A 142451-nucleotide genomic window follows, 5' to 3' on the forward strand; every position below is an offset into this window, starting at 1 on the left:
ATGAAAAAAGGACCACAAAACCCCATGTACCTATCACATAGCCTCAGCAATTATAAACTCCTAACTAATTTTGCTTAATTTATAACACTGGCTCCTCCCCCTTACAGTAAGGTGATATATCATTGCATCCATAAATATTTATATGTGTCTTTAAAGGATAGGAACTTCTAAAATATAATACTATTAGCATACCAAAAATAACATCAACTCCTTAATATTATGAAATACTTAAATTCTCAAATTTCTAATTGCTTTTTTTCTTCAGTAGTTTTTTTGTTTGAATGGGAATCCAAATGGGGTCTATGTGGGGTAAATGGTTGGCATACTCTTGTAATCTCGGAGCCTGTAGATTCCCTCCATCTCTGTTTCCCAGTCTGGATTTTGCTATTATGTCTCTGGTGTCATTTCATAGGTTTCTTTATCCTTTGTATTTCCTATTAGAAATAGGAATAGATCCAGAGGTATGATTGGATTCAGATACAGTGATAAGAAAACCTCAGCATTGTGTGCTTTCATCAAGAGACGCATCGAATTTGGGTGTCTCTGTATGTTGTAGCCATTGAAGCATAATACGTAGATTCATTAATTCATCACGGGTTGCAAAATGATGATATTCTAGTTTTGCCATTCCTTCTTCATATAATACCCGAAATATTGTTGTAAAGAGAAACTTTTACTTGTCTGCCATTTGGTTACTAGGAATTACAGTTCATACTGGAAAAAGAGGATACAATGCCCAGTTTTCAAAGTAACGAGTTTTGGCCAGTTTTCAAAGTAACAAGTTGGTTTACCAGCATCCTCCAAAAGTGACCAGTGGATTGTTTTTTTAGCATCATTAGGTATCATGATCACTGAATTAAACATATATTATGTGTTTGAATTCATTGCGTTTATTCAACTTCATGATACTCAAATTGTTATTTTTATCCAACAGGCCACCTCTTCAAGTGGCTGCTGAGCCCTTCTGATACAATCCTTTGGTAGTTTAGGTAGCATTTAGTAACTTCCTTGTTATCTAGTATGATAGGATGTTCCAGCCTTATCTTGTATATCTTCTGCTCCAGACCTGGAGTCAGCTATTTCTAAGAAAAAAACAAAATCCTGCACTCCTTTTGGTGGTGAATGGTATCACACGACCAAAATCTAGGCTCTAGAATGCCCATTGCTGCTGTGTTGGTCGTCGTTTCTAGGCCTTTGGGATACAAAGCTAGGACCCGTTTTCTTTTTAAGATAACACATGTTCATACTTTCTATCCAAATTGAAGACTTAAAAAGCTTTTTCTTTACTATCTTATGTATTGTTTCCTCAACATTGAGAATCCCAGTTCTCGTTTGTAACTTGAATTATGACATTAGATTATCCCAGTTATTCAGGTGTGAAACCCATATCACACAACAGTATCAGAATAACAAAAGGGAGTTTAAGGTTTTGTTTGTGGTTCTTTGTTTGGGGGATAGTTCACTGTGTTTTAAACTTACTTGGAGCCCCTGGGGGGCTCAATAGGTTAAGTGTCCACCTTCAGCTCAGGTCACGATCTCACAGTTCGTGAGTTTGAGCCCCGTGTCAGGCTCGGAGCCTGGCACCTGCTTCGAATTCTATGTCTCCCTCTGTCTCTGTCCTTCCCCCGCGCATTCTCTCTCTCTTTCTCTCTCTCTCTCAAAAATAAATAAACATTAAAAAAAATTAAACTTGCTATAGTTCCTCTCTGTGTGGCTTGCCACTAACTGGATACGCATTTACATTAACCTCCCTGTTTTAGTTTTCCATTTCTTAAGAGTTTCTTGCACTTGCTTCAGTGGCAGCATATACTAGAATTGGAACGCTACCGAGGGGACCAGCACGGTGGCCCCTGCCCAAGGATGACACGCAAATTCGTAAAGCTTCCATACTTCGGGCAGCTCTCCAGCGTCCTGCCACCCTTTGTGGGTTAACTCGGGGGACATGATGAGAGTCAAAGTACAACGTGTGGCCCTGAATAATGAAAATGTGATATCTCACTGTGAGAATATTCCTGTAAAGCCTTTTGTGACATGTGAGCAAAGCTGAGTTACACCTGGAAATTCTATATGCAAATACGTCCTTTCTACAGATCTCAGAAATGAGAAAATGTCAACTCGCATTTCCTTACAGAATTAAAAAAAGAATTTCAGTTTAATTATGTAAACTATTGACATAGTTCCAAGTCTAATCTACAAAACAAGATCGGTTCAAAGTCTAATTTCTATTCCTCTGTCCTCCACTTTACGCCCTCCCTTCCCATTTAGTGGCCTGTTATGTTCGATTTAATCATTCCCATCTTTTTAAAAATTTAAACTGATAAGTATGGCATAGTTCCCCTTTTTTCTATAAAGACAGCATACAATACATTTCTCCACCCTCCTTATTCACTCAACAGTGTGTGCTGGAGAGACGTGGACATTCCTCAGTTCTTACACAGCAACGCAAAATGGTAACTATGTTTGGCCTCTACCCATCATACTGTTTTGTGTTATATTTACATGTATTCCGTGTCTTTTATATATAGTCCTTACGTTGTCTATTATTTTTTCTCTTTTTGTTTTTCTTTTAGCTGTTTGATTTGGGTGTTTTCATCCAGTGGTTAACTTTATATTATTACTGCCTTTATGGAATAGCAGCCACTGCTTCCAGCCTCACTGACCCTACCTCTTCACCTTTTCCCCACCAGCCACTTCTTCTCTCACCTCTCCTCCTTCTGACTCAGCTCAGATTTCATTGCCTGGCTCGAAGCCACGCTCTGCTCCCTCCTCTTCTTCACACTCACGGCACCTCACCGGCACCCGCACCCACACAGCTCAACACTGCAGAGCACCCACCGCCAGGCTAACCCGACTCACACCATGGGTAGGACCGCACTTCAAGTGGGCCCTTGGCGCCGCCAAGCTCTCCTGTTACGTGTCCCTGAAACACTCCCCTTTCTTCGCTCGGATAACCTACTTCCCACCTTCATCTTCTCTCCCGTCTCCAACACCCTCTTCGATGACTTCCCTTCAAACTTCAGTTCTAGACAACACAGTCAGAACGGAGTGACTTTGTCTTCCTCTTCCTCTACTACCTACAGTGTAGTGTGGCCACACCCCACATCCCCTCCTACTCTGGGGGGACCCTCTCTCTTCTCTAAGTCCAAGCCTTCAACCTGTGATCTGGACCCATCCCTCTCAGTTCTGAGACTAAACCCACGTGCAGTTGTCCCCTGTCTCTCTTGCCTTATCCATTTCTTCTCTGCTGGGTCATTCCTACCTGCAAACACCTTGAAAGCATCTTCCTTTGGCTCTCTTGAGCCACCACCCCATTTCTTTTCTCCCCTTTACAGCAAAGCTCCCCAAAGAAGCATATTCTCCATCACCATTTCCAACCCTCCATTCTCTCTTCCACCCACCCGATAAGGAGGCTTTTGCCCCCACCATCTATTAAACAGGCCACCAATGGTGTGTATCTTGCCAAAGTTTCTGCCTTTCTGTTTTCTTCTTTTTTTTGAGAGGGCAAGGGAGAGGAGCAGAGGCAGAGAGGGAGGGAGAGAGAGAGAGAATCTTAAGCAGGCTTCATGCTCAGTGTAGAGACTGACATGGGACTCGATCCCATGACCCTGGGATCATGACCTGAGCCAAAATCAAGAGTCTGATACTCAACCGACTAAGCCACCCAGGTGCCCTACTCCTGTCTCTTTTCACCCAACATCTTTTCTTAGGTGTCCAAAACCAGTATTCTGACTTTAGATACCATGCATGTGGCAGTAACTCAAATTCTGATCTCCAGATAGAACCTTACCCCTCAGATCCAGAGTTAGACCACTTAATAGACTTTCCTAGCAAAGTAACTTCCCCTCAAGCTTTCCCCATCTAAGTAAACACCATCATCCACCAAACCTTTAATTTCTCCCTCTCCCTCACACTCCATTATCAATCCATCAATGTATCCTCTTGGCTCAATTTTTAAAATCTGCTTTGGACCCAACAAGTTGCCACCTACCTGCAATGAATGACAAATCCTATGGGTTCCCGTAGATTCCTCAACTGCGTCTTTAGTGCTCTCATTTGGGCCCCACCTGCATTAAGTCACACCTCCATTTTCACACTTGGTTGAAAAACCACTCCTAGGGACATGAGATCTGGCTTCCTCAGAGGCAGCCAAGTGGCTAATTCAGTCCAGAACTGTGGAGACGTTAGCTCCCCAGAGATAAACATTGAAAAATAGGAAATGGTGGATGGAAAGGGAGGGAACTAGGCTAACTGCCTCTTCCTTTTCTCCAAAAGTTCTCCTTTCACTTTTCCAGAAAAGTCTTTGTACCAATTAATCCACTTGCTGAGTGACCTACCATGTCTCTTTGCAGCTTGTTGAGAAGCAGTAGCCAGGACATAATGCACCACATCTCATTGCTTTGCCTCTTCCCTTCCTCGCCTTCGGCGCCCTGGGCTTGCACCTTCCAAATAAAGTACCAGCATGTTAACCCCTTCTTCAGCCTCTTCTCTCTTGAGGGCCGAAGTTAGCACCAAGGTAAAATGCAAGGCACCAATAATTCTGGGACCAGCGCCTCAGCATCCCTGTGAACTTGTTAGCGGGCAGTTCTTGAGCCCTGCCCCAGACTCACGGAGTGAGAATCTCTGGAGAAGGGTCCCAGGACTCTGGCTTTAAAAGCTGTTCAGATGATTCTTGCACCCACCAAAGTTGGAGAAAGATTGAGAAAGGAAAGGAGTTTCCAGAGGAGAAGGCCTGTTGCCGCCTCCACCCCCCCCCCCCACTTCCTGCTTGACTGTGTTGTGCGAGAACATGAAGCTTGGGGTTGCAGCAGCCACTTTGGGATCATTAGGTTAATACACTGAGGATGGCAGAGCAGAAAGAGCCTGAGATAGCTACCCAGCCACGTCTAGAACTACCAAATCCAGACACTTAAGTGAGAGAATGAAACGCCTTTATTGGTTTTGTCAGGTAATCTGTTACTTGCAGCTAAAAACAGCCCCCGATGACTCAGTAGATGGTGTGGTTTTATCCTCACATTAACTTAGGAGTGGGAATTAATTTCTCCATTCTACAAGTGAAGACACAGGGCCTTGGAGACCCAGTGTGGCCCAGCCAGGAGTCCAATCCAGGCCCGTCTGGCTCTAGGGCCCACTCTGTGAACCATGACTCTGTTCTGCAAATACTCAGATAGTATTTGCTGTGTGAATTAATGAATTGGGCTTGAAAATGTGAATGGAAACCATCAGAGTCCGCACAGGGCCCTGGACTGAAAGGTTGAAGCATTACTGACTGACCACGGCAGAAACACTCCCTTCATTTTCCCACACAAAATGCCGAGGGTCGGGGACCCTGTTCTCAGTGATTCAAGAGCTTTGTCATTCCTCAGGGCTGCAGGTACAACTGAACAGAAGGGGGCTGGCCTTACACTGCCCTCTAAGAAGCTGGGTCATGAGAGAAGAGGACTTCCAAAACCAGAAAGAACCCCCAGGGGTCACTTGCCACATCCACAACACAGACAGGAAATACCAGCAGGTCTGCCTCGTTAACGGGCCCTCACTATAAGCCTGGCGCCCCTCTAAGTAATTTATTTGACTTATCACGTTTCCTTCTCACAAGTTAGTGTCGTCGTGGCTCCCATTTTACAGATGGGAGAATTGAAGCACCGGAGTGTTAAGTAACTTGCCCCAAATCCCATAGTTGGCAAGCGACTACACCTGATCTCAACTTGGATGGGCTGAGCCTGAAGGAAGGCTGCACTAGAAACCTCCACACCATTCTGAGGCCCCGTGGCGTGCCCTGGACCACGCCAATGGCAGAATGGAGACTAGAAGCCACCCCTGCCTCCACACTGGTCTGATCCCCACGATATGCCCCAGCCCTTAAAGCTGCCAACTGCCACCCCTCTACCCACCCTGTTCTACCACTCAACTTCTGGAAGTTGCCACTGCCCCAAGACAGGGACTCGGATAACTGTCTCTTTCTGCTCCAACCAGACAGAACACTGGCCCTTGGGATTCCATCCCCGATTTCCCTACGTTTAACAGGAAAAATCTTCGTCCCCTCTCACCTCCTTCATGAGGGCTACAGGGTTCAGCTGAGCAAAGACTGGTTCTTAGAATATCCTTATTCTTACCCAAGTTTCTTTGTGCTAATTGTATGGCATACATTATCTCATTTTGAACCCTCACGACATTTCACACAAAAGAACACTGAAGCCCATAATGGCTAAGTAACTTGCTCACAGTAAGTTGGCCAAACTCCTGACCTCTATGCCACGAGAAGTCAGGGTTCTCAGTACCACAGGGGGGCGCCCATGTTCCCAGCATAGCCCCCAAATTGAACTGAGACCCATCCAAGGCCCACAGCAGGCCTCATGCCAAAGCAAAGGCCCCATTTTCCACCAGGGCACTTCAGGCACAAGGCTAAGACCCCTCACAGCCCCGGGCCCTAAAACAACCTTTTTGGCTACTCTGATCTCCGGTTACTCTGGGGCTGGGGCAAAATGGTGAGACCTGACAGGGCTGCACTGCAGAGGGCCAGCCCAGAAGCCAGACATTTCCCCAGAGTTTCAGCAGCGACTGGGAGAGTGGTCACTGCTAGGCAGTGAGTTCACGACTTCTGCTTCTTATTCCTACTTACCTGCCTGCACATTCTCAATTTTCCACACTAGCCAGGTACTCCTTGGGTGGGCTGGGAGGAAGGTGCGGGGCGGTGTTTTTCTTTCCTTCTAAACATAAAGGTCTTGCCCGCTTGCTATGAAAACATTTTTTGAAACAACTCAATACAGACATATAGAGGGCAAATGTGAAAATCTTCTTCACCTCTCCAAACCCACTCTCCTCCCAAAGGCACCCACAGTCATGTTGATGTGGACCCTTCCAGGCTTTTTCCTGGGCATTTACAAACACAGAGGAGTCCAGATGTCTTCTGAGGCCTCTTTGCCTCTGAGACATAGCGGACAAACTGAGCTGGGCTCCCACCTCCACCTCCATGAATCATGGGAGGTTGAAAGTCACCTCTCTGAGTCCCAAGAATGGCATTGGGGAAAAAGAAGGGGACCCTTATGTGTCCGGTCTCCTCAGTCCCTGGCCTTTGCTTCTGCCCTTCTTTTCCCTGACCCAGATGAAAAGCTCAGCTTCTTTCTGGATTCTACCCTAAAACTCATGCACACAGACATTGGTCAGTCGAAAAGACTTCACAGAGGGCTCGGGGGTCCCCGAAGCGTTCACACTGTACCCAAGGTAGCAAACAATTTTAAGCATCATCTCTGTGATGGGTTCATATCCTTTCAGCCATCCTCCTTCCCGGGGAGGAGTGCTCCCTGGCCCTTTGCCCCACGCATTCCACCACCTTGGCCCTTACCCGTTCTTCCCTGACTGGGGAAATTAAAATCCTCCTCCCTTCCCAACCCAAGCAATTCAGTCCATCAGACTCCTCTTGGAGCTAACACAAAGGCCTCCCATTGTTCTGGGCCCACTCTCCTGAGCAGGCATCTGTGGCACATTTCATTTTTTCCTGCTGCTCTCATGGATTGGGGTTGGAGCTCTCATAAGGGGAGGAGACTTCTGTTAACATCTGGGTTACATATTTAACATATATAAATAGTTTGGGGGCGGGGGGTTTCTATGTTTGCACAAGTGAAATCATGTTGTACACAGTGCTCAGTGACTTTCTTGTTTCACTCAACCCAAAGTACAGATATCTTCCAGATCACTAATAAGAATAGCTGAACTTCATTGGGAACTTGTGCCCCCGGGCACTTCATATCTGTGCTGTCCCAATCTGGTAGCCGCTAACCACATGAGGTTCCTGAGCCCTTGAAATGTGGCTGGTACCACGGAGGACCAAAATTTTAAGTTTACTTAATTATCTTATTTATTTATTTGATGTTTATTTTTGAGAGAGAGAGAGAGAGAGAGAGAGCGCGCGCGCGCGCACAAGTGGGGGAGGGGCACAGAGAAAAGGGACAAAGGATCCAAAGTGGGCTCTGTGCTGACAGCAGAGAGCCCGATTGGGGGCTCGAACTCAGGAACTGTGAGATCATGACCTGAGCTGAAGTCAGACACTTAACCGACTGAGCTACCCAGGTGCCCCAAATTTTATTTAATTATTTTAAATTTAAAAACAAAAATATTTGTCTGTTAAATACAGCTTTATTTTTTGGTAGGACATGGCTTTACGATATTATTGTTATGTAGCTGAAATGTGCTACAGTAAATACACACCGGATTTTAAAGACTTCGTAGGAGTGGGAGAGAGCCAAAGCATAAGAGACTCTTAAAAACTGAGAACAGGGGCGCCTGGGTGGCGCAGTCGGTTAAGCGGCCGACTTCAGCCAGGTCACGATCTCACGGTCCGTGAGTTCGAGCCCCGCGTCGGGCTGATGGCTCAGAGCCTGGAGCCTGTTTCCGGTTCTGTGTCTCCCTCTCTCTCTGCCCCTCCCCCGTTCATGCTCTGTCTCTCTCTGTCCCAAAAAAATAAATAAACGTTAAAAAAAAATAAAAAAAAAAAAAAACAAAACTGAGAACAAACTGAGGGTTGATGGGGGCGGGGGGTGGGTGATGGGTATTGAAGAGGGCATCTTTTGGGATGAGCATTGGGTGTTGTATGGAAACCAATTTGACAATAAATTTCATATATTAAAAAAAATAAATTAAAAAGAAAAAAAGACTTCGTAGGAAAAAAAAAGAACAAAATATCTCAGAGGTGCCTGGCTAGCTCAGTGGGTAGAGCATGTGACTCTTGATCTCAGAGTCGTGAAATTAAGCCAACGTTGGGCATAGAGACTGCTTTAAAAAAATCTCAGTAATAATTTTTATATTGATTTCATGTTGCAACGATATTTTGGATACATTATGTTAAAATATATATTATTGGGGCACCTGGGTGGCTCAGTCGGTTAAGCGTCCGACTTTGGCTTAGGTCATGATCTCGCGGTCTGAGTTCAAGCCCTGCGTCGGGCTCTGTGCGGACAGCTTGGAGCCTGGAGCCTGCTTCGGATTCTGTGCCCCCCCCTCTCTCTGCCCCTCCCCCACTCACACTCCTGTCTCTCAAAAATAAATAAACATTAAAATATTTTTAATAAAGAAAATATATATTATTAAAATTAATTTCACCTTTTTCTTTTGACTTTTTTTTACATGGCTACTAGAAATCTCAAAATTATAAGTGGCTTGCACTGTATTTCTATCAGACACTAGTGCTATTTTATATGCATGATCTCACTATTCCATAGATTTGTTCAACAAATACTTGTTGAATAGCATATATGTGTCAGGCACTGGGCTAGGCACTGGTGATACAGCAATGAACAAAACAGACCCAAATCCCACTCTTATCAAACTTCCATGCTGGCTTGCTAATTTCTTATAACTTTACCAGGCCCATACTATTATTATCCCATTTTATAAATGAGGAAACTGGGGGAGAGAAAAGTTAAATAACTTCCCCAAAGTCTCAGAGCAAATAAGAGGTCAAGGTGGGATCTGAATTCAAGCATTCTGAGTGCATCCACAGGTGCAACCATCCTGTACAACCATGGATACCCGGTATTGTATGGTATTAATGTATTGTAAGTTATTCAACCTGGCCTTTACCACTGCGGGCTATGTAGGAACCAAAAGAGACAAGCTTTAGGTCTGAGGTCATAAGTGGGATCAGAGATGTGCAGGGCCTGCAACTGGGCGAGGGGCAGAGAGAGAGTGGGAGACACAGAATCCGAAGCAGGCTCCAGGCTCCGAGCTGTCAAGTTCAGAAGCTGGGGGAAGGGTTGTCTGGAAAGAGACCACAAACAGGGTTTGGGGGTGCGGAGTGGTCTGGCAGGCTGAGGACCCACACAAGGTAGGACAAAAGGACTGGAGAGGAGGCTGCACGTAAGGGGCAGCACAGGACAGGGCCAGGTATCAAGAAGCCGATCCTCAGAGGCCACCATTTCCAAGCCAGGCCCTGTGCTAACAAACCTTTTATACGCATCTGATCAGTCAGCTGGGTCACTCAACACACATGTACTGAGCGCCTACTGGCACCAACCTCAAGACAACAATCTTGCAAGAGCCCTAATAAGATGTTTTATTTCACCCATTTTACAGCTGAATGACATGGGGCTCAGGGAGATGAAGTGATCTAGCCTAGTCACCCGGTAAATTTGTGACAGAGCTGAATTTAAACCCGCGGTCCACTCTTCTTATCAGCTTGGGCCTGCCTTCTGTGCCCTGACTGCCCATGTCTGGACATCCCCAGGGGCCACTGGGATGGGGCTGGGGGTAGGTCTGTCAGTAGCTCTGGACCAGCACTGGAGATGTGGTAGGGGTTGAACCTCACTCCTGAAGATAAGGAGTTTTATGCATACCTTAGATCTGGAAAAAGAGCATTCTGGGTCTCCTAATGAAGAAAGCGTTTCCATCCTGCCCGCAGAGGGGTCAACAACATGCTGGGGACGCAGCTGGTGCAGCAGGAAAATGCCAGGCTTGGGGTTTGGGCAGGCCCAGTTTCTAATCCTGGCTCTGTCCCTGACTGTATGACCTCTCTGAGGCTTGGCTTCCTCATTAATAAAATGGAGATAAGAAAGTATCCTTCCTCCTGCTCCAGGCTAGAGCAGAGAGGAAACCCCCACTCCCTGGTGATCACCACCAACCAGAGTATGAGAAACAGCAGACCCCCACTGGGCAGAGAGAGTTCAGGAAAGGAGATAATAACACTTACCTATACCCAAATAAGGTAAGTACTATTATCATCCCATTTTGCAGAAGGCAAAATTGAGGTATAGGAGGCAGCAGATCTGACTGGAAACCAAGCACTCTGGCCCTTAGGTCTATGCTTCTAACCACTGTACCACACTGTCCCTCAAGCTCTTACTTCTTCTGTGTAGTACAATATGACCCCCCCCCCCCACACACACACACACACACAGGGCACCCAGAGCTTTGGCTATGAGAAGCACCCTTAATCCCCAAGGCTTCCTGCCTGCCTGGCCTCTAGGGTGCAGTGAGGAGAGCAGGCTTCAGAATCGGCAGACCCAGATTTAACTCCCTGATCAGTTCTACTGATTGTGGGCAGTCACTTCTCCTCTGTGAGCTCAGTTATACCTTGTTTGTTTTTTTGTTTGTTTGTTTTAAAATTACTTTGTTTTATTTTTATATTTGAGAGAGAGACAGAGAGAGAGTGAGCAGAGGAGGGGCAGAGAGACGGAGACAGAATCGGAAGCAGGCTCCAGGCTCTGAGTTGTCAGCACAGAGCCTGACACGGGGTTCGAACTCATGAGCAGTGAGATCATGACCTGAGCCGAAGTCAGATGCTTAACCTACTGAGCCACCCAGGCACCCCTGTTTGTTTGTTTTAAATGCTTATTTATTTATTTTTGAGAGAGAGAACATAACTGGGCAGAGAGAGAAGGAGACACAGAATCTGAAGCAGGCTCCAGGCTCTGAGCTGTCAGCACAGAGCCTGACGCGGGGCTCAAACTCACAAACTGAGATCGTGACCTGAGCAGAAGTCGGACTATTAACCGACTGAACCACCTGGACACCCCTGTTTATTTATTTTTAAGTGAATCTGTACACCCAATGTGGGGCTCAAATTCACAACCCCAAGATCAAGAATTGCACGTTCTACCAACTGAGCCAGCCCAATGCCCCAGTTCACCTATCCTTAAAATTTGGGGTATATGACCAAATACAAGGGGATAAGAGAGAGGTCTGGAAAAGTGCCCAGCACAAAAAATTCCTAGAGGACTTTCAGGGGAGTTGAAGTGAGGGGAAGAAACTCCTGAGTGAAGATGAGGGCAGGCCACCCGGGGAGAGGCTGGGAGTAAGGTGGGGAATAGGACCATCACGGCCTGGTGTCCTCAGTGGCCTGGAGTGAGCCTGAGGTGCGCGCCACACCCTGCCTCTCACTCTGGCCCCTCACAGGTCCTTGAGCATCCTCCAACACCCTGGACTGATCAGTGTATCTGAAACCCATGTCCCTTGCCTCTGCCTGTGGCCCCACTAGTCAACTACTCATCAGACTCAGAACCTTGGAGGCCTTCAAATCACTCCTCCCCATCCAGGCCGTGTCCCCCACAGCTTTCAAAATCCATTTCCAGGGCATCATCCTCCAGGAAGCCCTCCCTGATGCCCTCACCAGGTGTGACCTGCCCATAGCTCAGCGCACAGCTTGTTTCACTCCAGAGTCAAACAAACATTCACACGCCTCCAAGACTGCAGAGCTCGGGGGCAGGCCCAGGGCCCAGCGCCAAGCAAAGGCTCAGGGACGGCTTCATTCAACAGAAGCCCTACCAGGCCCTGAGACCTATCACTTCCTCTCTCAGGACTTCTGTCCCTCGCCTGTGCACAGGCTGTATCCTCTCCCTCCCAGGTCACATACCTTGTCCATGGTCTCCCCTTCAACCTCTCTGTCCCACCATCTCGGCAAGATGACACCTGTTTTCATCTGGTTCTTTCAATAATTATTCGTACAGCAGGTGACTATAGTTAACGATAATGTACTGTACATTTGAAAGTTGCCAAGAGAGTACATTGTAAAAGTTGTCATCACAAAAAAATAAAGCAAAACTGTAACTGTTGTGGTGATGGGTGTTAATTAGACTTATTGTGATCATTTTTTTTTATGTTTACTTATTTTGAGAGAGAGAGAGAGAGAGAGAGTCAAAGTACGAATGGGGGAAGGGCAGAGAGGGAGGGAGACACAGAATCGGAAGCAGGCTTCTGGCTCTGAACTGTCAGCACACAGCCCAGTGCAGGGCTCAAACTCACGAACTGTGAGATCACGACCTGAGCCGAAGTCAGACACTTAACCGAGCCACCCAGGTGCCCCGATCATTTTGTAATATATATAAGTATGGAATCATTATGTTGTACACTTTAAAACCAATCCGACGTTCTAATCGATTGTATCTCAATAAGACACCAGAGCAATTTTTTTAAAAATTTGCCGAGCCCACTTCTGCATGCCAGGCCCAGTCCTAGTGCTAGGGACACAATGACAAGCGAAAGAGGCAGATTCCCTCCCTTGCAAACTCACCCTCTATGGGGGAATCTGACATTAAATGGGATCCCACCAATGGCCACAATTGCAGACTGAGGGAAGAGTCTGCAGAAAAAGAATAAGGTTGAAGGATCAGACTGGGGCCAATGGGGATGGGGAGAAGCGGGAGGGGGGAGGGGCAGGTGAGGAGTGGCCAGAAGAGGTGAGGCTGGGGAGAGGATGTGTCAGGCAGCAGCAGGAGTGATCAGAGTAGAAAGGGTGTAAAGGAAAACAGGCCGGAAGGGGAAGGTGCATGGTGACACTGGTCCTGTGTGCAGGTAGAGACCCACTCTCACCTGGTCATTCCCCTGCTCCCACATCTTCTGTGGCTCCCTTTGGCCACACACTGCACAGCCCATAGTTAGCCTCCAAGGTCTACACTAGCAGGAGAAACCTGCTAGTCCTCATCTCCTCCCTTCCTCACCTCCCCCTCACCCCACTGTGTCCATTTACAAATATTTTATAAAGTGTCTCTGGTAGCTAGGGACATTGGTAAGCTCTGGACATGCACACAGCAGGGCACAAAACAGACGCGGTGTCTCCCCTCATGGCACCTGTCCCAAATGGCTCCTTCCAGCCCTATAGCCAATCACCATTGCAAACCACCCTGCATTCACCTTGATCTTCACGGTGGCTTCCTCACCTGCGCTGACTGCACACGTGTTCCTGGATGGCCTCTTCTCTTCACAGGAACGAGGGAAGTAGTTTGAAGACACAAATCTGTGTTTCTTAAGTCTGAGTCCTCCTGCCTGCTGTGTTCATCTTGGCCTCAGGTTTGTTTCCCTCGGTAGCTTTCACAGTCTGTAATTATTAACCTGCTTATGGGTTTAGGAAAAATGGAAGCTCTGAAAATTATGGCAGATTGAACATGTGGACCTAATGTCATCATGCCCTCCCAAAACCCCACCAAAACTACAGTAAAGAGATTTTGTTTAAGGCACAAACTCACTAAGACGAGGAGAATGAGGGAAGAGACCAGAGCATAGCATCGGGAAGTTGGAAAACAGATGGTTGGGGAATAACTACACAGCAAATGCAAGGAAATCTTAGCCTACGCTGGATGTGGGGAAGAAGGATCACAGACACCCCCCCACACACACAGGTACCTGTTTAAATATAGCGGGGTATGAAATAAAAAGAGTTTGGAAACCGTTTTAAGATCAGAATTGTCAAAACCACAGTGAGGTACCACCTCACACGTGTCAGAATGGCTAAAATCAACAACACAGGAAACAACAGATGTTGGTGAGGATGTGGAGAAAGGAGAACCCTCTTACACTGTTGGTGGGAATGCAAACTGGTACAGATACTCCGAGAAACGGTATGGAGTTTCCTCAAAAAGTTAAAGATAGAACTACCTTATGACCCAGCAATTGTACTACTAGGTATTTACAAAAGGATACAAAAATGCTGATTTGAAGGGGCAAATGCACCCCAATGTTTATAGCAGCATTATCTACCATAGTCAAATTATGTTAAGAGCCCAAATGTCCAACAACTGGTAAATGGACAAAGAAGATGTGGTACATATATATATATACAATGGAATGTTACTCACCCATCAAAGAGTGAAATCCTGCCATTTGCAACGACTTGGATGGAGCTAGAGTATATTATGCTAAGCGAAATAAGTTTGTCAGAGAAAGACAAATATATGACTTCACTTATATGTAGAATTTAAGAAACAAAACAGAGGAACATGGGGAAGGGGGAGAAAAGAGGGGAGGAAAGCAAACCATAAGTGACTCATAAAACTACAGAGGACAAACTAAGGGCTACCGGAAGGGAGGTGGGTGGAGGGTGGGCTAAATGGGTGATGGGCATTAAGGAGGGCACTTGTGATAAGCACTAGGTGTTATATGCAAGTGATGCAAGTGTTATATGCAAGGTGTTATATGCACTGAATTCTACACCGGAAACCACTCCTACCATATATATTAATAAACTAGAATTTGGGGCGCCTGGGTGGCGCAGTCGGTTAAGCGTCCGACTTCAGCCGGGTCACGATCTCGCGGTCCGTGAGTTTGAGCCCCACGTCAGGCTCTGGGCTGATGGCTCAGAGCCTGGAGCCTGTTTCCGATTCTGTGTCTCCCTCTCTCTCTGCCCCTCCCCCGTTCATGCTCTGTCTCTCTCTGTCCCCCAAAAATAAATAAACGTTGAAAAAATAAATAAATAAATAAATAAATAAAAATAAATAAACTAGAATTTAAATTAAAAGTTGGAAAAAAAAAAAAGATCAGAATTGTCAGGTTCCTTCCCGAATCCTGGCAGAAGACTGGAGGTTTACTCTGGAAAGGATGAAAAAGGTTCACCGGAATGGGGAAACTGCAGGTGCAGGGGAGGGCGGGAGCGTCCTCCCCAAGTCAGGCGGTGACATGAATGTATATGCTGTGAATGCTGGACACCCCCCAACCCTGTTTCCCAGCTGGCCCCCCCAGAAAGCTGGCAGCCAAGACTTTGCTCTCCAGGCAGGGGATCAGAAAAAGTTTTCTCAAAGGTAATCTGACCAGGCCAAAAAGACCTACTGTTAATATCTTCAGAGAGAGAAGAGAATATCGTGCATCCATGAAGCAAGAGCAGGATGTTATTTAAAAAGAACAGGGGTGGGGGCACCTGGGTGGCGCAGTCGGTTAAGCGTCCGACTTCAGCCAGGTCACGAACTCGCGGTCCGTGAGTTCGAGCCCCGCGTCGGGCTCTGGGCTGATGGCTCAGAGCCTGGAGCCTGTTTCCGATTCTGTGTCTCCCTCTCTCTCTGCCCCTCCCCCGTTCATGCTCTGTCTCTCTCTGTCCCAAAAATAAATAAACGTTGAAAAAAAAAAATAAAAAAAAAAAAATAAAAAGAACAGGGGCGGGGGCGCCTGGGTGGCGCAGTAGGTTAAGCGTCCGACTTCAGCCAGGTCACGATCTCGCGGTCCGTGAGTTCGAGCCCCGCGTCAGGCTCTGGGCTGATGGCTCGGAGGCCTGGAGCCTGTTTCCGATTCTGTGTCTCCCTCTCTCTCTGCCCCTCCCCCGTTCATGCTCTGTCTCTCTCTGTCCCAAAAATAAATAAAAACGTTGAAAAAAAAAGAACAGGGGCGCCTGGGTGGCTCAGTTGGTTAAGTGTCTCACTTCAGCTCAGGTCATGATCTCACAGCTTGTGAGTTCAAGCCCCACATCGGGCTCTGTGCTGACAGCTGGGAGCTAGGAGCTAGGAGCTTGGAGTGTGGAGCCTGTTTGGGATTCTGTGTCTCCCTCTCTCTCTCTGCCTCTGCCCCTCCCCTGCTTGTGCTCTGTGTGTGTGTCTCTCTCTCTCAAAAAATGAATAAACATAAAAAGAAAAAAGAAAAGAAAGATATCTCCAAAGTGCTCAGTGCATGGATGAAAACAGACCAGTATCAAGATACTGTTGTGACCTGTCAGAACCCTGGAGAAACAAAGAAGATCCTACACCTTCCAAAGTGGAAAAGACATTCCATACAAAGCACCAGGAATCAGGATGCCTTTGAACTTCTCAGTAACAACACTTAAAGAAAATAATCTCCAACTAGAATTTTTTATAATAGTGATAGCAAAACTCCTATAGTACTTATTATGGTCAGGTCCTGTTCTAAAGGTTTTTTTTTTTTTTTTTTTTTTTTTTTTTAAGTTTATTTATTTTAAGAGAGCAAGCGAGAAAGCACGAGTTGGGGAGGGACAGAGAGAGAATCCCAAGCAGGCTCTGTGCTGTCAGTGCAGAGGCCAACATGAGGCTCGAGCCCACGAACCGTGAGATTACAACCTGAGCCAAAATCGAAAGTCAGACACTTAACCGACTGAGCCACCCAGGCGCCCCTAAGAGTTGTTTTTTTTTTTTTTTTTAATATATTCTGTACCCAGCCATATTATTAAGGGTGAAAGTAAAATGAAGTTATTTGCAAATATACAAGGTCCCAAGAAGTGACATTTCTTTCTTTCCTAAGAAACTACTGGAATGGGTGTTCCAGCAAGAGGATGGAGTAAATCAAGAAAGAAGTGATTGCAGGAGAACCCAACATAGGTGTGAGGTGAGCCCAGTCCCTGGGATGATTGTGAAGATCCCAGGATCAGAGGAGAACTTCCTGAGAAGCTCCTATACCCTAAGCTCCAGGTTCCTGCACTTCCCTGGGGCCCTGTGAGGGCTGGGGATTGTAGAGTGTTCTGGGTGGTCAGAAGCCAAGCTGTAATCAGAAAGCATTTCTGCTAGATTGTCTGATGAGATCTCAGAAGAAAAGGTCCCGAGTGTCTAAGGGATTCAAAGCTCCAGGGATTTATTGGTTTATCTTATCAATCTAAATAAATTATACCTAATTTTGTATTCTTGTTTTTGAAGAGTCCCCAGCTTGCAGAAGCTTTAAAACTTGAAACCCTACAAATTCCAGATCTTTCCCTGCCCAGAGTGCTAACTGTTCGTCAGGTGTAAAGAGAAAACACTCCAGATTGGAACAGAAAGTTCCAGGAAGACTTCAAGAGAAGTTTCCTCAAGGAGATGGATTTAACAGAATACATGAAGTGGTAGATAGAGATAGAGATGTGTCCCCAGAGGCCACTTCAAGGAAGGGCTTGCTGCCCAGCAGCAGGAGGTCTGGACAGCAGACTACTCCCAACTGTCAACTCCTTCAGGGTCAGCCCCAGATGCAGAGCAGCCTTGCCCAAGACAGCATTCTTCCCTGGGGCAGCCCCCACGATGTGACTGAGCCACGCAGGGTCTAAGGGCCTGACCATTTCAGCCGGGCTTGGGACACTCTGATGGGCAACACTTGCTCCAAAGCTCCTTGCCAGTTTGGGGGAGGCTTTACCAGGCCTCACCAAAGTCCCACATATCCCTCTGCCCAATCCTGCTTCCTCCCACTTCCTTTCCCAGCTGTTGATCTCAAATAAACATCTCTATCTCCCCGTCCGCCCCCAGAGATATCAACCTGAGGCACCCGATGTGTGTGAACATTTTGGGAAGAGATTTAGATAAGGTGGAGAGTGGGATACATAAAAACTTAAGCAAGTGACAAAACAGGACAATTATTAACTGGGGAGAACAACAAGTTGTACAAAAAGGGAAAGTAATCATAGCTTACATACACTAACGTACACAGGGATTACTGAACCAACCAAAATGTTGGCCGTTTGGGGAGGTGGGATTATGTGTATGGTGAGGCACGTGATGGCGAAAGAGTTAAAACTTTATCTTCCTTGGTAGAAAATCAAGAGATAGTGCTTTAAAACTGAAACATCAAAAAAAGGCAAAACAAGCATGCTACTTAAGAGATAATGGAGATAAATGTAAAATACAGTCAGCTGAAAGAATTGAAAATAGGTGCCTCAGGGAAAGTAGAAATGGGGGAAGAGTGTGATGGGCTGCCTTCTGTTTTCATAGAAAACCTTATTAATACTTGTTAACCTCTTTAAACCATGTGTATGTCTAATTTTTGCTTAAAAAAGAATATGGGGGGGGGGCGGGCCCCTGGGTGGCTCAGTTACTTAAGCCTCTGACTTGATCTCGGCTCAGGTTGTGATCTCACAATCCATGAGTTCGAGTCCCATGTTGGGCTCTGTGCTGACAGCTCAGAGCCTGGAGCTTGCTTTGGATTCTGTGTCTCCCTCTCTGTCCCTCCCCCACTTGCGCTGTCTCTCTCTCTCTCAGAAATAAATAAACATTAAAAAATTGTTTTTAAAAAGCCAAGACTCAGAAATTTAAACGTTAGCTAGCTGTGTGACTTTGGACAAATTACTTGACCTCTCTGAACCCCAAACTCCTCATCTGTTAAATAGGAACGTCTGTTAAATAGCTTAGCCTTAGAGGGCTGTGGTGAGATTTTAATGTCCTCATGCATATACAAGTACCCAGTAAGTGCATAGCACACAGCAAGCCCTCCTTAAATGTTACCTGTTCATTTTCGTGAGAATGGAGAGCCACGAATTTGAGAGGGCTTTCTCTAATTATTTTTTTAATGTTTATTTATTTTGTGAAGGAGAGAGAGAGCACACAAGAGCAGGGGAGGAGCAGAGAGAGTAAGAGAGCGAATCCCAAGCAGGCTTCTACCGGCAGCACAGAGAGCCCCACGCTGGGCTGTTTCACAAACCCTGAGCTCATGACCTGACCCAAGATCGAGGGTCGGAGGCTTAACCGAATGAGCCACGGAGGCGCCCCTCTACTTATTTTAATTATATATTTTTGTGTGTCTTTCACATAGCAGGCGCTTAGGAAAAGCTGGTTGGTTGTTGGTGGCATTGCTGCCTTTGGGAGGGATCCTGCTCTTCCTCACACATACTCGGTGAGCAGGATGGGGGCGGGCTCGGGGTATCCACACCCAAGTCCCACGAGGTCCTGATCCGGATTCACAGTGGCCGAAAGAAGGACAAGGCAACCTCAACCCCATTCCCAGAAACCGGTTCGAGACGGGCGGGGTGTCGAAAGCCGGTCTCCCCCGACGGCGGCCTGCTCCTTGGTCAGCAGGGTCTGTTTTCTCAGCCTGGAGTCCTCTCCGCGTGCTAGGCGGGCGCTGCTCCCTGCGGCCACACGGTGGCAGCGCAGAGCCGAGCTCCTCCATACCTGGGAGGCGCTGGAGAGGCAGCGCCCCATCAGTTGGGCCTCCTGGGCCCGATTCCCCAATCCCGCCAGGGCAGGTCACCGCATTCACGATGAGAGAGCCGCTGGGCCTGAGCTCACGTCTATACTTCCCTTAGGGCTCTGGGTTCCATATCCTTGATCGGACATTCCCAGCTCACGTGACTCGCCCTCCATCCTGACCCGCGTTCCGGGGTCCGCCCCGCCTCGCTGCCAACTCGCTCAGCGCACCTGGCGGGGACCAAGCCAATCCATGCTCAGACCCGGGCCCGGTGCCTGCCGGGCCCAACTGAGCCGGCCGGAGGAAAGGAGGTGGGCGTGGGCTCGAGCTCTGCGGCCCTCACCGCCCTGACCTCGGTCAACTCCACCCTCTGCTTCCGCCTCGGGCATGCATATTCTCCGAGCTTCTCAGAACGCCCTCCTTCTCAACCAGCCGAACGTGGGCTCTGAGGACTGACAGACACAAGGACCGACTTCCAAAGGGGTCGCCTTGCAGGCCAGAGAACCTGACGGAGCACGCGCGGGCACGTGGAGGGGCGGGGCCTTGGTAGGGGGCGGGGCCTCGGGGCGGGATCCGTGGGCTTAGGTTCCAGCGGACCTCGGAGTCCGCGAGGCGCGCGCGGGGTGCCGGGAGCGGGAACTATGCGGAAATGAGGCGCGGGGTTGTGGGGGGAGGTGCAGGACTGGGGGGCGGGGCAGAGGTCTGCCCCGGGCGGGGCGGGCACCCGTGGTGTTTTGAGGGAGCGCGCGGTCGAGTAGAACTGGGAGGTGAATGGGCTGGCGGTGGGGTTGGACTGGATTTGGGGCCCAAATGCAAGAAGGGCCAGAAGGGGGAGTGGAGGAGGCAGGAACCCCACCCACTTTCCGGGCCGGGTTCTTGGAAACAGCCAGGATATCCTGGGACTCAATCTGGGGGCTAGATCTGGAGGCGAGGGTTTTATAGAGCCCGCTGATAAGGGCCCCCCGGTGTGTCATCGCACTCATTTCCCCTGCATTCCAGGAACTGCTCAGGCATGTCCCCCAAGCGTTTGAGGACTTAGCGGCTCCCTCCCTTCACACGCTGAGGGGCGGGCCCTACCCTGAGAACCCAGCGACGCCCAGCTGTACCTTCAGAGCCCTCCCCCTTCTTCAATTTCAACAAGATTCGGGGAGGACGGAAGTCTCCGGGGCCACAAGCCCCAGGGCCTTCTCTTCCAGACTTCTTCACGGCTCCCGCAAATCTTACCCCCCATAGCGGAGGTATTGAGCGGTCCCCATCGGGAGGAAGGAAGGAGCAACCTGGCTCCTTTCGGTTGCAGCCCTTGCAAAAGAGGACTTTGGCTAGGGTGGACTTTGAGGGCTGAAGACAAGGTGCTGCCGTTAACCCCTTCTTGCCAACCGAGTAGTGGCTGGAGCTCACAGCACAGAGAGAGGACTGCGATGCGGAGAGTCTTGGAGTCATGTCCACGACGACGGTCTGGAAATCCGGGAAATCATGACCTGAGCCAGTCTGACCCTTAACCGAATGAGCCAACCAGGCGCCCTATGTTAATAATAATCTTGATGGTGTTTTATAAGTTACAAATATGTGCTCATTTAAAATTTTTTAAAAATATGGGGTGCCTGAGTGGCTCAGTCGGTTAAGCATCCGACTTGGGTTCAAGTCATGATCTCGCGGTCTGTGAGTTCAAGCCCCGCATAGGACTCTGTGCTGACAGCTCAGAACCTGGAGCCTGCTTCCGATCCTGTGTCTTCCTCTCTCTGCCCCTGCCCAGCTCACGCTCTGTCTCCCCTCTTGAAAATAAATAAATATTAAAATAAGTAAAAGTTAAATTTTTAAAAAGTAGCGATAAAGGCAAAAAAAAAAATAGTGATGAAGATAAAATGAAGTTCCCCATATTCCTACCAGGTAGAAATAACACCTTTACTTTGTAAGCTACACTTTACAGAAAAATTACTATATGCCAGATACCATGTGAGTAATTCACAGAACAGCAATCTGAGGGTTGCAGAAATATCTCCAGTGAGGCTTTCCCAAGGTCACACAGCTATGAAGCAGCAGAGCCAGGACCTGGGCCCAACTTTATCTGGTTCCAAGGCTCTGCTGGTCTCTGTTCACATTTGGGTGAATTTCCTTCCAACCTTTTTTCTATGCAACAGGACAAAAATAGTTGCATGTAAATATTCATGGCTTTTCCTCCTTCCCAGACTTAGTTCTAAGGAGTCTTTGTAAGGAGGGCAGAGAGAGGAACAGACCTAAGCAAAAGAGTGGAGCAACCTCGTGAAATTTCCTCCCATCCCACTGAGGAAAAGCTGCTCCTGGGAGATGGGAAGGGAGTGAGCTGGCAGAATTTGGGTGGTCAGGAATGTGGAAAAAAGAAAAAGGAAGAAAGAAGAGGTTTGGGGAGCTACCCTGATAGCTTGGAATGTTGAGGAAGAGAGATTTTGGAGATTCTGAAAGGATGTCTTGCTGTGAGGTATGTGATGTGTAATTCCTTTGCAATGTCCTCTGCAGACCTTTGGTGAAGACTTTTGTTTTCTGACTGCTTTTTGGAGTTGGATCAATTTCTTTTGGGTGAGGAGGGAACAATCAAGTCCAGCTTTATTTGGGTTCACATGCATTTTGTATGATATTTTTTTCTTTTACAAAAATGGAATAGCATGTCTGCCCTTGCTCTCTGTGTGCCCTCCACTTGGAATACCCCGCCTCTCCCCTGTCTTTCTCCATTTCCCTCATTCTCTAAGGCCCACCCCTTTGCAAGTCCCTCATTATAGCCAAAGTCTGGACAGGTGACCAGCCCCCCTACTGATGACCTGATTGGTAGGCCATGTTAATTGGTAATTTTGCCACCACTGGAATCTTTTTTATTGTAAGAAACTGTGCTGGATTGGTGGTTTTCTAAATCTCTTGGTGTCAACCAAAGTACGGTGCACCAGTTCTCAACCCCAAGAGAGCAGAGTACTGTGCACCTGTTATGAATCCCAGGGGAGAACTCTAAACCCTCTAACCCATTGAGTCTTGGTATTTGAGTCACCAAAGTAAACGCATGCAGTCAAGCATTGGATGGAACAATGCTTCACTCACATAGCGAAGAGATAGAGTGAGATCACCTTCAATCTGGGGCATTAGTCCCGTATGGCCAGCGGATCTCTCCCAGCGGTGGACACAGGGCAATTTGCCTATGCTCACTCTTCTCGTGCAGTGGTGGAAGGGGCTTGTCCCCTTCCAGAGAACAGACAGAGCAGTGCAGTTGGCCAGTCGCATATGATGTGCACACTCTAAGAAGAGACAAAAGAATATTCACTGCACTTAAGACAAGGAAAGATAATCCCACACAAGGTGATAAACCCAGAACAAGCTGTGTGGGCTCTTTATCTCTTAGTTAGGAAGTGTTCCAGTCCTATGGCCCGTTCTTATGGAGCCTGAGTGGGGATCGAAAGACTGCAGGCAAGAGGTTGCCTTTCTCAATACTTGGCTAGCATGACTGTTGTTTCTCTGCTTTGGCTGCTAAAAAGCTCAGAACTTCTCTATTTCTTCATCTGTCTTTTCTCTTTGTCCCAATTTTCTTAATTATTTGCTTTTAGCCTTTAAAAAAAAACCTCTCTATTATGGAACACTTCAAACGTACATAAAAATAGAATAAAATGAATTGTTATGTACCTATCACCCATCTTCAGTAATTATCAATATCTTGCCAGTTTTGTTTCAATTACCTCCTCGCTTTTCCCTCTCTCTGGAGTATTATAAAGCAAATCCCAAACATCATATCACTTCACCCAAATTATTTCAGCATATATCTTTAACAGATAGGGCTTTTGCAAACATAACTATCATAGCTAACAAAGCTAATATGAATTCCCTAAAGTCACTTAATGCCTAGTTCATATTCAAACTTTAATAGTTGATTTGTTCCAATCAGGATTCAAATAAGGTTCGCACATTCCATTTTTTGCTTGTTTGTTTTTTGTGTTAAAAAAAATTTTTTTTTAATGTTTATTTTTTGAGAGAGAGAGAGAGAGAGAGAGAGAGACAGAACATGGGGTGGGGAGGCAGAGAGAGGGAGACACAGAATCCAAAGCAGACTCCAGGCTCTGAGCTGTGAGCACAGAGCCCGATGCAGGGCTCGAATTCATGAACCGTGAGATCATGACCAGAGCTGAAGTTGGACACTCAACCAACTGAGCCACCCAGGTGCCCCTCACACTTCATTTGTTGATATATATCTCTGAAGTAACTTTTAATCTGCAACAGTTCCACCTTTCTTTCCCTTTTTTAAAAAAAATGCTATTTATTTGTAAAAACAAACAAACAAAAAAACCCCAGCGCATTTGTCCCATAATGTTTCCCAAGTCACAGAAGATTTGGCTGATTGCTTCCTGATGGTGTAGTTTAACTTGTTCTTCTGTCATTTGTATTCCAGTAAACTAACAGTTAGCTCTAGTGGCTTGATTATATTAGGTTTAATGGTTTTGGCAGGAATAACTTATTGGCAATGGTGCTGTGTACTTATTACATTTAAAAGTTTTTTAACGTTTATTCATTTTTGAGAGATGGAGAGAGACAGAGCACGAGTGGGGGCAGGGTAAAAAGAGAGGGAGACACAGAATCCAAGCAGGCTCCAGGCTCTGAGCTGTCAGCACAGAGCCCGACGCAGGGCTCAAACCCATGGACAGGGATATAATGACCTGAGCTGAAGTCGGATGCTTAACTGATTGAGCACCCAGGCACCCTTGTGCTGTGTACTTATTATTAAGGCACATCTGGAGGCACATAATATTTAGTTAAAACGTTGTTACTGACTGATCTGTCAATCAGGGCTCTTGGCCTGCTCTCTTCATTACAAAATTCCCCATCAACGCTTAATCTATTAGTTTGAGCATCCACTTATGATCCAGCATTTCATTAAATGGTACAAAGAGGTAATTTTATTTTTAAAATATATTTTTAAAGCTTTTATTTATTTTTAAGTAATCTCTACTAGACCCAATGTGGGGCTTAAACTCACCACCCCAAGATTAAGAGTTGCATGCTCTGCCCCACCTCCCGAGCCAGCCAGGTGCCCCCAAAAGGTAATTTTCTAAGTCTGTCGTTCCTTTTTGCATTCATTACTTGGAATTCTTCCCTAAAGAAATTTTCTTCATTCATTATTTGATATTCCTGAAATACAGTTTATACAAGACAGGATAAATGCTTGGTTTCTCTTATGTATGTTTATAATTTGCCTGAACTCCTTTGTGGAACAAAGTGTGGGAAAAAAGGCAGGCAGAACAGTGGCGTGGAAAGAGCCCAGGCCTTGGACTCCGACAGCATCATGATTCCATCACTTGTTAACCTGTGTGACCTTGGGCAATCCCTCTGAGTCTCGGTTTCCTTAATTGCAAACTGGGGATTCTGATCTCTAACTTCTCCAAATCTTTAGTAGAATCATTTCCAGGCCTAGATCAAGCAACTTCTTGTACCGGAAGTAAAATGTATTCATTGTAGGAGGCTTGGAGGATGCAGATAAACACAAAGAAGGGAATATAAGCCTTGTGAAAAGCATCTAACACATGCCTGGCATATAGCAGGTCTTTTTGTTTTTTTTTTTTTAACTTTTAAAAAAATATTTATTTTTGAAGGAGAGACAGAACGTGAACAGGGGAGGGGCAGAGAGAGAAAGAGGGAGCTACAGAATCCAAAGCAGGCTCCAGGCCCTGAGCTGTCAGCACAGAGCCTGACACAAGGCTGGAATCCATGAACTGTGAGATCATGACCTGAACTGAAGTTGGATGCTCAACCGACTGAGCCACCCAAGCGCCCCTAGCAGGTCTTTAAAAAAAAAAACAAAAAAAAAACAGGTTTAATTAAAAGAAAATTTTAAAGTAAACTCTATGTCCAATGTGAGGCTCGAACCCATGACCCCAAGATCAAGAGTTGCATGCTCTACCAACTGAGCCAATCAGGTGCCCCCATATAGCAGGTGTTTTTGACAACTCAGGCTTGCTTCTCAGGGGCTCCGTGGTAACATCCGCTTGGAAGAGAGTAAATTTAGTCAGGGTGATTACAGCCTCAGCCCAAGAAAATCTCAGCAAGAGTGAGAGAGGGGGCTGCAGGGAGGAAGCAGGAAGTAAGTTCCTCTGGTCTTATGTCAAGAGTTAGTGAACTGAAGTTAGGCAGGTCTGCCACAAACTTGCAGTGAGATCCTGAGAAAGTCACTTGACCTCCCAAGCCACAGTTTCTCTTCTGCAAGATGGACATTATCAAGGTCAACCTGCCAGAGTTGCTGGGAGTCATGTGTGTGGACATGGGCACGCCCACCTCAGTGCCAGCCATTGGGAGGTGCTCAGGGAAGGAGTGGTAGCCGGATCTGAGTCTAGGAGCTCCCTTTCCGAACTTCCCTTAAATGTAAAGTCACTCACGAATTGTCTCCTGTCACTGAGGGGCTGTGTGAGGCGTGGCTTGGAGCCCAGCTTTGTCCTAAAAGTGCAATGTTGAGTTGGGTAAGCCTCTTCCTCTCTGGAGCCTGGATTCCTCCACTTGTGAAATGGCTAGATCGGGGTCCCACTCCAGATGTCCCCAGGAGCAGGCTGGTAAACAGAGTGAAGTGGGCGAGAAGCTGAGACAATAGGGTTTGGTGGGGGCTGTGGCTATCTAATGAGCTTGCCTTATTTCAGAAGGGCTGCCACTCCCCCTGCTGATGGTTACAAAACACGAATGTGAGCCCAGGTTGCCAGACTTTAAAAAGGCTGGACAGCTATATTTTTAACTTTAAATTAAAGCTATGGCAAGTTATTGGAGTTATTCAGCAACCTGGGTGGACCAAACAGAGATGTAAAGCAGGGTTAAGAACATGGGCTCTACGGTAAGAGATGTTCGTGTGCCAGTCCCACCATTTAATATCTGTGTGTCCTTGAACAAATCATTTAGCCTCTCTGTGCCTCACTTTTCTTATCCGTAAGATGGGGAGGGTTATTGCACCGTCTTCACTCAATTGCGGTGAGGGTGAGATGAGCAAAGATGGGAATAGGGTAAAGTTAATGAGGAATCACCTTGGGTACAAACTTTAAGGGGGACACCAAAAAAAACTCAACAATTAAGAGACCCAATATTTAAAAAAAATTGTTTTTAATGTTTATTTTTGAGAGAAAGAGAGACAGAGCTCAAGCAGGGAAGGGGCAGAGAGAGAAGGAGACACAGAATTGGAAGCAGGCTCCAGGCTCTGAGCTGTCAGCCCAGAGCCTGATGTGGGGCTCGAACTCACAAACCATGAGATCATGACCTGAGCCAATGTCGGACACTCAACCAACTAAGCCACCCAGGCGCCCCATCCTGTCTTCATTTTTAAAGTGAGATGGCACACAAGGAGAAAACCTATCCCACCGCCAGGCCCAGTGGTTCAAGGGTAAGAGTCAGCAAGCATTTGACTTTGTTTACTGACATATTACCAGTACCTACAATGGTGCCTCACATGTGGTAGGATATTAATACATGTTTGTTGAATGACACACACACACACACACACACACACACACACACACACACACAAAGAAGGGGATGATACATGCCAAACCTTAGAACAGGGCCTGGCACCAAGTAGGTGCTCAATAAAATAATAATGATGATTATGGTTGAGAAGATGATGTCATTGTCTGTGGGCCTTGTCCTGTCTTCAGGTCAGTGGTAAAGCTCGTGTATCTGACAGCCAGAATGGATCATTTTTTAACCCCAACATGACAGAATTATCTTCAATAATAATCATGAAATAAAACAAATAATAGGGGCGCCTGGATGGCTCAGTCAGTTAAGCATCCGACTTCAGCTCAGGATATGATCTCCCAGTTCATGGGTTTGAGCCCTGCTTCAGGCTCTGTGCTGACAGTTCAGAGCCTGGAGTCTGCTTCTACTTTTGTGTCTCCTTCTCCCTCTCTGCCCCTTCCCCACTCAAGCGCTGTCTCTCTCTCTCTCTCAAAAATAAATAAAACATGAAGAAAAATTAAAACAAAACAAACAATAATGACCAGAAAAGAAACACAGTAAAAATTTCCTTTTATGGACTTCGTATTACACACTCAGACTGATGAAGACTTAAAAAAAAATAAATAAAAATTACAACACAAAAGAGAAAAAAAGTAATGGACCAATAGTGTTTAGGTACAGAAAGTTTTTTTGTTTTTTACAAAAAGGAACATGCACACACATTGCCCATGAAGTGCCTCCAAAGGAGGCAGCCGGGCAGGGTTCAGAGGAGGATTTGCACAGAGCGAGAGAACTGTGGTCACTCGAGTTTCGTTCCTTTGTTTTTACAATCACTATACCACCACTGTTGACTTCACATCTGCTGTTTGCACGCAGGGATGGGGGGCTCCTGAGGTGAGCCCCAATGACTCTGACCTGCTATGAACTTGCCAATTGAAGGCATATGTTGGGGCCCAGTTGTGTAGTTGGGAGCTCTCCAACTTAGCCTTCACGTAATATAGATTATTTCTCAAAGGTGAGGTAACGTAAATGTACTAATCTGAAGCCTACATATATATTATACTCTTAAAACTCGTAATAAGCACAGCAATTATTTAGAACTTAGACTGACAGAAAGATCTCTTCAGGAGGGAGGATTTTATCACCAACGTTGTGTAGAGTTGCCAAGGCATGGTGATAGCAATAAAAAGCAGACCTACCCGGTTTCATTAATGTTTTCAAATTCTTCACAGACAATGCACGCCTTATTTCTTGCACATGGAAGATTCGCCACCACCCTTACCTGATTCACCTCAGCCCCAGGCCACCAGTTTTCCATGTCTCGCTAAGACAGTCCCAAAGGCCCTTGCAAAGCTGACACTCCACTACTTTCTAATTCTGGATCTGCAAGCTATTTCAAGCTGTGTGACCCTGGGTAATTCAGGTAATTTCTCTAAGTCTCAGTTTCCTCCTCTGTGAAATGGGAATAACCCCGACCTGTGACTTATCCCTGTAAGAGCTCCATGAGGGAGGGTGGAAGAAGCCTTTTTATAAAAAGGGAGGCACTGCACATAGGTGGCAGGTGGACCCGTGGCAGGCCTTGATGACAAAGGCCATGACGTTCCTCTGAAGTTATGCAGAAGTCGTTCTTACACTGAGGATCTGAGCGAGGGGAAGGGGATCCAGTGGGTGCTGAACTTCGCAAATCATTGAGCGTGACTTTTTCCTTTTAGGAAAAGGCTCGCTCCTCTTGGTCCAGCAGCAGAGAGCTGATCACAATGACCCCAGCTCCTCTGTGCCTGTAATGTAACCCAGCTGGATGGAGCATTTCCCTTCAGGGGGTAGGTGGCTGAGGTAAAAGCAGAGTGGGAGGAAATGTTTATGCCAGCTGGCTCTTCTCTTCAGAAGCATCCCCAAATTAGCTTACCTGCTTGTTTAACTGTCTCCCCCAAGAGAATGCAAGTTCCTAGAGCAGGGCTTGACAAACTTTTTTCCTAAAGAGCCAGCTAGTAAACATTTTAGGCTTTCCAAGCCATATGGTCTGTGTTGCAACTACTCGACTCTGTTGTAGTGCAAAGCAGGCCTAGATGGCGTAAATGGAGCATGGCTGTGTGCCAATAAAACTTTATTTGTGGATCCTGAAATTTGAATTTCATATAATTCTCACATGTCATGAAATATTCTTCTCTTGAATTTTTTCAATCATTTAAAGATGTAAAAACCATTCTTAGCTCGCAGGCATGCAAAAGTACTAGATCAGGGGCGCCTGCGTGGCTGAGTTGGTTGAGCACCCGACTCTTGGTTTCGGCTCAGGTCACGATCTCAAGGTATGTGAGTTCTAGCCCCGCATCGGGCTCTGTGCTGACAGTGCGGAGCCTGCTTGGGATTCTTTCTCTCTTCCTCTCTCTCTGCCCTTTCTGCATGCATGCTCGTGCTCTCTCTCTCAAAATAAAGTAATAATAATAACACGTCAAATAAAAGTAGGTCAGACTTGGCCCATGGGCCCTAATTCACCCACCCCCATCCTAGAGGGCAGACACCCTCTCTGTCTATTCCTTTGCTGTATCCCCAGTGCCTGCCACATAGCTGGTGCCCAATAAGTACCTACTGATGACCTATGCTTCCTCTTCTGTCCCTCGACCTCCGAGTCCTTTTCCACATTCTCTAACAGACAGGAGCAAGCTTCTGCATCCCCCCTAGACTCCAGGTCAGTGGAGGAGACTACTGGCCAATTCTCCAGCAGCCTTGGGGCTGTCCCATCTGCAGGCGCTTGTCCCTCCTCTTCCTTTCTGACCACTACATCTTTAGCCTCATTCTTTACCAGCCTTGTGATCACAGTCATGCGACTTCCTTTAAACTGAAGTCTCTTCTCACACCAACAGAGAGTCCACCCAGTGAATCCTCCAAGTCCGAGTCTCCTGCCCTCCCCTCCTTTGCCCAGGGCAAGAATTAGGGGGCAAGAGAGATGGGCTAATTTCTATTGAGCACCCTCATGTGCCAAGCACCACACAGATCTTTACTGCCCGATATAACTTAATATTCACAGCCACCCCTTTTACAGATGCGGAAACTGAGGCTATAGGGGTTAACTAAATGCTCAGAGTTACATAGCTAGGAGGTGGGAGAGCTGGGATTAGAGCCCAGGTTGGTGTGGCTCCATTCAAAAGTATGTTTTGAGGGCTTGCAATATGCCAGATGTATCCAGGGATACAGCAGTAGACAACGCAGACAAGTCCTGCCTCATGCAGCTTTATTCTACTGGGAGAAACAATAACACAGGTAATAGGCAATATGATTGTTGGTAGAGGCATGCCATTAAGCAAGGATAGCATAGGTGATGCCACTGATGGGGAGCTAGTTTAGATAGGGCCAGTTCTCTCTGGAGAGGTGACATTTGAGCGGAGGTGTGATTGTAGTGAGGGAGCGAACTCTGAGAGCTGGAAAAAGAACATTCCATGTGGAGGGGAGGACAGGAACAAAAGCCTGAGATGGGAGCTACCTGGCATGTCAGTGAGCAGTCAGGATGCCTGGTGGCAGGAAGGCAGTGAGCAAACGGTAGGAGAGGAGATGCCCGAGGGAGCAGGGGGCTGGGTCCCGGGGGGCCCAGCAATCTTTGGGTTTTGTTCAAAATGTGATTGGGGAGCCACAGGAGCGTTTCAAGCAGGGGAGTGATGCCACCCCTGTCCCCCAGACCTGGATGAGGGAGACTAGAGATTCCACCCCCTCACCTGTTCACCACTACTCACTGCCTGTGCCCCATCCACCCCTGGGCCCCTTTCTGGGCTTACAGTGTAGTGAAGTGATCAAGAGCACTGCCTTTGAGTCTGAGCACTGGGTTCCCAGACCAGCTGCAATACTTACCAGCTATCTGACCACCGGCAATCCTGTCCCTCTGTGAGTCTCAGTTTTCTCATCTGGAAAATAGGGATAATAATTTCTATCTCTCGGTGGTGTTGGGATGACTGCGGGAGCTCTCGTCCATAAAACAGCTCCAGGCAGGCCATACTGTACTCTCTCAATAAGCCCTCATGGCTGGTGATTATTATTTAAATTCTTAGCCAAGCTCTGGCCTTTTGTAATCACTTGTTAAAGACAACTACCATTATGATTATCCCTCTCATTGTGTTCCACCTGCTGCCCGGAGACACGGATGCCAAGACCCTCCTCTACTGAAAGGCTAAAAAAGAATATGGGCAGACTGTCCTCCTGCGGCATTGCCCTGTGCTCTGCTCTTGAACACTGTAGCAAACACACGCTATATGTGCAAGGATGCATTCGAAAGACCCAAAACCCAGTCCTCAGCCCCTGTAGTTCACCCCCCTGCTCCATGCCAGAAAAATCTCCTCAACAGGATACAAAATAATAACCTCACTTGTGTCCAGCAAAGCCCTTTCATGAGTCATTCATTTAACAAACACCTCAAGTGACCGCCCAGAACAGCCTGTTCTAACCCCATTATTATTATTATTAATAATAATAATAATAATAGCTAGCATTTATCCACTACTCAGAGTGCAGCATTTCAGAGCATGGGGTTGCATTGCCTGGGTCTGAGTCCTGCATTTACCGTTTCATACCTAGATGATTCCAGAGTATCACTTAGCCTCTCAGAGTACCTACTATGTGCCACATAGTGTGCCAGGTGCCAGGAAGACCATGAAGAACCAAGGAAACGTGACTCCTGCCCTCTCAGAGCTTACTAACCAAAGAGCCAAGTGTTAAGCAAATAATCACAAAAACACATGTAAAGGTACAACCTTGAGAAGTATCCATTGCTATGAGTGTGTGTAACAGGAAGCTAAAGGAAGATGTCCTGGAGGAAGCGATTGTGGAGACAAGCTGGTCTGAAGAACAGCAAGGAGCAGCATGTTCCAAGGCCCTGTGGCAAGAGAACTGAAGGAAAGTCAGTGTGGTTGGAGTCTAGAGGGAAATAGTGACAACTGTGAGCTGAGGCTGTGGCAGGATCACTGCCTTGTAGGTGCTGGTTAGGACTCCATAGCTCTGTGCTGAGTGACTGCTTCACTAGGACGTAGATAGGCAAGCCGACCTGCCCAAGCTGCCCAGGCAGGGCCCGGGTGTCTTCTGGGCTTCCCTTTTCCAGAATGACCCACCACTGCCTTTCCAATACCCTTGGGAGAGGGACACAGGAAGTGAAACTTATTCACAGAAAAGCACGATCACTACTCAGTCCTCAAGTGGAGATGATGCACTTGATAGGGAATCCTTTCCTCTAAGAAGGGAAAGGAAGAGGGCCAGGGGTCCCGGGAAAGGGGCAGACAGAAGACAAAATGACTCCTGCTTTCCCCTCACCTCCTCTACCCCTGCCCATCTACTCCATCTCCCTCACCCAGTCTTTTGCCCTAATGCTCTGGGTCTCAGTGTCTCTTCCTGGCTTGCGGTCAGATATTTGGCACCTGTGTGTCATCTGTTCTGTACCCTGAGTAGGACTACTAGCTGTAGCAAATCAAAATACAGGACGCTCAGTTAAATTTGAATTTCAGATAAACAGCAACAATTTTTTAGTCTAGGTAAGTCCACATTTTACAATGTTAGCCCAGAGCAGCAGGTCCTAGGGCATTGCAAACTGGTTCCAGGCAACCGAACTGACACCTACACCAATGTTGATAATGGCTGCCATCCCCTGGTCCAAGCTGCCTCTGGTTTAGCCCCAGCCTTTTCTCATCGGGGAGGTGGACAATGAGTGAACAAGAGAACAAAGTCTGGGCCCATGCTGCCAGAGTTGTCTCTCAGCTCTGCCATTTTCTAGCTATGCAACCTCAGAGAGAGAGATCCCTTCTCCGGGTCTGAGATGCTTAACTTCTGTCCTCAGTTTCCTCATCTGTACCCTGGAGACAGTAACAGCACCTACCTCATAATGTTGTTGTGAGGATTAAATGGGTTTAGACAGGGGGCGCCTGGGTGGCTCAGTCGGTTAAGCGGCCAACTTTGGCTCAGGTCATGATCTCACTGTCCGTGAGTTCAAGCCCCGTGTCGGGCTCTGTGCTGCCAGCTCAGAGCCTGGAGCCTGTTTCAGATTCTGTGTCTCCCTCTCTCTGACCCTCCCCTGTTCATGCTCTGTCTCTCCCTGTCTCAAAAATAAATAAAATGTTAAAAAATTTTTTTTTTTAAATAAATGAGTTTAGACAGGTAAAGTGCTTAGAACAGTGCCTGTTCCACAGTAAGAGGTTCATATTAGCTGTGATAATCTATTTAACCACACCAGACTGAATGTAAAATCCACGAGAACAGGGACTTTGTTTTGTTCATTGCTATATCCTCAGCATCTAGAAGCAGTCCTGGTATACAATATATGCTCAGGAAGAGGGCCTGGCATGTAATGTATGGCCATACGTATTTATTGAATTAAAATGAATGTAGTCCTCAGCATATACCTGAAAGATTTGCATTATAATTCTTTCACAGATAAGGAAACTGTGGTTTAGAGACATAAAGTGAGTTGGTTTCCCAATGTTAAGCAGGTGATAGGGCTAGGATTCAAATCAAGATCTGTTGGGTTCTGGAGCAACTGGCTGGCTCAGTCTGTAGAGCATGTGAGCCTTGATCTCCGGGTCATGAGTGTGAGCCCCATGTTGGGTGTGGGGCTACTTCAAAACAAATTTGTTGGGTTCCATAGTCTTTTCCACTGAAAACTCAATAACGTGCTACCCTGGGAAAGTCATGGAATAAGGGGAACATCTGGATTTAGGAGAAATCCTCATACACTTTGATTTTTTGTGTTTATTTTAGAGAGAGAGAGCGAGCGAGCACGGGGGAGGGGCAGACAGAGGGGGAGACACCCCTCACTGCCAGCGAGAGCCTGACTCGGGGCTCCATCTCACCAACCCAGAGATCAGGACCTGAGCTGAAATCGAGTTGGACGCTTAACCAACTGAGCCACCCAGGCACCCCAAGAACAGATCAGGACTTTAAAAACATCAGAGTGTAGAGGTGCCTGGGTGGCTCAGTTGGTTAAGCGTCAAACTTTTGATTTGGGCTCAGGTCATGATCTCTCGGTCATGGGATCGAGCCCCATCTCGGACTCAGCACAGAGCTCGGAGCCTGCTTGGTATTCTCTCTCCCTCTCTCTCTCTCTCTCTCTCTCTTTCAAAAAAAAGAAAAAAATTCCTAGTCTGCCTAATCTGTTTTTGACCAGTGGTGTGACCTTGAGTAAATCACCTCATCTTTGGGAGGCTGTTTTACGGTTTGTAAACTAGGTGGTGGTGACAATTCAAAGAAATCACAGGTCGATAGAGCTGGTTCACAGGTTTTGGATAAACAATCATTTCCATCCCCCTGCCTTAGAAGAGCTTTGCAAATAACTGGCCATTCTTCCCCACCCATGAAACCTGCAAGCCCATCCCTCCACGGCCCCACCTGTGAATAAATCTCACCACACCTGGATCCCTAACAGCTCTTTAGGTGGAGGCTGAATCTCTCCAAGAGGAATCCTTCTCCCTGGCCTTTTACTCCAGGTGCAGCCCAAGTGTCGGTCAACCCTGGGAGTCTGGTCCCTGCCCTCCTCAGAGTGGGCACAAACACAAATCAACGCGGAGCTGGGCCTGAAGCTGGAGAGATTCTGGGGAGACATGGCTTGAAAGAGGCCCCCTCAAGCACAGATTACAAAAAATGCGTATTAAGAAATCACCCCGGGGAGGCTGTGGGTACTGATGGTGGCAACAGAAGAATAGGAACCTACCTGGAGCTGGGGCGCTAAGATCCCCAGGGCATCCAGTGTTGGCTTCCGTGTAGGGGGATCTCTAGGGCCTCATGAGGTGAGGGCCTGAGGAGAGTGGGGCCCGGGCTCTTTTCAAGCCTCTGCCTGGGTCAGGCCCGGGGACATTGTGTGTGAATGAGTGCGTGGTGGTGGTGCGGGCGGGGGGGTGGATGGGAGCTAAGGGAACAGGGGGTTTCTCTCCCTCAGGAGGGAGAAGGAATATCTGGGGCATGATCCTAAACTAACAGATGAGGGGAAACAGATGACCCTAGCGTGGTCCGTAAGGAAGGACAAGGTTTGGGAGGGAGGAGTCAGGAAGGCCTCTTCTAAGGCGTAGCAGAGCACCGGCCAGGGGCTCGCGGTAGAGGCGGGGCCAACGCTCCCGCGCGCCGGGGGCGGGGGTCCGCTCCGGGAAAGCCGCGCCGCGGGGGCTGGGGCGGGGCTTAGGCGGCCCCGCCCCTCGCGCAGGTAGCCAATGGGCGCGGCGGTGCCGGGTGACGGAGGGAGCCGAAGTGCGAGTGCCGCGGCGGCAGCGGCGGCGGGCGGCCCTGCCCGAGCGTGAGGGTCTCGCCGGGGGGCGGGGGGCGCGAGGGCGCAGAGCCAGGGACCCTGGGACCCGGGAGGCGGTGCGGCTCGGGCCGCGGGAGGAGCGCGGGCGGCCCGGCGGCGGCGCGATGCCGCTCGCCCAGCTCAAGGAGCCCTGGCCGCTCATGGAGCTGGTGCCGCTGGACCCGGAGGTGAGTGAGCGGGGCGGAGGATGGGCGCCGGCGGGCGGCCGGCGAGCCTGGGTCCCCACAGGGGCGGGGCGGCTTGCGGAGCCGCTGCAGCCTGGCGGGCGCCCGCGAGGGCGCGAGTGCACTCCGATCACTTGCCTTCTCTTCGGCTCCACCCGCCCCCTCCATATCGCGCGCGTGTCTGTGTGTGTGTGTGTGTGTGTGTGTGTGTGTGTATGTGTGTGTGTGTGTGTGAGCGCGCGAGGGACAGTTCCTCCAAGCGCCCAGGACCCCTTTAGCCTGGAGAGAAGATCCCGCGGGGCCGTGAGATCTGCCCACCTCACCCCACACACCTAGGACCCGTACCGGGAACTGTCGGAGCTTCCACTATCAGAGCAGATGGGCAGGGCTGAGGTGCCAGATGTCTGGGATTCTCCAAGAGAAGAGGGTCATGGGAACCCCACTTCTCCTTGACGTCTCCCAGTGCCCTACCCCAAGAGCTCCCGCGTCTCCGCTGCTGACCCTAGCAGGATTACCCCTCTTGACCCTTGGCAGTTGTGGAATGTGGGGTGACACCACCCGTCCAGGGCTGAAACTTGGTTTTCTTTGCCCCGAGGCTAGGGCCAGAGGACACCTGTATCCCCTACCCCAGGCTGTGAAGAGAGTGGGGAAAAGCCCTTAGACCTTGTGAAGATTATTCCTGGAGTCAGGGAGGACCTCGTGCCTGCCTCCTTTCTTGGGAGCCCTCGCTTAGGAAGGGCTGGGCCCCTGGGGCATTTGGCCTCTGTCACCTAACCTCTACCAGAAGCAGCTCCTGCCCTCCTCTGAGGATTCTGTGGTGCCAGGCCCTGGGATGCAGAAGGCCAGTGCTTCCTGTACCCATTGACCCTCAGGGTCAAGGTCAAGACCCTGAACCAGCAGATTGAGAAAACTTTCCCCTCAGCATCATGCTGGGAAGGAGGCAGGCTACACTCCTTTTCCAGAGGGGATGTGGGGGGTATACTGAGAGGGTGTGAAGACCTCAGTGAGCCCAGGAGCCAAGGTGATTTTCTCCTGGCTTTGGTCCCTAGCCCCTGCCTAGCTCCCCTCCTCTGCCTTCTCTTACCTGGGGCAACCACCAGGTACCCTGCCTCTCAGGGCCACAGGTTGTGATCAGACTGAGGACCCCAGGTCCCCAGCACCCCAGGTGTGCTACCCCTTTAAAGGGACGGTCATGGCTGACACTGGCTATTGGAGGGTGGGCGCGGCAGGATTAGGTAACCAACCTGAAGGTGCAATTTGGAGTAAATTGCTCTGGGATCCCTGCCATGGGGTTTTTACAGGCCCTGCACGACTCTCGGAGGTTCTCTCGCTGACTCACCCTCTGAGGTGAGGAACACTGCCCTCTGCAGTACCCCCCCCCCCCCCCGCAGCCCTGGGGTATAAGGGCCAGGTTGGGGGGGGGGGTGCGCTCCGAGGTGGATTCCTTTGCCCTGGCATGCCCCTGAGACTTAGGCCTCCCTAGAGGAAGGTAGGCCGGGAAGGACTTAACCCAAGGACTTACCTTGGGTTATACTAGTAGGAAGGCAGACACCCAGGAGCTTGATTCCCAGCGCAGGGCACTACTTCCTGCTTCCCTTTGGGGAATCCTGGGGCAGGGGCCAGCTTAACCAGGATTAAATAGGAAACTCAACTCAGTTTTGAGTACTACTGCACCTGAGCTCTGTGAGAGGCAAAGCCTGGTTTGCTTCCTAGGATTGGAGGGGGGGGGGGTCATGATTTCTCAGAGTTTCACCTTGGGAAGACTGTGTGACCCTCAGTCGGTCCTTAGCTTCTCTGCACCTCTGTTCCTCCAGTGGCCAGGGCTGGGTTCTAGCTTCATGCTTCCTGGGCCTGAGAGGTGCAGAGCCCTGGGCGCTGCTGCCTCTTCTCCCCCTCCCCCACTCCATGGAAGTGCCAGGTGACTGGGTGTTATTGTTTGGGTAATAGGAGCCATGGGGCAGCCAGGGCACCGGTTGGACTGTTCTCACCGGAGAACAGGGCCTCGCTGTTCTTAGCCAGGTGACATGTAAGCGATATAGTAGCCTGACCTACAGGTACAGACGCTGCCACCAGCTCCCGGCCAGGAATGAGGCAGGCAAGGGGCCGGTGGGGGCATTTGGCAGAGGCTTGGGATCTAGACTGCCCTGTCCTCCCCATGACGCTGCCGAAAATGGGCTGCTGGGAGGCAGGGCCTGGCCCAGGTGGAAGTGTGGGTGAGGATTCTGCCTGGGCCTTCCCTGGCCCTGCTGAAAGCAGTAACCTTGTATTTAGGCCCAGCCCTGCTGTGCACAGAGCTTCCGTGTGTGCCACCTACCCTGCTTCACTTATGTCACCTCATTAAAATAAAATAATTCTTGAAACAACTTCTCGAAGTAGGGATTATTGCCGGGCCTGGCTGGCTCAGTCAGTAGAGCATGCGACTCTTGATCTCAGGGTTGTGAGTTCAAGCCTCGTGTTAGGTGAAGAGCCTCTTAAAAAAAAAAAAAAAAGGGATTATTACCCCCGTTTTCATATGGAACAGCTGAACTCGGAGAAGAACTTGCCTGTGAATTAATGCAGAGACAGACTGGGAACCCAGATCTCTCACTGTCTTCCACCAAGTTTTTTTGGGTGGGGGTGGGGGTGGGGGTGGCAAAGTTGGGGAAGGGCTGGGATCACACTGGCCCAGGTGGAAGGTACTCCAGGAGAGGCTCCGGATGTTGGCAGACTCTCCATGTCCCGCAGGGCCTCTGTCCAGCCTTTTCGGAGGGCTGGTGGTGCAGCCAGCCCTGGCACCTGGCCCCCAGCCTCCAGCAGCGTGCAAGGCTGCCAGTGCTGGGCTCTGAACCCAGCTCCTGGGGCTGCTTCCTGCCTGTGGGGCACGTGCTGTCTTTGTCCATCTGCTGCCTGGCCTCTCCAGACGCTGCCCTGGGCCCCTCTTCTCAAAGCAGAGCTGCTTGCGTGGGAAGGAAGGATGCCTTTTGGAATCCATCTCTGAGTTATGGGGAGGGGGCACAGTGGTCTGGGGGCCTTAGAGCACTCCTATGAGCAGTGCTCTCTGAGGAAGAGCAGGGAGAGTGGGAGAGGTCAGAGAACCCTTCCTATACCAGATGTTTTAGACTAGGTCTTTCATTAGTATTCTGCAAGGTCAAGATCATTGTCCCCTTTCATTCATTTACTCATTCATTCAGCAAATATTTATTGAGTACTGTCACGTGACAAGTTCTATGCTAAGCAACAGTGCAGCTGTGAACAAGACAGATCTGGCTTCATAATACAGATGAGAAAACTGAGGGTCAGAGAAGTGATATGACAGACCCAAGGTCAGAGTGTGTGGCTGGCAGAGCTGGGATTAGCAGTATGTCTTCGTTGCTGCAGAACTGTGTTCTCTCCACCGTCCGTGCAGTAGTAAGGCCAGAGAGGCACTTGGACCCTGCCTTCTCAGGACCCTGGCTCTGGGGGGAGGGGGGGGATACTCACCTGTGGTCTCTTTGCACTCCCAGTCCTTTCTCCAGGGCTGCCTATCCCCTTCTAGAAGACTTGTGCATCAGCTGTTACAGGCATGGGGTTCCATGAGGATGACACCCAGGCCAGAGACCCTGGGGCTGGAGGCAGCCAAACAGGGCCTGTGGGGTTCCTTGAATCATGCAGGATACTGCTCAGTAAGCCCACACTTCTGGGTACATCCATGACCTCATCACACCCCTCATTGGGGATTTAGGCTTGCAGTCATGTGACTTTGGGTTATGGCCCCATGTCTGTCACATGCTAGCCAAGGGACCTCATGTAAGTCCCTTAACTCTCTGAGTTCATCTGAAAAATAGGAGTAATAGACCCTGCTCTGGCCTTCTTGCTCTCTTTACTGAGCCGAGCTTTCATTTGACAAACTGTGCTCTGGACCCTGAGCTGGGTGCTAGGGAGGTAATGATGGATAAGCTATGCTTCTTCCTGAGTTAACCTATGGCTTGCTCGGTGCTGTGGGGCCCAGAGGAGGGAGGAAAGGACTTGAGGCTTTGTGAACAGAGAAGAGGACATTGGAAGTGAGTCCTGAAAGAAGACCAGGAATTTGCCAAAGGAACAAGACAGGAAGGGTTTTTTTGGTATTAGGAGCCACCATGAAGATAGCTTGGGGATATGAAACAAGCTGGTCTTCTCAAGGTCCCAGGTCATTCAGTTAAGCTCAAGAAGAGGGCCCAGTAATAATAATGGCTATTGTTTGTGAACCAGTTATGTGTCAGGTGTAGATATTTATAGGCATTATTTTGTTTGCTTCTTATAGCCACCCAGTGAGATACATTACTTTTATCCCCATTCCACAGATGAGGAAACTGAAGCCCTGAGAAATGAAATAACCTCAGGGTCATGCAGCAGTAGAAGCCAGAATTTGAACTCAGAAGGTCAGGTTCTAGAACCCACATACTAATCACCTGTGTTGGGCAGTTGGGATGATGGCCTTGGATGTCATGCCAAGAAGCTGGGTCTTTGTTCTATAGACAGTGAGAAGTCATGGAAGGGTTTGGGGCCTGGTACATAGAAGGTTCTCAGTAAGGAGTGAATCACCAAGAGAGTTGATTGCTCAAGTGCAAGGGTCACAGTTGAGTTTTAGGAAGGATAGGGGTTTGGAATGGGGAAGGCAGGGGGCTGGTGTGCATGTAGGCTGTTGTGACCATCTGTGGATTCCACATTTCCATAATTGTGGAATTATGTCAAGAGTCTAGAATGCTGGGTGAAATGGAACTCAATATATAAATGCACCGTGCACCCCACCCCTCCTCCCTGGCCCTGATCAACCCAGCCCTCTCCCCAGGTCGCTGAGAGAGGACAGCATGTATATGTATGTGTGTGTGGAGGGGCCTGCAGAACAGTGGTCCCTGGGGAGGACTGGGGGCATTAAAGAGGCTCACGGGGGCAGGATGTCCTGGGAGCGGCAGGGAGGAGCTGCTCCAGGAGCAGGGAGATTATGTAATGGGCAGAGCACAGCTGTGCCTGCTTCTGCCAAGCAAAGCCACAGCTGCCCTGTGGACCCAGCCCCTGGCTCCAAAGTCCTGACCTGCCCTAGGCTGGGTCTTGCTACCGGTAGGAGCCTCTGTCTGCCTCACCACACTTTTGCTTGCCAAGAGGGGTGGGAACAGCTCCTTTCTGCTTCCCAAGGCCTGGTTACTCACCTCATATCACACAGGAAAGGGATGGGCTGGGTTTGGTGTACCCCTGAGGGCGAAGTCTAGGGGATGGAAAAAGCAGGACTACCTAGAAAGTGGCCCATTGCCCGCCTCTCTACAGGTAGTTCCCCCACTGGGATGTGGGCTCCTTTTCAGCAGATCTTTTTTTTTTTGAGCACCTCCTGGGTGTCAGAGACCAGATTTTGAATCCCCACTTACCAGTTATGTGACCTTAGGTGCCATCACACACCCCTCTGAACCTCAGTTTCTTCTTCTGCCAAATGGGGCTGGGGCCTACCTCCCAGGTCATGAGGATTTAACGGTACCACAGGTGTGAGGCAGCGAGCCCAGGGCCTGGCATGTGGCAGGGGCTTAGAAGAGAGCAGCTGTTAGCACCAAGTCCTAATCTCTGTCCTCCCAGGACTCCCCGTTTATTAGAAAGGGCGAGCCTATGTGTAAATAGTCCCTGCAGCGTGGCACATGGTACAGTGAAGGAACGCAGGGGCACAGTGGGGCAGCAGCAATTCTGCCTGGCAAGGACAGGGAAGGAGTCCCAGAGTGGGGCAAGGACAGGGTAGCCACCATCTCCAGGCTGGACTTTCCCAGACTTTGTCCCCTTACATCCCTGCAGCAATTCTGGGAGGTGGGTGTGACTATCCCCATGTTACAGGTCAGGGGACTGAGGCCTCTTGCTGTTGGTTATTTGGTACAGAATCACGCAGTTTGTCTCCGGCAGAGCTGGGAGCCACACACGTCCTTTCCTTCTCACTGGGGGGAGGTGACATTTAAGCTCAGTCTTCAAAGATGAGGGGTTTGCTAGGCAGAGAGCACAAGGGAGGGAGGATTGGGAAATGCTGGTGAGGGACTGTCCCAGGAGGGCACTTGATACCTGTGCCCTTACAGTGAAAATGGAGGTAGAGGGCCCCTGCCTACATGGCCTCCCTAGCTACTGGGGGCAGCCATGAGCATGGGTTCTGGCAGGGTCTGTTTTCGCTCTGTCCCACACTGGTAAGTCCTGGTAATGTTTCCCTATCTCCCTTTTCTTTTCCAGAATGGACAGGCCTCGGGGGAAGAAGCTGGACTGCAGCCGTCCAAGGTGAGGACCAAGGCAGGCACCCTGAGCAAGGGACCATTTGCATGGCTTTGGAGGAGGAGGGAGGCCTGCCCAGCTCAGCCTTCCTCTCTGGTCCCACGGAATCCTCGAGGTGACCCTGTGCACAGAGGTCACTTGTTCCAACCTTCCTATTTCTGTCTTTTTTTTTTAAGACTATTTTTTTAAGTAATCTCACACCCACCGTGGGGCTTGAACTTACAATTTCAAGATTAAGAGTCACATGCTCTACCGACTGAGCCAGCCAGGTGCCCCTCAACCTTCCTATTTCTTAGGTGAGGGGACTGCGGCCCAGACAGGGTCAGGAGCAGAACCCAGGCTAGAACTCTGGCTTCTCATTACTCAGGCCACTTCCTTGGTTTATTCACTCACAGCAGTAAGGAAAGGGCTGAAGGGGTGATGGGAGAGGCTCAGATCAGCTGGGCTTTCATGAAGGCCTGGAATCATCTGGGTATATGGTGCTGGTACATGAAGGAAGGGAATCTGGTGGCCTCTCATGTCTAACCAGGGCCCAGTGCCTGGCCTGTGGCCCATCGGCCATTTCTCTGGGTTCCCATCTCCCAGCCCTAGGCTGGTTCCCTCACCCCTACTATCTTTGCTTCCCTGGGCACCTCCCTTTAGCCCTTCAACCCCTGTTCCTGGTTTTGTGTGTTGACAAAAGCACCAGGGGCTGGGTGACAGTTGTGTGACCTTGGGTGGGTCCTTTGTGCTTTCTGGGCTGGGCTTTCTCATCTCTGTGCCCAGTTTTCAGGAGCTGTGAGGTTCCGGAACTACTGGCTGGGGTAGGGGTGCTTTGGAAGTTGCTTGGGCAGGACAGAGGATGGGTTCTGGCAGTAGAGCAGACCGTTCAAGTCCTGGTTCCACCCTCACCATTTGGCCAGAGGTCTTCTCCCTTCTGAGTCTCTGTTTCCTCATCTGTAAATTGGGGATAATGGTATCTACCTCACAAGAGTGATGGGAAGGACAGATGAGGTAGTAACTGCCTAGCATACTGATTTCAGCACCAGCAGTGTGAGCACTCAGCTTCAGTTCCCTCCAGTGGCCACACCCTCTACATCTGGGTTGGCCTGGGCACTACACCTGCCGTAAGCTTGACCTTTGAAATAGACTCAGGGCTGGTCCTGATGTTTGTCTTATCTCATCCTCCTAAGATAAGGGAGCTGAGCTTCCCAGGATAGGGCAAGGTAAGATCAGTAGGCTCCTTCCCCCTCCTCTGATGGTTACTGTGGCCACCTTGGCCACCAGAGGCCAGACCAAGTGGTAGGGGACTGGGTCCCTTGGTTTGCCTCGGCCCCACGTCTGGAGAATCTCCTCCCACAAAGTAGCGCTTGCTAGTTGCTTAGTAACAAAATGAAGGGGTTCAAAGAAGAACCAGGATTTCAGATCTTGGGGCTTAAGTTCTGGGGGTTGCAGAAGAGCTTGCAGCTTTGAGGGAGCAGGGGGTAAGTATAGCTTCTCACCTCAGGAGCTAGAGGGACTTGTTGGGAAAGAGTGGGAGCTTACCCCGCCAGGTAACCTACATTTGATCCCAAGCCTATGACCCTTGCTCTCTGGCAGAAGACCCCGGGATGGGAAGAGAGACAAGGCTGGAGATGGATAGGCAAGGAGAGCTTTGAATGCCACTTTAAGGGATAGAAAGAGCTTAACACATACCAGGAGCTTTGCGTTTAGTTTTTACAACACCCCTGATACAGAAATTGTTACCGTCTCCATTTTACAGATGAGAAAATTGAGGCCCAAGGTCACATAGCTGGTGAGCAATGGAGTCAGGTCTTGCTTGACCACAGAGCTCACACTTCTCCCAGCCCAGAGAACGCTGCGTGCTGAAGAGGGGGCATATTGGATCCCTGTGATCCCAGGTTCCACCATTTCCAGGCATCTGCTTCATCTATCTTTTCTGTTGCCCCTAGAACCTCACAGTATCCCCATTGCCCACTTCTGGGCTCCACACACCAGGGGGCGCTCAGCCCGTGGTCAGGACCTCATCGCTTTGTGCAGTGGAATGAAGGGGCAGCAGGCCAGTTTATCCTTTGCTTCATCAGACTTTTGGTGCACCTTGCAGCGGCACTAGGGGACCCTAAAATGAGGTTAATACCCCCAGCCCCAGGGAGCTTGCAGACTTAGGGAGAGGATGGAGACAGGAAAACTGTACGGTGGGCACTGTGATGGGGAAGAACATGATCGTAGGCACAGAGAATCTCCATTCTGTGCCAGGCCCCATTTGGGGCACTTTCCAGGTACCCACATTTCTCCTGGTGACATGGTAAGATGAGCACGTCCTGGGGAGCCCAGCCAGGGGCATCTGCGCTCAGGGCTGAGCATGGACCACATGGATGGTCACTGCTGTGTGTGGCAGAGGAAGGAGAGTTGTGGTGGGCTGTAGGGCACCAGGCCACCGTCCCTGCAGAACTGGCACTTGGCTGGGCCTCGAAAAGCAGGATTCGGCAGCGCCAGAGAGAATCGGGCCTTCCAGGCAGAGAGGAGACGAGAAGAGGCACTTGGGAGTCAGGTGTTCTGAAGTCAGAATCCTGCCCCTCTTTCTTGTTTGCTGCAGAACTTGGGCAAGTGATTTGCCCTTCTGAGGGTCAGGTGCTTTTCCTGTAAAAGAAGAATAGGGTCCACCCCTCAGGGCCACCTGGAGGAGGGAATGTGACATGGCATAAATTAATCCCACAAAGTTTGGTGTGATTGCTTTTTTCCTTAAAGATTTTATTTTTAAGTAATCTCTACACCCAGTGTGCGGCTCTCACTCACAACCCCGAGATCAAGAGTTGCCCGCTGCACCAACTGAGCCAGCCAGGCCCCCCAAGTTTGGTGTAATGCGTGTTTATTTTATTTATTTTAGGCAGAAAGGGGGATTGGGGTTTTAGCAGCCATAGTATACACAGCAGTCTAGGGCAAGAGCCCCCAGATCCCTTCCGCGCCCTTGTGCACCTGGTGCCCTCAGGCACACTGGGGCTCCACTCACCCTCCCTCCCTCCATGACGGTGGACCAGGCATCCCAGGCCCCCTCCCCCGGCTATCTCCGGAGCTGGACCCCTTTGAAGCGCCTGCAGGTCTATTTTGAGAGCTGAGCATTTCCCCCCTCCCCTCCTCTCTTCCTGTTTATGAAACCCTGATCCATCCCGGATCCCTCATGCTACACTGGCCGGAGCACAAGCAGGATGTGACTGTGGACTTCGGGGAGCCTTGGAAGCCTCAGGTGTTGGGGGGGAACTTCCCTTGGACTGGCCAGGGTAGGCTAGCCCACCCTCCCAGGTCCTGGAACCACGTGGCCGGGCTGTGTCCCTTCGGACTGCCCAAGGGAACTCTGCAGCAGGAAGACTGCCCATCTTATCAAGGGAGAAGTCCTGTTTACAACATCCCTTTGTCTCTGTGGCCCGCTTTATTTGCAACAGCCTTCCGAGGGTTGAACATTTAGTTTTAACCTCTGCTTTACAGAGGGGGAGACTGAGGCTCAGACAGGGAAGTGTATTTGCCTGGTAGCATTCAGCTAATGAGTGGACAGTTCTTAACTTCCTACCCTGTACTCCTGGCCTCAGCCTCTTCATGCTGGTGCCTCTCTACATGGAGTGTCTTTTTTTCCTCTTTTCTGCCTGGCCAACTCCTATTCATTCTCAGGGTTTAGCTGGACCGCCCTCTCTGTGGAAGGTACTTTGGGACCTCACCCTAGGCAGATAGTTACTGCCTCTGGGCACCTACAGCACCTCCACTGCAGCCTGAGAGTTGTGTTTTGTTATATATTTTCAAGAGCTGCCTGAGAACAAGGCTTGAGTCTGTGCCCCTCCTCCGATTGGCTTCCTGGCTTGGGGACCGAGCAGGAGCCCAGTATCTGTGAGCGATGCCCAAAGGGGAAATAGGCTCGCAGGGAGGGTGATAATGAAACGCTTGAGTGTAGGCTTCAGTCCCCCTTTCTAGCTATGTGGCCTTGGGCAAGTCACTTTCTGAGTCCAGTTTTCGCATCTCTGGAATGGGGTGACAGTATCTCCCTCGGAGCTAAGGCACAGGGCCTGGCAGAACCCATACCGGTAGAGGCTGAAGGAAAGGATGACCCTGGTGCAGTATTTGCTCAGTTTGTAAGGAGCACAGTTCTCGTCGTCACTCATGCCAGGCCTGGCCCAGTGCAGCAAGGCCACCTGGGAACTGTGGCCCCCTCCTCACCTCCCCAGAGGCCTGCTAGAAGACATAGCCAGAGCTATCTATCCTCCCAGAGGGGGCGGGCCTGGGAGGCCCTGCCTGTACTGCCAGCCGGGGAAGGGGCTGTGGGTGTCCGTTACAGCCAGAATTGGCAGCTGGGCTCCAGCTGGTGGAGGGAGGCCTGGGGTGGGGACCCTGGGGACCAGGGATCAGGCCAGGGGGCTCTGGGCTTCTCTCCCAGCTGCCCTGTGGGAGGAAGTAGATAAGAGGAAGTATCTATAGGGGGGAATGGGGCAGGGACCAAGGGATGTGGTCTGGTGCCTGTCCTCCCCCACTCCTGCCACCAGAGGCCTCACAGCCCCAGCACATACCCTTCAGCGAAGGCAGCTCTGAGACTGTTTCCTTCCTGTTGCCCCTTCCTGTACCCTGCTGGCCACAGAGTCTTCCTTTGCTTCTGAGGGATTTGAGGGTTGGTGGGGGGCCCAGCTGGCTCTGGCCCAGAGCACTTTGGGGCTCCCAGGGCCGTCCCATCCTCCAGACCCCTGCCTGCAGAAGCTGGGTGCAGCGAGCTGTCTGTCTAAGGAGACGTCTTTCACAACCCGCGGCAGGCCGTCATCAGGCTGTCGTTGGAGCCCCTTTGAGGACTGGAAGGGGAAGTCCGTGTGTACGTGGGACCGTGTGTTTCCACATGTCTGTGGAAATGGTTTCCGATCATCAGCCTGTTTATATTTGTGGGCGTGCCAGTTCCTGTGGGTGTACTGGTGGGACTGGTGCGGCCAGGCCACGTGGAAGGGGGCTGGGCCTGGTCAACCCCTGCCCTACTGCTACCTGCTCCTTCTCTCAGACTTCTGTGAGGTCCTTGCTAGGCCCTTTTGCCCACCCCCCCCCCCCCCACCCATCCCAGGGCCCTGGACCGGCGGGCTTCTGCAAGGCAGGTCTGGGGGCGGTGCTGCCTGTGCTGTGGGCTGCCATTTTGGGTGGGCCCAGCCATAGGAAGGTCACTATGGGGGGAAGAAGCTCCTGCACTCTGGGCTGGGGCATTCAGAGTCTGTGGCCTTGCTGACTTCTGCCCCACATTCTCTCAAGGGGATGTTTGCAGGTGCTGGGATGCCCAATGTGTCGCTGCCTCATTGCTTTGTGACTTTTATCTGTGTTCTAGTCTCCCCTCCTTAGGATCAGAGGAGTCGAGGAAGGATTTATCCCTGGGCCCCCCCGGAGTCATGGGCTTGGGGTCTACAATGTCCCCTCCTCAGCAGGGGAGCCTGACCCATCTTCTGTCCCTCCTCCCTGCAGAGGGGGAAGTGAGAAGGAGGGGGTCAGGGACCCTGCCTTCTGGGCCGGGAAGGCTGAAAAAGCAGAAGTAGACGAGTAACAGGGCCCTCTGGCCACCGGCTTGAGCCCCACCATGCAGACCCCGGCAGATTTCCCCAGGGTTGAGAGAGACTCACTCCCCTGTCCCAGAAAGGTGAGCAGAGGGTTGGCCTGCCTCCAGCAGCGTCTGTCACCATGACCCTGGGCAAGGAATGGGTTTGGGAGTGGCTTTGTCCCCTGGGGTTTCCGGGTGACTGCTTCTGTCCCGAGGGAGTGTTCTCAGAGGCAGACAGGCAAGTGGAGGCTCAAACCTCAGGGCGGGGTGGGCAAGGGTTGCTGTGTGGCTTTGGCTCACCTCAGCCCCTCTCTGAGCCAGGCTTTCTGCCTGTCCCACACAGGGTTATACTCAGGGGCCTGATTAGCATGCAGCTTCTTAGAGCTGCAGCTTTTGTGACTGTTCAAGGTCCCCTGAAGATGGGGCTGTGTCTGTCAGGGTCTAGACCTAGAATGGGAAGTCCCTGGACCGACCCCAGTACTGAGGGAGGGGGTGGGCTTGGATGGGCAGGGCATGGCTCTGACTGACTTACCTGCCCACCCTTTCCTGGCACTTGAGGCCCGCTGACCCCAGGCCAGGCAGTAACTGGAGGAAGGATTTGAGTTTAAGCCTGCTCTGCCACTGGTTCACTTTCGGCCTGGGTGAGTCACTGTCCTCTGGGCCTCGGTTTCCTGTTTCTGAAATGGGGATAACAGCTTTTGGGAAATTGGGATCAGAGTCAAAGCCATCGGATTGCATTCAGGAGATGTTCCTCTCAGTCCACTATCTTAGTCCAGGGCCCTGGCATAGGAAGAGACCTCAGAGGTGTGTCTGCCACAAATGTTGGACTGTCCCCCCCAGCGCTGGGTGTTTGCAGGTGATGTCTCTGCACCTCTTTTCCCACCCCCTGGCAGACCAGCAAGAACCCAGAGCTCTGCCATTGAGTCCAGGGTCTGACTTTCTGCATGTCTTTCCTGCCTGTGTGTGTGGCTTGGGTATCTGTCAGTCTACTTGGGCCTCACTGTCTCTTTCTGCCACCCACCTGCTTCTGTTCCTGTTTCTGTCTCCATTTGATGAGTGCCTATCTTCACCTGTTGGGTACATCTCACATGTCGGGTGCCTGTTGGGTTGTGTCCCCTTCTGTCTCTGCCTGTTGAGTACGTTTCCCATCTGTCTCCACCTGTTGGATGCAAGCCCCCATCTGCCTCTGCCTGTTGGGTCCCCATCTGTCTCTGCCTGTTGAGTTTGTATCCCCTTCTGTCTCTGCCTGTTGGATATGTGTCCCCATGCACCTCTGCTTGTTAAATATGAGTTCCCTCCTGCCTCTGCTTGTTGGGTACTTGTTGGATATGTATTCTTCCTACCTCCCCTTGCTGGGCATGTGTCCCTATCCATCCCTGCTTTGTGGGCATGCGTCTCTGCCTGTTAGATGCCCACCTTCATCTGTCTTTACCTATTGATGCCTGCCTCTGCCTGTTGGGTGACCCTCTTATCTGCCTCTACATGTTGGGTGTCTGTCTTTGCCTGTTGGGTACCTGTCTACCCCTCAGCAGCTGGGTTGGCCTGGGGCTTTCCCTTTGGGACCCACAAGGAGGGTTGGGGGGAAGGGCCTGAGGGCAGCCCTCAGGCAGTGGGGAGGGGGGAAAAGAGAGGAAGGGAACGTGGTGAGATTGTAGGCCTGGAGCTGGGAAACCACAGGCCCTGAGTGATTGGCGGCCCTGAGCAGGGCCCAGCCCCCGCCCTCACCCTGCACATCCGCCTTGGGCCTGGCCACCTCCGAGGCAGCCCCTGACGCTGCCTGCTCCTGCCATGGTGCCTCGGCCCTGCCGGGCGAATGGAGCAGGATCCCAAGCCGCCCCGCTTGCGGCTCTGGGCCCTGCTCCCCTGGCTGCCCAGGAAGCAGCGGCCCAGGATCAGCCAAACCTCTCTGCCTGCCCCTGGCCCTGGCTCTGGCCCCAGGCAGGACTCGGTGAGTGTGCCCAGATGTCTGGTCTTGGCCTGGCTATGGCCCTTGGAGCAGGTGCCTGGGCAGCCAGTTTGGCCTCAGTTGGCTGTGGACTCTCCAAGCCCAGGCCTGGCCCTGCTGGATGACTGGACCCTGCCCAGGTTTGCTTCCTAGGGAAGTGAGGAGGCACTTCGGGGCTCTAGGGCAATACCAGCAGATTGGAGGGAGGGCAGAAGGGTCCTAGAACAGCTAAGACCGGGCAAGGGGTTTTCAGTAGACTTCTATGAAGGAAGTTTCTATGGGTGAATCGTGGAGTCTCTGGGCTCTGCTCCTTTCTACCCCAGACTGGCACTTGGGTTGGCCGGGGGAGCCTCTGGTGACTTTTGGGTCCCTGTGCGTCTCAGCCCTGTCCCCCTGGCCAGAAGGGTCCTGTCATCCATTCTGACCAGGAACAAAAGCCCAGCTCTACCTCCCCAGTCTGAGCACAAACTCTACTTCCTATTGAGGCAGAACCAAAACCTTTGCAGCAGGGGAGGGGAGCCCCACAGGGAGGGCCTGCACAGAGCTTTGGGCCTCAGCCAGAGCCTGGGGTTGGCTCCACCTGGCTGTGCCTGGGCATCCCTTTGGGCGTCTCCAGGCCAGCACAGCTGGAGCAAGAGGAGCAGTGCCTCACCTGACTCAGCACCTTGGTAGTTTGACCCTCCCCGGCCCTTGAGGCCCTTTTGGTATTGATGAGCCAGGAGGCTGGCCCCTTCAGCATAGCTGTCTGGTGCTGCTGGCAGGGCCCTGTCTGCTGAGGTCTAGTGGGAGCGGGCTTGGATGGGGACCATTCCCCCGGCCGGCCCAGATGAAACCCACCATGCCCACCAGCTCTATCCCTCTATCAGGATGAGGGCATCCTCAAGGAGATCTCCATCACGCACCACGTCAAGGCTGGCTCTGAGAAGGCCGACCCATCCCATTTTGAGCTGCTCAAGGTTCTGGGCCAGGGATCCTTTGGCAAAGTGAGTTCTGAGCCCACAACTGGGAGGGCAGCACTGGTCATGTCAGAGGTGGGGATGAGGGGTCACCCCGGGGCTCAGGATCTGAGGGCAAGGGTTGGTGGGTCTGAGGGGAGGACAGGAGGTCACCTTGGTACCCAGGGAGGGCAAAAGGTCAACCCAGGACTCGGGGACGTCAGAGGTCAGCCTGTGCCCTGGAGGATGGAAGCTGATGGGCTCGGCCCCCCTCCCCAGCTTCTCCTCTGCTTTTTCCCCACTGCTTTCTCAGGTCTTCCTGGTGCGGAAGATCACCCGACCTGACAGTGGGCACCTGTATGCCATGAAGGTACTAAAGAAGGCAACGCTGAAAGGTGAGTGGAGGTCCCCTTCCCATGTAGAGCCCAGACTGGGCCCAAGATTGTGGGAGACAGCCCAGCTCTCAAGGTGTTGGGTCTGACAGAGAAGGCAGTTCTATCTCCAGGAGTACCTGGTCTGAAGGTAGAGAAACAGGCCTGTCCTCAGCCACCCCTTACTCCCTATCCCACCCCATTGCAAAGACAGGGTCCCTTTTGAAGAAAAGACTTCTGGGGAATAACCGCATCCTTCCCCTCCCCCACCCCCAAGCCAGCCACCAATTACCATAGCTGAAGGTGAATGTCTGGAAGGAGGCAGGGGGTGAGTGCAGTATGTTTGTGGCAGGGGCCTTCACACCCCTGGTACTCAGGTTACTTGGGCAGAGTTGCTTCATGAGGGAGACCTCTCAGGGTGGAGAAAGGTGTTGGGGAAGAGGCAGGGAGTCCAGGCAAGCAGCTAGGGCAGGCAGGAGAGAGTGAGTTGAGGCAGGGCCACAGAGATGGACAGCAGGGAGGTTCAGAAGGGAGCCCAAGGCCAGGTCTAGAATTCCACGGCTCACAAAGTGTATTGCTGTGGTTGGTAGTGGACTCTGGGCTGGCAGTGACCCTGACCAGGTGGAGTAGGCCCTGGCTGAGGGGAGGGAGGGAGGATCAGAAGTGTTGCCCTTAGGGACTTTAGGGGTCATGTGGCCCATAAAGTGCTGTCTGTGGGGTACTGTGGTTTTGGTGCCCTAAGGCCAGGCTGGTAGGGGTAGAAGTCATTCCCTAGCAGGGGTGATGGGAGCCATGAGGGAAAAGGATGAAGGACTTGGTCACTGCTGTGAAGGTCCCCAGGCTGGGGCGGGAGTGGCTGTGTTGACCCTGCAGCGTGGTGCACTTGGTGCTGTGAGTGAGAAGCCCAGGGGAGAGTGGGTTGCAGCCTCACCGAAGGAGTAGCCATTTGAGCTGTGCCTTGAAGGATCAGTGAGCAGTTCTCCAGAATGAAAATAGTAGAGGGAGGGTTCCCCAGGAAGGAGGAGCTGTTGACCCGAGCAAAAGTGTAAAACATGTAAGGTATATTTGGCCAACAGCGGCAGGAATAGTTAACTCCAGCATGGTCCATGCCACACCTGGCAAGGGAAACGAAAAAATTAAAATAGAAGGCAAAAAGTGCTCTGAAGGGGCAAGCACGAGCCCTGCAGGAGAGAGAGCCCTAATTTAGCTTGGCAGTTTAAGGAAGACTTCCTGGAGGAGACGAGGCCTGAGCTGAGTCAAAGAAGAACCTGCTGGTGATCAGAATGCCTAGGGACTTTCATTCGTTTAAAAAAAAAAAAAGTATGTGGGGGTGTCTGCTCAGACACACGAGTCTGAATTTTAGGCCCAATGATTCTGCCTAACTAGCTCCCAAGTGACTGTTCTCTCCATCCCCCCAGACTGGAATTAGGGATTTTTGTGCCAGGTGAGGAAGGGTCTGGTAAAGGCATCCCAGGGGGAGCCTCAGGAGCAGAGGCTAAGGGCACACAGGACAAAACAGGTTGCTGAGATTGGCTGGATTGGATGGCCCTTGATGGGGGCTGGGGGGAGAGAGAGGGCGAGAGGGATGGGCAGGGGGCTAAGGGCCCAGCCCTGAGTACTGCCATGTAATGTGAGGAACTCGTGGAAAAGAGAGCCCTTCTTAGGGCTTGGGGCTGACTCTTTAGGGGGAGGGGCTAGACTCTTAGTGACTGTCTTTCTCTTCTGGCCAGTGCGTGACCGTGTTCGGACCAAGATGGAGAGAGACATCCTAGCTGATGTAAACCACCCGTTTGTGGTGAAGCTCCACTATGGTGAGACCGCAGTCCACTTGAGTTCGCAGCCTACTTGAGTTCGCACCCTGCCTGCCAGCCTTTGCCTTTGCCTGTGGGCCACTGCCTTCCCCGTATGTTGCCCCCACCCCCCAGCAGGCCAAGGGAGCTTAGAGTAAAGGGGCAGGGCCCAGGACCCAGCTGGCTCCACCATCGCCTTTTCCCCTCTCCCCAGCCTTCCAGACTGAGGGAAAGCTCTATCTTATTCTGGACTTCCTGCGAGGTGGGGACCTCTTCACACGGCTCTCTAAAGAGGTGAGCTAACACCCCACTGCCCCAGGGCCCCGAGATGGAGCTGGAGGGACAACGAGGCATCCCATCCCAGAGCGCTGTGAACAACCTGTCTGGTGTGGCTTGGACCTGGGACCACCCAGGCCTGCCTAGCAGTCCCTGGCCCAGGAACTGACACCCAGTGTCACCCTGGGACAGAGCGTACAGCTTGGCAAAGCCTTCGTTCCTCCCAAGATGGGTGAGGAGGATCAGGCCCTGGGTCTCCTTGATTCCCAGGAGCTAAGGGATCTTTCATCTCTCTGCCTCCATTCTTCCAAGGCTGCCCTGGGCAGGACTGTGAAGATGGGCAGAAGCTTAAATCCACCCAGAAAGTTAAATATTTTAACATTATGTCCCATGTGTTAACCAAAAGGATTTTAACTGACATAAAAGAATTCGAGCCAGATATAAAAATGGGACCATTAATACAAGTCAAACTTTAGAAGAGAAACAAACTTTAAAAGAAAAAAATTTTTTTTAATTTTTTTTTAATGTTTATTTATTTTTGAGAGAGAGAGACAGAGAGACAGAGTGCAAGCGGGAAGGGACAGAGAGAGAGGGAGACACAGACTCTGAAGCAGGCTCCAGGCTCTGAGCTGTCAGCACAGAGAGCCTGACGTGGGGCTCGAACTCACAAACTGTGAGATCATGACCTGAGCCAAAGTCAGACGCTCAACCCACTGAGCAACCCAGGCACCCCTAAAAATTTTTTAAATGTTATTTTAATGTTTGAATAGGCAATACACTCACATGATTGAAAAGTAAAATGTCGGGGCGCCTGGGTGGCTCAGTCGGTTGAGCGTCCGACTTTGGCTCAGGTCATGATCTCGCGGTCTGTGAGTTTGAGCCCCGTGTCGGGCTCTGTGCTGACAGCTCAGAGCCTGGAGCCTGTTTTGGATTCTGTGTCTCCCTCTTTCTCTGACCCTCCCCTGTTCATGCTCTCTCTCTCTCTGTCTCAAAAATAAATAAAATGTTAAAAAAATTAAAAAAAAAAAGAAAAGAAAAGAAAAGAAAAGAAAAATGCCATTGAGAAACCTTCCTCCCACCCCAGTCCCTCTACCCGCCATAGGTAAACACTTATACTGATTTCTTGTTTAAGCGCCCCATGTTTCTTTGGTAATACAACCCATTCTGATACATGTTCTGAATTCCAACCCCCATTTCCTTACATAAAAAGTACTAATCTATGTATCTGTTCTATATCTTGCCTTATTCAAGATAGCAGATCATGGAGATGGATCCATATCAGAACATGGAAGTTTCCTTGTTCTAGTTTATGGCTGCATAGCACTCCATTACACATGGGAGTAATGGAGTCTTCTCCCAGTCTTCTGCCCAACCCTTTTGCTATTTCCAAACAATGCCTCAATGAGTGACTCATATGTTAATCATGTCATACCTCAAACCCCTTTACATATTGTTTTAATTTTTATTTATTTTTTCATTGTTTTAATGTTTATTTTTATTTAAAAAAAAAAAAAATTTTTTTTTCAACGTTTATTTATTTTTGGGACAGAGGGAGACAGAGCATGAACGGGGGAGGGGCAGAGAGAGAGGGAGACACAGAATCTGAAACAGGCTCCAGGCTCCGAGCCATCAGCCCAGAGCCCGACACGGGGCTCGAACTCACGGACCGCGAGATCGTGACCTGGCTGAAGTCGGACGCTTAACCGACTGCGCCACCCAGGCGCCCCAATAACGTTTATTTTTAAAGAGAGACAGTACGAGTGGGGGAGGGACAGAGAGAGAGAGGGAGACCCAGAATCTGAAGCAGGCTCCGGGCTCTGAGCTGTCAGCACAGAGCCTGACGCGGGGCTTGAACCCACGAACCGCGAGACCATGACCTGAACTGAAGTCGGGCACTTAACCGACTGAGCCACCCAGGTGCCCCTCGTACCCCTTTATACAGAGCATGGTGTGTGGCCCTGGGGTGTCTAAGGGTCCTCCCCGAGGTGGGCTGCCAAGACCAGGAAGCTGCTGACTGCAGTACCTGAGCTCCTGAGGAAGAGGCAGTCGCAGCTGGCGTCCCCTCCCGCCTGTCGTAGGTTATGTTCACAGAGGAGGATGTGAAGTTTTACCTGGCTGAGCTAGCTTTGGGCCTGGACCACCTGCACAGCCTGGGCATCATTTACAGAGACCTCAAACCTGAAAAGTGAGTGAAGCCCCAGCTCCACCCCAGCCTCCCTAGCCAGGGCAGAGGCAGGCCTTGGGGTCTCTCCTGACAGGGGTGGGTGTAACTCTCCCCAACAAAGTCTCCCTGTGTGTGGCCGCCCCGTGGATAGGTGGGTGGGACGGGTGGTGGTGGCAGCAGGGCCCTCTTAGGGGTCTGCCTAATTACCAGTGTCCGTTAAAAGGGCTGGACACCTCCTTGCAGGTACGTTGCCTACATTTTTTTTTTTTTTTTTTTTGCTAATCCAGTGCGATGTCTGAGATGCCACCACTAAAGGTCATTCTTTGTTTGATACGGTCCTCTCTAGAATTTTCCTGAATATCTAAACATCCTCAAATGGTAACTTGACAGCCAGGGGCAGGTGCTGGGCTGAAATGAGATCTGACTTTAGAGTTAGGCAGACCTGAATTCAAATCTTGTCTCCGTCACCTTTTAGCTCTGTGACCGTGGGGTGTTGCTTGACTTCCCTGAGCTTTAGTTTCCTCGTTGTTAAAATAGGGCCATAATAGCACCTACCTCATCCAGTTGTTCCGAGGATTAGCAAAGAACACAGGCCACACATCTGCATGGCACCACCACCACCCTGCTCCACCTGCCATTTACCGGATGGATCTGGGTGGATCGCCTTCTCTGGGCTGGGCCCAACCCCCACGGCCCCCTTGGTGTCACCAGAACCCAAGGGGCCACAGCTGAGGGGCCCCAACTCCCATCTCTCCATTACAGCATCCTTCTGGATGAGGAGGGCCACATCAAACTCACCGGTGAGTAGAAGGCACCTGCCCCCTCAATTCCCAGGGGAGGTCAGGATGGGCTCTTGACGGGCCTGGGCTGAGCACTAGGGGATCCATTCTTCCCGAGAGGCTGTGCCAGGCACTCGGAAGTGATCAAAAGCCCAGACCCTAGACTTGGGATGGCCTGGGTATGAACCCCAGCCCCATGGGAGTGATGCCCTCAGGCCTGTGGGCAGGGGGCTTTGGGTGTGCAGGGGTTGGCAGCAAGGAAGGCAAGGGGAGGGTTCCTAAAGATGTGTCCTCTTGCCCTCCTTGCCACAGACTTTGGCCTGAGCAAGGAGGCCATTGACCATGAGAAGAAAGCCTATTCCTTCTGCGGGACGGTGGAGTACATGGCCCCCGAGGTCGTCAACCGCCAGGGCCACACCCACAGTGCAGACTGGTGGTCCTATGGGGTGTTGATGGTGAGTGGCCAGACAGGGGAAAAGCATTCAGCCCATGCCTCAGGCCTCAGTTTTCTCATCTGAACAGTGAGGGGGTTGATAGTCTCTAAGACTTCCTCCTATCTTCTCCCAGCCAAGCTGCCTCAACGTCCACCCAGCTGCAGTTTCCTTCCTTAGGAAGATTCCAGGCTTGGCCCCACCTGGGCTGCCCCCACCCCAGGACTGGGCCTCTCCTCAGCCTCAGGCCCCTAGTCCTGCTTTCGGTGTTCTGATTGACAAAGGAACCAGAGACAGTCACAATTCTCGATCCAGGTGGTCCTGCCACAGGCCAGCAGGAATCCTGGGAGTGAAGCTGAGTGGTTTGGGTGGGAGGAGGTGGGGGACATGGGAGATGGAGACCAGAGCCTAACAGACCCTTGTCTTTTACAGTTTGAGATGCTGACGGGCTCCCTGCCCTTCCAGGGGAAGGACCGGAAAGAGACCATGACACTGATTCTAAAGTAAGCACCAGCCCTGCCCTGACACCTCAGGGTCTCCCCTGATGTCTGGCCCCGGTTTGGGGGCCAGAATAATATCCTGTACCTGCCTCAGATTTCCCCATCAATGAGACCCTCCTCTGGGCTAAGCATTATGCTTTCTGGGGCCCCCTTTTCATCCATCAGGGCCTGTGGGTGGGGAATCCCTGAAGTCTTTGGGAGGTGAGTTAGTGGATGGTTTGTCTGGATTGAGCTGGAAATTAGACCTGGACAGAGCGGGGAGGGGAGATGGGCCTCTGGGGCGGGCTCAGCCCTGATGAGACCTGGGGGCTGTTTTAGGGCGAAGCTAGGCATGCCCCAGTTTCTGAGCACGGAAGCCCAGAGCCTCCTGCGGGCCCTGTTCAAGCGGAATCCTGCCAACCGTCTCGGTAAGCAGCTCCAGCTTGGGAGGGGAGCGGGGTACAGCTGCAGCCTAGGCCACAGCGTCACATCTGGGGCTGAAAGGGGCCGTTGTCCTTTGTGTGGGCAGACAATGCCGCCGGCCACCCTGCTTTCTGGCTCCATGTGTGGTGTTTGGGGCGGGGGGGGGGGGGGTGACCTGTGTATAAGGGGAAGGCAGGAACTGAGTCATCCCTACTCCCCCTGGGGACAAGGACAGAGGCCCCCACACAGGTCCGCCAAGGCTGCTGGCACAAGAGAAGGAATGAGCTCAGGAGTCAGAAGGCTCAGGTCCCAATCCTGTCCCCATGGCAGGTCCTCACCGCCCTGCACACAGTGGTTCCTCCATAAATATTTGTTGAGTGAGTGCCATTTATGAGCTAAGTGACCCAAGGCAGTTGACTTCACCTCCCGGAGCTCTGGGTCCTCGTCTCCACGGGAGATGATCCAGATCCCTCTTGACTGAATGCAGTTGCATGAACATGCCTGGCATGTAGTAGCTTTTCAGTATGTCTCGGCCCCTTGGATCCTGGGTTCATCTGGACCATGACCAGCTTTGTAAGGTCCCAGTTCAGGTCCCTGGGGTCGAATGGAGTGAGAGTCTGCCTGGTGGCTGAGAAGGGCAATGGGATGGATAAAAGCGATAGAGATGAGGCCTGGGTTGAGAGGGAGATGGGAGTCCCCTGCAGATGTCAGAATAAGTCTGATTTCTGTTCTCTGTGGCCTTGGACAAGTTGCCTGACCTCTCTGGGCCTTTCTCCTTCCATGAGTACATTTGGAGCTTGATCATAACGGTCTCCAGAAAGTGGAAAACGCTGAGTGGGCAGAAGGCCTCTGGGGTGACGGCTGGGTGGATTTGGGGCGGGGAGAGCCTATCGTCCCCCCTGCTCCCAGTAGACAGCTGCAGCCGCTGGTCCCAGACCACGGTGAGGTCACTCAGCAGACAGGGTGGGTGTCTGGGGGTTGGACCATCCAGGGGCAGACCCCTCGTCTGGGCTCTTTCAGGCTCCGGCCCTGATGGGGCAGAGGAAATCAAGCGGCATGTCTTCTACTCTACCATTGACTGGAATGTGAGTGTGTCTGTCCACCCCACAGCCTCAGTCAGGGCTTCACCGGTGGTGGGAGGGGGCTTCCTCCGATGTGGAGCAGAGGGTGACAGCATGGCCTTGGAAGCAAGGGCTGGCCTCCCCCGGGCAAGCAATTATGCACCCCCCCCCACCCCACCCCGTCTGTATAGCCTGCATAGGCAGGGCTAGTTACCTTCTCCTGCCTGAGGCTCCTGGTGGGTTGTTGGGGGTGGGCCGTGGTGACCGGAGTGGCCACCTCACCTTGCAGAAGCTGTACCGTCGCGAGATCAAGCCGCCCTTCAAGCCAGCCGTGGCACAACCTGATGACACCTTCTACTTTGACACTGAATTCACGTCCCGCACACCCAAGGGTATGTTGGTTGTCTGGCTTGTCTTGGGCTGGCACAGGAGGGAAGCAGGGAGTCAGGGACCCCTTGGGATGTAGGGTGGTCAGGGACTCTGGCAGGCCCAGGTGTGTGGGCAGACTGAAGGGTGGGTCTCTGACTCTTTGTCCCCATCTCATTCTGCCTGACTCTCCCACTCCAGGGCTCTATGGGCCTCTTTGTATGTGAGTGAGGGGGTGGGGGGAGTGGGTGGTTAAGGCCACAATAGAAAAGTCAGGCCCCCTGCCCCGGGCATCTTCCAGCCCACTGGGAAGACCAAACACATCGGGCTCACACTCACGTCAGGGCTAAAGAATCTGACCCAGCAAAAACATGAGGTGGAGACAGTCTGTCAGAGCAGAGGTGACAGCGCCCACAGGTCAGGGGCAAGTGTGGGAAACGCCTTTGGCTGCTCTGATCACTGGACCTCAGTGTGTTCATCTAGAACATGGGCTCGGTCACAGACCCACTCAGTCCCTGGGGTTATTGCAAGAAGCCAAGGAGGGGGCTTCTGGGAGGGAGTTTGGTAAATCCCAATATTCTGGTCAGATATCGGGGGTTAGTGTTAGTTCTGGAAGGCTTCCCGGATGGATGGGTTTTAGCAGAAGGGCTGCTCTTCTCACTGTGGGTTGCACAGCTCTGATGACAGGGAGCTTAGCACTTCGCAAGCAGTTGGTCTCATCTTTATTTGCTTACCTGATCAGTACGTACCAGCTTCCTACTGTGTGCCCCTGATCAGCCATGAGGGGATTGCCCCGCCTCCTATGGCCTAGACTGTGGTCGGGGGAGAGGTATGAAAACTCTACTGGGAGGTGTGGCAAGTGCAGCTTCATAGGGGTGAGGAGTTGGAGGAGCAGGCTCAGGCAAGGCTTCTCAGAGGAGGGTGTGCCAGCTGAACCGTGAAGGACAGACAAACAGTAGAGTATCTGGTCAGAGGGAACGGCATGTGCGGTGGCTCAGGGTCTCCTTTAAGGATCTGGGAAGTCTGGCGTGGCTGAGCTGTAGAGTGGGAAGAGAGGAGGCTAAGATCATAAGGACCTCAGTCACCAGGCTGAGAAGTTGGGCTTTTGGGCTTTCTTCTGGGGCAGAGAGGAGCACTTGAAGGGTCCTGGCAGGGGGTAGATTTGCAGCTGGGACCATCCCTCCCACTGCCTGGGCAGAAGATGGACCTGAAGGGGCAGACCCGAGGCAGTGAAGCAAGGGGGAGGCTTCCAGAAAGGGATGAAGTGTCTTGGCCTGGGCCGAATGCCCATCGTGGGGTGTCTTTTATGTTTCTTGTGTGTCAGGGCTGGGCTGGTCTAAACGCACACAAACACATGGCCTAATTGAGGTCTGGCACGAGAGGCCTGCCCAAGCCCTCTCCACAGCCCTGGTCTCCCTTTTCTGGGCTGCCTCGGGGTCAAGGGCACCTTCTCAGGGTCACATCCCCCTCCCACCCCTGCAGACTCCCCAGGCATCCCTCCCAGCGCTGGCGCCCATCAGCTGTTCCGTGGCTTCAGCTTCGTGGCCACTGGCCTGATGGAGGATGATGGCAAGCCTCGGCCCACGCAGGCACCCCTGCACTCCGTGGTACAGGTGAGGGGGCAGGAGACTGCTGCTCCGTTGTCTTTTCTACCCAGAAGCCACAAAGGCAGAGAACACAGGCTCTAGAGTTCAACCTCTGATTGCCACCGCGTAGCCCATTGGACCTCCAAACCTCCTTGGGCCCCACTTTTTCCGTTTGTAAAACAGGGATGGCAACATGGATATAACAGATTTCCTAGCACAGAGCCAGGGACGTTGTGGAGCCTGGAGAAATAAATGCGAGGCGGTGCCCAGGGTGGTGGTGCTGTGGGGTGGCTGTCAGATCCCTGACGGGGACGGGTGGCAGAGGGCTCGTGTGTCCTCACACTTGTCCCCCATTAGTACACTTTCCGTGGGAGATTTAGAATTCAGAGGCATGAGGGTAGACTCTGGAGCCCATTGTCCAAGGTAAGGGACTTTGGGCGAGACACTTACCTTCCCAGTGCCTCAGTTTCTTCATCTGTAAATGGGGGTGATGATAGAACTTTTCTCCATAGGTTGTTGCATGTGTAAAATTAAGGTGACTGTGTAATTTATTCTACAACTGGGACATCTTTGTCTGGGACAAATATTAAACCAGACCGGATACAAGGACAACAGGCGTAAACCAGGGCTGTCATAATGGCGTGTGGTCACCTGCCGTAAAGTGCTGAGAGCAGTGCCTGCCGCACATAAGCACCACAGAAGCATTTGCTGTTGTTAATGTCTCAGAACTTTTAGACACATCATGACGTGGGCTGTGATGCCCCAGAAGGGGGGAGGCAACTCGTCTAAGTTCACAGGATGTGGCAGAGCCGAGACCCAGCTCAGGGCTCCCGTGTCTCTCAGGCCTACCCAGCTTTCTCAGAGCCACAGACCCCTCGATGCGTGTGTTGCGTTTCTGTTGACCACAGTGCGGGAGCCAGTGAGTGTGCCCGTATAGAGTAGAAAATTGAGCCCCAGAAGCCAAGGCCTTGGGTACTGGGGGACGAGCCCTGCATTCTAGAGCAGAGGGCCAGCCCCACCTGTTGGTCTTCTGCAGCAACTCCATGGGAAGAACCTGGTTTTTAGCGATGGCTACGTGGTAAAGGAGACGATTGGTGTGGGGTCCTACTCCGTGTGCAAGCGCTGTGTCCATAAGGCCACCAACATGGAGTATGCTGTCAAGGTGGGCCTCTTGACCACGTCTCGGCCTAGGCTGCTGGGCCAGGGGGAGGCCACTGTAGCCTCAGTCCTTCGGTGGGAGTTGGGGGATGAGTTGGTGCCCTAGGCCCTGTGGGTGGGTGGAAGGCATGTGGCTAAGACCCCCAAGCCCTGCAGTGTGGGCTCCGTGGCAGGGAGGGACTCTGGAGACTGTCCCCCTGATATCTCCCATGTACCCCCTTTCCTCAGGTCATCGACAAGAGCAAGCGGGATCCCTCAGAAGAGATTGAGATTCTTCTGCGGTATGGGCAGCACCCCAACATCATCACTCTGAAAGATGTGAGTGGGGGTCCTTGAGACTGAGATGGGGGCTGGGAACTTGACTCCGGGATCTATCTCAGGACTGTCATTCCTTTGATTTCTGATTTTCCTCTGCTCCTGGGAGCGAAGGATCTCTGTGCCTCGGGTCTGGTGATGCCCCAAGGCCGTCCACTTCAGACTCAGGCATCCTCTGACAGCTTCCCTGACCCTCGGGGGACCAGTGCCAATCTCCTCCCGTCTAGGGGGAGGACAGAGGCCCATATAGGTGAAGGCCCTGCCAGGACCATGGAAGCACAGAGCAGAACCCACGTCCAAGGCTCATGTTATTCTTTCCTGGCCCAGTGAACCGGTAGCTGAGGGCCCCCGGCCTGGCACGGAGGGGAGGGACCTGACGGTGAGGTCTCTGGCAGGTATACGATGATGGCAAACATGTGTACCTGGTGACAGAGCTGATGCGGGGCGGGGAGCTACTGGACAAGATCCTGCGGCAGAAATTCTTCTCAGAGCGGGAGGCCAGCTTTGTCCTACACACCATCAGCAAGACCGTGGAGTACCTGCACTCCCAGGGGGTAAGTCTGGGGTAGGGGGCGCCCGGTGGGGATGGCGGGCCACCAGGGGTCATACCAACAGTAGGGTGCATGAACCGTGGGCTGGCCCAGGCAGTAGCTGTCTTCAACCAGCCAGACCATCCCTAGGGAGACTAGGGATGGTGGGTGGGTGAGCAGACAGATACGAGGAAGGGAAACAGCTAGAGATGAGGCCGGATTGTGACACGGAGTGTCTACACCGTGCTTACTGTATGCCCTGCACCGTGCCAACTTGTTTCCTTACGTTACCTCAATTGATTTTCACAACAACCCTATGAGGTAGGTGCTGTTGTGGGCGCCCCCCTTACAGGCAAGAAGACCAAGGCTCAGAGATGTGAGGTCACTTGCCCAAGGTCACACTGAGGGATGTGGTTGGGGAGCTGCAGACAGGGAGTGGGTTTTTGAGCTGGGAAGCAGCAGGGTCAGCAGGGAGGTGAATCTGGTTGTGGGTTCAGCTGCCAGGACAGAGGGAGTGAATGCAGGAGTAAATGTTGCTGGAGACACAGCAGGTGCTACAGAAGAGGTATTTGTCCAAATGAGAGGACTTGGCCTTTATCATTGCCTAGGATGGAGATGGAAAATTTCCTGATGGTGTATAGAAGCTGGAAACAGAGTTAGCATGAGTTTCTCTCTGGACGAGATGATGTTTTGGGGCGCTTCCAGTCAGATGGTTGTGGGGGTTAAGAATCCAGGCTCTGGAATCCGACTGGCTGTGTCCAAGTTCTGTGTATATGGTTGGGAAGGGCTCTCACCTCTGAGCTGTTTCCTCGTCTGCACACTCAGGATCGAGGGAGCTGCTACCTCGCAGGGTGGATTGGGTTGAAGCAAGGCGCCGCTCCAGGAGGGAACTGTGGGCCGGGGCAGCCCTGTGGGAAATGCTGCACAGACTTCAAGGGAAATAGGGCCAGATCATTGCTGTGCCTTTTTTTTTTTTTTTTTTTTTAATGCTTATTTATTTTTGAGAGAGAGAGAGAGAGAGCATGAGCAGGGGAGGGGCAGAGAGGGAGAGAGAGGGAGACACAGAATCCGAAGCCGGCTCCAGGCTCTGAGCTGTCAGCACAGAGCCCGACGAGGGGTTCGAACCTACGAACCGTGAAATCATGACCTGAGCCAAAGTTGGAAACTTACCCAACTGAGCCACCCAGGTGCCCCAGGTGTGCCTTTTTTTTTTAAATTAACTTTTTATCAAAAATGTTAAACATATGCAAAGCTATGAGAAAAGTATAATGAACCTTCAGACACCCATCTCCCAGATTAAAGAATTGTTGAGATTTTTATCTCCCTTCTTCCTTCTCTTTCTTTCCTTCTCTTTTCCTTTTCTTCCCTGTTTCCTTCCTTCCTTCTCTCCTTTCTTCTGTCCCCTCTCTCCCTCTCTTTCTTTTTTTTTTTTTTTTTTTTGTTGTTGTTGCTGAAGTATCTCTCCCAACTTTCTACTGAGGAAGACATTCAAATCTATAGAAAAGTTAAAAGAATATTACAATGAAAATGATTTCCCTTCCAAATTCACCAAATCTTAGCAGTTTGCCACATTTGCTTTCTCTCTCTCTGTCTTTGCCTCTATCTCTATACCCTTATCTACATATAAATATATATTTTTTATGGGTGCAACTGAGAAGCGTTGCAGACATTATGACCCTTGACCCATAAATGCCTCTGATTAAAGGGTTTTATAGAGAGAGAGAAAGAGTGAGAGCAAGAATGAGCACGAGCGGGGGAGGGGCAGAGGGAGAGAGAATCCCAGGCAGGCTTCACGCTCAGTGTGGAGCCTGAGGTGGGTCCCCATCTCACAACCCCTAAAGTGTCTTACAGCGTATCTCAGACCTCACATAATCTTAGCTGTGTATCTGTGACTCTATAAAAGACATTCTTTCGTAACAACTAACAGAATTAACAATTACTTGTGTTCACATAGTACCCAATCAACGGACACATTTCCCTGTTGTCCTTTCAAAAAATCTTTTTGCCATCAGTGTATTGGAATCCCAGTCTCTGCAGGATTTACTCGTTTCAGTCACTTGTTAAATCCCTTAAGTCTCTTTTCAAAAACTGAGATAAGGGGCGCCTGGGTGGCTCAGTCAGCTGAGCTTCAAACTCTTGATTTCGGCTCAGATCGTGATCCCAGAGTTGTTGGATCGAGCCCCACATCGGGTCTGCACTGAGCGTGGAACTTGCTTAAGATCCTCTCCCCCTCTCAGGGGCATGTGGCTCAGTTGGCTGAGCATCTAGATGATCTTGATCTAGATGAGCTCAGGTCATGGTCTCATGGTTCGTGAAGTCGAGCCCTGTGCCCGGCTCTGCACTAAGAGTGTAGAACTTGCTTGGGATTCTTTCTCTCTCCCTCTCTCTCTGCCCCTCCCCCACTCATGCTCGCCCTCTCTCTCTCAAAATAAGTAAATAAACTTAAAAAAAAAAGATTCTCACCCTCTCTCTGCCCCCTTTCCTCCAGCTCGCTCGTGTGCATACTCTCACCCTCTCAAAAAAAAAAAAATACTGATAAAAAATTTGCATACAGTAGATCTTTTTGTTACATGTGTACATCTACATAACCTCCATAGTAAAACCTCCCTTTTCTTTTTTCTTTTTTTGTTAAATGTTCTATTTATGTATTTTGAGAGAGAGAACAGGGAAGGGGCAGAGAGAGAGAGAGGAGAGAGAATCCCAAGCAGGTTCTGTGCTGTCAGCATAGAGCCCAATGTGGGATTCGAACTCACAAACAGTGAGATCCTGACCTGAGCCAAAACCAAGAGCAGAACACTTAATCGACTGAGCTACCCAGGCACCCCAGCTTCCCTTTTCTGTGCCACTGGAATGCCCCACATTCGGAATGTGTCTGCTTTCTTGGGGCATCATTTTAGTTGTTTCTCTGGCGCCTGTATTTCTAAAGTCTTAATTATATTCTGCTTCAACTTATTTTTGGGAGTGGGGAGTTAGAAAAGACTTCGTGGGGCGGGGGCACCCGATTCAGTCGGTTAAGCACCTGACTCTTGATTTCGGCTCAGGTCATGATCTCAGGGTTCATGAGATCAAGCCCTGTGGCGGGCTCTGCACTGAGACCACGGAGCCTGCGTGGGATTCTCTCTCTCGCTCTCAGTCTGCCCCTCCCCAGCGCCCCCCACCGTGCTCAAAATTAAATAAATAGACATTTTTTAAAAACAACAAAAAACCACTTCATGGGAGGTGCAGTGTACTTCATATGACATCACATCCCCAGGCACAGTGTCCCTGTGCCCCCCTTAGTCATTAGTCCTCTCAGGCGGTAAGAGTCTAGGGATGGGTAATGACTTCATCCTTTCAGGATCTTTGCCTGAATCAATCATTTCATTAGGGTTTGCAAAAATGGCAATGTCTGATTCTGTCTAATCAGACATTAGGGAGGATTTATTAGGGAGGATTCTTTTGTAAAAAAGAACCAGAGCCTCAATTTGATTACCACATATACCGTTTTTTTTTTTTAATTTTTTTTTTCAACGTTTATTTATTTTTGGGACAGAGAGAGACAGAGCATGAACGGGGGAGGGGCAGAGAGAGAGGGAGACACAGAATCGGAAACAGGCTCCAGGCTCTGAGCCATCAGCCCAGAGCCCGACGTGGGGCTCGAACTCACGGACCGCGAGATCGTGACCTGGCTGAAGTCGGACGCTTAACCGACTGCGCCACCCAGGCGCCCCACATGTACCGTTTTTAATGGTCATATTTGAAGTGGTTTTGGTTTTTGAAATGGCCAGTGCAAATAGACTAATATTTAAATATGTCAGGCCAGATAGTAAATGTTTCCTTTTCCTGCTTTGTTCTCAAGTGAGTGCTTGTTAAAGTTACCCTCCAAAAAGGTTTAGAAGACAGAGCCAAAGCAGTGAGTTTCCAGTGGGTCACCTAAAGCTCAGAGCGAGGAAGGACTTTCTAGAGTAAGAACAGCCCCCTCTACTAGGGACAAAGAAGTTCCAAATACAGACAACCACTTGGTGGTACTGTGATGGGAGAAAGTTGTCTCTTCCCCAAAGCCATGAGTCCATGGGTCTCTAAAGTTTCTGACCCTTTTAAGGGCGCCTCAGCACCTCGGTGGCTCAGTTGGTTAAGCATCCGACTTCAGCTCAGGTCTGATCTCACGGTTTGTGGCTTCCAGCCCTGCGTCGGGCTCTGTGCCAACAGCTCAGAGCCTGGGGCCTGCTTTAGATTTTGTGTCTCCCTCTCTCTCTGCCCCTCCCCTCTCACGCTCTGTCTCTCTCCAGCTCTCAAAAATGAATAAATGTTAAAAAAAAAAAATTTTTTTTTTTTTAAATAAAGTTTCTGGGGGCACCTGGGTGGCTCAGTCGGTTGAGCGTCCGACTTCGGTTCAGGTCACGATCTCGCGGTCCGTGAGTTCGAGCCCCGTGTCGGGCTCTGGGCTGATGGCTCAGAGCCTGAAGCCTGCTTCCGATTCTGTGTCTCCCTCTCTCTCTGCCCCTCCCCCGTTCATGCTCTGTCTCTCTCTGTCTGAAAAATAAATAAAGGTTAAAAAAAAATTTTTTTTTTAATAAAAATTAAATAAATAAATAAATAAATAAATAAATAAAGTTTCTGACCCTTTCCAAATACCAGGGGAGATGATGAGGAAATGGGAAACTCTCACTGAGGTATTTGGAGGGAGATTCTTTGGGCTAATTACGAATTGCAGTATCTGTGGTCTAGAAGCTGGGAATCTCATAAGAGGGACAGGAAGGGGGTGACCAGGAGCAGGGTCCACTGGGACCTCCTATTTGTTTTAATGTTGCCTATTTGGTGAAGTATTATATAAACACAAATCATAATGTACAAGTCAGTAAATTTTCAGAAAGTGGATATAGCCAGGTGATCAGCACCCAGATCAAGAATCCCTTCTACTCCCTGCCCCCTCCCAAGCATAACCATTCTAAGCTAACTGCTAATAGCTTAGATTGGTTTGGCCTGTCTTTGAATCGTATATCAACATACTCTGTTATACGTGGCCTCTGCCATGCCACAGGCTCTCCGGGGTTTATCCGCGGCGTTGTGTGGCTACAGTTCGTGCATCCTCATTGCTGTGTAATTTCTGCTGTATGAACAGGCAATACTTTAATTGTCTATTCTACTGCTAATGGACGTTTGGGTTGTTACCAGTTTTTGACTCTGACAAATAATGCTGCTGTGACATGTGACTGCGTTTTAACACTGTGTGCGCCCCTGGCAGTGGACCCGCCAGGTTGCTGTGTGTGTGTGTGTGTGTGTGTGTGTGTGTGTTCATCTTTAGTGGGTGATGCCAAACAGTTCTCCAAAGCTGTTCTGCCAGCGTACACCCCTCCAGAGCATGGGCTTTTGTGTCGTTTTAATCTAGCCATTCTGATAGATGTGGCGTTTTTTCTCATAATGGTTTTATTTTTAAAATTTTTTTAATGTTTGTTTATTTTTGAAGGAGAGAGAGACAGAGAGTGAGCAGGGGAGTGGGAGAGGGAGAGGAAGACACAGAATCCGAAGCAGGCTCCAGGCGCTGAGCTGTCAGCACAGAGCCTGACGTGAGGCTTGAACCCATGAGCCGTGAGATCATGACCTGGGCCGAAGTCGGATGCTTAACCGACTGAGCCACCCAGGCGCCCCACGGTGGTTTTAAATTGCCTTTCCCTGAGGGCCAGCGAAGTGGAGCACCTCTTCGCGTGGCTCTTGCCATTTGGGCAGCTTCTTCCGTGACATGCCTGTTCGAGTCTTATGTTTATTTTTAAAAATCGGGTTGTCTGCCTTTTTCATCTTATTTGGCCAGCGTTCTTTGTTTCACACGCGGAGCCCTTTTAAGCCTAGCTTCCCTCGTGTTGTCACCCTTTTGAGAACTCAGTAGGGAGTCACACTTTGGCTTCTGTGTTTAACCAGATGATTTACACAGAAAAGCTTTTTTTTTTTTTTTTTTTTTTTTTTTGTGGCTGGTCAGAGGCACTGAAATGCACATCCTCCAGTGATAGTGATGAAAACAAAAGGGGCTGCTGCTCTGGTAGCCAGCACCACACAGCACTTCCCACAGGCCAGACACATCCAAGCCCTTTATAGGTCAACTCACTTAGCTGTTCCGACAGTTGGAAGTGGGTATTGTTGCTGTGCCCACTCTACAAGTGAGGGAACTGAGGCTCCGGAAGTAAGTAAAAGTCTCACAGCTAACCTGGCTTCCCTATCCTGTTATTGACGTCCTCTGATCTGTAAGTGCTTCTTTTTTTTTTTTTTTTTAATTTTTAAAAAATGTTTACATATTATTATTTAAAAAAAAAATTTTTTTTAACATTTATTTATTTTTGAGACAGAGAGAGACAGAATATGAACGGGGGAGGGACAGAGAGAGAGGGAGACACAGAATGGGAAGCAGGCTCCAGGCTCTGAGCTATCAGCCCAGAGCCCGACACGGGGCTCGAACTCACGGACCTCGAGATCGTGACGTGAGCTGAAGTCGGACGCTCAACTGACTGAGCCACCCAGGCGCCCCATTTACATATTATTTTTGAGAGTGAGAGTGCGAGTGGGGGGAGAGGCAGAGAGAGAAGGAGACACAGAATCCGAAGCAGGCTCTGGGCTCTCAGCTGTCGAAACAGAGCCCAGCGTGGGGCTCGAACCCGCGAACTGGGAGATCGTGACCTGAGCCGAAGTCAGATGCTCAGTCGACTGAGCCACCCAGGTGCCCCTGTAAGTGCTTCTCAACAAGCACTCACTGCATCTTAATGTCCGGCATGCTGGTGGGTTCAGCCCAGCGAGTGCTGGAGTTACTGTGACAGCAGCTGTCATCTCCCAGGCCCTGCGCTAAATATCCCTGCTACGTAACTCATGTGCTCCTTCCTGCCTCAGCACTGTCACCGACCCCATTTCTGAACCCCAGGTGAGAAAACCGAAGGCTCGAGAGGTTAAGTGACATGCCCAAAGTCACATAGCTACTGCCGGTAGAGCCAGGATTCACACTCCGGAGTGACTGAAATCACTCTGCCACAGGCCACAGCCTGTTACTCAGGGGCTGCATCTGACCTGAATACATGTTTTGTTTGGCCTGCAAGATGTCGGGTGGTTTTTTGTTTGGGGTTTGGTTGAGTTGGGTAGTTTGGCTGCTTTTGAAACCTGGGCCTGAGCTGCTACGTGGGTGACTGTCAGCTGGAGTAAGTAGCAGGTGCCCCTTTAGACTGGTTGGCATGGCTCCGTCTCAGCCTGGCTTCGCTCATTGCTTGCCCAGCCTGTTGTGCTCTTCGGTGCAGAGAGATGCGAGCATCTGCTACCCCTTCCGCTGCACAGACGCCTAGGGGACAGGTGTCAGAGTCACCGGTGGGGCTACCTGCCATAGTGAGCCACGGTCACCTGAAGGAGTTTGTTGTTTCTCTGTGTTGTGTTAGAGCGGGATAAAGATTGAAAACTTCCTTATCCCTGTTTCCCGAAAGTGTCATCTGTGTCACACTAAACTGAAAAGGCTGTGGAATGAAGGTCAGAACCGGGTTCAAGTCTCACCTCTGCTTCTTACGTACATGAGCAAGTCAAGTTTCTTCTCGTAGCCCCGGTTTCCTTCTCTGTAAAACAGAAGCCAGCAGTCCCTGCTCTGCCCACGTACGTAGGTGTAACCAGCAGCCCCCGTGAGATCATGGTCAGGAAAGTGCTTTGTGAACCAGGAAGATCACTTGTACAGGATAGTCCGTGTCCTCAGCTTGGCTCTGGGACCTCTGGGAAGCTTGGCTGGGCCCTCCACAGGGAAGAGAGTCTACATCCTTGAGGCCGGGCCCTGTCTTTGGGGTCACAGACTTGTATTAGGAAGGAGAGCCCTAGGAGCTGGTCAGGCACTGCCCAGGAAGGGGCTTCCCATGGGTTTGGATACGCTTTGCAGCACGTAGCTGGGACCACCCTACCAACACAGCGCTGTCCTCCTCATCTAGCGCTGTTCCCTCTGGGGAAGTGGACTATCCTGGGCCATGTCTACCCTCCAACCTACCCGCCCCACAGGCACCTGCTAGAGGGCTTGGGACTCAAGTGGGACTATGGAAGCATCGTCTCATAAAGCCAACTAATCTGTGAGAGTCAACTAATGTAACCTGCGAGATCTCTGTGTGTTTCAGAGGTGTGATTTGTTTATTCATTGCACAAAGTTCACTTAACACTCGCTCTGTGCTGGGTGCTGGAGGTGAGCAGGGGTTCCATAGATAGATGCAGTTATTTGTGGTTGAAGGATCCTCTGCTGGCCTGAGCTCAGAACACTTGAGGAGATGTCGTGGACGATGAGGCTGAAAGGGATAGCTGAGCCTCCCACACCAGGAAGGGGACTTTGGGCTTTATCTTGCAGGTCGTAGGGAGCCATTGAAGGTTTTTGACAATGCCCTGTTAGCTTATGGGAGGAGGAGCACGAGAGTAAGACCAAGTTTAGTCTGGGATGTGTTGGGTTTGAAGGTCTGTGGAACATTCAGTGGTTTCTATCTGATAAGCAGTTATATGAGTCTGGACTCAGGAAAGTTCTGGGCTAGGGTCAGCGATCTGAGAGAGTGGCTATACATAGAACCATACCGAGGGAGGGGGGGAGGATGAAAAGTGGAGTGTGGTTCAGCCCCCTCAGATTACAGAAGAGCAGGTGGGAGCCGGAGGACTCATTTGCTTCAGGTCTCAGAAGGAAGTGTCATTCAGGGCGCCTGGGTGGCTCAGTCGGTTGAGCGTCTGACTTCAGCTCAGGTCATGATCTCGTGGTTTGTGGGTTCAAGCCCCATGTCGGGCTCTGTGCTGACAGCTCAGAGCCTGGACCCTGCTTCAGGTTCTGTGTCTCCCTCTCTCTGCTCCTCCCCTGCTCATGCTCGCTCTCTCTCTCTCTCTCTCTGTCTCTCAAAAATAAATAAACATTTAAAAAAAGTAAAAAAAAAAAAAGTGTCATTCATCCACTCAACAGTTACTCGTTGAATACCAACTGTGTGCTAGGAACTATTCTAAATGTTGAGATATAGCAGTGAGCAAAAACACTTATGGAACTTATATTCCAGAGGGTAGATTCAGAAAAACAATTAAATAAATATGTCAAGTGGTGGTAAATGCTATGGATAAAAAGTAGGGTGAGGAGACTAAGGAGTACTGGTTGGTGATTTGTATCTTATATGGAATGGTCCAAGGAAGGCCTCACTGATAAGGTGACATTTGAGCTGAGACCTGAAAGAAACAAGAGAATAAGCGAGGCAGATGCCTGAGGAAAGAATGTTCCTAAAAGCTGGAACAGTAAGTGCAAAGGCCCTGAGACAGGAGTGTGCTTGGCATGTTGAAGGATGTGCAAAGAGGCTGGTGTGGCTGAAGCTGATTGAGCAAGGAGGAGGGTGCTTAGAGGACAACAGAGTGCAAGAGACGTGAGTGAGGGGCACGGGAGATCAGGTGGGGCCACTTAGGCCATTGTAAGGACTTTGCCTCTTAAGACGATAAACCTTGGAGGGGTTGCAGCCAGAATGACGTGATATGACTTCTATTCAACAGGCTCACTGTGGCTGCTGTATTTAGAACAGACTGTAGGAGGCAGGACAGAAGCAGGGAGACCAGTGAGGAGGTGTTTGCTGTCATACAAGGGAGGGACGATAGGGTCCCTGGTTGGGATCACTGCTGCCAGTAGAGGGGTTGAGAAGTGGTTCAGCTCTGGATATATTTTAATGGTAGAGACAGCAGAATTTGCTGATGCCTTGATTGAGGAATATAAGAAAAAAGAGGAATTGGGAATGACTCTTAGGATTTCGACCCAAGCAATGGGAAGTATCATTGGAGCTGTCTTTAGGATAAACTGTGATGAGCGGATCTGAAGGGAGAAATAAGGAGAGTTCGGGGGTGGACAGGTGAAATGAGGGCTGCCTCACGGACACTGACATGAAATTCAAGTCGGCAGTACCAGCAGCACTAAGGGCCCCATTCCAGCCCCTTCCTTCCAAATTCTGGGTCCTTCTATCCCTTTCTGGGCCCGTCTTCGTAACTCTCAACTCTCTCACCTCTGGCAGTTGACCTGGGCCCCTAGCAGCCTGCCCACATGGAGAACTGACCGGACCCTCTGCCCCTAGGTTGTTCATAGGGACCTCAAGCCCAGCAACATCCTGTACGTGGACGAGTCTGGGAACCCTGAGTGCCTGCGCATCTGTGACTTTGGCTTTGCCAAGCAGCTGCGGGCTGAGAACGGACTCCTCATGACACCTTGCTACACTGCCAACTTTGTGGCACCCGAGGTGAGCGCTCCAGCCTCCTCACCTGCGAGAGTGAGGGGCCCTGGCACAGGAAGCCTCGTGCCCTTTACAGAGGCCCCACGCTATCCAGGATTCTAGTCTGTATGGTCTTGGCTTAGGTACCAAGAGAGGATCCAGCCTTGGGGCGCCTGGGTGGCTTAGTTGGTTAAGAGTCCGACTCTTGGTTTCGGCTCAGGTCATGATATCGCAGCGTGTGAGTTCGAGCCCCGCATCGGGCTCCGTGCTGACAGCGCAGAGCCTGCTAGGGATTCCCTCTCTGTCCCTCTCTCTCTGCCCCTCCCCCATTCACTCTCTCTGTCTGTCTCTCAAAAATAAATAAATAAAACTTTAAAAAAAAAAAGAGATCGAGAGAGAGAGAGAGGATCCAGCCCATGGCTGGGATCCTTGTCTTACCCTCTGTGGGGACCACGCAAGTGTTCGGGGCCACTTGGTGCTGCACGTCTGACTAATCACCCTCCCCTACCTTCCTGCCAGGTGCTGAAACGCCAGGGCTACGATGAAGGCTGTGACATCTGGAGCCTGGGCATTCTGCTGTACACCATGCTGGCAGGGTGAGTGTCCCCTTCCCCCCAGCCCATTCCTCCAGCCCTAGTGCACAGGCTGGGGTGGTCTGATGGGAGAGACTCAGCTCTGCTCAGGAAGGTCTGAAGATACAGATGTAGCCCTGCCTTCAGGAGCCTCACCTGGACGGGGAAGATACCGCCCTGGGGAATACTCAGCCTGGCGGGGAGACACAGCCCCCCCCATCCCACCCTTAGCCCCAGGATGGGGGCCAGAGGCTAGACCCAAACTGGGTGGACCTTTCTCCAGATACACTCCATTTGCCAATGGACCCAGTGACACACCAGAGGAAATCCTGTCCCGGATTGGCAGTGGGAGGTTCACCCTGAGTGGGGGAAACTGGAACACAGTTTCAGAGACAGCCAAGGTAAGTCTGTGAGGCCCAGCTCATCTGGGATGGGGAGGCAGGGTCCCATCCTAGGGTGTTTTAGCAGTTCATGAACAGATGGCCTGCAACCTGGTTTTTCCAAGTGGAATGTTCCATAAATCCCTGTTGCTATATTTCTCCAAGTGGAACACTCCCAGGAGGACTGCCCTCCTGCCTTGTTTGGACACCTCGATGATCATCACTGGCCCTTCCCATGTTCTGACCCTGTGGGGGACAGAAGGCTGCATAATCGCAGCCCCTGGCTTGTGGGACCCTGGTGTGCGGAGAGATATGGGCTTGCACACAAGGAGCAGAGATGTCTGGCAGCAGAGAAAGGCAGGCCCTCCTCCAGGGTTGCAGGCATTAAAGGCATGGAGCAGAGTTACTGACCATGTGAAGCACAGAGGCCTTCTCAGAGGAGGGAACATTTGAGCCCTCAGTATTAGCAAGTTTCCAGTTAAGGGAGCCTCTGTGCCAGGCAATGGGTTAAGCCCTTACTCAATGGTACCTCACATCAAACTTATGAGGCAGATATTTGTTATCCCTCTTTCTCAGAGGGGAAACTGAGGCTCGGAGGGTTGAAGTAATTTGCCCAGGATACTCAGTTGATCAGCAGAAGAATCAAGTTTTGAACCTGAGCCTACCTGATCCCAGTCTTAGGTTCTCCCCACCTTCCTGCGTGGCTTCTAGAAGGTGAAAGAGAAACGAAAGGATGTTCCAGGAAGTCCCAAAGAAGGGCATGTGCTTGGGGAGGCCTTGGAATGATCTGGAACATGGATCGCAGGGGCTCCTGCAAGGGTTCAGGCAGGAGATGGTGGGAGATGGCCGCCTTGTCCATTTCTCACCAGTGGGACACAGCCTGGGCTCCCCTGCCAGCTCCTCCCACCAGCCCTCTTGTTTGCTGTGCCCCCCCAGGACCTGGTGTCCAAGATGCTGCATGTGGACCCCCACCAGCGCCTCACAGCTAAGCAGGTGCTGCAGCATCCATGGATCACCCAGAAAGACAAGCTCCCCCAGAGCCAGCTGTCCCACCAAGACCTGCAGCTCGTGAAGGTATGGCCACTCCGGGCTGCTGGGCATCTGGTGGTCCAGGCCAGGGTTCCATGGGTAAGAACTTGGGTGGCACAGCCAGGAGGTGTCATATCTGTCTGTCCTCAGGGAGCCCCAGTCTAACGTGCAAGAGTGTCAGCTGTCCTCTGGGGGGCATAGGCTCTGACTCTGAAGCCTCCAGTGTGGTGGAGGAGGCAGGACTAATGACCATGAAGGAACGCCAAGGCTGAATTAAGAGGTGGCTGGGCGGGTGTGGAACACAGAGAGGCTGGGGAGCACACGTCCCCCCTCCCGCCTATACCTCCCACCGTTGTGATCTGACCTCCCACCCTCTCTCCCAGGGAGCCATGGCAGCTACGTACTCTGCTCTCAACAGCAACAAGCCCACCCCCCAGCTGAAGCCCATCGAGTCCTCTATTCTGGCCCAGCGGCGGGTGAGGAAGCTTCCGTCCACCACCCTGTGAGAGGCCAGGGCGTCCAGGCCGCAGGGCGGTGCTAGCTCGATGGAGGCAGCATACTTCCCAGAGGGAGCAGGCCTGAGTCACGGGGCCAGAGGAAGCGGAGCCCCCGAGGGACCCAGGAAGCAGCCAGCCCGGATCACCCCCAATGAGGGTGTGAGAAGTGCCTTCTCCTTCCCCGGGATGGACTCTTCTCGGCTCATGCTCTGCTGGTTGAAATCAATTCACTGTACAGACTCTTACCTTTTTTTTTAAGGGAAAAATGGCATCAAACTGCCATGGATTTTTACAAGATCCATTTGCCTTTCTGGGAGCAGAAATAGCCAGTGAGGCCCCAGGAGGGGCACTGAGTCATACTAGGGCTCTCTGTGGCTGAGACTCCTTAGAGCTTTGGCATCCTCCCCCGGGGAACCCCACGATTGGCCATCTGTAGCCATCTGCACATACCTCCAAGGCAGTCCAGCACCACCTTCCAAAGCCCTTGGCTGTTTAGCAGAATTTGCTCTATCCGCAGTCAGCTCCTTTTCCGTTCTGTTCTGCTGGGGCAGGGGAAGGGTCTGAACCTCTTCCTGCTAGAAGAGAGGACCAAGACTCCGTGGCTCCCAGCTCCAGGCACCAGCATCTACACCGGCCCTGCCAGTGGGTTCCCTGCAGTGAGATTGGGCAGCCCCAGGAGGAGGATCGAGAAAGCACTTTTTGGCTGACTTGTGTTGGAGTCTGCTACAGGACAGAGTTCGCAGGAGGCCTGTGGGGCTGGCCAAGAGAGGCAGGGGCTCTTTTTCATTTCTTCCTCAGCTGGTATCTCAGGGTTCACCTGTCCATGGCCTTTCTAATAAACTTTCAGTTGAGTTGAAGCACACTGGCCTCTCTTCTCATCCCTGAATTTGCCCTCTCTGCTGTTGGGTGTTGAGGACTTTGCAGCCACAATGGGCCAGGGCCAGCGAGCCCAGCTGCTTGGAGCTCAGGTCACTTGGGGAGCAGGTGGGACTCCCACCGGGGATTCCCATTATGGTATTGGCGATAGTGACGGTGTTATTAGCCACCAGTGACCAAGTGTCAGGCACTGTGCCTGGGTCTCACGTGTATATTTCATTTGATCTTAATGTTGTGAGGTAAATGCTCTTCTTTCATTATCTCCATTTATAGATGGGGAGACGGGCCGAGAGAGGAGAATGACATTTTCTCCACAATAAGTATTTTCTGAGCACCTGCCCTGGCCCTGCTCCAGACACTGGCGAACCAGGTAGAAAATAAGGTCATTCGTTGTTTTCACGGGTCTTCTCTCCTAACAGGGGAAATGGGCAAACTGAGGTCCGCTATGGATAAGACATATGCAGAATTAAATTGGGATGCGAGGTGGCATGATCAGGAAGACCTCCCTGGGGTCTTCTGAGGTGACCCAGAAGCTGGGATTGAATGATAAGGGGCTGTCCAAGACCGGGAGACAGGGTAGTGTCGGGACAAACGCCCCAAGGGGGAAACAACCCGAGCATGTTCAGGGAAGGACCAAAGAAAAGGCGATATGGCTGTGCTATCAGGGCCGGAGGTTTGCATGAGATGAGGCTGGAAAGGAAGGTGGGGCCGGTCATGCTGGGCTTTGTGGCCCAGGGTAAGGAGTTAGGGTTTAGTTCCAAGAAGAAGCAGGTTATAGGCTACTACAGTGGCTCCGATAAGAGATGAGGTGGCCTGGACTAGGACGGTGAGAGAGGCAATGGGGAGGAGGTGGGCAGGTAGGATATGCTTTGCCGGTAAAGTAGACCACATTTGCTGGCAGTTTGGGTAGAGAGGCTAAGAGAAAATGGAGATTCGTGAGATCTTCCAGATTTCTGACTGGAGCAGTTGAATACTGAGGGGAAAGTTGTGGAGGAATAGGCTTGAGACGCCTGTGGGAGATATCTTTAAAATCTCCAAATAGAAATGTCACCTAAGAGTCGTAACCAGAAGTCAGAGTTCTGGAGAGAGGTCTGGATTGGAATTATAAATCTGGGAGTCATTAGCTTGGAAGAAATTTGTAGAGCCAAGAGGCCGGGCTTTTCCAAGAGTGGCTCACGGACCAGCAGCGGCGGCGTCTGGGAACTTGTTAGAAAGGCAGGATCCCGGGCCCATCCCCAGACCTACTGAGTCAGATTCTACATTTTAACGAGATCCGCATATGGTTTGTGTGCACACCGAAGTTTGAGAAGTGCTGTTCTGGGGACTGAGAGCAGAGAAGAAAAGGGACTGCCACTGAGCCCTGGAGCATGCTAGCACTTCGGGGCGGCACAGAGAAGGGAGAGCCAGCAGAGGAGACAGCCAGCGAGCGAGACCTGCCAGTCTGGCAAGATTCGAAGCCTTATGAACCAGGGCTTTTGCTCCTGTTATGTCTCAGCCTTCCCACTCTGCAGGTTAGAAAACCAGGGCCATAGAAGTGAATAAATCCTGTTAGGATAGAAGGAGTTTCTGACCCTAGCAGCCCAGCTTCAGAATTGGCCTAAGCATGCGGATTCTGAGCTAGCCACCTCCCCATAGGAGCAGGGAAGGCAGTAGTGGAGTCCCAGGGGCTGAGGAACCCTCCTGAGCACCCACTGATGCACACAGTGCTGAGCCCCTGACCTGGGTACGTTCCACTCCCCTAAGACTCAGTTTCCCCAACTGTGCAGTGAAACCAACATTCCCTGTCCTGCCCACCACCCAGGGTTGTTCACCCTGGACCCCCTCGCCCCACCTGGAATCCTGGGCATCATCCCTGACTCCTTCCCCCACTTCCCATCCAATCTGCATCCTGACCCCATCAATTCTGTCTCCTAAATATTGGGGGGGATTTATCTCCCCCTCTCCATCCTCCCCCTCCTCATATTTTTGTTCTTTGCCACAACCTACTAATTCCCTCCAGTCTTTTGTGTCCCCAACACCCTCCATTTAGAATTACAAATCTGGGGGCACCTGGGTGGCTCAGTCGGTTAACCATCCAACTTTGGCTCAAGTCGTGATCTCCTGGTTTGTGGGTTTGAGCACCGCAGCACAGAGCCTGCTTCAGATCCTCTGTCTCCCTCTCTCTCTGCCCCTCCCTTGCTCATTCTCTCTCTCTCTCTCAAAAATAAACAAACATTTAAAAAATAACAATTAGAATGACAAATCTGACCCAGCAACTGCCTGGATTGGCTCCTCATCGTCCACAAGACGGAGCTCAGGCTGACAGTGTCCTGTGGGATCTGGCCCCTGCTGAGCATCAGCTCTCAGAACCTGCCCTTCTCGGCTGCTCACAGAACCTGAACTTGCCATGCTCCTGCCTCCCCTGGATTCCGCTGTGACATGTTCTGGTTGACTCCTACTCATTCTTTAGGAAAATTTGAATGACACTTCCAAGAACCCCACAGACTCCAGTAATCCTCCTTCGGGATCCCCAGACACGCTCACCATGCTCCATTTCTTTGTACATCACACTGTTTGGAAAAAGCTGATGATGTCTTCCCCCCACCAGACACACACATCAGACTGTGAACTTGAGGATGTGGACGTGTTTTGTTCATTTCTGTACCCCAAGCACCAAGCATCAGGGCTGGCCCACAATATTTTGGTCCTTAGCTAGCATTTGTTGAATGGGTGAGCACAAGAGAAAACAGGAATAGGGACTTGATGGTGGGACTGGGGGAAGCATAGAACCTATGTCCTTGGGGCACCTGAGTGGCGCGGCCGGTCGGTTAAATGCCTGACTCTTGGTTTCAGTTCAGGTCATGATCTCACACTTCATGGGTTAGAGCCCCACGTCGGGCTCCGTGCTGTTGGTGCAGAGCCTGCTTGGGATTTTCTCTCTCTCTCTCTCCCTCTTTGCCCCTCCCCTGCTCATTCTCTCTCTCCAAAAAATTAAATAAACTTAAAAAAAAAGAAAGAAAGAAACTATGCCCTCAGAGTTGCAGGAGACTGGAACTGCATCTGGGGAGGAGGAAGAGAAGCTGGTGCTCTGAGGCCCAAAACAGTCCGTATTGGCCCCCGGCACCAAAGGGAAGAATCAAGAACCAGGAATTGGTGATGGGTGGGATGGGAGCCCATAGGTGTTTACTTAGCAGCTAAACTCTAAAGCACAAAATAACTCGCCTCTCTGAGCCTCAGTTTCCCCACTTGCTAAATGGGATATAATTCATGTCCATCTCACCATGTCACCTGAAGATCAATGAGCAAATGAATATGCATACGTTTAGGAAAGGAAAAGTGTAGCTTGTACCATTAAGCTTGTTCTAATGTTCCCAAAGTCAAGACAGCTCCCCAGGACCTCAGTGGATTCCAGAAACACAGTTCGCCACCAGCAGCATCTCAGCCAGGAATTTCCTTCTCTGAGGTGCTGACTCCCTGGGCAAAGCCCACTGATAGAAATAACCGGGCTTGGGGGGAACAAACTGTGAATCCATATGTCCCTAAATTCCAAAGTCACTCTTCCCTCCTCATGTGAAGGAGATATGATCAGTTCCGATTCATACACGGGAAAATCGGGGCTTGGAGGTTAAGTAGTTTGCCCAAGGACACGGGTGAGTGGCAGAGCAGAACTCAAATCGGAGTCTGTGCGATTCTGAAACTCTCTCACCAGAGTGTGCTGTCCCACCTCTGTGCTTCTGAGAATGTTCAAAGTCTAAATGTTCCACAGATCTGCCGGGTCATCACTCTTCCCCTCAGCCAGCCACGTGATCATAAACGTTCCTATGATATGGGGTCGGCTCTCAATTAGAGGATGTAGTTGTTAGTTCCAGTTCCCAGCTGGCAAAACAACGGAGAACACGCTGGGAAATGTGGGGAGTTTCCTACAGATGGTCTCAGAAGGTAGTGAGTTCCCCATTGCCTGGGCTTCACACAGAGAACTAATGAGATCTGTCAGGATCTTACAGGAGATTTTTGCTCCCAGCCGGGGACTGTTTAGATAGCCTATGTGTCTCCTCTCGAGTCAGGGACCCACATTCTCAACTGTTGGCACAGACATCAAAGTCCCTGAGCGTTTCTTGCATTTTACCCCCTTTATGTACCACGTTCTCCATGATTGTTTCTAAGACAGGCAGCCTCAGAAAAAAGGGTGGTTTCCTACATATGTTAGGTATCCAAACATTTGGTACTTTGGTTAACGCTTGGATTTCTCTGACCCAGCCCTCATAAAAGACTGCCAAAGGACCTGCCAATCTGTGATTTGGCCATTCATTTAATGGCCATAATAGTAGGAACGATTCATTGAGTTCCTTCTTTACACGGAGCACGACATACACAGGCAGCTACCCCCATTTTTCAAGAGGATTTTCACCGATTCGAAAAAGGCGAAAAGTGAAAATAAATAGTACTGTTTGTTTGCAGTGAGCTCTTATAGAGGCAGTGCTCACCCCAAAGCAGCCCCACCAAACTCCTCCCAGGGGAGCTACACTCAACATCAACCCACTATAGGTTTGTTTTTTCTTTTTTTTACATAAGCTCTACACCCAGCTGGGCCTTGAACTCAGGACTCCAAGATCAAGATTGCATGCTCTACCAACTGAGCTAGCCAGGCTCCCACAAGCTACCATAGCTTTGAACTGGGTCTGTGAACATCTGTGCTTGATTTCGGTTTGTTCTGTGTATCCGTTAGCAAGATGGGTCCTACAGTATCAGAGAAGCCTAAGAGGTTATTTTTGGGGTCTGGGAAAGCTAAAAAAAAAAAATTCCATATACATTAACGTTAATTGTTTCTTCACTTTACATGTCACTTTGGCTTACAGAAGCTTTCATAGAAACATTCGTACTTTCGGATAGTGGAGGAACCCTGTACTCAAAGCAATCTCATGAGGTAGGTATTGAAATTTCCGTCTTATGAGGCTAAGAGAGAAAACTTGCCCACAGTCCCCCAGCAAGGAGGTGACTGAGTCAGGTTTTGAACCCAGGTCTGTTTGGCCCCAGATCTCATAGTATACCACCCTGATGCACAGGCTGAACTTCATCCCACAGTGACTCACAGAATCTCACAGTCAAAAGGGCTCTCGAAGACCTAGACCCAAGCTCCGCCCACTACAGGAATCTCCCATAGATGGTTATCCTGTTCTGCTCAAATACCCCCAGTGACGGAGACCCCACCACATCACAAGGCAGTCCCCACACGGTTGGAAAGTTCTTCCACTTTGACTGAGGTCTTCTGAGTAGCTTCTATGTCTTGAGGGGGTTCCCACTACCTCCAAGGGACTCAGGGGAGAAATGACTCAACAGTAATAGGAGAGAAGTCTAAATGAGCACCCCTGCTCACCCCCAGAGCAGTAGCTACAGAAGCAGGCAAAAGGTCGGCGCTAAGGCTGTGTCTCCGTAAGAGAAAGACCCTGTGAGGTGAGCAAGAGGACCTCATGGGCCATCCCTCCACCCCCAGCCCCCAGGCCCATGCAGTGGGTCCCCACCTGTTCCCTCCTGCCTTGACTCCTGCCCAACTCATCTGTGAAAGCAGCAGCGAGTTAGTAGTGGGAACAGCACTGGATGTGGAGTCAGACCTGTAATCATACGCTAGCCCCAACACCGACCTGCCGTGTGACCTTGGGCAAGTCACTGCACTGCTCTGAGTTTCCCTCAACTGTCAACTGTCAAAAGGCTATTGTGAGCATTAAAAGATGGTGTGTAAAGTGTCTTCCCAGTTACAAGCTTCTCAGTTACAAGCAAACAGCAACCAAAACGTCTAGTGTTCTGGTTAAGTGCAGACTCTGGGGTTAGGCTATCCTGGTTTTTGTTGTTTAACTGTTTGCTTGACATACAGGCAGTACTGGGTTAGAATCCAATTTTGACCGCTTATCTGTGTGACTTTGGGCAAGTCCTTTAACTTCTCTGCCTTGATTTTTCTCATCTTTAAAGTGGGGATCGACAGTGGTGTCTTCTCCTTGGTGAAGGTAAAATGAGGTAAAGCATCGGAAGCATATAGCCCAGGGCCTGACACATGCGAATTACTTAAAGTACTTAACGCTTGTTGACTACTGTCCATTCCCGCCTCCCAGAGCCCCTCAGTTGTCTCTCTTTCTCCCTGTCCCCACCACCCTTTTAAGTAGAGGGAGCCACGCCCAAAGCCTGGAGAGAGGGCCATCCATCCAAGCATCTTTGCCCCCCAGGGAGAGGATAGAGCCCTCTCTTTTTTCCCCTCCCACCCCAGCGCCTCTCTCTGAGTTATACTTCATGTGTGTGACTCAGTCTGAAACTTCTTATTCTAAATAATTTCCTGTTTCTCTTTCCTTCTTCTGCTCCACGCCCACTGCCCAGGCTGTGGGCCAAATTGAGAAATTGAGGGGCAGATGACACATACTTGAACTGGGCCTGAGGGCTGTACTTGTGATGGGCCTGGAGTCACTCATTCCTACCATCACGACCAGCTTTACAGTAATCAGACTATTTCCATGGGCTTCAGAGAGCCCTCGAAGGGGATTAAATTCTCACCTGGAGGCATGAGTAGAGGGTTGGAATCAGAAGGCACGAGACTGAAGTAAAAACCTAACACCAGCCATGACTAGCTATGTGGTCTTGGGCAAGTCATTTGGCCACTGAGTCTCATTTTCCTCATCTGCAAACCATCCTCAAAGGGTTATATGAATCGAGGCTCTGACAGAGATTAGGTGTAGAGCAAAGGGTAGCCAAGTTGCAAGAATGCTTGATAGAACCTGCAGAGCTAGGTGAGACCCTCCAGAACCAGAGGATCTTAACTCGGGGTCCATTAAGCTTCCCAGGAATATGGAAATTATATGTATATGTAAAACAGCATATATATTGGTTTTTTTCTGGAAGGAGAGGGTACAGGGTTTTCAGATTTTGAAAGGTGTTTGTGACCCCCTAAAATGTTAACAACTATTGCCTCCAGGAGAGCACATAACTAGCACTTTTACTTTACAAGTGCTCAGGACAGACTTTCTGTCCCAGCACTGGGCATGAGTTCATGCAGAAGACATGAATGTTCTGGGCACTGACGATACAAAGATAAATCCTCCTTGCCTTTCTGGAGCACTGCGCGTCAAAGAGGTTAAGTCGGTTAGCCAAGGTCACCCACTTCTGAAGGAAGCCCACTGTCAGGATTGGACCCCGCTGTTAGGATTGGAACCCCAAATCTCTGACTGCAAAGCCAGCCCCTGTGTGTTTCCGTAGAGGGCCCTCCATGTCTGTTGCGTGCCAGAGTTCCCTCTGGTCCTGAGACCAGCAGGAAAAGCCCTGGAGACACCAGGAAGGAGCCAGATTGAGGCTAGGGGCACACCTGGGTGGGGGTGGGGGTGGGGGTGGGGGGTTGCTCAGGAGCTGCCTGTGGGTGGCAGGTCATTGACTGTAAACAGCCCTATTGTGAGCTGTCTGGGGGGGGTGGTTCCCTTCCTAAACTCCACCGCAGGCTGACAGACCAAGAGGAAATTCCACATGTGTATTTATATCAACCATACTGAGGTTTGATTTACAGTAAAAGGCACACACTTTGTACAGTTGAATGACTTTTGACAAACACACTGGTGAAGTCCATAACACTCTCGAGATCTAGAACATTTGCATAACCCAGAGAATTCCCTTGTGTTCCTTTCTCAATCTCCCTCAATGTCAGAGACAGCCACTGTTCTGATTTTTGTCACCACGAAGTAGTGTTGCCTGTACTAGAACTTGTACACATGGAATCGGAACGGCCGGTGCTCTTTTGTGTCTGACTTCTTTTTGTGCAGCATCATATCTGTGCAGATCCATCCATGCTGTTGCGTGTTATCAGTGGTTCATTCCCTCTTGCTGCAGAGTAAGTACTCCATTGAGTGAATATATCACAATTGATTTAATCCATTCATGTGTTGATGGGCACTTTTCCACCCAGTCTTGGGCTAAGAGGAATATTCATGTAGGATCTTTGTGTGGAAAAATTTTTCTTTGTCTTGGGTTAATATATAGAAGTGGCATTGCTGTGTCACAGAGTGGGTGTACGTTTAACTGCATAAAAAAAAAATTTTTTTTTCCAGGGGTGCCCAGGTGGCTCAGTCGGTTAAGCATCTGACTCTTGACTTAGGCTCAGGTCATGATTGCACAGTTTGTGGGTTCAAGCCCTGCGGCAGGCTCTATACGAGAGCCTGCTTGTGTTTTCTCTCCCTCTCTCAAAGAACAAAACAAAACAGAACCTTTAATTAAAACAAAAAATTACTGCTTCTCAAAATACATTTTACACTATGACCAGCAATGTATGAAAGTTCCAGGTATCTTAGGTATTATTAGTCTTTTCGGCTTTAGTCATTCTAGTGAGTGGGAAGAGGTTTCCTTTTGTGGTTTTAATTTGCATTTCTCTAATGACTAGTGATGCTGAATATCTTTTCACGGGCTTCGCAGTTATTCTGATATTTTCTTTCATCTGTTCAAATCTTCTGCCCTATTTTAAAAATTAAGTTGTCGATTGTAAAGGATTTGTTGTATATTCTGGTACAAGACCTTTGTCAGATACACGTATTGGGACTATTCCAATCTGAGACTTGACATTTTATTTGAAGAGCAGAAGTTTTTAATTTTGGTGAAATTACAATTCATTTCTCAAATTTTAATTTTGTTTCATGTTTTCGTATCCAGAAAGTTTTGTTGTTGTTGTTTTACCTGTCTAGTGGTCACAAAGTTGTCTTTTAAGGGAGACCCATAATTTTTTTAAGTTTTTTTTTTTTAATGTTTTATTTATTTTTGAGAGAGAGAGAGACAGAGTGCGAGCAGGGCAGGGACAGAGAGAGAGACACACACACACAGAATCTGAAACAGGCTCCAGGCTCTGAGCTGTCAGCACAGAGCCCGATGTGGGGCTTGAACCCATGAACCATGAGATCATGACCTAAGCCGAAGTCAGACGCTTAACTGCCTGAGCCACCCAGATGCCCCAGGGAAACCCATAATTTTAATGAAAATTGTACCTAACAACATGAGAAAACCTAAACAATGAGAAATTAAATAATTTACTCAAGGGCCCACAGTTAGGAAGAGACAGAGTTAGGATTCAATTCAGGTCCATCTATCTTGGAATTCTCTGCTCCTAACATTTACTACTTTATGACTTCCATAATTTCAAACCCAGATGATGGTTATTCTGGAAATTTTAAAGATCTGTCAGGTTTTTATTGAGATTGCATTAGATCTATAACTTAATTTGAGGAGCATTAATATTTTAACAATATTGATATTTCCAATTCATGAACACAGTGTATCTTCATCTGTTGAGGTTTTATTTAATTCTGTAGACGTCAGTGTTGCATATCTTTTGTTGACTTCATCCTTAAGAATTTAATATTTTGGGGGCGCCTGGGTGGCGCAGTCGGTTAAGCGTCCGGCTTCAGCCAGGTCACGATCTCGCGGTCCGTGAGTTCGAGCCCCGCGTCAGGCTCTGGGCTGATGGCTCAGAGCCTGGAGCCTGTTTCCGATTCTATGTCTCCCTCTCTCTGCCCCTCCCCTGTTCATGCTCTGTCTCTCTCTGTCCCAAAAATAAATAAACGTTGAAAAAAAAAAAAAAAAGAATTTAATATTTTGAATAATGTTGTCAATGGCATTGTTTCTTAAATTTCAATGACCAATTGTGTGTTGCTTTTTTTTAAGAATACAATTGATTTTTGTAAGAATACAATTGATTTTTATATATTGACCATGTACTCTGCTATTTTGCTTAATTTACTTACTAGTTCTAATAGCTGTTTTTGTAGATTCCTTAGAATTTTCCACATAGACAATCTTGTCCTCTGCAAATAAAGATAGGTTTATCTATTCCTTTCTGATCTGTATGTGTCTCCTTTGTTTTTCTTGCTTATTGCATTGGCTAGAATCTCTGGAACAATATTAAATTTTAAAACATTTTTGCCTTATTCTCAATCTTAGGGGGAAGCATTCAATTTTTCCTCATTATATATGATGTTCTCTGTGGGATTTTCCTAGATGTCCTTTATCAGGCTAAAGTCCCTTCTCTTCCTAGTTTGCTGAGAGTTTTGATCATGAATGTATTTTGGATTTTGTCAAATGCCTTTTCTGTAGCTATTGAGATGATCATATGTTTTTTGTTGTTTTTGTTGTTTTGGTCTTTTGATGTAGTGATTGATGTTAAACCAACATTGCATTACTGAGGTACACAGCTATTCCGGTTATCTATTTCTTCTTGAGTGAACTTTGGTCGTTTGTGTCTTTCAAGGAATTTGTCCGTTTCATCTAGGTTGTTGGCATCTAATTTACTGGCATAAAGTTGTCCATACTATACCCTTATTATTTTTTTAAGTTTATTTATGTATTTTGAGAGAGAGAACGAGCGGGAAAGAGCAGAGAGAGGGAGAGAAAACCCCAAGCAGGCTTCACACTGTCAGTGCAGAGCCCAATGCAGGGTTCAAACTCAGGAACCGCGAGATCATGACCTAAGAGTCTGACGCTTAACCACTTAACCGCTTGACTGAGCCACCCAGGCGCCCCTCCCTTATTGTTACTTTAATGCCTGTGGTATCTAGAGTCAAGTCCCTGAAATGTCTCAGTCCAGATATTAGTAATTTATGTCTTTTCTCTCTCTCTTTTTTTTTCCTGATCAGTCTGGCTAGAGATTTATCAATTTTGCCGATACTCTCGAAGTAGGTTTTGGCTTAATCAACGATTTATATTGTTTTCCTATTGTCTGTTTCATTGATTTCTGCTCTTAAAATCTGCACTTCCACTGGAAGCTGACTAAAACACCAACTCTGCTTCATTCTCATAAGTTGCCAGTAGAAATGCCTCACCTTTCTGGAGGGCAATAAGGTAATAACAAAATGTTTAAAATGTGTATGAAATACGCACATTCTTTGCTTCTGAAATACTACTTTGAGGAATTTATACACTAGGATACTGGAAAATAACAACTGACAAGGGCAGGGAGAGCAGCCCTTGATTTGTAGCCTTTACTGATTTTGTGATATAAATGTTCCCACAATGGCCAATTTGAAGCTACTAACATAAATGTGTAGTTGTGAAGCAATGCCCACAGCTGGCTCTCAGGAGCCAGTACAAATAGGCTCCAGAATACCACTGAATTTATGTTAAAGAGAAAATTAGGAATAAGAATAAGAAATTATGTACAACTATACCCCACAGCATTATTTTATTGGTGGGAAATTGGTCAAACTTAAATATACACCAGTGATGCAAAAAATGCAGTATGGGGGCGCCTGGGTAGCCCAGTCCGTTAAGCATCAGACTTCGGCTCAGGTCACGATCTCGAGGTTCCTGGGTTCCAGCCCCATGTCAGGCTCTGTACTGACAGCTCAGAACCTGGAACCTCCTTCAGATTCTATGTCTCCCTCTCTGCCCATCCCCCACTTGTGTTCTCTCTCTCTCTCTCTCTCTCTCTCTCTCTCTCTCAAAAATAAAATAAAACATTAAAAAAAATTTTAATGCATTATGGTATAGCTAGCTGTATGATGATATATTATACAGACACAAAATTTTGTTTGGGAAAACTATTAAGAACATGGGGAAATATTTATGATATAATGTCTTAAGCAAGTGTAATACAGTATAAGATTAATTTATTTTTACAATTTTATACATATAGGAAAAAAAAAACCCAAATGATAGACAACAAAATATTAACAGTGATTCTTTGTGTTTTTTAAATACTTGACAAACTTTCTAAAATGAAGCTACGAATCTAGAAAAAAAAAAAGCCACAAACTCCTAAGTAAAAAAAATTGTGTGTGCCCTAAGTACGTGTCCTAAGAATTGAAGAGGTAGGGAGACTCAGAAGTAGCTGACTCTTCCTATGACCACAGTTATAGAGCCACTTTCCTTCTTTCAGGATCTCAAAGGAGAGTCTTGACTAATCCCCACAGCCTTTGTAGGGACACTGTGGCAAAAAGAAAATGATTTACCGATCCCCAACTAAGAAGCTAGAAAGCCTGACTAGGGACAGGCAAGTGTTCTGATTGCCTAAAAAGCAACGTGTTTTAGAAAAATGAAATTTAAAAAAACGAAAAATGAAATTTATTATGCTGTACATTGCAGTGATCTTGGCATCTGCTCATTTGTCAGTCAACAAATGGGCACCTACACAACAGCGAATTTTTTGGAGGAAAAAAATATGACTTTAGTTTGGTATTTCTTAAAAGGCAATCTCTGTTCCTTCCTCCCATTTACCACACGCTAAGCACTTTACTAGAGGCTTTAAAGGCTTTAACTCATTTAATTATTAAAAACAACACACACACACAAATGAGGGACGCCTGGCTGGCTCAATCAGCAGAGGAGGTGACTCTTTTTTTTCTTTTCTTTTTTTTCTTTTCTTTTTTTTCTTTTTTTTTTTTGAGAGTGAGAGTACAGCAGGGAAGGAGCAGGGGAAGAGGAACAGAGGATTTGAACTGGGCTCTGCATTGACAGGCTGAGGACAAGCCCGATGTAGGGCTCAAGCTCATGGGCCACAAGACCATCACCTGAGCCGAAGTTGGGTACTCAACCAACTGAGCCATCTAGGTGCTCGAGTATGTGACTCTGGACCTCCAGGTTGTAAGTTTGAGCCCCACATTGGGTGTAGAGATTACTTAAAAATTAAAAAAAAAAAAAAAAAAAAAAAGCAAAGACGGGGCCCCTGGGTGACTCACTTGGTTAAGCGTCCAACTCTTGATTTCAGCTCAGGTCATGACGTCACAGTGCATGAGAGGGAGCCCCAAGTGGGGCTCTGTGCTGGCTGCATGGACCCTGCTTGAGATTCTCTCTCTCCCTTGCTCTCTGCCCCACCCCCACGTGCACGTGTTCTCTCTCTCTGTCTCTCTCTCTCCCTCTGTCTCCGTCTCTCTCTCTCTCTCTCAAAAATAAACTTTAAAGGGGTGCCTGGGTGGCTCAGTCGGTTAAGCGTCCGACTTCGGCTCAGGTCATGATCTTGCGGTCTGTCAGTTCAAGCCCCGTGTCGGGCTCTGTGCTGACAGCTCAGAGCCTGGAGCCTGTTTCAGATTCTGTGTCTCCCTCTCTCTGGCCCTCCCCCGTTCATGCTCTGTCTCTCTCTGTCTCAAAAATAAATAAACGTTAAAAAAAATTAAAAATAAGTAAACTTTAAAAAAACAGCAAAGGAGATATTATTTCCATTTACATATGAAAAAAACACTGGCATGTCAGAGAACTTTAATCAAATGGTATAAAAGAACTTAAATCCCCTAATCAATAGTTCACGTTTACTGAGTGCCAATCACTGCACCAAATGCTTTATTAGTATTTAATGCCTTTACTTACTTACCTATGGAGAGAAGGCTTTGATTATACTCATTTCACTTATGAGTATGAGGTTAAATTATCTGTGTGTTAAATTACCTACTGAAGGTCATCCTGTTGGAAAATGATAATTCTGGTACCAGAACTGGTCTTAGCACTTGAAGACCTGGGTTCAAATCTTGTTTCTATTTTATTTTATTTTTTATTCTAAAATAATGATTCTTCCCCCCCCCCCCCCCCGCCATGTTTATTTATTTTAAGAGAGAGAGCATGAGCGCTGCTCGAGCAGGAGCAGGGGAGGGGCGGAGAGAGGGAGAATCCCAAGCTGACAGCACAGAGCCTGATGCAGAACTCAAACCCATGAACTGAGTCGGGGCTCGAACTCATGAACTGTGAGATCATGACCTGAGACGAAACCAAGAGTCTAACTCTTAATCAACTGAGCCACCCAAGCACTCCAAATCTTGTTTTTACAATGTGATTTTGGGCAAGCCGCCCAACAGCTCTGAGATTTAGTTTAGCTTAGTTTTGTTTTGTTTTATGTTGTTTTGTTTTGCTTTGCTTTAAGGTTTTTTTTGAAGTTTATTTATTTTGAGAGAGAGAAAGAGAGAGTGACTGAGCCACCCAGGCACCCCTATCATCCCCTCTATATTACACCTACTTTGCAGAGGTGTTTCAGAGGACCAAGTTAATTAAATAAAGTGCCCAGCACCATCTTTGGCGTAAAGCAGTTGTTCAATCAATGGTAATTATTTTATTTGTTAGGTGCTGTAGGCAATGTTCCCTCTGCCTGTGTCCCACCTGAGTCTATTTCCTCCTCTTCCTGAACAAGCAGGCAGCCAGACTACATTTCCCATGTTCCCTAGCTGTTAGGTGTGGCCCTGTGACAGAGTTCTAGCCAATGGGATGTGAACAGACATACTCTGTCTGCCAAATCATCCTCTCCATGCCCTTTCTTCTTCCTGTGGTTTGAAAAGCCTGGGCACTTTGGGAGCCATGCAGTGAAGATGGGCAGAGCCATGAGGTGGACGGAGCCTGGGTTATTGAATCGCTGCTAAAAAGAAGGTCACATGTCAATCAGGGACACTTGTTTTGGATTTTATGTTAGCAAGAAAGAAACTTGTTTTGTGGGTTGGTTTGTTTTAGCACTAAGTACTACTGTAAGGGATCAATGAAGGGTCCGTTCTCATTGTTGGCAATCCCCAGGCTCCAAGCATCACAGGTCCTGTCTTTGTGGTCCTGAGAAGTCCACACACAGGGGCTGGCCAGGGTAGTACTGCTCACCCCAGACCTCTTCATGCCCTGCATCACCACTAAGTAGACACCAGTTATCAAATGATAGAAGAGCCAAGGACTGAACTCTGCATTCTCCTGGAGACATGATCTCCACCTAAAAAATTAAGGCTCTGATGATAACATTTTGACGTTGGCAGGTTTCCAAAGGAAAAAACTCTGAATGGGATGGTGGGGTGCCTCCCAAGCCATATTCCTGTGAAGTCCACCTGCTCCCTGGTAACTAAACTCTTTTGCTCACAAACCTCCTATGGCTGTCTTTCCAGGTTTCCATCGAAGGCTTTCCTCCAGAAAGCCTTTCTTAACCATTTGAGTCCAATTGCTTGCTCTTATCACCTCTTATTTTTGTTGTTTGCAACACTCCTTTCACTATTGCTTTTCCATCTTTTTTTCTTATTCTTCTTTGCTATTCCTTAACTCTGTGAGCTACTTTTCTTAACTCTTTGAGACAGAGAAAAATGAAGGAGTGAAGTAGAAGAAACGGTGTCCCATGGAGAAATCATCAGAACACAGAAGCAGAGTTATTATCCCAGTCTGTTATTTACCAGCTATGTGACACTGGGCAAATCACTGTCCAGAGAAATGAGGGATTAAAACCCAACCAATGGGGGCGCCTGGGTGGCTCAGTTGGTTAAGTGTCCGGCTTCGGCTCAGGTCATGATCTTGCGGTTTGTGAGTTCAAGCCCTGCGTTGGCTCTGTGCTGACAGCTCAGAGCCTGGAGCTTGCTTCTGCTTCCGTGTCTCCCTCTCTCTCTGCCCCTCCCCTGTTCACGCTCTGTCTCTTAATAATAAATAAATGCTAAAAAAATATATTTAAAAAAAATAAAACCCAACCAATGGTTCTGTTTGTTTGAAAACCACTAAAGCCCCCTTCGGGTTGTTTTTTCCTTTTCAAACCCCATGAACTACAATCAAACCACATTTGCTGATGGGAGCAGTGGAAGAGAGTGGAAGGAGTGGACGAGATTTGAAGTCAGTTAGATCTAGGTTGGGATCTCAAATCCACAGTTCATTAGCTGTATGACCTTAAGTAAATCGCTTTCCCTTTCTGAGCCTGAGTGATGCTGCTTCTCCCTTTCCTCTTTCCTCTTCCCTTACACCCTTTTATTCCTTTTGTTTCCTTTCTATCCTTCTTTTTATTTTTGAAATCAAATGTACTGTTTTAATTTTCATATAATAAAACACACCCGTTTGAAGTATACAGTTGGGGGTGTTGTTGGGCTCGTGCTGAGCATGGAGCCTGCTTAAGATTCTCTCTCTTTCTCTTTGCTCCTTCCCCCCACTGGGGCTCTTTAAAATAAAGAAAAGAAAAGAAGAGAAAAGAAAAGAAGAGAAGAGGGAAAAAAAAGGAAGAGAAAGGAAAAGAAGAGAGAATAAAATAAAATAAAATAAAATAAAATAAAATAAAATAAAACACCCCAACCAAGATATGGAACAATTATATTAGTCCCCAAATTCTCATATTCTCCTTTATTGTTAATCTCTCCACTCCCAGAAAATCACTGATATGCTTGATGTTACATAGGGTTGCCTGTTCTAAAATTTCATGTAAAGGGAATAATATGTACTCATTTTTGTCTAGCTTCCCTCATTAACATAATGTTTTTGAGAGTCATCCATATTACTGCAGAAATCAGTTTCGTTTGTTGCTGGGTAGTGTTTCGTTTTATTATACCACAATTCACTTATCCATTTACCTGCTGATGGACATTTGGGTTATTTCCAATTTGGGTCTAGGTTTATGCTGTAAACATTCATATACAAGACTTTTTATAGACATATGCTTTTATTTATCTCAGGTAAACATCTAGGAGTGGAATTGCTGGGTCATAAGTTAAGCGTATGTTTCATTTTATAAGAAACTATAGAGCTGTTTTCCAAAATATTTGTAGGTACCACTTTACAATCCCACGTGGCATTTGAAGGTTTTAGTTGTTCGATTTCCTCACCAACACTTGGTATTATCGTTCTGTTTAAGTTATAGCTATCTGATGGATGTATACAGATATCTCATTTTAATTTTTTAAAAGATTTTCTTTTTTTTAATTTTCTTTTTTATTTTTTTAAATTTACATCCAAGTTAGTTAGCATATAGTGCAACAGTGATTTCAGGAGTAGACTCCTTAATGCCCCTTCCCCATTTAGCCCATCCCCCCTCCCACAACCCCTCCAGTAACCCTCTGTTTGTTCTCCATCTTTAAGAGTCTCTTCTGTTTTGTCCCCCTCCCTGTTTTTATATTAGTTTTGTTTCCCTTTCCTTGTGTTCATCTGTTTTGTCTCTTAAAGTCCTCATATGAGTGAAGTCATATGATTTTTGTCTTTCTCTGACTGACTAATTTCACTTAGCATAATACCCTCCAGTTCCATCCACGTAGCTGCAAATGGCAAGATTTCATTCTTTTTGACTGCCGAGTAATACTCCATTGTATATATATCCCACATCTTCTTTATCCATCCATCCATCGATGGACATTCGGGCTCTTTCCATACTTTGGCTATTGTTGATAGTGCTGCTATAAACACGGGGGTGCACGTGTCCCTTCGAAACAGCACACCTGTATCCCGTGGATAAATGCCTAGTAGTGCAATTGCTGGGTCGTAGGGTAGTTCTATTTTTAGTTTTTTGAGGAACCTCCATACTGTTTTCCAGAGTGGCTGCACCAGCTTGCATTCCCACTTTTCTTTTATTTTTTAAAGGTAAGTAATCTATATACCCAGGGTGGGGCTCAAATTTATAATCCTGAGATCAAGAGTTGAATGCTATATGGACAGAGCCACCCAGGCACCCCTCATTTTAATTTTTTTGATGTTTTATTTATTATTTATTTTTGACAGAGACAGAGCACGAGTCGGGGAGGGGCAGAGAGAGAGGGGGAGACACAGAATCCGAGCTGTCAGCACAGAGCCTGACATGGGGCTCGAACTCATGAAACGTGAGATCATGACCTGAACTGAAATCGGACTCTTAACCGACTGAACCACCCAGGCGCCCCACCCCTCATTTTAATTTTAATTTGTATTTTCCTGATGCCTAATAAATGTTGAGCACCTTTTCATGTGCTTATTAGAAGTTCCTGTATCTTCTCTTGAAGAGTCTGTACAAATCTTTTGCCTATTTCTCATTGGGTTTTCCTATTATTGAGTTGATGAATTCTTTACATATTCTGGATACAGATCCCTTGTCAGAAATATATATTACAAGTATTGTCCCCTAGTTTGCAGCTTGCCTTCATTTTCTAAATGGTGTCTTTTGAGGCGCAGAAGATCTTAAAGTTAAGGTCTAATTTATCAAGTTTTTCTTCTATAGTTAATGTTCTTGTTTTGTTTTAAGAAAACTTTTTCCATCCAAGGTTTCAAAGAGTTTCTGTTTTCTTGCAAAAGTTTTAGCATTTATGCATAGGTCTGTGATCCATTTCAAATTATTATTTTTTGTATGGCATGAGATAAGGGTTAAATTTGTTTTTTCTCCTTATGTACATCAGTTGCTTCTACACCATTTTTTGAAACAGACCATCCTTTCTTTGGCGCTTTTGCTGAAAACCAATTGGCTGTATGCGTGTGCCTCTGTTCCCAAACTCTATTCTGTTGGTCTATATGTCTTTATAATACCACACTGTTTAATTGCCATAGCTTTATAATCTTGATATCAGGTAGTTTAAGTCTGCTTCACCTGTACATTTTTTGTATTTTCTCTTCTTCGATTTTGTGCAGTTTCACTATGATGGGATTCTTCTCTTTTTTATATTGACCCAGGAATAGAATTACTGGGACCTAGACTATAGACAAAATGAATTTGACCGTGTAGTGACAGTTGCTCTCCAGAATGGCTGCACTAATTTAACATTCCCAGTAGAGCCCCTATATTCTTCCCATTTTGGCAAACACTTAGCATTACCTAGCTTTCTAATTTTTGCCAGTCTAAGGTTATAACCTAATATCTCCATGCTGTTTTTAAAAGCAGATTTAGGGGCGCCTGGGTGGCGCAGTCGGTTGAGCGTCCGACTTCAGCCAGGTCACGATCTCGCGGTCCGTGAGTTCGAGCCCCGCGTCAGGCTCTGGGCTGATGGCTCGGAGCCTGGAGCCTGTTTCCGATTCTGTGTCTCCCTCTCTCTCTGCCCCTCCCCCGTTCATGCTCTGTCTCTCTCTGTCCCAAAAATAAATAAACGTTGAAAAAAAAATTAAAAAAAAAATAAAAGCAGATTTATTGAGATAACACTGATAAATAATGAACTGCACAGAGAACAATTTATTGAGTTCTGACATTTGTATACACCTGTCAAACCATCTTCACAAACAGATAATGAATGCATTCTTTAACCCCCACCCCTGCCAAAAACCTCCTTGTGCCCCTTTGACTCTGAGCCTTTTCATTTGCAAAATGCAGCTCAGTTGTGAGGACATGTGGTGTGACCTTAGTTTGAGTTCTGGCACATAGAAGGTGCTGGGGAAATAGGGCTAGAATAAATGCAACCACACAGCAGGGGAGATACATGTAAGGCCCTGGAGCCAGACTGCCCAGATTCAAACCCATCTCTGCTATTTGTCACTTGGACAAGTTATTCCGTGAATCCTTTTCCTTATCTGTAAAAAGGGAATCCTAACGGGATACCTACTGACAGGATTGCTATGAGGATTAAAAGAGTTAAATGTTTTCCCATTGCAGGTAATTGAATGATTTTAGCTAGATTTTTTTTTTCTTGAAATTCTGAAAATATTCATTAGCACCTTCTCTGACAGGTAGGGGTTTGGGACTCCAGCTCCGTAGCCTCTGAGTTCAATGTGGTCTCTAGGAACTCTTACAAGTCTGGTCCTGTAAGGTCCAGGACTTAGGTGGCAGTGGTAATTCTAGGAATGGCCGCAAGGGGGAATAGGAATTTACTCTTGTGAACCGTGAGAACAAGTCAATATTTTTTATCTACCCACGTGGAAATAACAATATTGATATCTGAGCAGCGGCTCCTTCTTAGTATGTCGCATCCAGGGCTTATGTGAGTGGTTCATTGTTAGTGTTTTGCCCATCCTGAGTCTCTGTGGTTGAGTATTATAATGCACATACAAACAGGAGGACTAATCAACAGCCTTTTGGAGAATAACCTGTTGAATAAGTAGCAGTTGTAGTAATAGTGTAACCTATGCTATAGGGTAGTTATTCTTATTTCTTTTTCTTTTTTCTTTCTTTTTCTTTTTCTTCTTTTGAGAGAGAGAGAGAGAGAGAGCATGAGATGGGGAGGAGCATAAGGAGAGGGAGAGAGAGAATCTTAAGCAGGCTCTATGCCCAGCACAGAGCCCACTATGGGGCTTGATCTCACTGTGAGATCATGACCTGAGCCCAAATCAAGAGTCAGACGCTTCTCACATTGAGCCACCCAGGTGCCCCAGACATATCTTTGGAGTAAAAGGGACTAGGTTCAACTCTGACTCTTCCAATTGCCGTGTGACTTTAGATAAATTACCCAGCCTCTCTGAGTCTGTTATTCGGGTGTAAAAAAGTTAAATACATACACTTTATTCATAGTGAGTTTGTGAGGTACAAATAACCAAGCTTTTATACAACATCCAAGAGTTTCTAGCATATAGTAGGAACTGAGAACAGGCTTAGGTGGATGCCGGGGGGAGCCTCAGAAGGAGACTGTGAGACAAGGATTCCTGGATAAGAGATTTATTAAAGAAATGTTCCGGGGTGCCTGGGTGGCTCAGTCGGTTGAGCGTCCGACTTCGGCTCAGGTCATGATCTCGCAGCTCGTGAGTTCGAGCCCCGCGTCGGGCTCTGTGCTGACACTTTGGAGCCTGGAGCCTGCTTTGGACTCTGTGTCTCCCTCTCTCTCTCTGCCCCTAACCCACTTGCATTCTGTCTCTGTCTCTCTCAAAAAATAAACATTAAAAAAATGTTTTTAAAGAAATATTCCAAGTCAGTAAGGGTGTAGGAAAAGTGGGACAGGGAAGCAGCAGCAGCAGCCAAGCAAACCAGATTTCAGGCAGTTGCAAAAAGCACAGCTTAATCCCTCAGGGAACTCAGGAGTATAAATTCTACTGGAGACAAGTAAACTGGGCTCTCATTCAAACTCTCACATCCAATTAGTCATTTGCTGAAGACGAGGGAAGGATCAAAGCCATTCTGGTAGCCTGAGGACCATCCTCCTTAGAAGAGCCTCAGGTACTGGTTATTAGAAGCAAAAGCAAACAGCAACCAAAGGAGGGATGGGATGGACTGGTAAGAGATCTGAGAGGATCTGGGATGAGCAAGAATAATAATAATATCTACTACAGGGTTTGGGTTTTTTTCCCTCCTTTTAGAAAAGCTGGGCTTGAGTCCTAGCTTTGCCACTTAGTACGAGATTTGCAATTCCTAAGGAGCTTTTCATCTAGTGAAGGAGTCAGATAAGGAAATCAAAAATTACCTAACTCTATGATAAGTGACATCATTAAAGCATGGTGGGGAAAGGGAGCCATTGGTAGGAAGGAGGCTATGGCCAGTTCGATCAAGGGGCAGGGTTTCAGGGAAGGTCTCAAGAGAAGCTGATGCTTAAACTGACTTCCCAAAGATGGGGACAGATTTATCAGGCAGACAGCCAGAAAGGGCGTTCCTGACAGAGGGAACAGCCCAAGCAAAATCAAAGACATGTGAAATAGCCTGACAAATCAGACTTGAAGGATCAACACGGAGACCTTGGATGCCAAGACTAGGGGTTTAAACTTAACTCCATAAAGCAGTGAGAGCCACTGAAGGATTCTGAGCTGGGGAATGGTTTGGCCAACCTTGCGTTTTAGAGTGATCATTCTGGCTGCCACTAGTGTGAACAACGTGGAGGAAGAGACACCCCAGACAGGGAGATCAGACAGGAGACATTTAGAATAGCCAAATCAAGAGCTCAAGGGAGGCACCCATAGAACTTGGATCCCTGAATGGAGAGTGGTGCCTTTTACCAAGATTACAAAGTATTATTTTGCCAAGAGTGAGGGGGGAAATAAAAGGTTTTGTATTTTCCCTATTGATTTCAGACAAGAAACCAGGGTAATGGATAAGACTGGGGAGAACCTGTAGACAAAATTAATTATTAATAACAAATCATATGGAATATCACATTCCTCAAAGTACTTTCACATCCATTATTGGATTGATCCTTGAACAACCCTGGGAGGGGAGGGAAGCAATTGACAGATAAAAGGCTAGAGCCCTATAGAGCTGAAGTGAGTTGTGATGGTCAGGCAGGATTTGTGGGAGTTTTAAATGTTTTTTAGTAAAATGAGGAATGAATAAGAACCTTGGCATCTTTTAGGGGAAACGAGCTTTCCCTCCATTACACAAGCTAATATATACTTGTTAAAGACAATTTGGAAAAGACTAAAACCTAGGAAAAAATATTTAGCCCCTTATGGCCTCACAAAGAATTACCAGTAATATTTTGGTGTGGCTTCCCCCCTCCCAAAAAAAATTTTTTTCCATGCTTAGGATTCTTATTTTAGGTTTAATCTATTTATTTTGAGAGAGAGGGTGAGAGAGAAAAAGCATGAGTAGGGGAGGGGCAGAGAGAGAGGGGGAGCGGGGGGAGAGAGAGAGAGAGAGAGAGAGAGAGAGAGAGAGAGAGAGAGAGAAATCCCAAGCAGGCTCCGAGCTGTCAGTGCAGAACCCGACGCAGGGCTTGAACTCACCAACCGTGAGATCATGACCTGAGCTGAAATCAAGAGACAGCCGCTTAACCGACTGGGCCATCCAGGCACTCCTATGCTTAGGTTTCAATCTGCTTTTTTTTTCATGTTGTATTATAATATAAGCACTTCATCGTGTAGTGATAATTTTTTAATATAATTATTTTTAACAGCTTCAGAATATTCCAAGTGGATTGTTTTGACTAATTACTAATTGGCAGATATTTGGGTTGCATATTTTAAACATTTTTTCCAACATAAAACGATCTTTGTGATGAACAGCTTTGCGCACACGGCTTCTTCTGAATTTTGAATTCATCCCTTAGAACAGGTTTCCAGGAGTGGAATGACGAAGTCAAGGTGAAGAACGTTCTCCCACTCTTGATAAAATATTGCCAGTTGTTTTCAAAAAGGATTATACCGGCCTTTCTTGGACTCTCCATAAGTATTCCTGCTATGAATCCCATTTTTGCTACCTCACAATAATAAAAAGAGAGTGATACTCTTAAAAGAAGGAAGATTTTAGCTATGCCAAAAGCCTTCAATCAGCTGAGGGACATTCTACCTCATCCATCTCGTTTGTCTGCTGTTATTTCTCTTTTGACCAGCAGATGGCAGGATAATCCCACAACAGGTGGTCATGGCTTAATTTAATTGCAATGAGGAGAAAATTGCTTCTTTTCCCACATGTATTTCTTTCCTGAGATAAACAGCAAGTAGGGCATCTGCCTCCTTACTGGAAGTAAGACATGTAAGAAGGTGGCTTTTCAGCAAGGAATATCAAGGTAGCCGATATAAATTCTGAGCCTTAGGTTATATCGTACTCTGTACAGAAACAAATTTCTCAGAAAGAAGCAAACAGAGGTTGAAATTCCACATATTCTAGATTTCGCCCAGTTAATAATCATAAAAAAAAGTTTATAGCCAGAAAGTCACAGAGGCCCTCCTGTTGTAATTGTTAGAGTTTAGAGTCAGTGGGAACACCCTCCTCGCCCAGGGGATTTTAAAAGCCAATCCCACCCTCTCCCCACAATTCTCTCCGCTCCACTCATTTCCCATCCCTTCACAAAATTGCCAGGGTAATTGACTCTTAGATGAGTTTGACTTTCTACCCCGATTTTGTAACGAGTTCTTTTGGTGAGGTTCTTTGTTTGAAAATGCACAATAAAAATGGCTTTAGAATGACTTCAGAGGATTCTTTCTTTTTCTGGTGCCAACAACAGATTCCAAAGCAGCTATTATTCGAGGTGGGTGATAGGATCCCTTGAGACGGTTTAAGTATCGGTTTTCAAAGTGCTTAGGAACCTGAAATGTCCTGTATGGTATATTTGCAGGTGCATAATTGGCCAAGTGCTCCAGGGGTTCTAAAGACTGCCTTCCTGTAGTCGGAATAGACACATTTAGCCTCTTACTGAAATTGAAGGCTGCAACGCCGATAACAAATCTGATTCTAACTCTCCCATGTCACCGCAGCCCAAAGGTGCCTTTGTCTCCTAGGAGAAAGAGGTTGGAGGTAAGTGAATGGCCCTTAACCAGAGCCATGTACAAAACATTGCTAAGGAAAACTTTTGTCCTAAGAGTGTAGGTTTAGGCTGTTGTGTGCGAAGCAAATTTGCTTTGTTCTCAGCCAACCTGCCTGAACGCAAGTATTGCGAGTTGGCTGGAGCTGGAGAGCAGCAAACTGCTTTAAAAGCGGGCTTTCAGTGGGAAATTTTAAACATACAATGGCTTTATTTTTGTTAGGCAGAACTCTCCAACCTGGCTTTTTTATTGCACTAACCAAAATAAATCTGGATAAACTTAAAAGGCTGCCTTGATGTCAGGAGAAAATGGATATTGTCTCTCCTGAACATGTTTGAATGGGAGCACATAATCCTAGCTACATCCAGATAAGAATCCACCTCCTCCCGCAGAAAGCTTTCCTGGAATGGAATACCACCAAGAGTATTCACTTTGCGGCCTGACGGTTCCAGCCTGTCTTACTAAAACTTCTAAAGAAATAGTTTGCCCACTCCTTCACTCTTCCATTTGTAGTTAATACTCATGTGTACTTAGTGGTGTTCTGAGCTCCTTTTATTTCTCAAGTCCCCTGGCATTTGATGATACCTGTGCAGCAGGAGTTTTCATCACAGCAAATGCAGGGTGGTGTTTAGTGGAGAAGGGGCGAGGAGAGGGGAAAAATCACCTATGCATTTTCCTAAGTCAGTTGACTTGAGAAACCAGTAGTCTCCATTTAAGATTCAATGTCTTTAAATATTAGGGTCCCTGGTTATGAAGACGTGGGTGAAACTGCTTCCCTCAGACAAACCTGAGGTGGAGGATGTAGGTGTCACATATAAATCAAAGAGGTGCCTCTCAACAGGGAAGATTTAATCAGCTCTCCTTCCCAGGATCAGCTGCCAGGTTTGAACATTTACTTGTCTGTGTTCCAGGCAGGAGACACTGCTAATTATGGGAGCAATTCCCATGGATACAGAGAAGAATTGTCTAAGCTGGGGAGTCAAAGCTCTGATCGAGAGGGTGCTGAGAGGAAAAATGCCCCCAACATTCTCAGAGGAAATTCCAGAGTTGTCTAGGGACATGCCTTCTCTGCAGGAATGCCCCATATATCTGGCATTTGAAGATCTGGAAACAGGTTTTCCTTTACCTTCCTAACTCATGCACTAAGGATCCCTGTATTTGAGAAATGGAATTTAAAAAGTGGTCTCTTTTATTCAAACATTATCTGATAAGGTTATTTTGAAACAAACAAACAAACAAACAAACAAACAAAACCAAAAACCAAAATCCAGGTTTTACCTAGAGTGATTCTCACAAATGACAGTACCTGAAAAGAGGCAGGCTGGGCCATGGGGGCAGCCAAATGGCACGAGCACTTGAAACCTGTTGTCTTATCCTTGGCAAAGATACCACCTGATCCATTCTGCTGTATGTAAAGCAAGCTGTGTCAAAACTTACCTTTCTTGTGACACAAAATCTACATTCGCAAATGAGCTTCTCCGACATCAGTTTGAATTTATATTCTGCCCCTCCTTTCTCCATTATGCAGAGCACCTGCTCCCTGTCCCTCCCCCACTCCTCCAGCTGCCTGTCTGTCTCATTTGTGTCAATTAAGAATTCAATACTGCTTGATTTAATTGAATGACTTTCCCTGTATAGAATCCCAACCACAGATAGAGCATCGACCATCACTCCCATTGCCCAGAATAAAAACTCTAAAACTCCAAAGGCATGCAAGGGTGCCTTAGAGAAGAGAAGGGGTCCTTGCTGGCTTTCCAGTGAAAGCAAGGAGGGCAAGACAGGATTCCCTGGCAATATCAGTTATGTAGTTGGTGGCCTACCAAAAGGCAGCATTGCATAAACCAAGATCATTTGGGTCCACTCAATTTAGTTAAGGATTTCAGAAGTGGTTCTTAAGGCTTAGAATTCAAAGAAGCAACAGGAAGAAAGAAACTTCCACACTACTTAATTTACAAAGTGATTTCCCATCCTCAGAAGACTGACTTTGACTTTCTGTTTCCTTAGTCTTTGAACAAATAGGCTTTGTTCTTTAGTCATCTGCCTCTGTTCATTGAGCACCTACTATGTGCCAGCTGGTGTTCTAGGAGCTGAAAACCATGTTCTAAGAACAGAAAATAAAGTTCCTGTCCTCATGGGACTTAGATTCTAAAGGGTGTGTGTGTGTGGGGGGGGGGGTGCCAAACAATAAACAAATAAGTAAAATAGTAAAAGGGATTATAAAGAATCAGAGAGGAGAGTTAAGGGAGATGGGGATTATGGTTTGAACGGAGCTTTTTAGTTTAGCAAGGATGGACAGAAAGGACTCCCCAAGCTGAGACATAAAAGAAGGAAGGGAGAAAGTCAAATATGACAGGGAGGAGAATTCTAGGCGGAGGGTACAGCAAGTGCAAGGGCCCTGAGGCAGGAGTTCCCTCTTTGAAGGAGACCAGTGTAGTTGAAGAGAGTGAGCCAAGGGAGAGATGTAGGATACAGGTCAAGGAAGTGGGAGAGCATGGGGCAGGCTTTGTAAGGATTTGTAAGTCACTGTAGGCTTTTACTCTGAGATGGAAAGCTAGTGGAGAAATGACATATTTTATGATATGATTTATGTTTTAAAAGCTTTATTCTGGCTGCTGGGTAGAAAACAGAAGGTGGGAGAACAAGGGCAGAAGCAAGGAGAACAACATTTGGGAGGCAACTGCAGGAATCTAAGCAAGAAACAATGGCGGCTTAGGTCAGAGTGGCAGCAATGGGGATGGTGACAAATGGTTAGATTTTAGAGGTAAAGGTGCCAGGAATTGCTGATGGACCTGACGGGGGTATTTGAGAAACAGAGAGGAGTCAAGTATATTGTGGATGTTGGTTGGGCCTGAGTAACTATTAGATAATGTAATGGGATGAGCAGAGGCCTTGAATCAGGGGAAACTAAATCTCAAATCCATGGCTTCTGGGTTTTGTGATCTTGGGCAAGTCCCTGAACCTCTTTGAGCATCTGTTTCTTCAGTAAGAAAGTGATGATGATGATAGTAATAACTCTCTCACAGGTCTACGGTGAGAATTGAATGGGATGTGAAAATTCTTAGAATAATACCTGGTAGAGCAATACTCAACAGACGTCCCTTGAATCCTGGGAGTAAATGATGCCTTTTGAAATATTATGAATCTAGTGTCTTCTCAATACTTTTCTCGTTAACTTACAACCTGTAACGTATAACCTGGCTTCCCACTGTATTTTGAATAAAATCCAAACTCCTTCCAAATCCAGGAAGACACTTCATGGTGGAGCCTCACCCACCTGTCCAACCCACCAGCCACCTTGACCTTCTTATCTGGCTGATAAAGAACTTGACAACTTTCCAGTTTCAGAACTATCACATAGTCTCCTCTCTCTGCCTGGAATGGCCCTCACCCAGATGGCTGGTGCCTTCTGATCCTGCGAGAAACTACTACCTCAGAGTGGCCTTTCCTGACCATCAATTTAAAAACAGGTTCCCAGGTTCCCACCATTATTCTTTCTTTTCAGGGTTTGTTCTTTCCATTCAGGAAAGTTAATCACAATTTATAATTCTGTTTTCCTGTGTATCGTCCGTCTCTTCCACTAGACGGTAAGTTCTATGAAGGCAGGGACCCCCAAGAGTGTGCTCAATGCCTGGCAGAATGCTTGGCTCCCAGTAGGCTCTCAATAAATGTTGAAAGGCTGAGTGACATAAAAGGCTTTTATTGGTATTCTGCTGCTATTCTTTCTAATTTTCTTTTTAAAGATTTTATATTTAAGTAATCTCTACACCCAATGTGGGGCTCAAACTCACAACCTCAAGATCAAGAGTCACCTGCTCCACCGACTGAGCCAGCCAGGTGCCCCTCTTTTTCTTTTTTTAAAATCTCACTTTCTTTGAATTTTGCACAATTCTATAGTGCCTTTTGTTGCTGAGTGGAAACACTTCTCCCTGTTGAATCAGAAAATCCCTTGACTCTTTTTTTCTGTACACTATGCTGGGCTTAATGTCTGTATATATAGTACTAACACTGATGGGTTCAATTTTTTTGTGCTCACTTCTTAAGGATGTATTTGTCTTTACAGGCAGGTGACACAAAAGAATAGACCTCAGCTTCAAATCATCCAAGAATCTTATCCATCCAAAGTATTTGTAGAGGCATAGGGAGTGGGGAGGGCATTCCAAGAAAAGGAAAGTGTCAGCAAAGGCATGCCACATGTTGTGTGTAGGATAATTAGAGAACACAAAATTTTCGGTGGTTGGGACCACAGTGTCAAAGATCTGGCTGGCTAGAGATGTTCTAACAAGTTGGAAATATGCCCTCTTCTTCTATATTCTGAAAGAATGTGTGTTAGATTGATGTCACTTCTCCCTTAAATGCTTGCTAGAGTTTGCCAGTGAAACCATCTGGGCCTAGAGCTTTCTTTATGGAACATAATTGATGACAAATTCAATTTCTTTAATAGAGATAGGGCAATTCACATTTTTTCTTTCATCTTGTGTCAGTTTTAGTAAGTTACATTAGATAAGGTCTTGAATGCTAGACTGAATCCTCTTTTATTGAAATTAATTATATTTTAGGGTCATTAAAGGTTTTCACGCAAAAGGATGACAGTACTTTAAGGAAGCTTAATCTGGAGAATGTACAATAAAGGTTTGAGAAACAGGTCAGAGAAAAAGGAGAAACAGAGTTAGGAAACCCAGATAGCAGGCTTTTACAGAAACGTGAGGAATAAGTGACAAGGGTCCTGACTATAGTGGTTTTGGAAATGGGGGGAAAGAACCAAATTCCAGAAATATAACCACTTCTTTATCTATATCTCCTTTTGCCTGAACTAGGGTATTGATAAATTTTAGTACTTAATGGAACATTATGCTGCTTCTCAGCATCTCTTCTGACCAAGGTGGAAAGCATTCCTTGTACCAGAGCCCAGTGGTAGAAAGGTATAATATTTCTTCTGTGATTTAGACTTCCAGCCTTTAAAACTGAGGCCTTAGGAACTGGTGCCAGCTGTCTGTCCTTTTGGTTTTTAGTTTAACTTCGCAACTAGCTTTTCCAATATACTGTTGATATTTTTCTTTTTTATGTGACAGATGTGGTTTCACAGGGCATCTAGAGGCTGCTTAAATTCTGTAAGTAAATACTGTGGTGTAGCTGTTTTCCTAAATTGGGAACCGAAGTGGCAGCTATGATAGAGGGAAGAAACATGGGATTTAAAGTCAAAAGGCTTGAGTTTTAACACTGGCTCAACCACTTATTGGCTGTGTGACCTAAGGCAAGGCACTTAATCTCTCTGAGCCTTAGCATTCTCTTATGTAAACTGAGCATAATACTAGTCTTGCACATTTCACAATTTGTTCTGAGAACCAAATGAAAGAAACTATTTTTCATGTTTTAAACAAATAATCCATTTAAAGTCCAGTGTCTAATTATTTATGTGAATAATGTTTTAAGTTAAAGTAAATTTACAAAATGAAAATCTTTGGGCTGAAAACTGCAAGAAGTTTTATTTGTTTGTTTTTTGGGTGGATTTCCATACCTCTAAGTGACTACAGTAGTACTATTTGGCTTTCAGGGGGAAAAAATAAAATTTACTTTTTGATATGAAAATTTCAACGAAGCCTTAGAAGACTTCATAGCTTTAAGGGTTGAGTAACTTTCAAAGGGGAAATTATTGTGCATTTAGCAAAGATACTAGAGTTAGGTTAGAATTTGCAAGTCCTAACTCTTAACCTGTGCTCTGAGAGGTATTAAACTAGTTATCAGAAACTCTTTTTTTTTTTTTTTTAATGTTTATTTTTGAGAGACAGAGGCAGAGCATGAGCAAACGAAGAGCAGAGAGAGAGGGAGACACAGAATCCGAAGCAGGCTCCAGGCTCTGAGCAGTCAGCACAGAGCCCGATGCAGGGCTCGAACCCATGAACTGTGAGATCGTGACCTGAGCCGAAGTCAGAAGCTTAACCAACTGAGCCACCCAGGTGCCCCAGGAATTCCTTTTTTTTTTTTTTTTTTTACCAGATATCTATATGGCTTGCTTGCTCCCTCACCTCTTCCAGGTCTTTACTCCAGTGACACCTTCTCAGTGAGCGCTTCCCTGCCTATTCAGTTTAAAATTTAAACATTCCCCCCTCCCAACACTTCTCATTTCCATTCTATGACTGTTTTCTTCCCCACAACATTCATCATTCAACAAACCATATAACTATTTATTTTGTTTACATCTTGTCCTTTCCTCATCCCTGTCCTCCACTATAATGTAGCTTCCACGAATTTTATCTGTTCATTGTTGTATCTCTAGAATATAGGACAGTACTTGGGACAAAATAGCACTTGAGGGGTGCCTGGGTGGCTCAGTCGGTTGAGCGTCCGACTTTGGCTCAGGTCATGATCTCACGGTTTGTGGGTTCGAGCCCCACGTCGGGCTCTGTGCTGACAGCTCAGAGCCTGGAGGCTGTTTCAGATTCTGTGTCTCCCTCTCTCTCTGCCCCTCCCCCACTCATGCTCTGTTTCTGTCAAAAATAAACATTAAGACATTAAAAAAAAATAGCACTTGATAAATTTATTTGTTGAATGGATAAAAAAAACACTTCATGGGTTCTCTCTTTGAATTTAGTAGTGTAAGAATATGGAAAATTCAGAATATGGCATTTTGACAAAACGGCGATGGGACTCTGTGACCTAGATGCTTCTTCTGACACCAGCCACAGCAGACCAACGTGTCCACATTTAAATTTTTTTTTTTCAACGTTTATTTATTTTTGGGACAGAGAGAGACAGAGCATGAACGGGGGAGGGGCAGAGAGAGAGGGAGACACAGAATCGGAAACAGGCTCCAGGCTCCGAGCCATCAGCCCAGAGCCTGACGCGGGGCTCGAACTCCCGGACCGCGAGATCGTGACCTGGCTGAAGTCGGACGCTTAACCGACTGCGCCACCCAGGCGCCCCGGCATGTCCACATTTAAACAAAAAGGCTCCCATTCCCTCAGCTCTGAGAATAATGACTGGAAACTTTCATGGTCATTGTTTACTGAGGACGGTAGAGTACTGAGGTAGCAAAGAGGTACTCAGGGGGTCATCTTCTAAGAAAATGCTCCCCCAAATCTTGGGATCTGGCACTCTGCCTATCAAGTAAGGTTGGGAGTCATTAAGATAATCCTCTCCTCTCACTTCCAGAGGATTCTCTCTGGAACACAAGTACCTCAGGAGGGGATCACAGCTTAATCCTTCATCATTTAACACTTGAGCTGGATTTAGGATATGGGGTGAGGACTGGGCAGGAACATTTTACCAATTTTGCCCGTTGTGCCTGGGGCAGAATCCGACCAGCTTTTTTCACATGCCCAAGACCCCCTGCCTGTAAATATCAGTCCTCAAATACTATAGATTGCAACAAATGGAAAAGGATGGGAAATGAATCCATGTTTCTAACCAGCTACAATGTTGTCAATTCTATCAACCTGACCTCTGCAATTGCAATTACAAAGAAATCATAAGGTGAAAGGAGATTTGGATTCCAAACATACCAGATGCCACAAAAGGTTAACCAGGTTATCTGCCTTCCAATTTGTGCCCTGAGGTGTAAGTCTGGCAGTGGCAATGCCCATTGATGAGGTCACTGTGTGATGTAAATAAGTACATATATTGTTTATACCCAAATTTTCATACTCAAGTCGAGTGACTCACTGTTTGCTATGAGCAATGATTCTCCAACTCTCATCAGGAGACTGCTATACCTGGAACACCTGCAAAAAATACAGATTCCTGGGTCCCATTTTGGACCGAACAAAACAGAATCTCAGGGAGAAGACAACCCAGTAATCTGTGTGTTTTTTTTAATAAAAAAATTTTTTTTAAATATTTACCCATTTTTTGAAAGAAAGAGAGAGAGAGAGAAAGAGAGAGACAGAGTGCAAGTGGAGAAAGGGCAGAGAGGGAGGGAGACACAGAATCCGAAGCAGATTCCAGGCTTTGAGCTGTCAGCACAGAGTCTGATGCAGGGCTCAAATCCACGAACCAAACCATGAGATCATGACCTGAGCCGAAGCCAGACTCTTAAACAACTGAGCTACCCAGGCGCCCCTAGGCCCCCCTCTTAATTCTGAAACTCTCTCCAGAAAGGAAAAAAACTACCAGAAAGACCTGTGTGTATCTTTTCACTAAACTCTCTTGTACAATTTTTTTCTACCTCCAATACAAATTGCCTTTGCCTCTTCCTTTCAAAATCAACAGAAAAGTTCCCAGGGAACCTGAAAGCTGCTTCACAACAGAGCAATACCTCTTTTTTTTTTTTTTTTTAGTTTATTTATTTTAAGAGAGAGAGAAAGAATACCAAGCAGGCCCCGAGCTGTCAGCAGAGAGCCTGACTCAGGACTCGAACTCAGGCAATCAAGAGTCAGATGCTTAACCGACAGCCACCCAGGCGCCCCGGAGCAATGTTTCTTTCTAGCGGTAGAAACCCTCTAAGAGTCTGTCTGTAACCCTAAGGTAGTTTTCTAAATCCTGAATACATATTGGTCTGGAAATTCCCCATAACTGAAGAAGCAGTTTACTTACGTTGAACATGAATGTATTACTCTCAGTTTTTCTTGTAAAAAGATTTGTGGGCTGCGATCCTATAGAAAACCATTTTGGGAGAAGGGCATGGGGTTATAGCACGTACCTAAAAAGGTAAGCGTTCTCCCTTTCTCTTCTGTTTCTTTGCTCGCTACTGAACAAGAAGTTTCAGAAGCCAATGCTTGAGCCAGAAAACCAAGCTCCTGAGTGATTGAGGATTTTCTGGTTTCAAATTAAACAGAAAACTAAATTAGCAAATTAATTGTTGGATGTGTTTTCCTGGGCCCTTCATCAGCTGCTGCAGGACCAGTAGCCAATCAGAGAAGACTTCTGGCTGCCCTGGAGAGGGGGCAGGGTTCAGAATCAGGTTCTGCTAGCTACCAAGTGTCAGACATGTTAATTTTAAATTACTTTTGTACAGCTTGGTGTCAAAATGATTAAAGCATGAAGAAGAAAAAAAACAGAACCAAAGGAGGGAGAAGGGAAATTATTTCCCTTGCATTTGGAGCAAGGACACTTGCAATTCTATTTCCGCTGGCCTTCTATAAATTATGTTAAGTTCTAAGCTTTAGGCCCTTTAGTGCCGAGAGAGGGTTGGTTTGTGTGTGGGGGTCGTGGCTCTCCATTCCCTTTGCATAATGTTGCTATCTCTCTATGGCAGAAGCTATATCGCAAACACCATCACGTGGCCACAATTTCATCCCTTCTCCAATAAAACTGTATTCTGATAATGTATTAGTTACTATGTGTCAGACACTGCCCTAAGTATATTTTACATGTAACCTATCCTATAATCCCTCACAAAAATGCTATAAGCCTCACAATGATGCTATGTATGCTATTATTTCCATTCCACAGATGGGAAAACTGAGGCCTGGAGAGGTAAAGCCATTGGCTCAAGTCACTCATCTAGCCCCAGCTTTGTCCTGCTTTACAGCTGTACTGCCTCCTCTCCATTTTCCCTTTGGGGTTGGAGGAACCAAGAGGAATTAAGTGTGATGCTAAGACAACTTCATTGTCCTTCTTAGCAGTCACACACGTTTTCTTTTTGTTGAAGATGCTGCTGAGGTCAGCCTTATTCTCCGTGACATAGCAACGTTTTTACAGAACTACTTTCCCAGGGTAAGCAGGTAATCAGATCACTGGTTGGCTTGTCTTTGTCTCTGTACCCAGCTCTCCCAGTTGGTTTCTTGGACTTCGTGACACCTTTTGCTCAAGATGAGCCATTTCCTCTGAGTCTCGTATGTGAAATGTAAGGCTGACCTCAGCTGCTGTTGCTTTTCAACAATTAACACAAAGCTGTGCTGCTGGAGTTCTCTCCGTCTGCCAGATTTTATTAAGTTTATTTTCTTCACCCTTCCAACAGTCACCTCACATTATCTTATCATATCGTTTACCTCTGGAATCGCAGCATAGTGCTACAATTCAACTTGTAAGATCCTGACGGTGTAGAATTCACAAGATTGCTCCCCGGATGCTACTAAATAAGTTTTAGTTGCATCGGGATATCCTAAAGTTGCTTAAGTGATACCCAAGCCACCATTCAGGATAATATTGATAATGCCAAAAAGGTGATCTATAAACACAAGACTTAAATAATCTCCCACTGATAAATTTATAAAGACTAAATCTTAGAACTTCATCGATGTTATTAGCCGCTGACTTTTAGTGAGTGCTATTACTTATAACGGTGTGCTAAGTGCTTCTCAACAAACTAATGAGGTGCGTTATATTGTTTTTCCTCTTTTTACGGTGTCTAAGTGAATGTCAAAGCAAGGATGAGAGGCACCTTGAACATTATATATAGTCCAGCCACCACGTGCATTTTGTATGCTTCTAGTGATGGATGTGGATGGAGATTGCTACATTCTAGGACAGTCTATTACATGACTTCTTCCTTATTCCGAACTAAAACATGTGTTTCTAAAGCTCCTAATCATCAGTTCTAGTCTTGGGGCAGCCCCAGGATGAGTTTAATTTCCTTTTCATTCAGTAGCCTTTCAGGTATTTCAACATGGTTCTTCTATCACTCATGAATTCTTCAACTTTTCCTCATTACCCAGGGGTTCAAGTCTCCTCACCATCTTGGTTGGTTGCTCTTTATTACATCCCTTTAAAAGTGAACACGTCGGGGCGCCTGGGTGGCGCAGTCGGTTAAGTGTCCGACTTCAGCCAGGTCACGATCTCGCGGTCCGTGAGTTCGAGCCCCGCGTCAGGCTCTGGGCTGATGGCTCGGAGCCTGGAGCCTGTTTCCGATTCTGTGTCTCCGTCTCTCTCTGCCCCTCCCCCGTTCATGCTCTGTCTCTCTCTGTCCCAAAAATAAATAAATAACGTGGAAGAAAAAAAAAAAATTAAAAAAAAAAATAAAAGTGAACACGTCACTTAGATGTGGTCTAATACAGAATAAAGTGGATTCCCACCCCCCCCACCTTGTTCTAGATGCTATATTTCTCTTAATCCAGCCTAAAATTCTACTTCATTTATCTGAACTCCCTATGGGGGAAAACCCAACCTGACTCCCCACTGCCTCCCCTTGCCATGTCGTTTTTAGGTTTTATGTTCCTTTTCTAGTTCTGTCATAACACGTGCACATGCTTTTCTTCTTCTGCATGACCTTGATCTTCATTCTTGCAGTGTAGTACTGATCTCTGCATGTGCACATATGTTACATTCATTTTCTCTTGGTTTCTATCACCTTATCTCTTCCCACTTCACCTCCTGCTTTCTACCTAGTTCAATATCAGAGAATCCAAATTGCTTTCTAACCATCTTTTTTCTTTATAACGCGAGGTAGGCATGTTCTGAATCCGGTGAGTTTGGACGCGTCTGTCCTGGTTAGCATTTACAAATACATATGCTAGCAGTTTGAGGCTGGCTTCCAAGAGAGTAATTTGATTTGGGAATGCTTTTCATGAGCAGATCTCAACGAATTTCACTTTACTGGAGTTCCAGAGGAAAAAACACGGCCCAGAGGGCGCCTGGGTGGCCCAGTCTGTTGAGCGTCCGACTTCAGTTCAGGTCATGATCTCATGGTCCGGGGGTTCGAGTCTCGCATTGGGCCCCTGAGCTGATAGTTCAAAGCCTGGAGCCTGCTTCAGATTCTGTGTGTCTCCCTCTTTCTCAGCCCCTCCCCTACTTGCATTCTCTTCTTCTCTCTCTCAAAAATAAACAAACATTAAAAAATTTAAAACACATACACACACACACACACACACACACACACACACACACACCATGGCCCAGGACTTAGTCTTATAGGGGACATCCTGAATGCAAAATGTGATGAACGAACAGTGACCCCTTCACTCTATGGACAGTTAAAGTAATAACTAGCTTGGATGATGAGAAGAATAACGGAAGCAGCCTGAGTTCAAACCTTGTCTCTGAAGTTTCCAGCCTGGGTGATCTTGTGCCAGTTAACTTCTCTGTGTCTTAATTTCCTCATCTGTAAAATAATGGCAACAATTGTACCCACTCCTTAGGCCAGTTGTGAGGAGTTAATTCATATAAAGAGCTTAGAACAGTGTCTGGCTCCCACATAGTAAAGGACAGATATTCCTGCATGTTGGATAAAGCCAAAACAGAAAGGAGATTATTTCTCCAGGCATTTAAGTTTTCCGCCTGCATCTTTACAAGCCTAATTCATTGAGCCTTAGTATTGAGGTTTTGGCTTTATAAGGAAGCAGACTTTCAGAAAGAGGCTCAGGAGTCATTTGTGAATGAATGCCCCTCAATCTGGGGCTGGTGAGAAGCAGGGTAGGATTGTTATTTAAGAGGGAGAAAGGCTAGAAGAATTAAAATCTAGCGGGGATGAGATCCAGCATGATCTTTCTTTTCTTGCTATTGAAACAACAACAACAACAACAACAACAACAACAACAACAACAACAACAACAACAACAAAACTTCCAGGCGAAAATGAGTAAATTTGACTCCTAGTGAGAGCAGGGGAGCTACAGATCTTACCCAAAAAATTCAGTGGTCTACCTTGGCCAATCTTTTGTGCTTTAAAAATCTCTGGATTTAAAAATGAAAACGTGACTTCCCACCTCCCCTTCCCCCCACCCCCCAAACCACCCTACTGCTTTGGTCTTGGTCATATAGCAGTTTAGTACCGAATTCTACAAAACGCCAAATGTTCCGCAGAAACTTCTGTTTGCTTATGTTGTACGGTCTACAATGCAGACTCTACACTAACAGAAGAAATTAGTATAGGTTGTGTCAAATCGTGTTAAAATACAACATTAAATAAATGCAAAGAGCCCAGAACAAAGAAAGTGATTAAGCTGGTTTAACTGCATTCAACCCACTATGCTAAATCCCTGTAGGGGGCTTGAGTTAAACAACAAATTTGGTTTCTTGGCCTAAATCCTTTTCTTCAAAGAAGAAATGTTTCTTGTGAGTAATTCCGATAAATTTGTTTTCATCGTCTTCATTTCTTAGTCCCTAGGGAAGCTGGGGGGGGGGGGTGAAAAGAACCCATCTGATTGGGTTCCATTTTAGGAAGAGATGGGACTGTGAAAAATGGAATAGAGGCAGATCAGTTATACAGCTAAAGAGGCACTGGGTGAACTGAGGAACGGGAGGTGTGTGATTGTTCAGCCCCAGAAAAAGGCCAGCTAGTGACACCCGGGATGAGGATTTTACCCGGCAGTGAATCAAGGAAGACTGAGAGGGAGATAATAAGGTGTAATTATAGCAGTGCTGTTAGTGCCTGTTTATGGGGTCTGGCAGCAATTTGGTTGAACACCCCTCATTTTGAGAAATTTGTAATTTGGCAGTGAGAATTCCTGCCTTAAAATTTGGCTCAAACCTTCACAGTTTAATATTGCAAAATCTGGGAAATGTTGAAATGTGGCTGCTATTCTAATTGAACTTTTTCAGGCTCTTTCGAATTGGTTTTTTTCCTGTTGGATTCCGAAACAACCGCCTTTTCAAAAGTTCGGGAAGGTGCTTTGGACTACAAACTCAAGCAAGCTCACGAGCTGATGTACTGCTCTGGTGAACGCTCCTGACTTACATCTTTGTGTACATACAGTTGCGGGGGACGGGGGGAGAAGCTTCAACTTGAAAAACCCGAGTTCCTTCTGTTGGGTAGCCCTTTAAAAATTCCCCACAGTCAGTATTTTGTTTAACTTCCTTTGAGTCGCCGCGGTGCAACGTGGTGTTGCTCTTGGTTTTATCAATCCACTGCCTCCCCCAAGATTATTCCCCGTTGTTTTAAAGTAGAAGGGAGGTCACCAGGCTGTAGTGAAATGTGGCCAACTCCGGCGGGGACCAAGTTGGCCCAACCGGCTTCTCTAAAGTAACTGGAAGTTTTCTGACAGGAAACCGGTCAGTTCTTGTAAGTCTCGGCACCGGTTCCCACGGCCCCGGCGGCGGCGGCGCCCCCGACGCCCCTCTCGGGGCCGGGGAGGGGCGCGGGTGCGGGGCGCTGTGGGCGGCAGGGGGCAGCAGCGGGAACCCGTTGTTCTCGAGGTGGGGGGTGGGGCGGGAAGCCGCGCCCCCCCCGTTTCCGCGCCCCGCTCCCTCCCCTCCCCCTCTCGCGCCTTCCCTCCCCTCCCCGCGGGGAGGAGGGCGGGGGCGCGGAGCCCTCCCCCGGGACAGGGGGGCGTGCGCGTCCCCTTCGCTCCCCTCCCCCCCGGCCGGGCTCTCCTGGCTCCCCGAGGCGGGAGTTTCCAGGAAGAGCTCAGAGCGCGGCCGCACCACCGAGCGCACGGAGACATCAAGTAGTCCCTCAGAGCGACCTTATTAGAGAATTCTAGTTGCCAGGGGCAGTCAGAGTCGCAACTCCGAAGAGATAGGGGGTGACAGCCGGCCTGAGGGCGTCAGGGAAAGAGGTCCGAGCTCCCACTTTGCATTGCCGGAGAAAGACGTGTGGGGGAGGCGGAACGAGTTCCGGCGGAGGGCTCGGGCGCGCCCGGTGGAGTGAAGCGCCGCGCAGTCGAAGCGCTCACGGAGTTAAAGTGGGCGGGAAAACCCGGAACGGACTCTCCCTGACACGCCCAGGACCTCCCGTCCCATTTTTCGTGGGGGAGGGGACGAAAAAAAGCAACAGAGACAAACGTGTTTCCTTTCCCGGCTACCTAAACCCCCACTGGAGAAAAAAGTGATGACCCGCCACCACGGGGTACGCGCGGCTGGACGCTCAGGTCCCGGCGCGGCGAGGAGGGGCCGCGTGGCTCCTCCTTCTCTAACGTCCGCGCCGTCGGCGCGGGGCGCGCGGTCAGAAACCCAGGCCTGTGCGCTGAAGGAGTCAGGCGCGCGCATGCGCGCGCTAGCGCGCGCTTCCCGCCCCTTTTCCTGAGAGCGTTCGCTTTCACCCCTCCCCCCACGTTCCTCAGCCGCCACCTCAGAGCCTCCCCCGCACCCAACCCTCTCTTTTCGGGGGAGGTGGCCCATCTTGCCTATCCACTGACTAACCCCTTCACCTCAGCTTTGCCCCGCCTCCCCTGAGCTTCGGTACAAACTCCGCAGCGAGCGCTCCGTTTTCACATTCCCGCCTCCGCCCTCTATTTCCCCTCCCAGCCCTGAAGCACTTCCTGCGAACTGCCCTGTTCTCGCTCCTCTGTGCGCGCCGCCTACTTCTTGCCCTAACTGGATGGCTGCTTTCACGTTGGCGGAGCCATGGGTTGTGATCCTGTGATTCTTCCTCTCTCTGAGTGGCGATCGCCTGCTCCATTTTACAGATGGGGAAGTTAAGGTCCAGAGGTCTGACTGGCCGGATTCTGAACACTCCTCGAGTTTTTTCCCCAAATCAAACCTGAACTGACCCTGGAAAGATTTTTTTTTTTTTTTTTACATGTATTTATTTTTGAGAGAGCACAAGTGAGGGAGGGGCAAAGAGAGAATGAGACACAGATTCCAAAGCAGGCTCCAGGCTCTGAGCTGTCAGCACAGAGCCCGAGGCGGGGCTTGAACCCACGAACTGTGAGATCACGACCCGCAGCCGAAGTCAGACACCCAACCGACTGAGCCACCCAGGCGCCCCGACCCTGGAAAGATTACACCCTCGGTTTCCACTAATTTTAAGCAACCTTGGAAAGTCAGTCCCCCAGTCTTTCTCTTGGGACCCTCAAACCTCTAGGGCAAGCCACAACAGACCGGTTAGCAAAAGCCATAGAAACAATTTACCTCAAATCAACTAGGTAGCGTTTACTACGTCAGAAGAAGGGCCAGGGGCCAAGTCGGCATCTTAAGACACAGGCTTTTAGAGGTGATGGAGGTTATTTGCTCAATGTTAGGTCGGTTTTTTTTACCATGATGTATAATGTTTTCTCTTAGATCTTGTAATTCTCTTATTCCTTCCCCCCTTTGAGATTTTTTATTTTTCAGGATTTGAAAACATTTTGATGGAATTGGCCTCCTCGATTAAGAAAAAAGACCTTTTTAGGGGCGTCTGGGGGGGGGGGGGCTCAGTCGGTTAAGCGTCCAACTCTTCATTTTGGCTTAGGTCATGGTCTCATGGTTTTGGGATCTAGCCCCTTGTAGGGCTCTGTGCTGACAGCATTGAGCCTATTTGGGATTCTTGGAGAGAGACCCTCTCTCTCTCTGCCTCTTTCAAAAAAATTAACTTAGAAAAAAAATTTAATACCACTTTATTTTATAAAGATAACCTTTCCTTTTTGTTAATGTGGTTGGATATTATTATCCTGAATTCCCCCTCTTCCCAAAGTTACTTTTTCCCTGGGCTTCAGCTCTAAAGTTATCTCAAGTCCTTGGGAGACAAGAGATGTCCTAGAGAATTCTTGAAGAAGCACCACTACTGTAAACCTTTTGGTACCACAAACTTTAAAGCTATACATGGGAACTGAAGGAAACAGGAGACTTGTATAATTTTATGTATATCTAGAGATTGATTAATTCAGATTTAGGGGCACCCGGGTGGCTCAGTCGTGAAGCGTCCAGATTTGACTCAGGTCATGATCTTGCAGGTCATGAGTTCAGTCCCAGTCAGGCTCTGTGCTGACAGCTCAGAGCCTGGAGCCTGCTTCGGATTCTGTGTCTCCCTCTCTCTCTCTCCCCTTCCCTTGGCTCACACCTTGTCTCTCTCTCTCAAAAATAAACATTAAAAAAAATTTTTTTTAATTCAGATTCAAATGTTTTGAGAGTCTCATTCCAAGCATTGTAAATTTGGATCTGTTTTGTTACATTTTGTGTGAAATGACACTTTTATCATGATTTTCCTCTATTGTAAATATTTCTAAATTGTTTATTGGGCTGATGTCTTCTAATCATGATGGTGGTCTTAAGAACCAGTCCAGATTCGGGGCGCCTGGGTGGCGCAGTCGGTTAAGCGTCGGACTTCAGCCAGGTCACGATCTCGCGGTCTGTGAGTTCGAGCCCCGCGTCAGGCTCTGGGCTGATGGCTCAGAGCCTGGAGCCTGTTTCCGATTCTGTGTCTCCCTCTCTCTCTGCTCCTCCCCCGTTCATGCTCTGTCTCTCTCTGTCCCAAAAATAAATAAAAAACGTTGAAAAAAAAAATTAAAAAAAAAAAAAAAGAACCAGTCCAGATTCATTACAAGAGAGTTTTTTTGTTAAGTAGACTAAGAGTGTGGCGTGCTAACACTTTTCTGAACATTGTTCACCAAATGGATGCTTCCTATGTGCTAGGTCTTTTGTGGGATATAAAGCTGAACATGATAAGGCTATTCTTTTATTTTTTATTTTTTAATGTTTGCATATTTTTGAGAGAGAGAAAGAGTGCAAGCGGGAGACAGACATGGAGAGAGGGGGGCAGAGGATCCGAAGTGGGCCCCGTGCTGACAGCAGCGAGCTGGATGCGGGGCTTGAACTCATCGAACCATGAGATCGTGACCTGAGCCAAGTCAGACGCTCAACCAACCTGGTGCCCTAAGACGGGGCTATTCTTAAAATTCAATCTAGTAGTGGAGATAAAACTACTACAGGCTCAAATCAGTAAAAACTCATTGTTATTTCTTATTATTTAAAAAAAAAACACATAAGTTACATATTAATTTGTGGTTTCCACAATTCTCTCCCCTTGTTCACGTGCAGTCCTCAGGTTCTGAACGTGTAGATCAAGAAACAGAGCAATGAATAGTTAAGAACGAGCTAAACAGAAAATGAGCAGGAGTGGGCAGTGATTTAATGGGAATGTGAATAATGGCACAGTCCAATATTGAAAAAAAAGACAACAAGAATGTCAGGAAAGAGAAATTTAAGTGTAAGAATGTCCGGGTCTTTGGATTTTAAATGCTGAAGAAAGATGGGAAAGCATTAGGAATTATGTACTATTTAACTTTGCATGAATGCTCACAAACATAGTTTTTATTTCAGGAAGGATAAATAGCCTTGCATTTAAGCCGTTGCCTACATACATAGATTTGGTGAGGAATTTTAAGGAAGACCAGTGGTACAGAGGTAACATCTAGGTTGCAGTGGAATTCAAACTTCCTAAAGCAGGAGGAGGGGAGAATCCTGTGATTAGTTTAAACAGACTCCAAACTTACCCACCCACTCCCAAAGAAAATCGTTTATAGTCCAAGAGATTAAATGTAACTTAAATCTTAAAGTACTTTTTGACCAATTTAGAAAGCATTGCATTTGAACTTTAGCATTCGAAGTTGCCCTTCTAAAATGATTTTTCCACTTTTTGCTCCATTCACATACTCTATGTTTCTGCTGGGTCTTGCTTCTGTAACCAGAGTTCACTGCAACTTCAACCTTGAAGTTATATCCTGGTCTGCAAACTGATGCTTCTCAGGGGGTTGGTGCTGTAAGATAAGTAACTAGGGTTTCAGCTCAATCTCATTTTCTTTTTCTTTCTTTCTTTCTTTCTTTCTTTCTTTCTTTCTTTCTTTCTTTCTTTCTTTCAGTTTATTTATTTGAGAGAGAGAGAGAGAGAGAGAGAGAGAGAGAGAGAATCCCAAGCAGGCTCCATGCTGTCACCACAGAGCCCGATATGGGCCTCAAAATCACAAACTGTGAGATCCTGACCTGAGCCAAAATCAGATGCTTAACCACCTGAACCACCCAGACACCCCTATTTTTTTTTTTAAAGAGTTTTATTTTATTTTTTCAATGTTTATTTATTTTGAAAGAGAGAGGGAGAGCATGTGGGGGTGGGGGGAGGAGCAGAGAGAGATAATCCCAAGCAGGCTCCATGCTCAGAGCAGGGCCCAATGCAGGGCTTGATCCCACTAACCATGAGATCATGACCTGAGCTGAAACCAAGTCGGACGCTTAGCTGACTGAGCCACCCAGGCACCCCAATCTCATTTTGTTTCTAACTTTTAAAATCAAAAGTTAAATTGTGAGAACCTCAGGAACATAGTCTTTCTTAGGTGAAATGAAAACATTACATGTGAGAATGCACTACTTTTTATTAAATCTGGGGATCATTTTCAGGATTCTTATATGTGACTGTATTGTTACTTATAACCTGCAACAGTGGCCCATAGACAGTAGAGTCAAGCTGCTGTGGTTTATTATCACTAATCTGGGACAACAGTGGCGCTATCTGATTTCTTAAGGGAAAGTCACATTGTAGACTAAAACCTATAGAAAAATTGACACAAGTCATCAGCTCTTTCCTAATGGAATTTAAGCCTTGTTTTCCCCTTTATTGTCCACCTCTGTGTCATTTAGCATAAACATATCTTTATTGTTGGTCCTGCATGAAAGCCGGAATTCATAAGGGTTCTGTTTCTTCATTTTAGAAGCCATAGTACATTCACCAAGCCTTCTAAAGATGACTTTTCTGGCTGCTGCTACTGACTCCATTCTTTGCGGGATCCTGGGTATGTCATTCCTCTTAGTTGGGCTTCCGTTTCTCTACCTTGGGTCTTGCTGGACCCACAACCAGCTCAAGGCCATTCTTCAGGGGGCCACTTTTTTTGCCTTAGTGCTGTAGGGCCCTGGACTCTTAAATCAATTTATTCTTTTATTCAAATCAGTGTCTTCAAGTAGTATCTAGTTTTTCTATATTTGTGTGATAACTTTTATGTTGGAGGACTGAAACTTTGGGCTTGAATAATAATGTGATGTTAAGGTAGGGCCTTCAGGAGGCTGGGATTACCAAGAGACTATATCAGGGGTTCTAAACCTGGCATCCAGGATAAAATTCACGAGCATAGGGGCGCCTGGGTGGCGCAGTTGGTTAAGCATCCGACTTCAGCCAGGTCACGATCTCACGGTCCGTGAGTTCGAGCCCCGCGTCGGGCTCTGGGCTGATGGCTCAGAGCCTGGAGCCTGTTTCCGATTCTGTGTCTCCCTCTCTCTCTGCCCCTCGCCTGTTCATGCTCTGTCTCTCTCTGTCCCAAAAATAAATAAACGTTGAAAAAAAAATTTTTTTTAAATAAAATAAAATAAAATAAAATTCACGAGCATGGATGGGGAGAAAATTACATCTTTGTTTTCACTAATATTGAAATTTAGCACTTCCTTTTAGTATCAGTGTTAGTAACAAAATCATAGCAGTATTAGCAGTACCGTACTTGGGAATGTCACTGATAGAAATCACAGATAATTTCCTATCACATTGCAGTTGCTGCAGACCTGTTGATAAGAGTTTGCACTCTGTTTTACATTTAATGTTCTTATTTTTATTTTTGAGACAGAAAGAGACAGAGTACGAGCGGGGGAGGAGCAGAGAGAGAGGGAGACATAGAATCCGAAACAGGCTCCAGGCTCCAAACTGTCAGCACAGAGCCCGACGTGGGGCTCAAACTAACGAACTGAGAGATCATGACCTGAGCCAGTCGGATGCTTAACCGACTGAGCCACCCAGGCACCCCTGAAGTCTTTACTACTAGATCTTGTTATTTATTGTGTTAATAATGAAGCACATTGTATCATAAATTTTTAATATTTTGATCACTATTTCCATATGTTGCATTTGGAAACCTATGTAATGTCGTCTGTAAATATTTAATGAGTTTAAAAACATCATTCTGATGAGAGGTCTGTAGGCTTCTCCACATTGACAAAGGAGTCCATGGTACAAAGAATGATTAAGAACCCTTGCTTTGGGACACCTGGGTGGCACAGTTAGTTAAATGTCTGACTCTTGAGCTTGGCTCAGGTCATGATCTCACAGTTTGTGAGTTTGAGCCCCACATCGGGCTCTGCGCTGACAGCATGGAGCCTGCTTGGGATTCTGTCTCTCCCTCCCTCTGCCCCTCCTCAACTTGTGTCCCCTCTCTCTCAAAATAAATAAACTTAAAAAAAAAAAAAAGAACCCTGCTTTAATCAAAATAATTACTATTAGTAACGGGTTATAAACCATTGAATGAGATAAGAGCCTATGAGTCCACACTGATATAAAGAAGTAAATAAATCATTATATAAATGTAGGAAAAGTGAAAGCATTTCCTATCAGAGGATGACAACTAGTAAATATAGATGAAATGGTGGAGTGAGAAACTCACTCATGGATGCTGAAACTGGCAAAATGGGTGAAAGTTTGATGAGGAGCAGGATATTTGCATGGTGAAGTATCTCTCCATAAACTACTTTAATAATTATAAAGGGGAAATAGTGGAGGATCCTCTTTAATACCACCTTCACCAAGTCATCAAGCCTGTGTCATCTCTTAATAAGAAGTACTGAGGACACAACATTGCTTCACTGGTAATCCTGCCAAAAATGTACAAACTGAATCTAATCATGAGGAAATGTCAAACAAACCCAAATTGAGAGCCATCTTACAAAATCACTGGCCTGTACCCTTCAAAAATGTCAAGGTCAGGAAACAACAGAAAGGCTGAGAAAGGCTGAGGGACTGGTCCAGATTAAAAGAGGCAAAAGAGACATGAAAACTGAATGTAGTGTGTGACCTTAGATTTGATCCTGGACTAGGAAAAAAAAAAAAAAAAGCCCCAAAAAATGCTTGTAGTGCAAATGGCAACATTTAACATGGATCGTGAATTAGATAATAGTATTGTATCAATGTTAAATGTCCCAATTTTTATATCTATATTGTGGCTGCATAGAGAATGACCTTGTTCTTAGTAAATAACACACGGAAGTATTTAGGAGTAAAAGAGTATGATATCTAAGTCTCAAATGGTTCAGAAAAAATGCATATATTTATAAGTCTATATATATAAAGGTAGAATAATAAGGCATATGGAGCAGAGGTAATAAAATTTGATTTGGATAAAAGACTTAAGAGGAGTTCCTTCTACTATTCTTTTTTTTTTTTTTTTTATGTTTTATTTATTCTTAGAGAGAGAGACAGAGCATGAGCGTAGGAGGAGCAGAGCGGAGGAGGAGCAGAGCAAGAGAGGGACACAGAATTGGAAGCAGGCTCCAGGCTCCGAGCGAGCTTCCAGCCCAAGAGCCCGCCACGGGGCTCAAACTCACAAGCCGTGAGATCATGACCTGAGCTGAAGTCGGCCGCTCAACTGACTGAGCCACCCAGGTGCCCCATACTATTCTTTTGTTGTTGTTGTTAAGTTTTTATTTAAATTCCAGTTAGTTAACATACAGTGTAATATTAGTTTCAGGTGCACAATATAGTGATTCAACACTTTCATACAACACCCAGTGTTCATCATAACAAGTGCATCCTTAATCCCCAGCACCTACTTCACCCATCCCCCCACACCCACCTCCCTACTGTGTTCTCTGTAGTTAAGATTCCTTCTACTATTCTTGAAATGTTCTGTCAGTTTGAAATTATATTGTTTTAGATCATTTGTTACACCCCCTCACTTTGAGGAGGTGAAAATTCATATTTTGGAAGGTGAAGACTCGCTCAAGATCGCAACAAGTTAGTGACGAGAGTTAGGGCCCAAACTCAGATCTCCAGATGTCAGTCCTCTTTTTACAACACTAACTGATCCTTTGGTGTTTGTGTTTGGATGGCAAAAATTGAGCCACCGCTTTTTACTTCTCTTTTTAGTTTCTTGGTTCCTTAGAGCTAGTTCCTTCTACTAGAGAACCACAGTAACATAACTAAGTGCTTCTTTCAGTTCCTTCATGATTAGGCAAGGATCAATTTGAAGTTTTTGAGCTTATGGTTGGGATACCCCTTTCTCTTGTAGGTTCAGCATCTTTCTTTACTGCCAACCTTTTCTGTACATAATTGGTTTCTTTTCTATGGTATTACTTGTAACCCTTCTCCCATAGAGTAATGGTTTATTATATTGTTTAAACTTTTTTCCATAGGTCACACCATCTCAAGGTCTTTTTATGTACTCTCAAGAAAATTGTATATTTTCTGGGATGCCTGGCTGGCTTAGTCAGTGGAGCATGTAACTCTTGATCTTGGAGTTGTGGGTTTGAGTCCCACACTGGGTGTAGAGGTTACTTAAAAATAAAAAATAATAAATAAATAAACAAACAAACAAATAAATAAAATGTTAAAAAAATAAAATTGTATGGGGGCGCCTGGGTGGCTCAGTCAGTTAAGCATCCAACTTAGGCTCAGGTCATGATCTCACAGGTTGTGGGTTCAAGCCCCACGTTGGGCTCTGTGCTGACAGCTCAGAACCTGGAGCCTGCTTCAGATTCTGTGTCTCCTCTCTCTGCCCCTCCCGATGGCACTCTGTCTCTCTCTCTCAAAAATGAATACAAACATTACATTTTTTAAATAAAAAAATAAAAAATAAAATAAAATTGTATGTCTTCATTTCTGTGATTCTATGATTCCATTTTCTTGGTGGAAAATTAAGGCATAATATGCTGGGAGAAAGAGAGGATATAGCATCTCAGAATTACAGTCTTAAGGAGAGTAATCTAACCACAGTAGTTGGTGTGGGTCATTTAATAGTTCTACTAGTTACTGACTAATATCAGCTTTATAAAGAAATTAAGGGCTCGGGGCGCCTGGGTGGCGCAGTCGGTTAAGCGTCCAACTTCAGCCAGGTCACGATCTCGTGGTCCGTGAGTTCGAGCCCCGCGTCAGGCTCTGGGCTGATGGCTCGGAGCCTGGAGACTGTTTCCGATTCTGTGTCTCCCTCTCTCTCTGCCCCTCCCCTGTTCATGCTCTGTCTCTCTCTGTCCCAAAAATAAATAAACGTTGAAAAAAAAAAATTAAAAAAAAAAAAAGAAATTAAGGGCTCAAATATGTTGTTTTCTATGTAAATCAGCTAATTATCATCGGTATGAGGACTCCTTGTCTCCAAATGGGATAATGGAAAATAATTAACTTGAACCATATGAAATTGCTAGTTTTGTCACAACTGAATATCAACAGTTTTATATATGGCTCAACCTAATAGCAGTAAGTACATTATTAGATTTATTTTAGGTTATTAAATTGGGTTATTTTCTCTTCTCTTAGAGTGTTGGTAGAAAAATGGAGACCGTTCATGTGGGATCTGTTCTTGACTCTTCAACTTCTCTCAGTTTCTTTTCCTACTTTGGCTGTTCCTGTCTTCACTCCCTCTGTGAGAGTCTTGCTAGGCTTCAGATTCCTCCAAATTTCCATCTTGGCTTATATTACCTTCCACCACTTGGGAGCCTTCCATTGATTCTTAGAAAGTTAAAGATGGAATATCAGAGGCAGTTTGTTCAATTTCCTTATACCCCAGATGAGGAAACAGAAGCTAGCATCATAACGCTGGTATCTGAGAGGTGGGGCAAGAATGCAATAGCCTGACTCCCAGGACCCTGTTCTTCCTATCTCAGCACCCATGTTCTTATCTGGATCTTATATTTCCTACAGTGTAATTATATGGACTTGGGTCTGTCAGTCTCTCTCTCTTTCCTATCCTTATCTTTTACTTAGCTCTCAATTCTCAATCACCTGGATCTTCCTTATTTCCTCAGTTTTGCCTTTTTACCATTCCAGAGCAGACTTAGCTTATGCATTCTGTCTGTCATTTTTGCCATGGTGAAAGGTGAAGAAATAGTTGTATTCCATGATTTTTACTTCCTGGGGTGATACAATGGGGGAGTGGCTGAGATCATTTTATTTTAAGATAATGAAAGATACCCTTGTATATTTGTGTATCTTCAGTGCATTATTTTATACTTACACAGTATTTTGAAAATAATTTAAGAAAAATTAGTGGTTGATAATATCTGTCTCTACCATAAAAAATTCCATAGTCCAATGGAAACAATTGACAAGAATTAGAATATTATTAGTTAATGAATGAGCGATCTTTTGTTAAGCCCCAAAAAGTAGAGTCTTGAATTGTATTTGACTTGCTGAAAAAATACCATTATCTATATTCCTAAAATATGAATTGTTTATTCGAAAAGACCTTTGGTAATCAGGTTCACAGGAACAGAGTAAAGTATCAAGAAAAAGAATTAGCAAGAAGGAAGTGAAAGACAAGGGTAGTGAACAAGTCTTTGGGTCCTAATAATAATGTAGATTTTTTTTTTAATTTCCTTAAGTAATCTCTAAGACCAACGTGGGGTTCAAACTCATTACCCCGAGATCAAGAGTCACATGCTCTACCAACTGAGCAGCCAGGCTCCCTAATGTAGCAATTCTTAAAGGGAAGAGGAATGGCAATAATAATTTCTCATAATTTATGTATTTTTAAGATAGTTCTGTTAGCGATTCAGCCCCTAGTTAACAAAACCTGGAAGAAAATGTTTGGTGTATGGATCTGGTACCTTGAGGAGTATCTCAGATTTTTTTTCTCCTTTAAAGACTTAGCTGTTGATAAGAAGTTCCCTGTCAACACCTTATTTTGTCAGCATTTGCATCTTTGCAGCCCAGGAATTTGGTTTTATGTGCTTTACCTGCTTCAGGATAAATTGACCTTCTATTGGTAGGTGTGTGGTATGCAAAATGCTACTTCAGCGGGGAGTTTGGGTAAGCACTGACTGATGGATGTAAGAAGTCAATGGAGACTTTGTCCTAAGGCCAATGTTTGTATTTTCTTCCTTCTGCCATGTAGCTTTTCAGAGAAATAGTCTTTGGGTTTCTTTTATTAGTTAATCTCCCACTGCCATCTCCCAACCTACCCCCATCTTCAGGTCCCCACCATCTTTTTATGTGTAAACTAAGCCTTTGTTGAAAGCAATTTATGGCAAAGTTATACAATTTTCTTCGGAAAATAAAAAATGGATATGTATGTGAGTATCTCTGGTCTCTTTTCCTTTTCAAGCTTTAATCACCCCATTATTCATAGACCTGATTTGGAAAAATGAAGAAAAGAAAGGACTATTCATTTGAGGTAAATGGTGTTAACCATGAATAATTGTAAATGGGCTTTTAGAGACTTAATGATTCTGTCTTAATAAGGTAACAATGCTTAATTCCATAAGTTTATAACCTATGAGTTTGCAGAGTTTTCTCCAACTATCAGTTGTTCCTGTTAGATAGCCAGAGCTGAAAAGATGTAGTATGTATCTCAGGGTTCATTCACAATTATAAAGTGAAACTGAAATGTGACAGATTACTAGATGCCTTATCAAATACAGAGAAATCAGTCGCTCATTACTCATGCCTCTCTTCTACAAGTATTTCCTACAAATACAGTGGGCAATACATTTAAAATGTTTTCACTTTAGCTTATTTTACTAATAGCTATTATCTTTATTTGTTGAATTTGCTCCAGGACTCCAGAAAAAAAAAAGCCTTCCTGATAAACTTTAAAGAATGACACTGCTGATGACTACCCTTTCAGATTTCTTCTTGACTGAAGGGTTTAATTGATGAACTTGTCTTAGTCAAGAAACTACCTAGATCCATTCTACTTGTTCAGGATTCACCAATCTCTTAAAATTTGTTTCAAATGCTTTCATCTTCATGAAAATTTTCTAATAAGATGGCCAAGATGATCTTTTCTTCTCTTTTAGCCATCCACTGACACATTATACATACCAGTGTTTACCAAGCCAGCTGGATTCTTTGAGATATTACTAGGTGTTGAGAGTGAAATAAATTTAGTAAACATGGTATATTATTTCCCTCTCTTGAATATATGTATAATTTATATTATGCATATATTATGAATGAATATTAAAGTCTCTGAGAAGATCTGCAATAAAAGAAATTTGCCTAATTTTGTTTAGTCCATTGTACTTAGTAAATACTTTCTAAATTGCAAGTTGTAACTCAAATGTCACTTTCTGCAGGAAGACTTTCATGACTCCCTCAGGCAGTATCCAAGGTGTCTACCACTGAATTCACATAGCTTAGACTTACACTATAAAGTGCTATAAAAATTTAGTTTCCGTTAATATTATGATATAATCTTTTGATTGTAAGCAACAGACAACTCAACTCAAACTGGCTTAAACAATTAAGGGAGGGGCACCTAGGTAGCTCAGTTGGTTAAGCTCGGCTTAGTTTCGGCTCATGTCACAATCTCACAGATTTGTGAGATTGCACCCCACGTCAGGCTCTATGCTAACAGCACAGCATGGAGACTGCTTGGGATTTTCTCTCTCTCTCTCTCTCTCTCTCTCTCTCTCTCTGTCTCTCTCTGACCCTCCCCCACTCATCATGCTTTCTCTCTCTCTCTCAAAATAAAGAAATAAACATTAAAATAAATTAAGAGAATTTGTTAATCGTCACCTGAAACTTGGTCCTCAGTATTGAGGCTCAGTGATACTACCAAAGACCTGATTTCTTTTACAAAATCTTTGATTTTCTAAATTTTGCTCGGTATGGGTCAATATGCTCAATCTCAATATGACTGTAGCAGTTTCTAAGAGAGCTGTATGTGCTTCCCTCATCTCTAGTAGTAAAAGAACATCTCTCAAGGCAGCTACTTCAGAATAGCAAGGAAGCATCTTTCTCAGAAGCCCCAGCAAAGATCTTTTCATATCTCATCGGTTTGGATTACTGTCACTTGCCTGTCACTGAACTAATCAATGTCCATGGAGATAGGATGTGCTGGACTTAAGCCGATAAGGGCTACCCTGGATTTGAGTGTGAAGTCAGCTTCTTTAGAAGCTTCCTTATGTTATTACACATAAGAGAATACGGATACTGTACTAATAGGAAGGAGGAATTGAAGTTGGGAAGCCAAAACCAATAAAAATCCACTGCATGATGCTTACCACTATCCATTACTTCTGTATCAATACATTGATGCATTAATCCAAACATAATTAGTACATTGATTAATCATTCTGTATTAGTTAACTTTGTTCAAACAAAAACTTGTACACAAATGTCCATAGCAGCAATATTTATAATAGCCTGAAAGTGGAAACAATCCAGGTGTCTGTCAGCTGATGAACGGATAAACAAAATGTGGTATAATCATACAATGGAATGTTGCTTAGAAATAAAAAAGAATGAAGTACCGAAACTTGTTAGAACACGGATGAAACTCGAAAATGTTATGTTAAATGTAAGAAGCCAGTCTAAAAAGGCTACATATTGTATGATTCCACTTATATGAAATGTACAGAATAGGAAAATTCATAGAGACAGAGTAGATTAGTGGCCACCACAGGCTCTAGGAGGAGGTGGAAATGGGACGTGGTTGCTAGTAGATACAAGGTTTTCTTTGGGGGTGATGAAAATGTTCTGGAATTACAAAGTGGTGATGCTTGCACAACTTTGTGAATATACTTAAAACCATTGATGAATTGTACACTTTATTTTTTCAAGATTTTATATTTTTAAGTGATCTCTACACCCAACATGGGGCTCGAGCTTACAAGCCCAAGATCAAGAGTTGTATGCTCCACTGACTGAGCCAGCCAGGCAACCCTATACCCTTTAAATTTAAATGATAAATGTTATGGTATGTGAATTATGTTAATTAAGAAAAAAAAACATATATATATATATATATATATATATATATATATATATATATATATATATACCCTGAAGTTAGGAGCTCATTTTCACCTTTTATTTTCAACCCCCCACCCCCACCCCATAGTAACCCCAGTGTCTTCCACATCATAGCAGGTGCTCCAAAAATATTTGAATGAATGAGTGGAAAATTAAATTGAAATAATTATTATATTTTTATCATTAGGATCCAGAAAGACATTTACTTAGTTCTTTCTTTCTTTCTTTTTTTTTTTAATGTTTATTTTTGAGACAGAGAGAGAGCATGAACAGGGGAGGGTCAGAGAGAGAGGGAGACACAGAATCCGAAGCAGGCTCCAGGCTCCGAGCTGTCAGCACAGAGCCCGACGCGGGGCTCGAACTCACGGACTGTGAGATCATGACCTGAGACGAAGTCAGACGCTCAACCGACTGAGCCACCCAGGCGCCCCACTTAGTTCTTTCTTTAAATTAGCAACACATATGAATGCAGATCAACATCTTTGCAACTAAAATGTCTAAATTACATTTGAAGATTATTCTTCACTTCCATTGATTTCTTCTGTTATCTGTTACTTGCACAGATGGCATTTCATCATGTATCATTACAGAATTGAGCCAGTCCATATTTTCCACATTTCCACAGTATTTATTTTTCTGAATTATAAAAATTGCTTTCACTTAATTTTCAACTTTGAGAGCAAAGAGTTTAACTGGGGTTCTGAATTTGTTTTGTCTAATTACTGCTTATAGTATTTGTATTATCTAAAAAATATTTTAGGGGGGCTCCTAGGTGGCTCAGTCAGTTGGGCGACCCACTTTGGCTCAGGACATGATCTCATGGCTTGTGAGTTCGAGCTCTGCATTGGGCTCTGTGCTGACAGCTCAGAGCCTGGAGCCTGCTTCAGATTCTGTGTCTCACTCTCTCTCTGCCCCTCCCCTGCTCATGCTCTGTCTCTCTCTGTCTCAAAAATAAATAAAAACATTAAAAAAAATTTTTTTTTAAGTATTGGTGGGGCGCCTGGGTGGCTCAGTCAGTTAAGCAACAGACTTCTGCTCAGGTGATGATATCCAATTTGTGAGTTCGAACCCCACGTCAGGCTCTGTGCTGACAGCTTGGAGCCTGGAGCCTTCTTCAGATTCTGTGTCTCCCTCTCTCTCCCTGTACATCCCCTGTCTCTCTCTCTCAAAAATAAAAAATAAAAAATGCTGGAACCCAGAGGCAGTGGGGTAGGTGCCAATAGTTGGGGTTTCACATCCTGATGCCATCAATAGTTACCTCTTTAAAAAAAGTATTAGTTTACTCATTCTTTTCTTTAGCCCTCCCCTCAACTTAAATAATTTTTTTCTTCTGCATACAAAATTGCAAATATTGGGTGGGAGCACCTGAGATTCTTGAACATCACAGGCTGAAAATTCCCAAGCAAGCCTTGGGAAATGATATTAAATCCACTTAGGTTGTCACCAATGATTCTGGGAACTTGAGGCTACAACTGAAAAGGCAGCCTTTCAACAGATCAAAGAAATGGCTCAAATTATCAGTACCTATGGAATAGCAGAAGTTTCTTATTGTTAATGAATGAGCATATTTTACGAAAAAAACCTAGCAAATCCACTTTGTAAGTCATTCTTTGGGTAAAACTCTATTATATTTATTTTGCTTCTGTAGTTTTGGGCTACTGATTCTTTTCTAAAGAGTCCAACTTCAGCTCAGGTCATGATCTCACAGTTCGTGGGCTTGAGCCCTACATCAGGCTCTGAGCTGATAGTGCAGAGCCTGCTTGAGAGTCTCTCTCTCTCCCTCACTCTCTGCCGTTCCCCCACTTTCTCTCTCTCTCTCAAAAATAAGTAAATAAACATAAACATGAAAAAAAGACAGTGGATATCTTCACATTCGAGTTGAAACAACTACTTAATGGTATTTTTTTCTTGTATGCTTCCAGTTTTGTATAACTGGTCACACCTCAACTCTCTCTTTGTTGCTTCTATTGCTTGTAGCTTCTAAAGCTACTATGGTGTTTCTGTCTGATTTCTTCTAGTCTCTCCTTTTTTGGGAATATGGTTAAACAGATACTTTCTGTTTCCCTTGTGCTGGTGAAGGTGATTACTAATGTGTGGCCTGTCTGCCCTCCTAATCTTTCTCAAAAAGATCTTCAGAAGGTAAGGTATCTCCTTGGTATTCACAAAGATTTTGCTCCTTCCCCCTTGCAGTGCAACTGTTAGAACTGCTTGATAGGGGTCCCTTATGAATGTTCCGAATTTGTTAGAAATTGCTATGACTCCTTATTAAACTTGATGTATGCTTTAGGCCTCTGATTTTCAGAAAAGTTACAGAACTGTGGATATAACGTTGTGTGTTTCTTTCGCTGCGTTGACCAGTTGTGTGATCAGTGAATGTCCTTTCTATGAAGAAAGAATGAAAATTTAGAAGGAAGAAAAGATAAAAATGGAAGGGGGGGGGGTTGTTTGTGGGAACGGAGAGGGAGGTAGGCAAAGTGTGAAATGGCCATAAAGCCAACTAATGAGTTTGAAGCCTTGTCTTCCAAGCATGAAAACAAAATGAGTCAGAATCTGAGAGTACCAAATCTATTTTTATTTTTTATTTTTTTTTTTAATTTTTTTTTTTTCAACGTTTATTTATTTTTGGGACAGAGAGAGACAGAGCATGAACGGGGGAGGGGCAGAGAGAGAGGGAGACACAGAATCGGAAACAGGCTCCAGGCTCTGAGCCATCCGCCCAGAGCCTGACGCGGGGCTCGAACTCACGGACCGCGAGATCGTGACCTGGCTGAAGTCGGACGCTTAACCGACTGCGCCACCCAGGCGCCCCTGAGAGTACCAAATCTAGTAAAGCAAAAGAAATTAGGCAATTGCTTCTAAAATGATATCATTATTTACTCTTTCTCAAAACATATCTGTATTATTTATTTTTAGCAGGAGAGGGAAAAAGGTTTTTCTAAGAATTAAGGTCTAGTGAATAACAAATCATGGAAATAAGTTATTTTTTGGAGTTGGAATTTTATAGAATCATTTGTTCTTTACTCCCATTCATTCATTTACTCAACAAATATTTGTTTGTGACACAATGTCAGTTCTCATCAGTGGAAAAAAAAAATAATTCCTATCCTTTAGGATAGAATAATAGGAATGATATCCTTTAGGATAGAATCATTTCTATGAAAAGATTTATGCACATTACAAAGACCATATAGAAGAAGTGTCTTTTTGTTTGTTTTTCTTTGCTTGTTTTTGAGATAAGGTAGTCTTATTTAAGTCTTGAAAATAAAAAAAGAGTTTGCCTAGTGAACAGAGGGGAGCAAATCCTGGCTGCGGAGACAACACATGAAAAAGCACAGGAATATGATATAGGTGGGTACATTTAAAGAACAGCAAGTAATTTGGTATATTAAAGATGCCAATCATTTATTCCATGCCCATATCCCCTTATTAGGAACCTGCCCTTCTCAAAGCAATTGAACGTTCTGTATACTAAATGACCTTAGAACCCTGGCCACAAGAGTAGGAATAGGCCCTTGACTGGAGCTAATGAGATTTTCTCTTGCAGAAATAAAGTAAACTGAATGGGCTTCCATTGTTACTGATGATAGACTATGTAATTCAGGTCAACCCTCTTACTGCAGACAGCTAACCCAGCTGGACGCAACATAAAAAGCATCCTCCAGAAACATCTAATAACTAACAAGATAGTGAGGAATTACTGGGCCAACATTTTGGATAGATAAGAAATTTGGAGTGATGAGCCTGACACTCATGCTGCTTTTGTCTGGTAGCATTTACTACATTTACTAGTTCAGGAGACATACTGTCAATCTAAGCTGCACTTTTGGCAGCCTTGGGAGCTGATGGGGACAAAAGTTGGAGTCCAGGGTCCCTAAAGGGTTGTAACCCTGACATTTTACCCTCTGCTTTGGCTAGGAGTTTAAAATGCTGCACTGTAGGGGCACTTGGGTGACTCAGTCAGTTAAGCGTCCTACTTTGACTCAGGTCATGATCTTACAGTTTTGGGTTCAAGCCCCACCTTGGGCTCTGTGCTGACAGCTCAGAGCCTGGAGCTTGCTTTGGATTCTGTGTCTCCTGTCTCTGCCTCTCTGCCTCTTGCACTCTGTTTCTCTCTCTCTCTCTCTCTCAAAAATAAATGAACATTAAAATAAATAAATAAATAAAATAAAATGAAATGCCACATTGTAGGTGTAAGGGAACACCAGAAGGAAACTAATCCTCATATTGCAGGCTGACTTCATATCATTTAAGTGGCCCCGAAAAATCTCAGGGCCTGAACTTATATTCAGTTGGCCCTAATTGCTAGTAGCAAGAGTAAATAAAAATCCTCCTTAAAGAAAACTATAGTCATCCTCAGCATCAAATTATTAAAAAAAATTTTTTTTCAAATAGAGTGTCCAGCACAGAGATAACCAGGAAAACAAGGAGACAAGACACCATGAATAAGGAGGAGAAATAACAAATAATAGAAACAGACCCACAGGGATTGATTCTGTATGTTGCAATCTTTAGACACAGACTATAAAACAACTCTCTGAACTATGTTCAAGGAGATAAAAAAACCAAACTTGAAAAACTTGGCAGACAAGTAGAAACTATAAAAAGTGGCATAAAAAAATAGCAGATTTGTAAATGAGCAAAATGGTAACTCAAGACTAAGATGATGGTGAACACTGAGATTTGTAAGATCAGAGAGACTCCTACCCAGTGATCTAGTTGGTCCATTTGCAAGTCCAGGAAGGAATACAGAGGAAAACAGAAGTGAGAAAACATGTGACTGCAAGGAGAGAAAGATGCAGAGAGAATAGCTACCTGACTTTTTCAGTTCAGCCTCTTCCCACTACGAATGATACCACAATAAATATCTTTGTACACACATACTTATGTACTAGTTTTTTATTTCTATAAAAAAGATCCTATGTGTTGCATTAAAAGAATATCTTAAATTTTGACACCTCTACATTACTTTCCAAAAAGGTCATAGTGATTCTCATTTCCCCCAGCATTGTGTAAGAATCCTCATCTCTTCACATCCTTTTCAATACTGAATGTTATCAATGTTTTGATATACTGCCAATCTGAAGAGTTAAAAATGGTATCTTTAAAAGTCTACTTTGCATAAAAACAGGCATGACCAGTGGAATAGAAAATAGAATCCAGAAATAAACCCTTGCATATATGGTCAAATGATTTTTAACAAGGTTGTCAAGACCACTCAATGGGGAAAGGACAGTCTTTTCAACAAAAGGTAGTGGGAAAACTGGACATCCACAAGCAAAAGACTCTTACCTTACACCATATACAGAAATTATCTAAAAATGGATCAAAGACATAAATGTAACTACTAAAACTATAAAACTCTTAGAAGAAAAAACAGAGGAAAGTCTCCATGTCATTGGATTTGGCAATGATTTCTTGGATATGACACCAAAAATACAGGCAACAAAAGAAAAAAAAATGATAAGTTGAACATCAAAATTAAAAGCTTTTGTGTATCAAAAGATACTATCAGCAGAGTAAAAGGCAACCCATAGAATGGGACAAGATATTTGCAAATCATATACCTGATAAGGGATTAATATCTAGAGTACATAAAGAATTCCTACAACTCAACCAAGAACCAAACAACCCAATTTAAAAAATGTGCAAAGGACTAGAATAGTCTTTTTCCAAAAAAGATATACAAATGGCCAACGAGAACATGAATGATGCTCAACATAATTATTCATTAGGAAGATGCAAATAAAAACTCCAGTGAGATATCACTTCACATCTCCTAGGATGGCTATAATATAAAAGATAATAACAGTTCTTGGTGAGAATATGGAGAAATTGGAACCCTTATATATTGCTGGTGGGAATGTAAAACGATGCCATGTTTTAGAAAATAGTTTAATGGTTCCTTGAAAAACTAAATATAGAATTATGACTTCAGGAGCTTAGAGAAGAGAAATGGAACCGAATTATAAATCAGGTGGTCAGTGGCAGTACTTAAAGCTATGTGACTAAATGGGATCACCTAGGGCAAAGTATGGATACAGCAGAAAAGAGCCAAAGGCAGAGTCAATCTTCAAAAGTCAGAGGAAGAGGAGGATCCAACAAGATGAAGTGTGACTAAGGAGGCAAGAAGAAAACTAGGAGAATGAAGTATCCCACAAGCCAAGAAAAGAATGACTTCAAGGAGGGAGTAGTTGACAGTGTTGAATACTGTTGAGAGATTAAGATGAGGGTAGAGATATGCCCATTGGATTTGTCTGGCAAGATAGAGGTTATAATGACCTGGACAAGGTAGTTTCAGTAGAATGGCAGGGACAAAAACTATGTTCAAATGGATTAAAAAGAGAATGGAGATGAGAAAGTAGAAACAGCAAATAGAGACAAATGCTTTGAGTAGTTTTATAAAGAAATAGGGTGATAGGACAGGGAAAACTTAGAAAAAAATTTTTTTTACATAAAAACAAAATTTTGGGGGTACCTTGCTGGCTCAGTTGGCAGAGCATGTGACTCTTGATCTCAGGGTTGTGAGTTCAAGCCCCAACTGGGTGTGGAGCCTATTTAAAAAATTTTTTTTTAATAGATTACATTACATGGTACAAAATGATTTGTTTACAGTGAAAATCTCATTCCCATACCTTTCCCCCAGTCACTCTGTTTTCCTCCCTCATTTCAATGTTTCCAGTCTCTTACAAATCCTTCTGGAAATATTCTCTGTATATACAAGCAAATATTTACATATTTTTTTTCTACCTTTCCTCCTTTTAAACAAATATACAGATGGTAGCTCACTATACGTACTGTTTCTGTTCCTTGCTTTTCTACTTACCTACTTATCTTGAAGATTGTTCTCTATAGATATACAAAAAGGTCTCCCACTTTATTTATGGTTGCATTATGTTATTACACAATAATTTATTTATTCAATTCCCTAGTGATCCTACTAATGAATATTTAGGTGGTTTCCAATCTTTTGTTATTACAAACAAAACTGCAATGAATGATTTTATACATGGGCCTTTTCATATGTGTGGAAATATATATCTGTAGTATAAAATTACTTAGAATTGCTGAGTCAAAGAGTGAGTGCATTTGTGAGTTTGACAGATATGGTGCAAAAGGTTTCTATATAATTTGTACCAGTATATTTCCTACCAGCAATGATGAGAAGGCGTTTCCCCATTCGGTGTGTTATCAAATTTTTTTATCTGTGCCAATCTAGTAAGTGAAAATGGTTTCTTGTTGTACCTTTAATTTGCATTCTTTTGAGTGAGGTTGAATATATTTTCAAAAGTTTAAATTTTTTTTTTCAACGTTTATTTATTTTTGGGACAGAAAGAGACAGAGCATGAACGGGGGAGGGGCAGAGAGAGAGGGAGACACAGAATCGGAAACAGGCTCCAGGCTCTGAGCCATCAGCCCAGAGCCCGACGCGGGGCTCGAACTCACGGACCGTGAGATCGTGACCTGGCTGAAGTCGGACGCTTAACCGACCGCGCCACCCAGGCGCCCCAATTTTCAAAAGTTTAAAAGCTAGTTGTATTTCTTTGAATTGTCTCTGCCATCTTCTTGCTCATTGTTCTGGTGAGTTGTTGGTTTTTTTCTTATTCATCTGTAGAAGCTCTTAATACATCAGGCACTTTAACCCTCTGTGATAGGAGTTGCTGATATGTCTTTTCACCTTATTTATGTTGTTTTTCTCCCCGGAAATCTTTAATTTTTACATAGTTGAATTTATCTGAGTTTTGTATCATACTTTCAAAGCCTTCCTTGCTCCAACAAAAGTTTTTTTTTTCTTATAATTCCCAGAAAAAAAATTTAAGTATGGGTAAGGGGATACTAGAGCATGTTTACATGTTTTCAATAGAAAGGGAGGAATCAGAGATGTGAGAGAGATTAGGGAGAACTTCAGGAGCAAAGTCCAAGACTAGGCTAAAGGGGATGGGATAAGGGGCCCCAATGGGTTGACTAGCCTTTAATAGGAACAGGGACACTTTCCCTTTGTCACAGGAAAGAAGACAGAGAATAGGAGAGCTGGTGGAGATAGGATGGTCGATTTGGGGGTGAGAGAACGAGAAAGTTCCTATCTCATTGCCTTTATTTTCCCAGTGGCATAGAAGGCAAATTCACGAGCTGAGTGCAGGGTAGGAAAGGGGTGTTAAGGTTGAGGGAGAGATGAAGATTTAGAAGGTTTAGAGGCCTTGTTGGATTAGATGTTCTAACTTCTGTTCATTTCTGCTCCCCTTGAGCAAAATACAATTGGTTTGAAACTTTTATTGGTACAATGATTTGACCTGATGAAATGACGTGGTTTCTCTTTGAAACCTCCTTAGAGAATGCTTCATGTGATTAGGTTAGTATCATATGGATGATACTAGTAGTAGTATCCTTTGTATCACTATTAATTTATTAGTGTCAGTAGTAGTAAATGACTTCAGTGTGCTGTGCGTGGGTTCCTTGTTGGGTGAGCTTGTTTTCAAGAGGTGTTTGGGTTCACTCTTCAGATGACAGTCGAAAGCTTCTCTACAAATAATTCATGTTCTATACTTACCACACAGCTGCTAAGAGCTCAACAGTTCAGGCTTCGGTTACTTGCCTTCCCTTTGTTCACCTGGCATTTATATGTCCCTAAAAAGAGAATTTGATTGGGTTGACTTGCCATTATTCACTATTGAGTGCTGCCTTTGAACACTGAGCTGTCACTACTGCCTGAGTGGCAGTTGGCTAGGGTGTGTGTAGCTGCCTTTGGTTTGTGTCTTAATCAGCTGTGATGGCAAGGTCTGTTTCATTCAAAACAGGTTGTATGAGTTGTAGCCCTTGAAGAGGAAAGAGCAGTTTGCATCACTTTGTCTAGAAGGGGGCCATGTACCTGGCAAGCCCAGATGGTTACACGGACTCCTTCAACCCTTGCAGCAAATTGTTCAAATCCTTTGTCTCAGTAATTCTACTTATGGAAATCTAACTTAAGGAAATGATCATTAGGAGGTAGTTCAGAAGAATGGTTAAGAACACACAGGCTTTGGAGTCAGACACACTTAGAATTGAATCCCAAGTGGTGATGTTGAGTGTCTCTGGAGATTTATACCTTTGTTCCTCAAGCCCTTGTTATGCAATTAAACACGTGCGCGTGTGCGCGCGTGCACACACACACACAAATATCTTCATTTTGATACAATTCACATACCATGAAATTCACTCAAAGTATACAATTCAATGATTTAAACATATTCGGAGTTGTGTAACCATCACCACAATTGATTTTAGAATATTTTCATCATCCCCAAAAGAAACCCCCTGTTCCTTAATCACTCCCCACCCTATAGAACCCTACACAATCACTAATCTTTTTGTCTCTATGGATTTGCTCTATGGACTTTTTGTATAATGGAATCATACAATATGTGGTCTTTTGTGACTGGATTCTTTCATTTAGCATGGGGTTTTCAAGTTCATTCATGTTGTAGCATGTGTCAATACTTGATTCCTTTTTATTGCTTAATAATAATTCTGCTGTCTGAATATACCATTTATCCATTCATCAGTTGATGAACATTTGGATTGTTTCCATTTTTTGGCTATTATGAATAATATTTCTGTGAACATCCATGTACACTTTTTTTTGCATACAGATTTTTGTTTGGATATATAAATATTATATACATAGATATATATAAATATTATATATATTTTATATATTTATATAAGCTTATTTATTTATTTTGAGAGGGAGAGTGGGGGAAAGGGCAGAGAGAGAGGGAGAGAAAGAATCCCAAGCAAGCTGCATGCTGTCAGCACAGAGCACAAAGTGGGGCCTGAACTCCTGAACCATGAGATCATGACCTGAGCCGAAACTGACGAGTTGGATCCTTAACCAGCTGAGCCACCCAGCTGCCCCAGACATACAGTTTTATTTCTCTTGCATATATACCTAAAAGTGGAATTGCTAGGTTATAAGATAACTCTGTTTAACTTTTGAGCAATTGCCAAACTGTTTTCTAAAATGCTGTATCATTTTACATACCTACCAGCAATATATAAGGGTTCCAATTTCTCTGCATCTTCACCAATACTTGTTGTCGGCTTTTTTGATTATAGCCATTCCTAATGGGTGTGATTTGATATCTCATTATGGTTTTGATTTGTATTTTTCTAATGGTTAATGATGTTGAGCATCTATTCATATGTTTAGTGGTCATTTACATATCTTATTTGGAGAAAAATCTACTTAAATCCTGTATCCAGGGGCGCCTCGGTGGTCCAGTCCGTTAGGCCTCCAACTTCAGCCCAGGTCGTGATCTCATGGTTTGTGAGTTTGAGCCCCGCATCCAGCTCTGTGCTGACAGCTCAAAGCCTGAAGCCTGCTTTGGAATCTGTGTCTTCCTTTCTGTCTGCCCCTCTCCCACTCATGCTCTGTCTCTCCGTCTCTCACAAATAAATAAACACTAAAAAAAAAAAAAAAAAAAAAAAAAAAAAATCCTGTGTCCCTTTGAAAAAAATTGGGTTATTTGTTTTTTGTTGTTGTTGAGTTGTAACTTTTTAATATATATTCTGTATCCCTCCCTTATCAGATTTGTAAATATTTTTCCCATGTTGTAGGTTATTTTTTCACCTTAAAATTTTTTTTAATTTTTTCACTTTTTTAAAAATAGTTTATTTTTTAAACATTTTTTACTTATTTTTGAGAGAGAGAGACAGAGCGGGAGCGGGAGAGGGGCAGAGAGCAAGGGAGACACAGAATTCAAAGGAGGCTCCAGGCTCTGAGCTGTCAGCACGGAGCCTGACGCGGGGCTCGAACTCACTAACCATGAGATCATGATCTGAGCCAAAGTCAGATGCTTAACCGACTGAGCCACCCAGGCGCCCCTATTTTTTCACTTTTTTTATTTTTTATTTATTTATTTATTTATTTTTTTAATTTTTTTTCAACGTTTATTTATTTATTTTTGGGACAGAGAGAGACAGAGCATGAACGGGGGAGGGGCAGAGAGAGAGGGAGACACAGAATTGGAAACAGGCTCCAGGCTCTGAGCCATCAGCCCAGAGCCTGACGCGGGGCTCGAACTCACGGACCGCGAGATCGTGACCTGGCTGAAGTCGGACGCTTAACCGACTGTGCCACCCAGGCGCCCCTCACTTTTTTTAAAAGAAGATTTTATTTTTGGGGGCGTGCCTGGGTGGCTCGGTTGGTTGAGCATCCAACTTTGGTTCAGGTTGTAATCTCACAGTTCATGAGTTTGAGCCCCACATTGGACTCACTGCTGTCAGTACAAAGGCCGCTTCTAATCCTCTGTCCCCCTCAGTCTGCCCTTCCCCTGCTCTCTCTCTCTCTCTCTCTCTCTCTCTCTCTCTTTCTCTCTCACAAATAATAATGAAACATTAAAAATAAAAGATTTTATTTATTTATTTTTTTGTGGCACCGAGGTGGCACAGTTTATTAAGTGTCTGACTTTTGATTTAGGCTCAGGTCATAATCCCCCGGTTCGTGAAATCGAGCCCTGCATCTGGCTCTGTGCTGACAGCTTGGGGCCTGCCTGGGATTCTCTCTACCTCTCTCTCTCTCTCTCTGCCCTTCCCTGCTTGTGCATGTGTGTGCTTTCTCTCTCTCAAAATAAATAATAATAAACTTAAAAAAAAAAGATTTTAGGGGCACCTGGATGACTCGGTTGGTTAAGCGTGCGACTTCAGCTCAAGCCCCACATCAGGCTTGTTACTGTCAACCTGTCAGTGCAGAGCCTGTGTCAGATCCTCTGTCTCCCTCCCTCTGGCCCTCCCCCACTTGTGCTCTCTCAAAATTAAATAAATATTTTTTAAAATAAGAAAAAGAAAAGCTATCAAAAATATTTTATTTTATTTTTAATGTTTTTATTTATTTTTGAGACCGAGAGAGGCAGAGCATGAGCAGGGGAGGGTCAGAGAAAGAGGGAGACACAGAATCTGAAACAGGCTCCAGGCTCTGAGCTGTCAGCACAGAGCCCGACGCGGGGCTTGAACTCACGGACTGTGAGATCATGACCTGAGCCAAAGCCGGATGCTTAACCGACTGAGCCACCCAGGTGCCCCAAAAATATTTTATTTTTAAGTAATCTCTACATACAACGTGGGGCTCGAACCCACAACCCTGAGATCAAGAGTCTCAAGCTGTACTGAGCCAGCCAGGTGCCTGGTCTTTTCACTTTCTTGATGGCATCTATCATTTGCCATGAAAAGCTTTAAATTTTGATGTAGTCCAAGTTGTCCATTTTTTCTTTTGTTGCTTTTACTCAATATACTGAATTCCTCTTCTCGGTCTCTCTTGAAAGTACCAGCCTTTTGCCCTTGCTACTCCAACAAAATTGCACTTGATAAAGTCACCAGTACCCTCCATATTGTTGATCCAATGGTCAGGACTCAGCCTTCATTCTTATTTGACCTCTCACCCCCTCCTTCTTGAAATACTGTGCTTTATTCATTAGGCTTCCATGATACTACACTCTCCTGGTTTTCTCCTCCTCACTCACTAGCTATTCCTTCTCAGTCTCCTTTTCTGCTTTTCTCAACAGTCACTCTACTGGTGATTTCATCTAGCCTGATGTCTTTATGTCTATATTGTCTATATGCTGAAACTCCCTAACTTACATTTCTGGCCCAAACTCTCTGCCTAAAACATTCTTTCCCCAGTTATCTGCACTGCTTACTCCCTGCTACAGACTGAATTTTGTCCTCCACCCAGATTCATATGTTAAAGCCCTAACACCCCAGTGTTAAGAATTTGTTGGAGATAGGGCCTTTATGTAATTAAGGTTGAATAGGTCATGAGGGTGGGGTTCTGATCCAATAGGACTAGTGTCCAAGTAAGAAGAAACACCAGAGAGTCCTCTCACTGTCTCTTTCCATGTGCACACACCCAGGAAAGGCCATGTAAGTATCTAACAAGAAGTTTACCTTCTGCCAGCCAGGAAGAGAGCTCTTATCAGAACCCAGCTAGGGGTGCCTGGGTGGCTCAGTCGGTTGAGTGACCGACTTCGGCTCAGGTCATGATCTCACAGCTCGTGAGTTCGAGCCCTGCATTGGGCTCTGTGCTGACAGCTCGGAGCCTGGAGCCTGCTTGGGATTCTGTGTCTCCCTCTCTCTCTACCCCTAACCCACTCGCATTCTGTCTCTGTGTCTCTCAAAAATAAATAAACATTAGAACCCAGCTATGAGGACACCCTGATCTCAGATTTCCAGACTCCAGAATGTGAGAAAATCAATGTCTGTTGTCTAAGCCCCCCAATTTATGGCATTGTGTTATGGCAGCCTGAGTTGATTCATAAACTCACTTTAGATTTTTGTTCCGTGTTTCCTTCTCACCGAGGTATTTCTTCATTTTCTTGTTGAAAGTCACAAGCTTGCCTAACGTTGCATTCTCTTTCCCCCTTTCCTGTTTTATGTCATCGGGCAGATATTCTACCTATATTTTAATTATTTTTTTTTATCATCTGTCTCCCACCACTAAAATGTAAGTTTTTATGGGTAGAGTTTTTTGTCCACTTTGTTTACCTCTGTATCCCTAACATCCAAAACAGTACCGGGGAAATCGTAGTCCTTTAAAAAAATATGTTTTTTATTAAAAACATTTTTCATGTTTTATTATTTATCTTGGAAAGTGAGAGAGACAGAGCACAAGCAGGGGAGGGGCAGAGAGAGAGAGACACGGAATCCAAAGCAGGCTCCAGGCTCTGAGCTGTCCACCCAGAGCCTGACGTGAGGCCTGAACTCGTGAACCGCGAGATTATGACCTGAGCCCAAGTCAGCCACTTAACCGACTGAGCCACCCAGGTGCCCCTAAGAAATATCTGTTGAATGAATTATTGCCACTGTAGCTTGAGAATTTATGATGAAATTGGATATATTAAATTGAAACATAATGAAGTTGGCTACTTCTGTGAAAGTTGTAATTCAGGCCTTCGTGGTTCCTTCTCAGGAACTGTTAATTAACAGCTTTGTCAGCTTTATCAGTTAACAAAGCTCCTTCCCTATGACCACTGCAATGAACGACTCTTGGTGACAAGCCACAGTCGGGGCTGAGATATTCTTTCTATCAACATCATATAACCAGAGCCCAGTCGTAGAGCATCGTGCTTGAATATTCCATTCGAACACAGGTATATGTTGGTGGCTCCTCTGACTTTGTTAGGAGGCCCTCTTCAAAGCTGTGTCATCCATCGTGGGTGTTACTATGCCCTCCCTTTTTGGTGATCTAAATGAAAATGTTGTGGCATGAGAGTACCCTCAAAGATCAGGTTGACTTTTGTCTTTGACTCTTTACCAGGGTCTATGTTTTATAGACCAGGGTCATGGTACTTTGGCCATTTGAGACACATTTTTGTTATTGTTTTGTGGCATTTCTTTGTATATGGCATGAGAAGGTGTCAACAGAAGGATCACTAGAGAAGGATAATTCCATCATTGTTTTGAGGCTGGAACTCTATACAGATACATTAATGTGAATAAGTTATATTAGAAGCCACTGCAATAGAACTGTAAGTAACAGAAGAAAACTAACTGGTGCAACTTTCAGTCATCCCTAAATCAACTGATACTCTTGCTAGTTTTAATTAGTATACTGGTTTAATTAGTATACTGGTTTAATATGTATACTGGTTATGTAATTGGTATAAGCAGCTTTAGTTGAAGTCAGGACAGATCATTGATCTGTTCTGGTATAACATGTACTTTAGATGTACTTTTTCCACTGAGAATTTACTTTTTTTGTTTTAATTTTATTTATTTATTTTTACGAGAGAGTCTGTGTATGCAAGTCAGGGAGGGGCAGAGAGAGAGGAGAGAGAATACCAAGCAGACTCTGCACTGTCAGTATGTGGAGCCTGATGCGGGGCTCAAACCCATGAACCATGAGATCATGACCTGAGCTGAAGTCAGACGCTTAACCAACTGAGCCACCCAGGTGCCCCGAGAATGGCTTTTAAAAAAAATGTATTTATTATTTTGAGGGAGAGAGAGTGTGAGTGGGGGAGGGAAAGAAAGAGAGAAGAGAGAGAATCCCAAGCAGGCTCCATGCTGTCAACGCAGAGCCTGATGCAGGGCTCGATCCCTTGAACCATGAGTTCATGACCTAAGCCAAAATCAAGAGTTGGACACTTAACAAAATGAGCCACCCAGGTGCCCCCCACTGAGAATGACTTTATTTTTTTTTATTTTTTTTTGAGAAA

General features: G+C 46.7%; 1 protein-coding gene, 3 long non-coding RNA genes and 1 other non-coding gene across 10 annotated transcripts; 3 read left to right on the forward strand and 2 right to left on the reverse strand.

Moving 5' to 3' along the window:
* The first annotated feature begins 1790 nt into the window (after positions 1–1790).
* On the forward strand, positions 1791–1895 carry LOC112849114 (U6 spliceosomal RNA). The gene has a single exon (XR_003222547.1). It is a non-coding gene; the product is annotated as a U6 spliceosomal RNA (small nuclear RNA).
* A 27021-nt stretch (positions 1896–28916) lies between these two features.
* Positions 28917–35190, reverse strand: LOC147577857 (uncharacterized). The gene is made up of 3 exons (XR_015254556.1): positions 34667–35190; positions 31728–31849; positions 28917–30884 (listed from the first exon to the last, which is right to left on the reverse strand). It is a non-coding gene; the product is annotated as an uncharacterized LOC147577857 (long non-coding RNA).
* On the forward strand, positions 35184–75303 carry RPS6KA1 (ribosomal protein S6 kinase A1). Of its 5 annotated transcripts, XM_086716125.1 has the most exons (22): positions 35184–35421; positions 41608–41652; positions 49982–50098; positions 50364–50445; positions 52152–52232; positions 52426–52505; positions 54566–54672; positions 55414–55451; positions 55743–55885; positions 56294–56364; positions 56680–56768; positions 57784–57848; positions 58114–58216; positions 59673–59803; positions 60813–60938; positions 61163–61252; positions 61645–61803; positions 71829–71990; positions 72483–72559; positions 72819–72936; positions 73852–73989; positions 74328–75303. In XM_086716125.1, the coding sequence occupies exons 1-22, from the start codon at positions 35359–35361 to the stop codon at positions 74448–74450; spliced, it is 2208 nt and encodes a 735-aa protein (XP_086572251.1). In that variant the 5' UTR covers positions 35184–35358; the 3' UTR covers positions 74451–75303. The 5 variants fall into 5 exon arrangements, with proteins under 5 accessions (XP_086572251.1, XP_086572252.1, XP_025790907.1 ...); XM_086716126.1 differs by lacking the exon at positions 49982–50098; XM_025935122.2 differs by lacking the exons at positions 35184–35421; positions 41608–41652 and adding an exon at positions 47098–47269.
* Positions 43318–46669, reverse strand: LOC147577858 (uncharacterized). Its single transcript, XR_015254557.1, has 2 exons — positions 46176–46669; positions 43318–44302 (listed from the first exon to the last, which is right to left on the reverse strand). It is a non-coding gene; the product is annotated as an uncharacterized LOC147577858 (long non-coding RNA).
* Positions 75304–78795: 3492 nt separating the features above from the next.
* Positions 78796–100236, forward strand: LOC147577859 (uncharacterized). 2 transcript variants are annotated; one of them, XR_015254555.1, is made up of 4 exons: positions 78796–79235; positions 80153–80220; positions 98858–99036; positions 99956–100236. It is a non-coding gene; the product is annotated as an uncharacterized LOC147577859 (long non-coding RNA). The 2 variants fall into 2 exon arrangements; XR_015254554.1 differs by having other exon boundaries at positions 78796–80220.
* The last annotated feature ends 42215 nt before the right edge of the window (positions 100237–142451 follow it).

This window comes from Puma concolor, chromosome C1 (assembly GCF_028749965.1).
Source record: "Puma concolor isolate L17-30 chromosome C1, mPumCon1.1.hap2, whole genome shotgun sequence".
In the NCBI taxonomy this organism is placed as follows: Eukaryota; Metazoa; Chordata; class Mammalia; order Carnivora; family Felidae; genus Puma; species Puma concolor.

Bases quoted from the DNA above. Each gene is read 5' to 3' on its own strand.
- RPS6KA1 (XM_025935120.2), top strand. From the start codon at position 48,959: ATGGTGCCTCGGCCCTGCCGGGCGAATGGAGCAGGATCCCAAGCCGCC. The intron at 52,233-52,425 runs GTGAGACCGCAG...CCCTCTCCCCAG, and splicing joins TGTGGTGAAGCTCCACTATG to CCTTCCAGACTGAGGGAAAG. The intron at 55,452-55,742 runs GTGAGTAGAAGG...TCCTTGCCACAG, and splicing joins GGGCCACATCAAACTCACCG to ACTTTGGCCTGAGCAAGGAG.